Source organism: Pogona vitticeps, chromosome 8 (genome assembly GCF_051106095.1).
Source record: "Pogona vitticeps strain Pit_001003342236 chromosome 8, PviZW2.1, whole genome shotgun sequence".
NCBI classification, from domain to species: domain Eukaryota; kingdom Metazoa; phylum Chordata; class Lepidosauria; order Squamata; family Agamidae; genus Pogona; species Pogona vitticeps.
The window spans coordinates 20,560,334-20,704,512 of record NC_135790.1 but is presented as its reverse complement, the minus strand read 5'-3'; the positions used below and the strand labels follow the sequence as shown (position 1 = coordinate 20,704,512).

Below are 144,179 nucleotides of genomic sequence, written 5' to 3'. Positions count from 1 at the left end.
TAAAGATACAAAACAAAATAAAGGGACTCAAATGACAAACCTAATTTATCCTACTAGTTATTGTATCTGTTGAATGTTTGTATTATTTTATTCTTATTGTGTCTTAATATTGTATTGTTTCTCTTGTTGTTGTTACCCGCCCTGAGTGGCCTGGCTGCAGGATGGTGCAGGGTATAAATCTAATAAATAAATGAATAAATGAATGAATGAATGAATGAATGAATGAATAAACAAACAAACAAACCAGGGGGGTGACAACATGCCAGATGTAACGAGAAAGAATCGGTTTAGCAGCGCATACATAATGAAATTTCAGATATATACCGTAATGATGAAACGTGGAACAAATATATCAGGAGCCTCCCAGCAAACTGGGTTTGATGTGGAGAGAGCACAGAGCGGGAGCAAAAAAATCGGTAATGGCCATGTGTCATCTGAACACAAAAACAAACCTAATATTCATGAGGAGTAACTAGGACACGTTTTGCAGGCATGACCGTGGCCTCAAACACGCAGAGAAGATGCAAGGGAACCCTACCCTGCTGTGCTCGTTTCTCTGACAGTGTTAGTTTGGTGGAGTCCTGTTCTTCCAGTGTTTTTTTCCCAAGAAATAGGGCCTTCTCGGCGGTGGCTCCTCGCCTGTGGAATAATTTACCTCCTGGTATTCGCGGAGCTCCCTCGCTGGGCACTTTTAAGAATCTACTAAAGACCTGGATGTTTCGGCAGGCCTTCTCACCAGATTACTTTTGATTTTCTTATCTTTTATTGTCTTTTTACTTTTACCTGTTTTGTAATTTGTTGTTTTATTTTTATAGTATTTTAACTTTGTTGTAAGCCGCCTAGAGTAGTCCTTCGCGACTAGATAGGCAGGATATAAATAAAATAAAATAAAATAAATAAATAAATAAACTGTGGTGCTATTACCATGCAAGTGTGCAGCTGTTAGAAAATAACAATGCCCTTGTGTATAATTTGAGGCTCATTAGTTGCCAAAAATAATTTTCATAATGCATGCAGGTGGATCCATAATCACGTATCAGATATGATTCCATAGGTCTTAGAAGACCCCAAATCCTGTATTTGCTTACAGTTCCACCTTCTGTGCAGAATTGTGCCACATGCTTTGTCCCTTCTAAAACAGTTTTGAAGAACCTACAAAAAAACCCCCACAAGAGCTAACTTCACCAGTCTAAGGTACATATTCAACATTAATTTATCACTGATTTCTTGAATTTCTCTTAAGTAATAAATAATTTAATGCCAAATAGGGACCTGCGGAAACCTAAAGGAAGGGTATAAGATCAGGGGTGGGCTCACCCTGGACACTTTTGGGGATAATTCAACTTCCTCCAGATCCAGGAGGTTTTTTGTTTTGTTTTGTTTTTTCATTTCCAGTCCTGCAGTACCTCTACACACATAAGCTCTAAATAAAATAAGTGCCTTTACCAGCTATATCCTACCCATTCCAGACCTTAAAAATATAATAAACTGATAGAAATCAGTGGAATCTATTTAATTACATGCGTGCCATTAGTTTCAGTGGCTTTACTCTAAGTATGTCTAAATGCAGAAGAAACTGAAAAGAAGATATTCTACATAGACGAAGAACTAATTCAGGTTTTTTTGACAAGTAAAATTTTATTTAAAATAAAACACTACAAAGCAGACAAAATAAGAAACACCAAACCACCAGCCACTACAAACAAACAACAGAAACCACTACTAACTAAGACAAACCCTCCCCCCTTTTGGGTCAGAGATTCCTACGTCATTTGGATCTCGGATTATTCCAGTTGGTTTCCCGTGAGCACTGAGTACATAGAAGACCAAATTTTGCCCTAAACGCCTGTCTTTTTCTGGGCCCCAAAATATATTAATTTCCAGCTTTGTTTTACATAGTCTCTTGGCTGTTCCCACAATGCTTCTGAAAATGTAACCAGTTCTGCCATGTCCCATAACTTCTTTAGCAACTCCCCTGTCGTTGGTATTTCTTCATTTTTCCATTTCTGGGCCCAGAGTAGCCTGGCTGCTGTGAGTATGTACATTAGACAGTATTTTATTTTCTTATCAATAATTTCTGACATAATATTCAGTAATGCTATTTTGGGTTTGAGATTTAATTTTTTTAAATTTTTTTACTATTTCCCACACCTGTGTCCAATATCTTTTGACTTTTTCGCATGATCACCACATATAATAATAAGTACCTGTATTTTTTTTTACACTTCCAACAAGCATTGCTGTTACCCTCTGATATTTTTGCCAATCTTACAGGTGAATAGTGCCACCTATAAAACATTTTGAGGATATTTTCCCTAAGGTTTACTGGCTTAATCATCTTATGACAGTCTTTCCTCGTCTTTGTTCCATCATCAATATCAATATTATGTCCAAAGTTACTTGCCCATTTGGCCATCATCTCCTTCACCCTCTCATCCTCCAAGTCATACTCTAAGAAGTATATGTACATTTTTATAATTATTTTCTCATCAGTATATATCCACAGTTTGCCCACCTGAACTTCATCCTCAAAGAAACCCATGCTTTTATCTTTTTTTATATATCGATTCTAGTTTCAACACTGACCACCAATCAGAGACCACACCCAATTCCTCTAGCTCTTGTTTATGAACCAATTCAGTCTTTTCATCTTCAATCCAGACTCTTCCCCCCCCCTCCAAATATGCCATATGAAAATAAACATCTCTAGTCCAATGTCATGCTTTACTTTTTCCTATCACACTCTGGAGTATTTCATTTTCATCTGCTATTTTCTTTTTCTGAGCATATAGTCTTATTGCGTTTTAATCTGTTTGGTGGTTGTGGTCAAGATGGAAACCTACTTTGTATGAATGAGAACAGCTGAAATAGTAACACCGGTTTAGAGGCTGCATTGCATCTCTGCCTACTAAGCATGTGAAGGACGTATCAAGAGTGAACTTGATTTGAATGGCATGATTTCAAACTAACCTTTCTTCCTTTTTTGAAATTGTAATTTAAATCATTTGATTTAAAATTACGTATTGATTTGTTATTTTATTACCTCCTGGGACCCAAAGCAACTTGCAATACAATCTAAAAAATCTTGTCACTATAATACAGTTAAGCTACAAATTTAGAATAGAATTAAATTCATCATAATACAGTATTGAGGAAGAAGAATTTTAACATCTCAGATGAAATAGCAGTGTTAATTCACATTAAATCAGAAGAAAAAAAGGGCTTACAGTTTCAGTTTCTGTCCTTAGCAGGCTGTCCATCGGCTGCTGGTGGAAGGACCACAATTCCAAAATAAAGTATTGTTTATTTCTTTTTCCTCACTAGTATTGCCATTATACAAAAAATATCAATGGACAAGACAGGACATTTCACTACATGCAGAACAGCAGCCAATCCTCCTCTCACAAACACACAGAGGCAATGTCAAGTCAGCATAGTCAACATTGATCAAGCTGTTCTGCTGTTTTGAGGAAGAAAACCCAACACATGGCTTTTTATCTCCCGAGCAGCAAAAATGGTAAGAACAAAAAGGAAATAACATTTTCTGCCCTTTTGTAATACCCATAAAATAACCACTTGCATCCCTTTGTCTAATAACAGGGATGCTCTGCATAGGTGGAATCAATGAACTGATTGATAAAATCTCAAGCAATCAATCAATTAAAGTTGCAATCCCGTGCTTAATTACCTGGAAGTAAGCCGTGCTGAATTTAAGAGAATGTCTGAGAAGATATGTATGAGAGTAGTATTGAAAAGTATCTTGAATGCGAAGACAAAATTAAAAGAAAATAGATGGGTTTTAAGCCGGTTGCAACTAACCTGAAATAGCTTGATGTTGTCTTCAGATACAGAAACCAGACAAAGCATGGATGAGTAAAATATAATATCTCCACTGCAAAATCTGTTCTATTACTTTTCCAGGAAGTGACTGGTCGGTGAATCATAAATGAGATTCAAATATATTCCCCAAAGGTGTGTATATCTGATCTAAAGTTAGAGGGTCTTTCGGCTAATTTTTTTCTTTCTTTTTTTTTTTTTTTTTTTGCATTTACATCAGCCTAATTGGCTTGAGGAGGGGTTTGATTATTCTCTTCCGTTAATGATCCTGAAATATTTGATTGACAGATTTTTTATTAAAAAAACGGTTATTATTTTCATTAAGCATCCAAGACTGGGCAGGATGAGCTATTCTCCTCAAGCTTTCCATGCCTAAAGGAGACCTGGATTGAGTCCCACACACAAATTTGATCAACACAGAATTGCGATGTAGAATTCCATACGGAAAGATACTGAGCGGAAATTTAATCTGTAGCTGTCATGTTCTCAAACAGAAGGGAGAGGAAAGTCATTAGCAGAGCCTGGGAGGCAAAAGGAACTCATAGCCTTGCCCATTACTTCTCGGAACCCCAAGCTGTTGTTACTATGGTGGTTGCTTCAATCATTCAAATAATCCATTGTATTATCAGTGCATTGTGTTGTCATTAACACCATGACAGGAACAATATGTGGAAATGATATGACAACTTGTAAATATTTACAAAAAAACAGAACACAAAAGAAAAATTGCTGTCTTTGCACTTAGGAAAAAGAGCTAAAATTTGAAAAAAATTTTATCAGAATGCTTCTTAAAATGCAACTTTAGAAATTAACTAGAAAATAGGGATGCGCTTCAGATTAAGAATTTATTCAGAAAACAAAATGGACCTGTAATATTCACCCATTTCCAAACCAATCTGAAGTGAAGCAAAGAAGCCCAAAGCAGAACTTGGGGCAAATTGGAGCCCTTCATAATGCCAAATTTTGCTTCAGAGTTTCAGAGGTTGAAAATCTGGAGCAACAGCTTTCATTTCAGAGGCGTCAGGGCTAATTGACAACTGGGCAATAGCACCCAGCTAACGCAGGATGGGTTAGTGGAAGGGAGCTGGTAATGAAATGAACAGCTCTCTGTAGAGAAAAGTGGAAGAGAGGAAAGGAACTAATGGGAGCTTTTCATGCACATCAGAAGCTGAGCTGTAATTGATGGCACCAACATTCACACACACAAACAAACAAACAGACACACCCTTCCTGTGTCAGAGCCCTTCATTTACTCACATTTCCATTTCCCCCCTCAGAATTCAGACAGATCCATACAAATACTTTAAAATATTCAAATAACAAGAGAAGTGGATGGAGCCACAAATTGGCTCAAGGTGAATTGGATGTGATTTTTAAGATCAATAATTTGGACTGCATCAAAGTCTAATTTCCTAGAAGGAAATTGTTGCACTAAAAATAACTTTCTCGATACTTGTTGGATTACTTTACTATAACTTTGCAACCATTCATTGTGTTGGTTATGACACCAAAAGTAACTCATTACTTCCAAGTAGTGAGAGTAAGCAGCTATTATTTGATGTCCAGTTTGGGATGATGAGAAGTTACAGATTATTTTACTATAAATGTTGTTTCTTTTGAGAACATTGGTGGTGTTGAGTATTCTGTTGTTGTTTTAACTTGTTTTAATCCTTTTAACAGTTAACTTGCTGTTAGGTTTGACAGTTCCTCGGTTTCACTTGTCACTTCGTTTTTGTTTTTCATGCTGCACATTTCTATCTTACTTGTTTTTTCTTTCTTTCTTAATCTGTATTTAATGCATCTTTGTTTAAATGTTTGGCCAGAATAATGTTTGGTTTACAGGATTATATAAGGACAATTAATTGCAGAAAAGGAGTGTATTATTTTCTGTCTGTTTGTCATGCACCCAGAAATCCACTAAATGTGCAATTTGTTGCATGATCACACCAAAAAGTATTGCTTTAATGAGAGTAAGCTCTCTTGGAAGCGATTTTCTATCTGTCGTGGAATCACTCTAGCAGAAGCCCTTCAACTAAACAAAAAAGGTCAAGGTTGAGGACCAAATGGGATCAGGCTGGAATTTTGTTCCGTACATCATAGAAATAGATGAAATAGATCTACTGATGATGCTGTGTCCATCGTACTCCATACTGTATTGAGCCACTTAGAACAACAGGGAACTTATGCGAGGCTGTTGTTTGTGGATTATAGCTCTGCTTTTAACACCATTCTACCAAATAGGTTGTTTTTAAAAATGATCAACCTGGGATTACCTCAGGAGATCTGCATGTGGATAAAGGATTTTCTGACAGTAAGGATGGGATCCCACCATTCTTCTACCCTGGTACTAAGTACAGGAGCTCCCCAGGGCTGTGTGCTAAGTCCCTTCCTCTATTCCCTGTACACACATGATTGCACCCCACTATATAACACCAATGCAATTATTAAATTTGCGGATGATACGACAGTGGTGGGACTCATAAATAAGAACAATGAGTCTGCTTATAGAAAGGAGGTACAAGGGTTGATACTTTGGTGTAAAGAAAATCATCTCACACTTAACATCAAAAAAACTAAAGAACTCATAATTGATTTTAGGAGGAAGAGAAATGTACATTTACCACTGTACATAAACGGTGAGGAAGTGGAGAGAGTTGGTAGTTTTAAATTTCTGGGTACTTACATCTCAGAGGACCTCTCATGGACTATAAATGCCAACATGCTAATAAAGAAGGCACAGAAGAGGCTGTATTTCCTGAGAATGCTCGGGAAGTTAAATTTATCACAGCATTTACTTCTGTCCTACTACCGTAGCACCATTGAGAGTGTCCTAACTTATGGCATTCTGGCATGGTTTGGGAGTAGCTCTGTAGCGGACAAAAAAGCTCTGCAGAGAACCATTGAAATTGCCCAGAATATCATCGGGCTCCAGCTACCAACCCTGGATGACATCTTCACATCCCGCTGTCTGAGGAAGTCACACAGCATCCTGAGAGACTCTTCCCATCCTGCTTATAACTTTTTTGAACTGTTACCGTCTGGCAGAAGATATAGAACAATTAAGACTCGGACCACACGTTTTCTAAATAGTTTTTATCCTAGAGCTATAATTGCAGTTAATAATGAGCTTAAAGACCACCAGTAGTGAATAATTAGTTGGACTGTGTTACTTGGCCTGAGGTGTAGATGTTTGTATTTTTAGTGGGGGACTTCTAGTGGGTGGGGAGTGTTTGGGGAATGTTATGTGTGTGCATGTGCCTGGTCTCTGGGTGTCTGTGAATTTTGTTGTATGGTATACTGTGTATACACTTACAATGACAATAAATTATATTATTATTATTATTATTATTATTATTATTATTATTATTATTATTATTATTATTATTATTATTATTATTATTATTATTATTATTATTATTATTATTATTATTATTATTATGTGATCACTGGAAAAAAATCATGCCGGATCACTCCACCATGATTCAAATTGTGATTTATTTCCCTATGTGGTCACCCTCTTAGCCACAGCTGTCCTAAATTCTACCATTTCATTGGGTCTATTCTGATCATTACTTTCTGGATCCAATCTATGAGTTCAAAATAAGTCAAAATGAAAAATTGGGGGGGAGGGGGAGCAACAAAATATGCAGTTCAGGTGTTTCCAGTTAGAACAGCCATTCCTTTCAAAAGCTCAACCGAAATAACAATGCAGGAAATAAAAACAGGGCAGGGTTTCTAATGTATTTTGCATCTCCTAGTCTATTGTACTCCTTTTAAACAAGCTGATTGCACTTCTTGTTACAATCCTAAATTTTTATCATACATATTAATAGCACATTCAGATGCAGCCAGGTTATTGTGATGTTCTTAATAACCCTTTATTAAATTGGGGTTGTGTTGGTGAGTAATACTGCTTCTCTTCCATTTTCCTATGGTACTATTAAACATGTGTGTGTGTAAAATCAGCACAGCTTTGAAAAAGTTACTTTTTGACACACACACACACCCTGGCTTCTGCATTCCTCTTTGAACCAGCATGGCTGGTGACTAAGAGGTTCTGGGACATATAGCTGCCAAAATAATATTAGCAAGATCCATAGTCAAGTTACAGTAATTTTATGTTGAGAAACAGTAATCACTTGCAACATTTCCTTCATAAAACTTTTCCCGAACACTTCTGGATGTGTTTGAAGGAGCTGTTTTTTAGTTCCTTGGCTGCTAGACTAGGAGTTAAGGGAGTCTGGGTTAGTTTCCACAATTTCGTCCAAACCAGAGGTGAATCTGAGAAGCTGCTGCTGCAATTAATTTATTGTCGTTATTGTAGCAAAGTAATATTTACCGCAGTGCACATTCCCTTCCCTAAGCAGTAACGTTACTTTCTCAGATCTCTCAATTGATCTAAATGTCTACATATATCTATTGTTCTATATAATAAATCAGTTGTGTAGATTTCTTATGTAGATCATCATACATTTATTGAGCTACATAGAATGAGTTAAATACCCTGATTTTTCTCTCCATCCACGAGACTGAGCAATTTGACAGCCGAAATGCTTCTTGGTGCCATACGTTCCGAAACCATTACAAATTAGCATGGATTCTCTCAAAAAACTGGTCTCTTTTTCTGCCTTGCTTTCATTACACAGCTGATTTCACTGCCATTGCACAGAGCATTTTCAGCCTATCCATCACAAATGCACATTTCTTTCCCAAAATATTGTTTTGAGTCTACCTGAGAATATACAGGTCTAGCCAGATTCAATGTTGGGCTCACTAGGAAAGGAACACAGTGTAAAAGCCACAACATCACCATGCTCTTATTCAAATGTATAGTGCATCAGCACATGGAATAGTGGTTAAAATTCAAATATTTGTCCGAACTTGATGTGAATTTGTTAAGTCAGCATGTATGTGTACGTTGATTCAATGGGTCTTCCTTAGCTTGGGCTAACAACTGGATTTAGAGCAATGCACACTTTTCTGGGAACAGGAGTGTCACACACATATGAGGCACTGTGCAAACAGCATGTTTTTGGAATTCTAAGGGAACAACATTAGGGAGAAACAAGTACACTGGGTTCCACTTTTGCACAAGCCGAAATCCAGAATAGGATATGTGCAATGACTGTTCTATCCATTTACCATAGCAATTTTGTAGATTAGACTGTCTTCATTTAATTCTTAGTTTTAGTCAATGATCACTTTTTATCAGCACATGGCACAATATAGGGCAGCTTTGTACAGTAAAGACCTGATATGTTTTATTGTCTTCTAGATGGATTCAGAGATGCATGCAGTTTCTTCCCTGCAGAACCGAGTGCTGTGTACAGCGCTCACAGCTGGAGGTAACATTCTTTTATTTCCTCTGCCCACAATGGATTCCAGTTATATAACACAGGCGAACAGATCTTGGGAACCACCGGGGATTGGCAGAAGTACCGAGAAATAGAGAGATGTTTGCAGGTGCAGAAGGCTCTGCCAGGCGGCTTCAGGGTCTGGCCACCAAGCAACAACTGGCATGGTTCGTAAAAGCAGATTCAAATATCTCAAAGAATTTCTGCAATTCATATGCATACACAGGTGGAGGTGGGCAGGATGTCTCCACAGTGTGCTTTGTAGAGTATTTTGTGATCCCAAATAACATTTCAGCATGTTGAGGGTCAGGCTCAGGGTTAGAGTCGAAGTTACAGTGTGTGTTGCTTGCATTTTCTGTCCCCGGTAAGAACCCCATTGTCTCTTGCAGAAGAAAATTTAATTTCTCTCAAGTGGAGCTAAGCAACTGACAACTGGAACTGCCTTCTCTTCCCCTGAATGATTTCCCACAAGTGAGGCTGTTTTGGGGTGAGGGACATTCTTTATCGTGCCTTGAACAAAAAAAGGGAGCCCAATGCCAAACAGCAATTGGTTTGCTGGGACCTTTAATTTTTTTTTTAGTTTGGTCCTAGCTGTTCTTTCACACGCAAAACAAAATAAAACAAAAGCCAGTTATGTGGAGAAAAATGGGAGAAAGGTTGAGTCTGTAGAACTCATAGCTTTCTCATTCTTCCAACATGACCCCAGAAGTTGGGCAAATGATATATTTTCCATCAGTGGAGCTGGTATGTGTAACCTCTCTCCTATGGTAACCAAGGAGGATGGAATAATCAAGAATAAAGCAATAGAATGAAAAATAGGGTGTGTGTTTTTTAAAAGCCATTTCTTCCTCCCTGGTATTGTGTCTGGCAGGGATTTGGACAGAGTTCTGATAAGACTAGACAGCATTTCTGCTGTAGGGCTGTTTTAAGGTCTGGTCACGATGTCTGTTCTGTTTGCTTCAGGCTCTTGATACCACAGCAGCTGCTGTTGTCTGAGAAAGAGGTGGACATATACTGTATTTATTGCCAGAGGGCTATATATAAATTAATAGCATCACCGTAAAGTCTGCATTTGATAATTGAGCCCGAAACTGTATGACATGGTTAACACATCATTAGAAACAGGGTCCTCTTGAGAGAGAAAAGATGTTTATTTTTTTGTAGTATAAATTAGGTAAAGGTAAAGGTTCCCCTTGACATTTAGTCCAGTCGTGTCCAACTCTAGGGTGCGGTGCTCATTCCCATCTCGAAGCCGTAGAGCCGGCATTTTGTCCAAAGACAGTTTCCGTGCTCATGCGGCCAGCTTGACTAGACATGGAACGCCGTTACCTTCCCACTGTGGTGGTACCTATTTATCTACTTGCATTTTACATGCTTTCAAACTGCTAGGTTGGCAGGAGCTGGGACAAAGCGACGGGAGCTCACTCCGTCGTGTGGATTCGATCTTACGATGGCTGGTCTTCTGACCTTGCAGCACAGAAGCTTCTGCAGTTTAACCTGCAGCGCCACCACGTCCCTATAGCATGGAGCGTACCTCAGCTCAACTGCTGCAAATTAGCTTTGCCTTGTGATTGGCCCTGCAGAGGTAAATGTAAGTCTTATCAGCATGTCTGATAGCTCCGGCATGGAACTTTGAAGGAATGACAACTCAAGGGATTAAAATGTCCAATTTGGGTCCTATGTTGTACGTACCTTCGAATCTCAGGTTCAACCACAGATGACTGAGGAGGTAGCCAACTGGCCTTTTATGAGGCCAGGATGGTGAACTAGAGTGATCTTGAGCTTGATTTAACAAACCTTCTCTTGTTTGCTTATTCCACAGACCACCAACAGTGCAGCAGAGAGATGGACCAAATACTTGTACAATTCCATAGTATCGAGGAGACATTCCTGCCTCAAAGCTGCTCAGAGGTGGGGTGGGGAACACCACACTCCTGCTGCCACCTTTCTCCCCAAACATCTGCAGCTGCTGCAGGATCCAGAGCCTCGAGCAAACAGGGCTGCTGTTGGGAACAGAGAATTCCCCCAGTTACACACATTACTCATGGGGAGACAGTAAAACAGCTCAGGTGTGCCTGGCAGCAGCCACTCTTCGCGGAGAACTCAAGGGTTCATTTGGTAATGTGTCTAGGATTGTGTGCCAAAGAGGGGTGTAAAGGAAAGGAAAGACGGAGAGAGTAAAACAGGGATGGAGGGAGGGAGGAGGCAGCTTCAGCACTGGAGAATAATCTTTGGGAAAAACAAGCCACCTTTTGTGTTCCTTTCTATAAAGACTTCTCTGTCATCTTTATAGATTTCTACCTCTGGCTATAGTTTAAGAGCTTTGCACAGTTACTTGGAAAACATTAACAACCTTTGCCATAAATCTTCACCCTAAACTATCATTATCATTATCTTCCAGAGTCTCTGAATGTTTTTTTCTTGATGTGCATGTCGAAAGACTGCTCAGGTGACTAGGTCTGTTGGAGAGCTCTCCTTTTTTTAACTTCTTCCCCAAAGCTGTTTTTCAAAAGGAATACCAAACTCTTTTGCTTTCAAACCCAACTCAACATGGAATTAATTGGTAGAGTTGTCGGTTCAAGCTACTGTGATAGTTCCAGGATTCTGGAAGCTGTAGTCCAAAAAAAAAAAAAAAAAAAAAAGCAACTTTCGTAGCATCTTTGGGTTCTATCGGCAGTACTGGGGACCAGCATGTAAGGGGTATATAGAATTCACAATTGCAAGATGCGTTGATGATGGGAGATGGGAAGTGTTTGGTTCTCAGATTGCAAGTCCCATGCTGCTTGTGGGGCTCTGGGATTTGTAGTGCAAAAGACAATCATTTCCCACTCTAGTGAGGACATCTTAGGGGCATATAAGGGAAATGTTGCAGAGTGGAATATTCCAATTCGGGTTTTCCAGTTAGCCAGCCCTGCCCCTTTTCAGGACATGCCATTCCACTAGTCTCTTTTTTTTTCAAGAGACACATAGCATTGCATGGCCACTAAGACCTTAAGATTCTCTTTGCTTGTTTTTAATTGAACCTTCGGGAGGTTTTATTCCCTAAATGTTTTTCGTTTGAAAACCTTGCTATTTTCTCCTCCTCCTCCTCCTCCTCCTCCTCCTCCTCCTCTTTCTTCTTCTTCTTCTTCTTCTTCTTCTTCTTCTTCTTCTTCTTCTTCTTCTTCTTCTTCTTCTTCTTCTTCTTCTTCTTCTTCTTCTTCTTCTTCTTCTTCTTCCTCATCCTCCTCTTAGAACTACTGTGCTGGCAGGATCCCTATGGATCAACCAGTCAAACCATTATCAAGGAGATGCAGTGGGGAATCAAACTTCCAACCTCTGGCTCTGTAGCCAGATTCTTAAATCCCGAAGCTTTCCAGGTAAGACAAATAAAATTTAAAACTAACACTTAGGGCTGCAGGGAATGCTTGTGACATGCAGAGTTTCACCCAAACCGTGCTGTTGCAAAAATCCGAAATAATTAAAAATTGCAGTGATATTTTGAAAAACCAACCTAGCATGTTTTGTTAAAAGAAAATGGAAATAAAAAAAAAAAACACCTTTGAGGTTCATTTCAAAACAGGTTAACAACAACCCAAGATCACATCCTTTAATGAGGAGTTTTCATGGAAACAGGGTCTCTTTGGAAACGCCTTGTCTCTTGTGGTGGCTAACCTCATGCAACTTTACTTGCATGGAAGAAGAATCATGGAAAATGCTATGGTGAGTTGCTATTAACTGACAAGATGCCAGGTGAGCACCCATCACACACCTGGCACCTAATACATTTAAATGCCCACATCTGTGATTCCTCCACTGCATGCACAGTAGGATTCTACCCTTTGTTATGTTAAACTAACTTTCAGAGAATTGCATTTTTTCTTGTTCTTATTAGCACATTGTCCTCTAGTGATGTGACTTCTTCAGAGCTGCATGCCTGAGCCCTTAGACTTACAAATTAAACTCATGCTTACCACCCAAGGGCCAATCACAAAGCAACACAACCTTATTTGCAAGTCACACAGAAGAGAAGATCTTTAATCCTAAGAAACACCTTTCGTCACTTCAATGAAAACTGCTTCTAAGTAGGCCCTGAGTAAACGTCGGAGACAGAAAGACAAATGGGGGGGGGCAAAAAAATGACCAAAGACTGCAAGAAAGAATGACAGAAATGAAAAGTTATTTTTGCAAGTTTTCCTTGACCACCAAACATGTCAAAGGAATGGAATAAGCATTGCAGATGCTCTGGTGGAAACTCGGTCAGTTGCCAGGGTTTTCTACTTTTGTAGCAACCAGTGACCATCAACCGAACCAGCTTCTACCTAAGAGAATGTTTCAGCCCAGTTAATGTGACCAGGAAACTGAGTGACAGCTGATTTGGTTTTGTATCTCCACACCCACACTCCAAAGCTCTGGAAAAGAACAGAAAAGGCAGATCATGCATCCTGCATGAACTTCCTCTGTAGGTAACAGTGTGCTTAAATAATTGGATTTACGTAATGCCAAGGACATAGATTCAGAACACACAGTAAGGACCAAGGCTTGGCATAGAAACATGTGGAATAATAATAAAGAAATACACATTTGGCCCTGTGCAAACAGCTATTCATTCCGCAGCTAGACACCTCTGGAATTTAAGTTAAGGGCACAATTTAATTTAAAAGACCATCCATCATGGGCCAGTCTCTGAAAAGGACTTCAGTTTTGGAATACAGCCCACAAGTATATGTTAAATTACAAGGGTTCCTCTGAGGACATAGAGAGAGCAATTCCCACAATATCTATTCAGAAATAAGTGGGGTTGCCAAGTAGGTGTGGAGATAATGAAGGCACGCAGTGACCACAATCCTGTTGTGAGGTGAGGTAAGCAGAAAGGAAATTGCACAAGGTTGTTGTTGCTTGTGTTTTGAAATTTTCTGACTGTTGGCCTTGTGGCCGGGTGTGTAGCCTAGTCTGCAACCAAGCGCATGACCTAGGTACATCCCCATCAGGCAGCTAGAAGGATTGTGTTCACCAGTTACGAAACGTTGGGTTTACACTGTGCAGATCCCATAGGATTCTGGATGATGCAGGTTAAGTTGAGCAACTGAGATGGACAATATACGAATCAGAGTACAAATATGAATGCCATTACTAAGTCTTTGTAGCTGATCTGCCCTAGAAAATTCATAGTGCAGGGGCCTACAGAGCAGAAGTGGCTTCAAGTCTCCCCAGAGTCGACCACCCCCCTTTTTTTGGTTATATCAGCTGGCACTTGCAGTCTCAATAACTCATGCTGAGACATTTGGTAAGAGAAAGAATAAAAAGTTATATTTACTCACAGTTCTGAACTGATTAAAAACAACATATTGTAGAAAAAATGACTGGCTACACAAACAGACCTTGATGGACACATATCTGCATGACAAACAGGATAACTGGCTGCTGACTGAATACTGATTGGAAAAGATCAGGAAATGGACTCTTAAGCAGAGAGACCTGGCTCTCTTCAAAATCAGAGGCACTGAAGGAACAATTGTTTACTTTTGGATTGATTGACAGTTGCCCCAGCCAAGAAAGGTCCTGCCCAGCAAAACCTCTTAAAGGAGGCATACTGAGCTTGCTAGAAACCCCATAGAATCTTCTAGCCAGCATGACTGACTGAAGGATTCTGGGAGCTGAAGTCCAAGAGGCAATTTTTCCAAACTCTACATCATGGGTAAACACTGCCGTCCTACCATCTTAGTTTTCCATTGACTCCATCCCAGTGAGGCACTTGGTGAATGATGAAAAAGTTCACCTCGTCCTGGGGATTAAGGCCAGGCGGACTCGCTCTGAACACCCTGCGTCAACGCGACCTCAAATTCAAACAATGCAATCGACATGGCAGATATAATGTTGTTACCTTCGTTGATTAAATCTGGATTGCTATCGCTCACGAAGCTGGTGAAAGCCCATGTCGCAAAACTGTCTGTTGTGTGTAACTCTAGCCATCTTGAGTCTATCTGTCTGTCTGTAAGGGACCAGCCAGGAATGGATGCTGTGTATAATCTGGTCATGTTTATTAATAAAAGCTCTATTTTAAGCTTGGCTTTTGTAATAACATTAGACAGTTTGGCAGAACAACTGCCGGTCCTTTATTAATGTGTGCTGTTTGACAAGATGTTAATCACCATGCTAATTTCATCCCATTCTATCTTGGTGTATGTTTTTGTGTGCATGTCTGCTCTAGAAGAATGCTCAGGCATCTCTGGGTCTCCAGAGGGAGCGACACATTTCAGAGCAATCACAGCTCCAGAAAAAAGGGAGGAGGTGGGTGAATTCCGAGTTGCTAGTAGAGTCCGAGTCATTAAAAAAATATCCAGAGTTATGTCCGAGTTGAGTCCCCGGTGTGACTTAAGTTGGACTTGACAGCAAGTCCTGTGACTTGAGTTACCATCTCTGGCTTACGGACAAAGAAAATCTAGACCTAATGCAGTAGTGGAATTAGGGTATGGCATAGGAAGCCAAAGGAAAACACAGCTGTCCACAGGTAGGGTGTTTTTTGTAATTCCAAATTTAATTCTATCTATACCAAGAAAGAGGGACGTGGTGGCGCTGTGGGTTGAACCGCAGAAGCCTCTGTGCTGCAAGGTCAGAAGACCAGCCATTGTAAGATCGAATCCATGCGACAGAGTGAGCACTCATCCCTTGTCCCAGCTCCTGCCAACCTAGCAGTTCGAAAGCATGTAAAAATGCAAGTAGATAAATAGGTACCACCATGGTGGGAAGGTAACGGCGTTCCATGTCTAGTCGTCCTGGCCATGTGACCATGGAAACTGTCTACGGACAAACGCTGGCTCTACGGCTTGGAAACAGGGATGAGCACCGCCACCTAGAGTCAGACATAACTGGACTAAATGTCAAGGGGAACCTTTACCTTTACCTTTTTATACCAAGAAAACTAGAAGTAGGATAGTCTATTGAGTTCCCAGTCCAACAGCCTTCAGCCTTCTGAATTCCATAGAGAGAAGGGAGACTCCCCACCCCCTCAGATCAGGCATAGAGGCCGTGCAATTACTGTCTGCTCTATTAGGGTGACATGTATAGCATTTTTATTGAAGTAGTTTGTCACTAGAGAGCCACTGTGGCATAGTGGACTGAGCTTCTGACCTAGGAGACCCAGGTTCAAATTCCCACCCAACTGTGGAAATTCACTGGGAGTTGCCAATGGTGAACCACACCTTCAACATCTCCTATGCCATATGCGTCTCTGGCTCACCAGTTGACATCACGTTTCTCCAGGAGAAATTTGAGGGCATATAACGGCGACAACCATTGTTAAATTTTTATCTATGCACGTAAAAATGAGCATACCAAAACTCATACAAATCTCTGACTTTGCCATCTATTTTGCTGACATGTTCTCTTTTCCTGGATGAAAGGTCCACCATGCTGAGTAGAAGGGCATAGGTATGCAGCCTTCAAAGTGCTTCCCTGGGACTGAATTGCATATGGATTAAAATCTGAGTTTCCTAGGCGTCTTGTATAAAGTGAGAATGCAGTGAGTATCACTGACCCATCCTAAGGAGTCTTCATGTTTGATTTTGGGCTTCGCTCAGAAAACCACTAACTGTGCTATAAATATTAGATCTAAATCTAGCCATGCTTAGCGGGCAATCCATGGAGCACATGAATCAGGCATCAGTCTGGATTTACTTGACCCACTCTTCAATGGGCTTACTCTAGGTAAGACATAAGTCTCGAGCCAGACGTGAGTATTTGACTGCTGTGTTGGAATTTGCCAATGCTGATCAGCTGGGCTGTTGCTGTTCTTTCAAGAGTGGCGCATGGCATGCAAAAATGTTCCCAGCTGGCAGCTCTTGGTATTGCTGCAATGCAGTTAGCATTAATCCTGCCTTGGCAATTGCGTGAGTGTCATTACCCAGCATGCTTTGTGCAACAATTTTGCTTTTATAAATAGAGTTAGCAGAATACCGAAATGGGTGGGAGGAGGCAAAGCATCGTGTTTTCTGGAAAGAATGTCTACAGATGAGTGAACGTCACTCATCACGGAATTTGCGTTTTCTCCCAGGCACATCTTTTGGATTCGCAGAGAAATAAAGACAGTCATTACTGAAAGGTAGCGGCTTTCAAACCGTGCTCCGGAGGGAGACTGAGGTTTTCCTCAAGCATGTAATTACTAATTTTTGGACTGCAAAAAATACTCCCGAAACACTCCAAATTGGCCGTAGATGCTATGGGTTAGTTGGGGTCATATTATCTGAAAGGAAGCTTCTGGCTTTCTTTAATAATAACAATTGAGTGGCCATTTATAAATCACCCCCAATGCACGCACGCACACACACACACACATACACACACACACACACACACTATGACACCAAAAAAGGAAGAGAAAATAAAATGCAGGTTTGCATAAAATTGCATATGCCAGCTTTCAGGTATGGATGCAAAAGCTTCTGGTTTTCATTAGTTAGTGCAATCAATCCATCACTGAAAGGAGAAAATTGGCCTCTAAAGAGGACGACAAAAGGGGATGCTGTTTTTTTTAAAATAGAAAATGGGGGTGAACTTATTTCAATAAACATTTGACAAAATGTCTGACCCAACCAGCTGTCCAACTCAACCTTACCTTGGTTGAACTTGCTGACTTTAGTTTCTCATCTCCCAACAACTTCTAGGAGATCGTAACTCAAAGCATTCCTCTTTCTCAAGCGAAAATTCTTTTTTCACCTGACCCAGGGGATCCGGTCTGTCTTATAGCTGATTATACATGGAAGATCAAATAGTACTGTGAAGTTGGGGGTGGGGCGGGGAGAGACAATTTCAGGTCAGTTTTTCCCCCCTTGAAATTTCAAATCACCGCGCAAAGCTCCTTGGTTAATCCTGTCAGAATCCAAGTTAATCCCTTGCCTACATGGTATATTTGCAGGAAGGTATCTGAGAGATTTTTATGGACACCATTAACCTCCGTGGGGGCCTCACTTCTCAACATACCTTCAGAATGCAAGCTGAGGAGGAAGCAGGGTCCTGGCCCCCGCCAGCCTCTTTTCCAAAACAAGTCTGTTCCCTCAGCAGTGTGAAATCAAGAAGGGCAAAAGCACTGCACCATGAACAGAGGAGAACATTTCTGAGAACGTTCTGGGAACCAAAATCGGCAACACTATCCAGCGTCAACTGGAATATAAATGCTCACTGGGAGAACGGCCACGGGTCCTCTGTTTGGGGACATTCCTCTATTCTATTCTGCTTCTTTTTAATGGAGTTTTCCTTTTAAAGGGTTGTTCAGCCCAAATCTGAAGAGAAGAAGCCTAAAGAGGCTGCTCAGCTACCTTGAGCCCCAGTCCCAAGTTGGAAGCATCTGGACAGAAAACTCATCAGTGACATGAAACTCATCAGACCACATTCTTCCACATCAAGATGAAAAGTACCATATTTCTCCGTGTATAAGACGCCCCCATGTATAAGATGCCCCCACTTTTCTAATCCAAAATTAAGAAATCTTAAGTGGGGCTTAGCAAGTCTAGGGGGAAAGGGATCAAAGCGCTGCAGGATCACTTTGATCCCTGCTTTCCCTTCCACTTGTGTTTGTTCTCTCCTCAGCTTACTTCTGTGTATAAGACAACCCTCAATTTTTAGTCTAAAGATTTTAGACAAAAGTATAGTCTTATACATGGAAAAATACAGTACTAGGATTCTCTTACAATTATAAAAACGATTTATGTACATGTAAAATAGGAGATGAAGCCTTAAGCAAATGCATGCTCTTTTTTCTGTGCTTCTTTTTGCTGATGCATATGTGACCATCCTTGTCCCAGCCTATGCCCTTCTTAGAGAAGGGTTGTGAGTTAAGTGAGCAAGAGAGACAAATCAATGAATCGGAAAGTCTTTCATTTGGATCTCATGGCAGTCATGTCCTAATTAGCCTTTGCTTTTGTTTTAAGACCAAATTGGACATTACAAATAACCTAGCATTAGAACTCAAACCTTGTTGGTTTCCCAGAGATCTGATTCAGGCATTATTTTGGTTTCTGAGAAATCAGATTTTCAGATAAAGAATGTGCTGATGTCTCGGAGATTGATCCTAAACCACATAGCTTAGTCCCAAATTAGGCAAGGTGAGGAAAGCTTCTGTCATGAAACCGTGTGCAATCCATGCTTAAGAAACTGCAAAGGATAAGTATAATTTAGCTGTTAGATTCTCCCTCATTTTGTAACATGGAGACAATAGTGATGGTGGTTTGCCTTTTCATGATGTTGTGGAGCTGGAAACAACTCCAAAGATCATCTAACACAACTCTGTGCCAATGCAGGGAAATTTTGTTTGGGAGCTGCTGCTGAGAACCATAATTGCCCCTACCCATTCCACAACATTATGTCTAATTTATCCCATGGTCTAGTGATGGGCTGTACCACTTGAGCTTCATGGGTAGCTGAGCTCAGTTAGTCAACCTTTCTCCCCCCCCTCTCCAAACTGTAGTGCAGTGATTAAATTGCAGTACTGCAGGCAAGACTCTGCTCATCACCTGAGTTGGAGCCCAATGAGTTCAGTAGCCCTGAAGGATGAATCATCCTTCCACCCTTCTGAGGTTGATAAATTGAGTACCCAGCTTGCTGAAGAGGAAGTTGTTGCTTGCATTATTATGTTGCAAACTGCCCAGAAAATGCTCAAGTACTATGGGACAGTATATAAGTCGGAACAACAACAACATATGGAAGTGTTTGTAGTGCTGAGCATTCTGACTCTCCAAGACCCATGCCCTATAACGTCTCTTTCTGATGTCACCATGAAATATATTTCCTTATTTGATCCCATAGCAACCAGTAACGTGGAGGAAAATGAGCAAAATAGTGAAGGCAGCATCCACTTGGCGCGCTACATGTGGCCTCCGGGAGCACAAATACACCTCTCAAAAAGGCATCATTTCTTAAAATATTTTTAACCACTAGAGGGTGTAATGGGTCTTTCTGAAAATAATCTTCCATCTAATAAGAAATTTAAGGGAGTGGGGCTCATGGGTGGGGGTACAGATCTCCAAAATCCAGCAGTGGCTGGTGGTGCCCCCCATCCATCCATCCATCCATCCATCCATCCATCCATCCATCCATCCATCCATCCATCCATCCATCCATCCATCCATCCATCCATCCATTCATTCATTCATTCATTCATTCATTCATTCATTCATTCATTCATTCATTCATTCAAATTGTATCCCACTCCCATTATTGTCACAGCGCTACTTTGGGTGGGCTACAACTCGTAAAATAGAAAACAAAAATAAAAATAGAGATGTTAAAACCCAACCCCCCCCCCCAAAAAAGCCCCACGCTTCCTTGGGGTTGCTCCCTCCTGCTATAAAGCATCAACTTGTGAAAGAAATGAAAACAGGGACTCAACCAAGAGGTGCTGAATGTGCATGTGTATGGTGCCGTCTTCTCCCTTGTAAGGTGTATTTCCACCTTGACCTTTCCATGTCCCCTGTTGCATCTTCATCTTGGTTTCACCCCGCTGCTATGGAAAACTACCTTCAGTATCTGTGTTGGCTTGTTAGGTGGAGGGATGGGCATCACTAAGGCTGTCAAGCCTCTATATAAGATGGATCACATATAGATCACATACCTCATTAGCAGGTACATGAGTGCCTCTTTATTCTGAGCTCTCAGTTATTCTTTGGTGTCTGTTTTTTTGCCTCCTTCTTCATTTGCTCAAGGCTAGGAAGAAAAGAAACAATCTCAGTGTCAAGTATCAACTCAGGCGAGGTGACAGTCAGGCTGACGCATGAAGATAATCATAAAGGATGCTATGATGGACATTCTTACCTTCATAGTACACATGGCTGAGTTTCGGCTGATATTCACCTTCTCGTTGCCCTGAGGCAGGAAATTCTTCCCACCCCAATACACCTCCCACCCTCAGCTTCTTCCTCTTGCTGTTTAAATAGTTTGTCAAAGAATTATCCTTTTAATAAAGCACCTACGATGACAGTTTTGTATGGGGGGAAGCAAAGGAAATGTCACTTAATGGTGTGCCTGATCCATCTGCAAGCAAAATAAACAAGAGAGGGTGGTGGAACCAGAGGAGAAAGAAAGCAAGAAAAAAAGGGGGAAGCAAGAAAAACATCGCTGGAAGGGATGAGAGGAAATTGTCACTGTAATTGATTGTAAGAGAACATTTCTTTCGCTTCCTTGCTTTCATGGGTGAACTTTGGCTGCTGACAGGGGAAGAGTTCAACTGAGACAAACTTTTTTTCAAAGTTTCTTGGACACGTATATGACACAGATGTTCTTTCAACCTTCCTGAAACTGGTTTGCTCCAGGTGTGCGAGACTACAACTCCCATAATCCCCCAGCCAGTGTGATTTTTTTCCCAGCACATCTGAAAGGTACCAGGCTGAGAAAGATGGCATAAACGGCTTCCCTGAAACGAGTGCGATCCATCTTTTTGGTTGATGGGAATGAGAGAAGTGCTTTGGAATACTTTGAAATACTTTATCATACAGTTGTTGCTTCGGTTGTTGTTGCTAAATGCAGGTGTTATTTTCTTGTTGTGTTTGCGGGGTAGGGAGAATATCAGGAGAGGGTATATTGATTGTGGGTTTTTGCTTGGTTTGGTGTTTAGTCTACGGCACTGGTTCTTAACCTTGGGTTACTCAGGAGTTTTGGACTGCAATTCCCAGAAACCTTCACCACCAGCTGTCCTGACTGGGGTTTCTGGGAGTTGCTGTTCAAAAGCATCTGAGTAGTAGATCTTCTAATTGCTAGCGTGCTACGAAGAGTCGGAGACGACTTGGTCTACGGCACACTCCAAAAACTCTTATGATTATTCACACATCCAGCAATTGTGCAGTGGAAGCCTACTGTTCCTCCATCCCACAGTTTCTAAAGTAAGGGAGCCCTAGGGAGCATCAGAACTTGAAACAGGGAAATAAGAAGCTTTAAATCAAAATTAACTTATTTCCAGAGCCCTCATCTGATTTACACCAGCACAAAGTAGTGCCCAGAGGATTTCACCCAGACTGTTCGCGGAGTTTCCTAAGTATTGAGTATTCAGAAGTGGATTGCCATTCCTTTATTCCAGGGTCCCTTTGAGATTGTGCAGATTGGCCAAGGCTACCCAGCTTGGCTGTTCTCCCAGGAGAATATAAGTTTTTAATATGACTCAAAACACAATAAATACGATATTAAGATAACATTCAGTAAATGAACAAAGACCTCTATGTATTGTTGGATTACATAGCCCATAGTTCCCAGTCAGCATACAAGGGCTGTGGGTGATAGGATTTGCAGTCTAATGATATCAAAAGTCCTCGGGGTGGGAAGGACCACCTCCTTTTGATATGGCACTGCTTTAAAATACATTTGTACATTTAAGGATGCTTTTGAAAGTGGTGCCGAAACAGCAAGATAGATAGCTAAAATGCAGCCAGTCCTGTCAATAGCAGGCAGATTTCTACTTAATTAGCTACCTAGCAGCTGTAGAGTCATAAACACAAACAGTAGAATGGCGTATGCTTCAGACTGGCACACCTGATTCGTTCTTATTATGTTGCTGCCAGATCTGACACTGAAAGAGGATTGTTTTTGAATCCATGTTCAAGTGGTGGTTCCAAGATACTATTTCTATTATATTACATTTATTGAGGGCATGTGAGCCCTCCGGGCAGTTCACTCTGCTGAGATGCAGCCTCGATATGCATTCTGTAGAGGCAACGGCTAAACCTTCATCAGCTCCTGTCGGTTCACAATCTGAAAACGGTTCATGTGTCCAGGAGCCCAGATGGACCCCCAATTCATTGTCAGCCTCTGACACAAGGTGGAGGGGCTGAGTAAGTCATGTGCAAACTCCCCATGGACTTTAAGGCACAGCCTGGAATGTAACTTTTAAAAAGAAATGAATTACTTGTTACTTGCTGATATTATTCATTCTTTTTCTGAAAGAGGATGCTGTTTCCTTGACTGGAACCAGGCCTCCTAAGGGTTTTGTGTGTGTGTGTGTGTGTGTTTTTTTTTTTTTTGGTGCATGCATTTGCACGGAATGTTGACGATGGAGTGAGCTTTGTTTTGTAAACCCTTCTGTCAAATAAAACTCGTTAGTCCTGGTTGCTTTCATTGCAACACACCCATGCATTTAACACCTTCCAATTAGTTGTGTTTAGTACTGATGGAGACAAATGAACCTCCACAGACATGGGGCCATCACTAAAAGCACTTAAGTAAGTCTTCCTAAGGATACGCAGGATGGTGTAAGGGACAGAATGATGGACTAGAACTCAGGAGGCTTGGGTTCAAATCCTGACTCCAGCATGAAAACTTGCTTGGGACGTGGAGCTGGTAAAACCACTCCTTAAATATCTCACTTACCTTGAAAGCCCGATTAGGGTCATTGTATCATCAGTTACACCTTGATGGCACAAAATAACAAGTCTCATTAAATGATTGTCACTTGAAGTATGAACAATGTCCAAAGTGCAACTTGATGTCCTCTGCCTTGGGTTTTTTGAGTGGAAAAGCCAATGGTGAGATCTTCTACCTGAGAAACATCTGCTGTGCCACAAAGGAAGAGTTTTGACTTGGCTTTTAAGGTCAGTTTGGCATGATGCCTCCCCTAGTGCAGGTGTGCATTCCTGTCAACATTTAGATCTGAGAAATTTCCCATTCATCGTTCCTATGCTTTCAGATGTAAGATGTTTAATCTTAATTTTAGAACTCCAGAGCTGGAAGGGACCCTATGGATCATTGAGTCCGGTCCTCGTCGAGCAGGCACAGTGGGGGAATTGAACTCCCAACCTCTGGCTCCGCATCCAGAGACCTCAACCCCTGAGCTATCCATCAGTTAAGGATCATATCCACAAGGTTTGGCCGAAAGCATGGACAGCAATGACCCTAATAGGGCTTTCAGGTTCTCAACCCAACGTTTGAGGAGATGATTCTAACACTTGCGTATAAACCACCTATGATGCTTTGGTGACCAGATTCAGTTCTGGGGGAAGACCTCTGGAAGGTGCAGAGCATCACAGAACCATTGTTTCCATTCTGTTCATTTTTCATCTGAATTCAATGTATTACCTTTATTTGTTTGTTTCCCAACTTTCTACCCCACCTGTCTTTCTGTAAGCTCAAGGTAGCATATGTGCTCTCCTTTTCCATCCTTTATCCTCATAGACCAATGAAGTCTGGAATGGGAATCTCCCTCTTTAACCACTAACCACTACACCACACTGTCTCTCCGTCTTGTGCTTCTGCTGAAACGATCCAAAGCAGCTTTCTCTCACGTACTCAAAAAAGAAGAGAAAATATATCATGTACAGAAAACACAATTTAAAGTGGGTGTGGAAAAATTTGGTCCTCCAAGAGTTTTGCTTTTTGACTGGCATGGCCAGCGGAAAGCCGTTTAGGGAGATATGGTGCAAAATATATCTTTGTCTGGGGGGGGGGGGGGGAGCGGGGTACAAGTCTAATAAAAGCAAAAGTAAAAAAAAAAGGAAAAGTAAAATATAGGAAGCTAAAGGTTACTCACCCTTTAGAGCAACAAAAAGATATGACTGCCTTAATCAGACTAGGCATTAAAAACAGGAGTTGGTGTATTACAATCTAAACCAGGGTTATTATGGTACATAGTCTTCTAATGTTGTTAGCAAGGAGCAACCACAAAATGAGACTAATATTATCTAATTATTGTAATGAAGCTATTTAGCCTACTATGGGTATATAGGTGGTGCAGGCACCATGGAAAATTAATTTTTCTGCTGTTGGAGAGGTTTTCTTCTGATGAATGCAAATGTATCTATGCTGAGAGATTGGGAAGGTATGATAACTCACCTCCCATACAGGGGAAACTCCTTCACCTAGTGAAGTCATCTTACAAAATTGGAGGAGAAGGTGAAGCAAAGCCATATGCCCCCCTAAGCCTGGGAGTAGCTTGCTAATGCCTACAAAGAAACGTGGACTGCCTCCTCCTCCTCTCCCAGATTGTTCAAGAAAACAATAGCCTCAGTGTTTCCACTGGGTAATGGACGTGTTGGAACAGACCAGAGGGGGTTAGCTCACCATGTTTGTCTGGCAGCAACCTGAGAGCACACCTTTGCCTCTTGGCTGCGATGACAGGGCTCCACAGCCAAAGTGGAGAGATGGGTTCACTCTGAGGGCTAATGAGGAAGAAATGGAATTACTTCTGTCATTCCGATCAGTCTTGAACACTTTATGAGCAGGATAAGGAGTGCTGGAGCTAGTTGGTTCAGAGCCCCACTCCGCTTCAGCTGGCCAACTCCTTTGGTGGATATTATCTTGGGTTTCCAATTTGGGTTTGGGTTTCTGAAGGTGGCTGGTGTGTGTGTGTGTGTGTGTGTGTGTGTGTGTGTGTGTGTCTGTCTGTCTGTCTGTCTGTCTGTCTGTCTGTCTGTCTGTCTGTCTGTCTACCTGCCTGCATGCTCCCCCAAATCCATCCATCCATCCATCCATCCATCCATCCATCCATCCATCCATCCATCCATCCATCCATCCATCCATCCATCCATCCATCCATCCATCTCCATACACACTAATCATCATCATCATCATCATTGTCATCACCGTCGTCGTCATCATCATCATGCATGCATGCACCATTAAGTCAATTTAGATTTCTGGTGACCCTTTCCAGGATTTTCTATACGGAGAATATTCATAAATTGCTTACCTAGGTAGCAGAGGCTTACCTGGGATGGTGCAGCTTGTCCAAGACTACACAGGCTGGCTCTTCTTCTAGGAGGCACCATGGGGGGAAAGCTACACCACTGAGCTACTATGGACATTGATACACCTGAAAGGATTTAGGAATATCAGTTGCCCATCCCGATTGCAAGAAGTGTAGTAAAGGGGTTAGGGTTGCATTCTATTCCCTGAGATTGCAGGACCAAAACATGAGACCAGGGGGCAGGTTCTTGTGATGTCACAGAGGTGGGGCAGGCAAGGACTGTGAACAGAAAAATCACTGATACTAATGCTCCACACCCTACGAAGCTCAAAGGGTACAATATCAAGGTGACAACGATCAGGAACAAAGGGAAGGACTGGCCAGCGAGTCTGGAGGTGCACCTAATCCAACGCTTCATGCCATTGGCAGCAACAGACATAGGCGCTCCTTCATGCTGCACCTGGAAATGGGTGTTCATCCTTTATGTCACAAAAATCAAAGTATCTCCTCCTCAAGTGATCCTGATGTATTTACCTGCCTGTCGACCTGGAGAAGCACAGCAATTCTCAAAGTTGGTTGTTGTGGGTTTTTTGGGCTCTTTGGCCGTGTTCTGAAGGTTGTTTTTCCTGATGTTTTGCCAGTCTCTGTAGCCGACACCTTCAGAGGACTGGAGTAGGAACTCAGTCCAATTCTCAAAGTCTTCAGCTGATACTTTTGAGATCACCTGAGGCATCTGAGACCAAGTAGTTTCTTGGGCCCTCAGGCCTGGAAGCCTTCTCAGAAACAAGACAATGAAAACTAGCAAAATTAGTGAATAGGAAGTGGATTCAGGGAGAAGAACATCTTACTCAAAGGCCTTCCCCAAACCAGTAAGGAGATCCAGCTTCATCATGATAAGCTACTGGGTTGTAGAAACTGTTCAAGGAGAACTGGAAGTTGAGTTATGGCAACCGGACTTCTTTTTTATTAGGTTGAAACGTTTCGCTACTCATCCAAGTAGCTTCTTCAGTCTGAGGAAAGTTGGTAGGAGACCCCTGATAGACCCTCCACGTGGGTTTCACTTCCCCCTGGTCAGAATAGGTTTGTTAGAAGGACAAAGGAATGGGGGTGAGGGATAATCCCACCTCTGCAGTTCTTCTCCACCCATTGTCCTGGGTCATTAATAGTCCTTAACAGTGGTCTTTCTGGAGGGTGTGGTCCTCTTGATCTTTCTGGGGAAGGATGAAAGGGCAGCCTGATAAATAGGAGACAGGTTGTACCTAAGGCCTCTGCTCCTGTTGAGTGAGGGATTTTCTGTATGCATATGTATGGCCTCCCTGTTCAAGGAGAACAGCAATTATGGGTGGGGGAGAGAAGGGTTTGAAGGAGGCAGCATCTTGCTTCCATTGAGCAGAATGAAAATAGTTTCCAGCTCATCCTTGTGCAGACTTGTTAGAGGCTTCCACAACCCAGCACTGCTGCTGGCTTTTCCAAGGGCAAAATGATATTTCAGGGCCAAGGACTGCACCTGCAGAACTGTCTCAGTCTCAAGATGTTTGGGGGGAAAAGTTGAATCTAAGCCAGCTGTTAATCTTGTAGTCAAACAAGGAGTCCCAAAGTAGCTTAAGCATGCGACAGTGGCTGATAAAGGAGATCTTCTGTGAGTGCTGGATAGCTCAATGATTTAGGTATCTAAACCCATTGTGAGTTTTTAATATTGCTTTTTAATATTGTTTAATGCTCTTTAATATTGTAATAGTTTATTATTTAGCTTTTAATGTTTTTCAAGCCACCTTGGAGCCATTAGGAGAAAAACGGTGTATAAATATTAAATATAAAATAAATTTAATTATTTGACTGTGAGTGCAGAAGCTGGGTGTTCCATTCCTCACTGTGCCTCCCTGACAGGCTGGACTCCAAGATTCGTAAAGTCCCTTCCACTCTACAGTTCTAAGATGGTGATAATGATGATGATGATGATTTTAAAGGAGACTTGTACACATCCACATCATTGGTGGGAGGAATGGTATGCATTCCGCATCACTGGAATTCTTTCACCTGTACTGCCACCAACTCATTTCTAGTCACTCTTTGGAGGGCTTACTTGACCTGTAAAATCCTACATGTCTTGAACCCATTGTTAATGTCCTATTTTCCTGCCTACATCATCTCCAGAATCCCTTCTCTAAATTGCTTTTCTCACCCAGCCATTCAAGGGTTCAACGTGTAAGAAAGGGCCTTCTCGATTTTGATTGTTTGGCTTTTGAACACTCTTTCTAAAGAATCTCATTTGGCGCTGATGTTACTTTCATTTCACTGCTAAGTCAAGACTATTCTGCTCTTGTGCACCCACAAAGCAAAGGCCATCATTGTTAATAATGCCTGCAGAGAATTATTGACACAGTTGTATTATCTCTTTGCGCTCCCATAATTGTGTCTTAATTTTGGCAGTAATCCGCCATCTCGGAACATCTTGTTTCCATTACACAAGCCTCCAGTAATATCCAGATTAGATTACTCAATGCGAGATTACTTTAGAACAGTGTTCAGAAATAGTAAGTGGTCCTGAACATAATAATAATAATAATAATAATATAATTTATTGTCATTGTAAGTATATACACAGTATACCATACAACGAAATTCACAGACACCCAGAGACCAGACACATGCACACACATAACATTCCCCAAACACTCCCCACCCACTAGAAGTCCCCCACTAAAAATACAAACATGTACACCTCAGGCCAAGTAACACAGTCCAACTAATTATTCACTACTGGTGGTCTTTAAGCTCATTATTAATTGCAATTATAGCTCTAGGATAAAAACTATTTAGAAAACGTGTGGTCCGAGTCTTAATTGTTCTATATCTTCTGCCAGACGGTAACAGTTCAAAAAAGTTATAAGCAGGATGGGAAGAGTCTCTCAGGATGCTGTGTGACTTCCTCAGACAGCGGGATGTGAAGATGTCATCCAGCGTTGGTAGCTGGAGCCCGATGATATTCTGGGCAATTTTAATGGTTCTCTGTAGAGCTTTTTTGTCCGCTACAGAGCTACTCCCAAACCATGCCAGAATGCCATAAGTTAGGACACTCTCAATGGTGCTACGGTAGTAGGACAGAAGTAAATGCTGTGATAAATTTAACTTCCCGAGCATTCTCAGGAAATACAGCCTCTTCTGTGCCTTCTTTATTAGCATGTTGGCATTTATAGTCCATGAGAGGTCCTCTGAGATGTAAGTACCCAGAAATTTAAAACTACCAACTCTCTCCACTTCCTCACCGTTTATGTACAGTGGTAAATGTACATTTCTCTTCTTCCTAAAATCAATTATGAGTTCTTTAGTTTTTTTGATGTTAAGTGTGAGATGATTTTCTTTACATGACCACAAAGGCAATAAAAAAAGGACTTGGCCAGCTAGTTAAAATCCTGATCACCACCAAGTAGGCTGCATGGATGATAGGAATCAAATTTTGTATCCTTGACCATGATTCCCACTTGGTTTTGTGCTAGTTCCGATATATACAGTGCATCTGCTCAGAAAATTCACTGGGATCCCAGGCAAGGATGTATCAAAGAGCAATCATAAAAGTCTGAAGGGTCTGTCTCAAACATAACTTAAGGGCTACCTAGTCTAAGACAAGCCTGATGGTCTCTTAACTTAGATGGTCTTCTAAGGCTCTTCCCCATGTCACTCATCATCTAAGAAGGTAGGGAAGATTGGGGCTTGTATCTGGTGGACCTTTTCCCTGCACAGTACTTGCTTCGATCCATTGTCATTGCCAAGAGATCAGGTGGCAGGTTGAGACGTGGTTATTTCAGTGAGTATTTAGGACAGCAAAAAAATTAGGTAGGACCGCTAATAATTAACTGGCATCTGCTTCTATTGATATTGCACTTTCTGATGTTACCAATTTTATGATGCAATCATTCTCTTTTGGTCTTAACTGCATGCTTTTTTTGGGGAGAGGTGAACAAAATGTACCCCCTGACACCTGTGTCCCAGATTCTCTTCTTCCCTCCCAAACGTCTCCAAATTTCTGACACCTTCTGACCCCAGAAATCTGGACTAGAGATGGGCATAAAGTACAGTTTGGTGGTTCAATGTGGATCAATGGGTCAGCCCAAAGGGATTGCATGAGCACCCCACACCCTGTGTCTTCCAGCAGATACCCACTCAAGAGGCAGCGCCCTGGACTTCCCTGCCTCATTTCCTCCTCTGAATGGGCACTCATGGGAGGATGTGGGGCAGGGAATCTGGGGCACCTGCACAACACTTGTGGGGCCAATCCGCTGAAAGGCACCAAAGCACCAAATCATGGTTCATGTCCATCTCTTCTCTGGCCCTCTCTGACCCCTGAAGGTTCCCCACTTGTTCTGCAAAATGTGCTTCTTTTTCTTGTAGTTACAAGCCTGGGGTGTATTTAAAGAACTGCTGGATAGCTCCATGCTTTTAGACTGTGGAACCTAAGGTTGGGGGTTCAATTCCCTACTGTGTCTCCTTGACAGAGGGTGGGGTTGATAATCCATAGGGAACCTTCTGGCTCCTCAGTTGTAAGACAATCATCATCATCATTAAATGGCCATTTCATTCGAAATTTGCTTGGACTTTTACATGCAGCTTGCTTCTGTATTTGCTTGTGTACTGAATTAAATCATACAACATTTGTGTATCTAAATGTTGTTTTAGCTGAGAAATAGTTGGATTTCCTCTTTTCTCACCTCAAGGCATCTTGAGAATTCAGCATCAGCTGCAAGGCATCTGGTTGACCAAATCTGGCAGGTGGGGTGTTGCAATTATACACAATTCTGCTGAAGCTTCCCTCAGATGAAATGATTCTACCACCAGCCACAGGTTCTCTGAACCAAAATGTGTCATTCAGAATAGTGGCACGAGAGACTCAGATTACCTTACCTTACATCATAAGAAGTTTTAATTTTGGTCCTTGGTGGTGACTTGACATCTGTTGAAAACCATGTTGACCCCCCTGGGCCTTTGGCATGGAGAACTATTAAATATTCTCTTTTAAAAACTGGTTTGGGGTTATATTACAGAGTTGCTTTTTTAATTCCATGTATATCGTTCCAATTTTGATGTTCCGCCATCTTTATGGTCCCCGTTCTTGAAAGAGGAAGGTGGAATATTAAATACTTTTTAAATTACATATACCGAGGGCAACTTCAGTTTTTCAAGGACTTATAATTTAATTATTGTTTGGTCATCAAAATGGCACTATTGACATGTAGGAGGCTTAGAGGAACCTACATTTTGCCGAAATAAGCTGCCCAAACACCATTTAGGAAAGTGAAGTATAGGGATCCCTTGATGAAATAATGAAAAGAGGACTGAACATGCCTAGTGGTCATGAAATGCTAACTGGTGGGAAAGAAGAACGCAATATCAAGTGTGAACAAGGGATGGAGTAGAGTATAATAAAAAAAATTGCATGGCTGACCAGTAAAAATCCTGAATGCGACTATAAAACACTGCAATAATGGTGTTGAAGGCTCTACTCATTCTTGCTAGATAAAATCTTTTTGTTTGTTTGTTTTTTCAGGATAACAGATATCTCGGTTTTTTTTCCTCGCAGCACTCTGACACCATTAAAAATCGCATGGCGGGGAGAAGAGAGGCATGCAGTTTTTCCTAGCAGAAATCTTCCCTTTTTTCATTACGGAGCTGATAAATGGTACAGGAAAATTTCCAGGGGGGAGGGAAGGTGGCAACTCAAATAGATGAACAGTGGGGGAAAGATGACTTGCTTTCTTTTTCAAATTTTCTGGGCCCAATTCTGGATGAATTGGGAAGGAGAATGTTCTAACCCACATCCGGTATGAAGAGTACAGAAGCAAAGAGCATCTTACACCACCATTTTTGGCCAAACTGGTGTCAAGAAAGCCGGAGAGATTCATGCAGGATTGGCTAAACCCATATTGCTAGGGCGGAGTCCAAAACCAACCAAAATACAAATTGTCTGAATGTTTGTGAAATCCATTTAGCTGAACTCGAGGCACTGTTTTTTTGATGGTGATTGTGGGAAATCCAGGGTGTTTTATTTTTCTGCAACAAGCAAGCCAAACAAACACATTTTTCTGCATGTGAGACAAGAGTGACAGACTTCACCGATTCCATTATTTATATATTTTAATTTTTAATTAAAAAATTAAAGTTATCTCGATACATCTCTTTGCAGCCTTTGGGCGAAAATCCACCGCTTAACAACACTATAGGAAACATGATGCTTATCAAAATGTTGGCACACAGGACTGGAAAATAAAGGTAATTCTTCTCCTGCAAAAAATTGTCTTCTTAATACTCCTGTTTGCTTCTCCCATTTCCTAAAGTTGTTGTTGTGTGTTCCTTACAGTGAAGTACCCTAAACAACAGGAGTAAGGGATCTAAAGCAGAAGAGTTCTCAAAACACCTGAGGTTGCACAGACTTGTATCATGTACTTCTTTGAATTCATCCAGATTTAACTAAGTGCCTGAACTATGTCCGTTCACACCCTATCTTCTGAACCCTGATCAAAATTCAGTAGAGGAAATTGCTGTGATGCTGTGTTGTGTCTTTAAAAATGAGCTACTCTAGATGACTAGGGACCTGGTGGCGCTGTGGGCTAAACCACAGAAGCCTGTGCTGCAGGGTCAGAAGACCAAGCAGTCGTAAGATCTAATCCATGTGATGGAGTGAGCTCCCATCGCTTGTCCCAGCTTCTGCCAACCTAGCGGTTCGAAAGCATGCAAATGCGAGTAGATAAATAGGGACCACCTCGGTGGGAAGGTAACAGCGTTCTGTGTCTAAGTCGCACTGGCCATGTGACCACGGAAGATTGTCTTCGGACAAAATGCTGGCTTTATGGCTTGGAGACGGGGATGAGCACCGCCCCCTAGAGTCGAACACGACTGAACAAAAATTGTCAAGGGGAACCTTTACTCTAGATGACTAGAACCTTCCAGAAAGGGTTTCTAGGGCCACCAAGGATGGCTTACTACCTTGTGTTTAAATACTAGCACTAATTAGTACCTTTTGTTTAAACATTATTGTGCAACTTAAGCATGTTAGAGAGTAAATCCTACTGAAGTTAATAGGATTTCATTCTGGGTAAACACGCTTAGGCGTTCATGTTTAGTTGGCTGATTCATTGAGTGAATTAATTTATTTGAAGCTTTGTGATAGAGTGGAGGCTATTGGATTTTTTCACTACTATATTCTGGGGCATATCTAGACTCACTATGCTTAAGCCACTGTTGCAAATTCTGATAAAAAGTGACCTTTTTGGCTAATGTATGGACCAGAATTTAGCTATCATCCACCAGTTTTTCCACCCTCTGAATGTTCCAATGACATTCCGGCCTTAGAAAAAGGAACTGAGATCTGCTTTACAATTCATATTTTGGGGGAAGCACGCAGAATTGTACCAACTGAGCATGAAACAAATTTTCCACAAAAATCTCAAACACATCTCTAAATGCAAATGCTCATGCAGATTGTGTTAACTTCAAAAATGGGAGGAAACAGACTTATGGCAAAACATATGAGAAAGTGGCATGGCCAGAAATCAGAACTTGGAAACATTACTTTTATACACGATCTCTCCCACAATTCCTCGGTTCCAATCTTAGAATTGTAGTTCAAAAAGTATTACTAAATTCTTCAAGAACTCAAACAGTTTCCTCATCCCTAACATAGAGCAGGCCTGAGTTGAAAATATAACATGTGAACCAGCCTTTAGTCATGACATAATTTAACCCAAATATTCCATTTTCAGGGAGGTATACCAATCACTGGGCCCCCATACTTGCTCTTCCCTTTGCTGCTGTTAACTTACTAGTAGGACATGGAAGAGCAGAAGATCAAAGACTAGATTTAATGAAGATTTTGGGTATCCTTTCCTCAATTCAAGCAAAACAGAGTACTGTGGCACCTTAAGACCACTGAACTTTATTTGGTATAAGCTTTGGTGGACTCCAGCTCCCTTCTTCGGATGCAATTTCCTTTATGAATTGCTGTCCCAAATCTTGCTGTCAGAGCTTTTCGTCCACACAGGCACTTGGACACCCCCATCAGCATAAGAACTTCTTGTATTTTTTTTCTCTCTAGACAAAAAAGCTGGCATCTCAATTATTGTAGGTTCCAGTTTTGGAGACTTCTTGGGCAAAACTACTTCAGGGCTCCCCACATCCACCTCTTTCTTGAGGTTCTCACTGCTGCCCATTGGCTAGCTTTCCCCCTCTGACCCCAGCCCAGAACACCACCAATGGAGAAGACAAGATAACTGGAGGAGGATGCTCCATCTCCTCACCTTTGTCACTGCCTGTATGGTCAACAAGGGCAGGAGAATATGCAACAAGAGTGAGGAGGAAGAGCAAGATCCACTATGGTTCACCATGACCTCCCCCAGCAGATGTCAGAGTTGCCAACCTCAAGCTACACACATTCTCAAGCTACATATGTTCTACAGGGTCAAGAACTGCAGCCATTCTCCTAGTAACTAAAGCCAACCCTATCTCCTCGCCCCTCCAACCCTGTCAAGTGCAGCTTCTTTTGCATCGCCACCACTAACCAAGTCAACACATTCAAGTGCCGTGGCACCACAAGCATCCTTCTTGCTACTCTTCTCTCTTTGAGACACGGTGAGTGGAAGAGAGCCCCTTGGGAAAGTCATCTTCTTGCCATCACTGAATGCCTCAACTCTAAAAGCAACTCTCCATCTACCAAGCAAGTCTGAAATTTGTTCAATACATTTTTCTTCCTTTTTCCCCAAAGACAGTTCCAGGTGTTGTCATGGCAGAACAGCAATTTCCCACAACCTGAACATTCCATTAAAAAGACTTTTTTTGAGTCGTACCAATTTAGGACTGGTTAGAGAAGGATGTTATGATGGGGAGGGTGACCTCCCACCCCCACCCCCATCACCATTCCTCCCTGGCACTGCTGCTCTGAACTTATCCAGAGCTTTGAATAATCATAGCAATAATCGTGGCAGTCTTTCCAGCATGGAGCCATCACTACAAAGCTTTTTTTTTTCATTGTACCATGGAAAGATAAGCTCTTCACACAGCTCCAGAGTCTCAGGTTTCTAAGCATGCAGTGTCATGGGGAAGACAGCTCCATCCTTGGGATAATTGGGTGGGAAGTATACACACAACCTTGGAAAGGAAGAAAAAGTTTACTTTGTGTCCTTGTTCACGCCAGGCCCTTTTGCCTCATAGTGATTCACCCCACCGGTTGAATTCTTAAGGCACAAAGTGTGGGTGAATCCAGTTTATACATTAAACTTGTGGAGGGACACATCTGTATCTTTTCCTCTCTCTCTCTCTCATTCTAACTTGATGGTTTCTCCTCCTGGACTGTTTCTACTTTGGGTTCAGAAGGTTCCTGTGTTTCTGAGGAAGCATCTGATTGTTCCTTATTTATCTGGTTCTGCTCTTCCCCCGACACCAGTTTCTGAGCTTGGCTGTTCATCTTTTCCTCCGCTTCGATCTCTTCTGAAGTTGGAATGGAGTTTTTCTTGGGACGGCCTTTGGGCTTCGTAGGAGCTTCCTGCCCACCTTTCAAGACCTAGAGCAAAAAGCACATGGAGAATTTATCATGGTATGGAAATTCCATTGTACTTAGCTGCCTTGGGTCCCTTCAAGGAAAACGCAGAGTAAACATATTTTAAATATATAAATATATAAATACTTATCACAATCATTATTCTTATTTCTTAGCATTGCTTGGGGGAGGACCAAAGGGTCAAGACTAAAAATTAGGAATCAAGGCTTAAAATTTTGCAGGAGATATGAGATGTTTGTGAAATCCTTGATATTTGAATTACAAGAAGCAAATTGGCAGGTTTTGGTGATCATTTTATATTAGTAACCAAAGATCATTTTAAATTAGTAACCATTTGAAACAGCTCCAGTTGCTAAAATTACTGTGGGAAGGAGGATAGCTTGATCTAGTGTCCATATTCTTTTAATTTCTTGCTGTAATGTGGTTGCTGTTGTACATGCGAGTATTCCAACTGGATCCTGGCCACTGTATATTATGAGCTGGATCTAGATTTAATCCTTAGATCTATGTGAGACTTAGTCATATATAAGTCCAACAATTCTGAGATTTACCATTTTTTTCCATTTCATCCTGCGATTCTGGTACCAAGTCTTCACTTGGAGCTGAGTGAGGCCCAGGGACTGCGCAAGATCCAGCCTAGAAATGAAGAGATCCCAATTAATGATATGAAGGATGGTAACAAGATGAACAGACCATTGGAAATGGTAACCTTGTTAATGTATTGTTCACATAAAGAAATAAAGAGCTAACGTTGTACTGGTGTTCAGATGAGGTTTGTATAACTTGTATCGGCTAATTGTAGCTAAATGACACGGTGCCAAACCAAATTTCAGATGAGTTACATGACCATGCATTAGTTAGCTACAATCAGCTACACAAACCTTATGAGACCACCAACAGGATTCTAGTCGAAAAACCCAAATCCTAGATGTTTTTCAGTTCCAGTAGGAGAAAAAATAAAAACAGATGACCAGTGACGGCAGATAATGTATCAAGAAAATTAGAACATAAAGTCTACTTTCTCTCTAATGTTGAATAGCTGGATATGAATAATTACATGATCATAGGAATGTTTTATTGTGCATACACAGATTTAGAGTTTCTTTTGGACCTGTGAAGGTGACAGTTGGAAACCCATGATGTAGTGCAGCAAATCACCAAAGATTTATCAGAAGATTCCAGATTACATTCTCCCTCTTGTCTTTTGGAAATTCTTTTAACACAATGGCTGAAATCCGGCAGTATGCAGAAAGTAGAAGAGCCATTTAATCAATGAGGATTTAGAGTCAACTCCTCCATAAATTCCATTGATTTGATGAGCCTGCTCTTGCTACTGGATTTCAGCCAATGTGATTTAATTGTGCAATATGGAATAGTTGACTTGATTTTGAAAGCGATAGAGGTGGTGCAAAGTTCATCTTGCTGTCCAATCCGCTCTCAACTGGATTTAGCTTAACTGGACCCCATGTTAAATTAAGTCAAAAAGCTTCAGGAGCTTTTCCCCCAAAAGTAAGTACCGTGTTTATGTAACTCATCTTCTAATCCATAGTCCCACTGATGGAGGATGGAGCAAAATAATAAGGTTGCTTAGATGAAGTTCATTTAACAAATAAACGTGGATGAAACCTGATGCTCCTGCATGTTATTTAGGCCTGTGCCATTTCAATGAACTGAAAACCACAGTGAATCAGAAACTGAAAGGTGTGATGTTGACATAAAGGAAACCTTATGTACTCTGTCACATCTCACACACCAACTCTTGCACAGTCGATGATTATGAATCACTCTGCAGTTTGCCAAGTCAGTTTGTCTCAGAGGGACATCCAATGTTTGTGCATCACAACATTTTAATATCTTGGTTGGCCTACAAGAGCATGGAGGCTTTTCCTTGAATGAGTGTGAATACAATCTGGTAGAGCTTGTTGTTGTTGTTGTTTAGTCCTTAAGTCATGTCCGACTCTTTGTGGCCCCATGGACCAGAGCACACCAGGCCCTTCTGTCTTCCACTGCTTCCCGGTGTTGGGTCAAATTCATTTTAGTAGCTTCGGTGACACTATCCAACTATCTTGTCCTCTGTCATCCCCTTCTCCTCTTGCCTTCACACTTTCCCAATGTCAGGGTCTTTTCCAGGGAGTCTTCTCATCAGATGGCCAAAGGATTGGAGCCTCAGCTTCAGGATCTTCCAGTGAGCACTCAGGGTTGGTTTCCTTCAAAATGGATAGGTTTGTTCTCCTTGCAGTCAAGAGTCTCCTCCAGCACCACAATTCAAAAGCATCGATTCTTCGGCAGTCAGCTTTCTTTATGGTCCAGCTCTCGTTTCCATACATCACTACAGGAAAAACCATAGCTTTGACCATGTGGACTTTTGTCGGCAAGGTGATGTCTCTGCTTTTTAAGATGCTGCCCAGGTTTCTCATCGCTTTCCTCCCAAGAAGCAGGCGTCTTTTAATTTCATGGCTGCTGTCACCATCTGAAGTGATCATGGAGCCCAAGAAAGTAAAATCTGTCACTGTACAGCTTAGTTCCAGCTTTAAAATGTATCTCGGTAGATAGAAAGATAGGAATGAAGGTATTCATCTAATGCTGAGTTAAATGTCATACCATTGGTGCATCCGGCTCAATTCAGCCAACCCTCTAAGCTCATCAACTTTTCATCCCTGCTACCTGACTCCTCAATGCCTAGGGTTGATGGCGCAGGTATCTGGAAAGGACTGAAAGACATAGTTGCTTCTTGGCAAAGATGTATGCTCCCTGTGGGGATGTGCCTCATGGCAGCTAGATTACCTGTACAGCTCTTCCAAACTTGTTGCTGTGCCTGTTATAAAAACAACAAGTGTCGCCTGGGAAACCAAACAACAAACACACAGAGAGAGTTGGAGAACGGCTGAAGCAGTGCTTTCTCATCAGGCTCAGCCACGAACAAAGCCAAGGCTTATGAGCGGTGGGAAAATCATGTAGCAGCTGCCACCAGAGTACTTAATTGACAGTGCCCCCCAACCAGTTGTGTGAGGTTCTATCTCTGTGTTAACCACCCATCATAAGCCTTTATGAATATGGAGCAACGATTAAGGGGATCCATAATTCCTGCACACCAACCATGGAAGGTCTCTGGAAATTGACTGTGCCTGGCCTCTGAAGGCAAACGGTTCTTTTGGGGGGACATCCACCCTGATAACAGATACCAAGCCGTTGGAATATGAAGAGCATGACCTCTGAATTGGCAAAATCACTTGTGGAGAGAAAGAAATGAGTAGGAGAATAAAAAAGAAAGGGAAAGTTTATTTATCTTTTGTACCCCTATTAAGGCTGACCCATCTGGATATAATTCCACATCATAGTTTAGCATTATGTGGTGAAGGAGAATTGGCCTTACTGCAATTAGCATCTGAACAGCGTTTTAAAATCCATGACTTTGAACACACAATTTTAGAACCTTTAAAATCATTGGGGAAAATTGTTAGAATTCTAGTTTTATTGCAGAGTCTCTCTTCTGGAGCATTTTCCTCTTGATATCTCTGTGGTTTCTCTCTCTCTCTCTCTCTCTCTCTCTGTGTGTGTGTGTGTGTGTGTGTGTGTGTGCACGTGCACTTCTAATTAACTTGGAAATGGACTTCACAGCAAAGTGTCAGAGCGCTAAACTCTGCCCCATCCCAGTACAAAAACTGGGGAAAATACACCTTGCTGTCAAGTGGTGAACGCCTCAAGAAAGCAAAAGAAAAAAAAAAGGAAAGTGTGCTGCTTATATACCGCCCCATAGTGCTTCAAGCACTCTCTGGGCAGTTTACAAGTTAATTATGCAGGCTACACATTGCTCCCCCCCCAGCGAGCTGGGTACTCATTTTACCGACCTCGGAAGGATAGAAGGCTGAGTCAACCTTGAGCCGGCTACCTGGGATTTGAACCCCAGGTCGTGAGCACAGTTTTAGCTGCAGTACAGCGGTTTAACCACTGCGCCACGAGGCTCCTTTCAAATGCTGGAACACATTTGATCAACATGGGACTACTTTTATGTCATCTGGATGTAACAATGGTGAATGTACCTCCCAAGCAGGGTTCCAGTACAGACTGGGCAGCCCATATCCAAAATTTCCTTGAAAGAGAATCCATCTGTGTCATTGCAAACTGTTCTGATGATGCTAGGTCTAGATTCAGCGATTACATTCTCTGAACTGTGAAAGAAGGAGCAACTGATGTCCTTCTTCCCTTACTCACCACCAGCACCTATTTCTTCTTTGTACCAACTAATGGAAATATATAAGTCACCCTTCAAAGGGTATAAAGAATCAAACCAGTTTCTCTCTCTTCCTTGTTAATTATCACTGTACGTAAATCCATAAGGACATGCACACATATATCAAGGACTCCCATTGTCTGGTATGTATTTTCCACAGATATGATCTATTCATATAGCCTTTGATTCTAAGGAGGGATCCTTTGAAATCTGATCTTATCATGCAAGCAAACACTCAACCAACAGAAGTCTCCTCTTCATGTGCTTAGAAGCCATCATGATGCTCTCAGCACCCGGACAGCTGAGAAGATCATAACAAGCAAGCATTCTGTTATGCCTCGGACAGGTTCCTTCTCAGCCAATTGCAGAATGAGGAACTTTTTTTCCCTTGGTCTAGGCATAAATCCCATGGGAAACATCCTTTGATAGGCTGAGCACACAGCGCCGACTGATCTTACAAGATGTAAGTGAATATTTTGGGACATCTAAACTCCAGCATCTGCTTGCTTACGTCAGTGCATAAAGCTACTGTGGCACACGAAACAGTTGATGAGCTTGCTCTGTTATTCATATGTAAGTAGAATATTGTAAATATATCCCTATTTCCACAGGAAGAGATGTTCAAATTAATTATATCTTCTCTACAAGTGAGGAAGATGAAAAGGAAAGCCTTTGTACTACAATAACTATATAAAGTGATATCCAGTGGGTGTTTACGGTTTTTACTTCAAAGGTTACCTTTCAAGATAAATGCAGAAGAATGTTTAAAATGAAAGTTTTGTTTCCTTACTCTAAGCCCGATTAAAATATACCCCACTTCCATTTTACTTGATCATCGCTGATAGTTTATGAAGCGTGTGAGTGGCATTAAGAGAGATTCAAAGAAAACCAGAAGCCGTGACATTCCATATTAACAAACGTTTCGATAGATTATTGTCCACGTTCATGCCAGTACATTTTTCTAGCCCGGGAGATAAAACTCTTTTTAAAAAAGGTATGGAGGGTCCACCTCCTCAAAATGAGAATTTTAAGAGGGTCTTTCAAACTCCCTCGACCAAAAAGAAAAATCTTGGGATGTCTGAAGAAAAGAAGAAGATGGCAGCCTGCACCATAAGGGAGAAGGAACTAGAGCATACAGGTTAGGTTTTCTAGCAAACTCAACTTTAGCCTTCAACACATGAACATTACTCTCTGCTGGCACAGCATCCACAACCTGCTTCCCTTTACCAAATGGTACGGCTTGTTGGAAATACCTTGCTCAAAATCCTGGAGCCAGTTACTGGCATCAGAGAATAGCCCCCATAAAGATGAGGTTGCCTAACGCCTGTCTCTGTTTGATGGCATCCACAAACCATGATCGTCTTCCTCTTTGACTTTTATATGTTTATGGAAAATTAACGCTCATGGTATTGGCGCCTGGGAATAATTTCATCAAGAAATAATTCACTGCCCCCAATTGTGTGTGTGTTTTTTTAATTCAACATTTTTTTAAAAAAATCACTGTTTAATTGTTGAGCACCAATGATGTTAACGTTATTCTTCATAATTCTATCTTTCATTCTGGGACGTTCACAGTAATCTTAAGTGATGCTTAAAAAACAGTTTCCTGGGACCCTGAAGATTGGGATGTTACAATCCACACCACCAGAAACGGAATCTGAAACCTACATCTTGGACTTTAACCTGCAGCCCCCATTTTGAAACTGATTTTTAACAAACGAACCTGGCCATGTATTTTGGAACTGTTAGGCTTTTTCTGCATCATCCACAGCTCTGTGCTGTATATCTTGATGAAGATCAGTAGGGCTGAAAGCTACGGTTGATTGTGGAGAGTAGAACTGTGGTCCCGTTCCTCCATTGATCCACATTTATTCCTGCTAAACGTCCATAGAACTATAGAATAATTGAGTTGGGAGGGGCCTATAAGGGCACTGAGTCTCAACCCCTACTCAATGTAGGAATACAAATCAAAGGATATCGGGCAGATAGTTGTCCAGTTTCCTCTTGAATGCTTCCAGTGTTGGAGCGCTCACCACCTCCTGAGGTCATCGGTTCCATTGCTGTACTGCTCTAACTGTTAGGACGTTTTTCTTGATACTCAACTGAAATCTGGCTTCCTATAACTTGAGCCCATGGTTGCATGTCGTGCACTCAGAGATAATTGAGAAGAGATCCTGCTCCCCCTGCTCATCCTCCTCCTCCATAGCTCTAGTCAGTTTGGTTGTTGTAGGTTACCTTTCAAGATAAATTGTCTGGTATGTATGGTGATCAGGGTGTTTTTTTGTTATGTGTGTATTCTTGTGATAAGGGGGAGATGATCTGTCACTGTGATCGATGGGTGTCATTAGCTAGTCTATTGTGTGCAGTGATCATGGGTCCTTGTGGCTGGGTAGAGTTCGTTGACCTTTTTGCAGGCTGTATTTTCCAGTGCTGGGAGCCAGGCATAATCACCCAATCTCCTGAAAAGGACAAAAAGCTGATCCTACAGGTACAAATACTCAACTATCCCACGCACTACACCCGAACACAGACAGAGTTCTAACTCCTGTCCTCTGAAGATGCCGGCCATACAGACTGGTGAAACATTAGGAAGAAAAACCTCCAGAACATGGCTAAACAGCCCAAAAAACCTACAACAACCATCGGATCCCAGCTGTGAAAGCCTTCAAGAATGCATTGTAGTCAGTTTCCACACCATAGCATGCCCCCTCCGTTCCTCTCTCTTCCTCCATCACCTCTCCCCATTCTTTTCTGTCTATTCTCTGCCCTGCCTCCAGCCATGGTCCCTTCCCTCTGTGTTGTTTGATTTAATAATGGAATTTTCCATATTGTGAGGACCTTGCACTGCCCACCTGCTCAACCCACCTGTCCGGTGTGGAAAGATACTTCTGCTTTTGGAACTTCTTCTCTAGCCCCATAAGCTGGAGTTCTGTAAAGATGGTCCGGCTGCGCCGAGGCTTTTTCAAACGAGGGATGGGCTGCTCGGTCTCCGATTCGCTGCTCCCATGAGTTTCCCTGGCCGGTGTCTCTGAGCAAGTGCTTCCCGAGGGAGGATGCGGCGAGAGAACTTGAGAAGTGCTTGCTGCAGGAATGAAGTGGGAGACTGCTGAGGGCTGCCTGGTGATCACAGAGATGAGCGGGTAGGCCCTCAAAGAAGGGGAGCCTGGGGAAAAACAAGGGATGGACAAAGAAAGGGATCAACACATTGCTGATCGGGGTTGCTGGGTATTTCATGTTAAGGGTTCAAAACTTTGGGTTGATGCAAAAAGCAAAGTGTGCTGCTTATATATCACCCCATAGTGCTTAAAAACACTCTCTGGGAGGTTTGCAATGCAGGTGACACATTGCCCTCCCTGCAGCAAGCTAGGTACTCAGTGCACCAACCTTAGAAGGATGGAAAGTTGAGTGAACCTTGAGCCAGATACTTCCGATTGAACCCAGGTCACGAGCAAAGTTTTAGCTGCAGTACTGCAGTTTAACCACTACACCACGAGGCTCCTTTTGCTTTGCTTTTGATGTAAAACATTTAAGAGTGCAGTCAGACAACTGCAAAGGCACACACCAAATCACACCAGAGAGAGTTGTTCTAATGGTTACAATTGCCTTTCAAATGATTCCTCTTTCTTCTGTGGAATCGCCCCAGCCCAGCACCCAAAAACAGAACCCCTACAGCTTGACCAGAAAGGTCTGCACTGGGAGAAGGATGGGGCACATTTCCCTGTGTGATCACCAGGGAAAAGATTGCATTAGACTGCTCCATAAGTAGTCCAGAACATGATCTATTTCCTGGTGTGATCACAGTCTAAGATAGAAGATGGCATACTGAAGTAATGACCAATTCTTGCAGAAGTTATTTTCTGGGGAGTGCACCAACTCAAATCAACCCTATCTGGAAGATTCTGGGAGTCACAGTAACATTTCCAAACAATTACTTTTCCAAGACTGTCTGAAATTCTGGGACAGCTGCTGCCAGCCCGTGCTGACAGTACGGAGCTAAACAAACCAAAGATTTTGTTTGGAGAAAGGCAATTCCCAGCTCAATAATTTTTAATCAGTTTGGCAGCAGCTATCGTTGGTCTTGGATTTTTTTCCTACTGTACTTTTAAAAAAAACCTTTCCACAAGATACTAAGGACTGAACCAAGAATTTCTATTTTACCCCTGGAACATGTATGCTTTTTTTCATTCTTTCCTTTATTTAACATGTTTTTGTTCTCTTCCATTTAAACAACTGGGCAAACGTATGTTTATATGTGAATATGTAAGCAGACATACATGCTTTATTGGTTTATAGCCGATCGGGCTGTATGCAAGAGAAATTAAACCAATTCTAAAAATAGTATCTGAAATCTAATGTAAACAAGAATAAAAAAAATAAGACAATAATGGGCATAAAATAACCAATCAAGCATTCTCAAAAAAATTTAACAAGATGTGAAATTAACTTGAAAAACCTGTGAAGCAGGTAATAAGTTCTGTCTTTCCACAGCTCGCTTAATGAATTTAGCAGTCCTATAGGATGTATAATACTCCGTGCTAACTAGCAGAAATAAAGCTATACATAAAGGGGAAGCGTTCTTGATCCCAGTTGTTAAGAGTTCAAGGTATCGGCCTCTCAGATCTGCATACAGTGGACATTCTGTAAGAGAAGGTACCATGTCCTCTGTTTTAGAGGATCCTACTAGTCAACGTATGCCTGTACCATGCTGGTCTATGTCAGTGGTTCTTAACCTTGGGTTACTCATGTGTTTTTGGACTGCAACTCCCAGAAGCCTTCACCACCAGCTGTGCTGGCTGGGGTTTCTGGGAGTTGCAGTTCAAAAATCTGAGTAACCCAAGGTTAAGAACCACTGGTCTATGTAACATCCTTGTCCCTTATTAGCACACATGAGCTGAGACATCTGCTAACTTGATGCAGATTGAACTCAATACCATTGAGATTCAGGGACATTACTATCCATCCATCCATCCATCCATCCATCCATCCATCCATCCATCCATCCATCCATCCATCCATCCATCCATCCATCCATCCATCCATCCATCCATCCATCCATCCATCCATCCATCTAGCTATCTAGCTATCTATCTGCAAAATCCCATTGCATAGCTTTGCGCTGGCATAATTTGGATCAAGGCGCTGAAAACAATGAACTGAAAATAATGTAAAGCTTTTCTCCCTGTTTCAGCTTCCGAGGCTCCCAAAGGCGCTCTCTTGCCCCAAATAAGTCTTTGGGAGCCTTGCGGGCAGGAGACTTTAGAAGTCAGACATTGCTGCTGATTTGCCATCCCCAGGATGGGGAATGCCGGCATAGCAGGTCAGCTATGTTTTGTTTTTTCACTTTTAAAGTCTCTCTTGCCTTCCCCATTCTTAGGCTCTCAAAAGGTTCCCCATGGCAAGAGGGAGCCCTTAGAACCTGAAGCAGTTTAGCTTTAAGTTAATTTAAATTAATTATCTGATCCAATTTATGACAGCACAAAGGTACATAACAGAATTTTTGCCCTTCATATCATGTCTGAATGTTTCCATTTTTTAAATATATTGCCATGGCATATGTTTCATGCCATACTTCATCGTAAAAATAACCTACAGCAAAAAATCAATGTTCATCGCAATGGATCATTTCACTGCAGCTGCCCCTCAAAATCACAAGCAAACAACACATAATGTAATAGGAAATAAAGGTTAATCTTTAGATACTGAGCTTGAATTTTCTTTGCTGCCATTCTTAGATGGGCTTGCTCTTAAAATTACACAGTTGTGTGAACCTTTGACCTTAAATATGACTTTTCAATTGCATTTGATGCCTAAAACAAACGGAAAAAAAATAAAGAAGACAAAAATGTTGTGTCAACTTAAAGACTAACTGCTATATTTTAATGTGAGCTTTCATGGATCAAGTTTATTATATATTTTTTTATGTTTCTTTTGTTTTTTTGGCCAGATATGGCAGCACAGATTAGCACACCATCTCTTCTAAAAACTACATACTTGAATTGCAAAATTCAGAATAATGTGAAAACCAAAGATTAACGGCCTGTTAAAACCACATTTTATTCAAGACATTATTCAATTATGTCAATATAATGTAAGAATAAATGGCCATAAATATATAATGTCATCATTTTAACTTCTTTTAAAGATGCCAGACCGTATCTGTGCAGGCCAAAACCTTTTCCTTCAGATACCTTTTTTAAGGTTTCTACAAAGTCATTGCTACCCAAAACTTTTTCTTTTACCCTCCTGTTTTTCAAACAAGGCACCGAAGAAACCAAAAAACCATTAAAAAGCAGTAAATTAGTGAAGCTCAGGAACCACCAAGAAGTTTTAGATGAGTGAAACTTGCAGAGGGAAACAATTTTTTACAAGAGACCAGCTTCTAAGGAGCTTAGTGAAGGATATTATATATCAATATATAATATTTATTTTCCTACTTGGGTGGTGTTCAAACAGGGTGTAGCATGAATAACTGTAATATTAGAAAGCCAGGACAATTTGAGCAAAAGGGAGTAATGGAGCAATCATCCTAATCCATTGGGAAAAAACAGAAAAGATATGGGACCGGCAAATGGAAAAGGTATGCAAGAGAGAGAGACAATCTTGTTTGTTAGAATAATCACTCTCTTCCCTAGAATATTTAAGACAGAAGAGTTTTTACTGCTGTCGTATCCTATTTCTGTTTGCTAGCAAAAAGCTCCTTCAACAAGCATCATAGGATTGCAGCCGTGATGTTTTCAAATTGTCAATAGAGCAGAGTAGCATTAACTGTTTGCTATTGCCGCATACCTAGGAGTGAAAGAAAGAGGAGAAGCAGTTTCTTCCATGTCCTTAGAACGAGGTTGCACACTTTCAAAATGGAGCCAAACTGGACTAGAGCTGAAATGTCTCAGAATACATTTCTAGAATTCTCTCCCTCTCACTTTCTCACACACACAACCATCAGAAGAAGAAGAAAACTTTGAAGGCTTTGCTTCAAATACACTCTGTGTGTGTACGTGTGTGTGCATGCATGTGCGTAAGAAAGAGAAAGAGAGGGAATAAAAGGTTTTTCATAATTCTCCCCGACACACACAACACAGTGTTCTTGAATGATTTTGTTGTTGTTGTTTAGTCATTAAGTTGTGTCTGACTCTTTGTGACCCCATGGACCAGAGCACGCCAAGCCCTCCTATCTTCCACTGCCTCCCAGAGTTGGGTCAAAGTCATGTTGGTAGTTTTGAAGACACTGTCCAATGTCCAATGAATGATTTTAGGTCTAGGCAATGATGGACTATACAAAATGGTGGCTACGTTGTCCAGACTGTTGCCTCTCTCTTGCCTATATCTCCAAAGCAAGGGGGAATTAGACTGTGCTACTTTCTGGGACGTGGTGGCGCTGCGGGCTAAACCGCAGAAGCCTGTGCTGCAGGGTCAGAAGACCAAGCAGTCATAAGATCGAATCCACGCGACGGAGTGAGCTCCCGTTGCTTGTCCCAGCTCCCGCCAACCTAGCGGTTCGAAAGCATGCAAATGCAAGTAGATAAATAGGGACCACCTCGGTGGGAAGGTAACGGCATTCCATGTCTAAGTCGCACTGGCCACGTGACCACGGAAGATTGTCTTCGGACAAACACTGGCTCTATGGCTTGGAAACGGGGATGAGCACCACCCCCTAGAGTCGAACACGACTGGACAAAAATTGTCAAGGGGAACCTTTACCTTTACCTTTACTTTCACTGCACATGATTATCACCCAAGAAAAGCTTCTCCTTGTCTTATAGAAATAAGTAAAGTGGCCCCTCGGTTTATTTTGCCTATAAATCCAAGGGGGGATTTTGAAGAGCTCTGTTCTTTGTGCCCAGCTTTAAGCCAAGGCTGCCTGTCTTCCCAGCTTTTGTGCAACAGGAGTGAATCAGGAGAAACAACTGGTGTTGACACGTTTCCTCGTGCTACTTCCAAAATTGGCAGGAGAATTTGACAGTGTTTGCTAGGCATCCAGCCATCCAAGGGCATGCCTGCCAACATCTGGAAACCCAACATATGGGTCTTCGGCTCCACCTGCTGACCTTGAAATCCTCACTACATCCATAAATGCCAATATAATAGGCATCCGTTCTTCTTATATTCCTAAATCTATGTCAACATCAGAAAGATATTTCTCATTGCTAAACAGTTTACAAGCATTTTGCACTGCTCTCTCTTGCTTTGTTTGCCTGTGAAGAAAAATAAATGAATGCTTATTAAGAAGCTTTGCCAAATCAAAGAATGTCAGGTAGCTCAGAGCTAAATTTATCTGAGGTTTTCTTGCAAAACTTTAGATAAAAGCTATTGAAAAACTCCATTTTTATGTTATCATGACTAATACCTATTTAGCAGTTATTGTTTCATCTTGTTGATGCTCTTGCTCATTCTTTTTCAAGAAATTTCATGGATAAAACTATTTTTATGTCTGTGTTTTTTTTAAAAAAAAATAACTTTTTTTGGTCTCAAGCTTCTGTCTGTCACTTCTGTTGGTTGATCCCAAGTTGTGTTATGAGAAACAATGATTATTTTGTCCTGTTCATATGTTTCATTTCAGTTATGATTTCAACAATCTTTTTCATGTACTACGCTGCCCATACGTTCTTTAAGATTCAAAACAATCGGTTGAATCCAGAAATTTGACTCTAATAAATTGGGATCATTCCGGAGCGAAGAATTCAACTCAGATTTTCCTGCATTACTAGGATAAAAGGGACTTCTTAATGATGAAAGGATTGTTCTATCCAGAGGCAGCTTTTGAAGAATCCAACTCCCCACTTTAGCTACCCATTCATAAAGAAGACAACCTATTCCTGTGATGATCTCACTTGTGTATTTATTTAAAATGCTTATGTAATAACTCAACTGGCAATGCCCTTGGGGTCAAAGATAAAAACAGAAGAAATCAATGAAAGCAGAAAAAGTACAATAAGAAGAGAGAAAAGAACAACCAAAACAGAATCAAGATATTAAAATAATAAAAAAATTATGATATTGAAGTGATGGGAAGAGCCTGCAATAAAAACAGTTAGCACCAATAAACAAAATCAAGGACTTCTCTGCTGAAATTTTATTTTGGCGAGACAAGGTCTGTTAATTGAAGACTTCTGAGTGGCAGGCTCTCATTACAGACATTAATTTCAAACGGGAACTGTCATAGTGTCATCATCATCATCATAAAATAGTGCTACCCACTCATCCCCTGGCACAAAGGGGGACTAAAAGTAAACCATGCTTTTAAGAGGGACAGAAAGGAGTGGAAAGCCACACAAAAAGCACTAAACTAACAGAGGCAAGGGGATTACTATTTGGAAGCCGGGTAAATGCCAATTACATTAGTGTAGAGTACTTTAAGAAGAACAAAAGCTCTGTCTGTCCTCAACCTCCTCCTGATAGCATCTTCATTTTCTATCTACTTTCTAAGTTAGCCAAGATTGCAAATAAGGCTGTATATAATTGTCTATTAATTATAGACAATTTCACCATGTCTTTCTCTTTATTTCCCTGTCAATTTTTCAGGATTCTAACAATCTGAGTTCCATTTGCAGCCACCAGAGCCAGGATTCTCCCCTCTCCCCCGAGGATTTAAAATACTGTACTCTTGAAGCCTAAATCCAGACATCAAGTCTGAAATAACAAGGCATCTCAGAGGGTGGACGTCAATTCCAGACAGGCCTATTTTTGCTAAAACGGGAGGAGTAATATATATATATATAATATTGGCAAGCAATTAAAAATTGGCAGAAAACAGCCCTGTCTACTTGATGCTGCTGAGGCTTGTCTGGTGTCTTTCTCTAAAGGACCAAAGGCAATCATGATTCTTGTTCCTTTTTTGCAGACACATGTCTGCCGAACAGAAAATATGGCTTCCCGCATTTATTTCTCTTGGCTTTTTTTCCTGAGCCTTCACATCTCTAGCTGAGTATACGTCTTGCACATTTTCAGACGCACCAATGGTGATGACCACAGGGTCAGCTTCTGTCACTTCATAATCACCATCTACTTAAGTATAATAAGTGTAACCATCAAGTACTTCTCATCTTATTTTAAAGAAAGTTGGGAAGCTAGGTATTTGGATCTTCAGTCATGGTACCAAAAATATCCTTCCTTCTTCCTAAAGTGGTCGCAAAAGCTCCTTCTTTTTCAGGGGTCTGCAAAAAAATCTCTCTTTCTGACAGGTATTTGACTTTCGGGCAGACACTTCTACAGTTTTAATTTGTAGTGGTTTTCCTTGGTGCTCCTTGTGCTGTGCACTTGATGTGTTGTTCTTAATAACAACAAACTGTTTTGAACTTCAATCTTTTAGCTGATACAGCAGAGAACTGTAGGATATATAAGCTACAGTCCTATATATACTTACCTGTGAGTACATCACATTGATCCCAGTGAGGCTTCTCCTGGGTAGACATCTTGAAAATTGTGCTTTTCATGTGTCAATGTACTGAAATTGAACTTTTCATTCAGCCACTATTATGTTACTGGTTTAATTCTCACTCAAAGGACAATATATTTAGGTCAAGGCCCTATTTGGACACTTTAAAGGGGGTCAATTTGAGAACGGGAGCAACAGGAGCATTCTAGACCAGTGGTTCACAATCTTGGATAACCCAGGTGTTCTTGGACTGCAACTCCTAGAAGCCTTCACTACCAGCTGTGCTGGCCGGGAATTTCTGGGAATTTTAGTCCAAGAACACCTGTATTACTCAAGGTTAGGAACCACTGTTCTAGCCCCATCGGTGGACCATGGGAAGATGAAGGTGCTTCTACATAAGGAATCTGTCTAAGCAAATGGATATCCTGAGAAGTTCCACATATAGCTGACAGTGACAGGCAGGGGATGAGGCTGAAACACTCTTTTTTCTCACACTTCTGAATTAATGTATTTTTTTGTACATCTGCACAGGACTTTGGTGACAATAGTACATGGTTTTACTGCAAAGAGGTCCCTGTTTTAGTCCCAAGCAGTTCATAACAACTTCTGTCTGTGTCCTTAGAGAAGCAACACTGATCAGTATCCACAAGAAATAAGGAATATATGTTTCACAAGATCTTAGACTTCAAGTCCCACCCACCGTCATCAAGAATTGACTGAAGTTTTAGTCCAATGGAATCTGGAAGGCTACTTGTTCCCCCTTCTCTGGTGTGGACAGTACCATTCTTGAAGCACAAGTCAAGGGATTAAATTTAAAGGTGGAGCCATAAGCTAAAAGCCTAAGCCATTAATTGAGTCCAACGGATAAGACATTGGCCATAAACTCAAATGACACAAGTTCTATTCTGGGCTCTGACTCAGAGGGTGACCTTTAGCAAGTCGCTTTACATCTCCAGCTCCATTTCATTTATTGGCACCCTGATCCTAAAAAAAAAAATTACTTGGAATTAAGCCCCATTGACTGCAAATCCCTTTTCCAATATGATTTTCTTTTCTTTGTGTGGCACTTTCCTTCAGCAAACTACCCATGAACTGCCAGAGTAGTTCATAATAAATAAACATTTCTTGTTAAAATACATCACATTGAAAGAGCCAGGGGAGGAGGGGAAAAGGTGCTTTCACAAAATATTCCCAAGTTCATAAACAATGCAGTAAGTACAAACTAAGCACAATATTAATAATAATGAAAGCATACACAGAATTGGTTTAGCATTCTCTTCTGGAGGTACCCTGGGATTAGAAAGCTTGCCCGAGGCTGCATAGGATGGCTCTACACTTGGGAACTGCAATGGAGAATTGAACTCTTAAAATCCGGGGGCATGGCCAATTGACTTAGCTAGCTAGCCAGCCAGCCAGTTACAATGCATCGATCAACGTGCAAAGAGCAGGATCAAAATATAACAAATCCAGAAAGAAAGCTGAACCATAAAGCCTCCCTAAATGCACCATCCTCTCAATTGATCTTGAAATCTAGTGCTTGGGCACAGACTGCTAACAAAAATGGTGATTGCTAGGTAGAATTAGGGAAGAATCCTTCCTGTAACCCAGGAGAGCCACTGACAGAGCTGATAGTACCAGCTTTGAGAAACCAATGGTGTCACTCAGTATAAAGCAGTTCCTATATTCCTAATCTTCACGGCTAGTTACCAGTCTGGCTACATCCCAAGAAACCACATGGTTTAAATATCATTCATAGAGGGTGGAAGATTTTGTACCATGTTGAATACTACTCTGCTGGCTGTTTTCTCTTTTTCCATGGAGATTCATTAACAGCACCAAAGGCAAAAGGCTGGAAAGTGGCAGTAATGACCAGTGTCCTTTCCCCCAAGCATCCAGTGCAGGTGGTTTTCATACAGCACTCTCCATAGTCCTTCTAAGAATAACGTAGGTAGGTTGGTCAAGGAAGGACTGTGACTAGTCAAATGTTACCCAGTCATTTTATGGATGGGATGAGATTCGATCAGTTGGTTTCTTGACTTCGCTGCTCATGTATTTAAGGGTGCTGCAAGTGGTGCGTCCCAAACTCAAATCCCCAGTGAACTATGAAGCTTATTAGATGACCTTGGGCTGGTCCCTCTCTTATTACCTAACATCTCACAGAGCTTTTGTGAAGATAAAATGGTTGAGACCAGGCAGATGGTATGCTGAAATCCTTGGAGGATATTCTAGTCCCGATTTGTAGAGGTAGGTCCTTTGTTTGTAGGTGAAAATGATAATACAAGTAAGACAAATTCAGCTGTGTTGATAAACATTGGAACTCCAATATGCTTTATATTATGTGAAAGTTAAATATCATAAGGAACTAAGATGAAACCTGCTGAACCAGAGTGCATATTTTATTTAACTTCCTCATGGTCACTCTTCAGTTCCATTGTGCTAGTTTTTCACACAGCATTCATAACTCTTTTATATTCGAATTGTTTAGCTCTGCACCTTTCCAACACAGAATTCTTTAGATATGATGAGGTCAGAGGTTTCCATGAAATGCCTCAAGATTAGAGATGGGCATGAACCTCGGTTGGTTGGTTGGTTGGTTGGTTGGTTGGTTGGTTGGTTGGTTGGTTGGTTGGTTGGTTGGTTGGTTGGTTGGTTGGTTGGTTGGCTGGCTGGCTGGCTGGCTGGCTGGCTGGCTGGCTGGCTGGCTGGCTGGATGGATGGATGGATGGATGGATGGATGGATGGATGGATGGATGGATGGATGGATGGATGGATGGATGGATGGATGGATGGATGGATGGATGGATGGATGGATGGATGGATGGATGGATGGATGGATGGATGGATGGATATACCACTCATCTGCCTATGAAGGCGTACTGATTGTCCACTCAGACAGGGAGGTGGGACAGGCAAGCTCCTGCTCTTACGGAACTGGCTGAACAGCTGAAGACGAGGAGGACAGCATTCTGATTAGTGAGTGGGGCACTGGCCAGGGAGGTGGGGGAAGAGAATGTGTAACAGCTGTAGTACTGTGCTTACAAACCATCACAAACCACCAAAACGAGGTCCGTGCCAATCTTTACTCAAGATTGGAAACTGGAAAAGTTACTTTTAAAAAAACACTGACTCCTACAATTTCAAGCCATCATGGCCAGCAACCTAAAGGATTTGCCCAGTCGCTCTCAAGACCACTAGGTCTGACTTCACATACACATCAACAGCCTTTGCCCAAATCACTTTCATGATGAAACCCTTCGAACGAATCCCTCTTCTCTTTTCTGACACCATTCAGTCAGTTCAAGAGGGACCCATGGCACAGATATCATAGGAAGGAGAAAGCACACAGGAGGAGAAGCAATAATTAATTGCACTGTCTGAAGAACAGGGAATGTAGGACTTTCCCCCCCCCTCACAGGCAAATAAGTCGGCTAAATTTGTTCAGAATAAAAAGGAAATGAAAGGAAAGATTTATGGATCCACTCGTTGGTGGTATGCTGGCTCCGCTTGGAGGCAGAAATGAGATCTTGGCTGCGGCATGCAAAGTGAGTAAGAGAAAAAAAAATGAACCCACTGACTAAAGGAAAAGATCTATAGATTTGATGGCTTGGTAGTGTCAAAACATGAAGAAAACCCAAAAAAATTGCTTATGCCATTTGATGCTTGATGGAATTGGAGCTCAAAGCTTAAAAGCTTAGGAAACGGAATGTTCCTGAACAGCCTGCCTACATCCCAGTGCTAGCTTTGGTATATGGAATGGATCCAGCAACCAATGTAGAGGTCCTAGGCAAGATCCTAATCTATGTGTCAAAGAGCAAGGACAAATATCTAGGACACAATACACCAGAGTTGTTCTCCTTGGGCATTGCTCCTGGCCATCATCTTTCATTCTATTACCACCCAGCTTGGGATTTATTTATTTTGGACTCAAAAGTTCCTTTTCCAAGCCCTGTAACAGCACATCTGGTCTTCAAATCTCTGCATGTCTGAGTCTCTCCTCTGAGTGTCTTCCAATACTTCGTTACACGTTGAATGTTCACACACCCATGCAAGGGTCCCTGTAATGTTATCCAATATAATGTTATCCAGTGATGTTATCCTTGTAATGTTATCCAGTGCTTTCGCGCCAGTGTTGTAGATCAAGCTAATATGGTCGAACAACCCAACAGAGTCGTTCACTGTAATATCTCCATGGCATAGCAAAGGGCTGTGCTAAGCATCTTATGAAAGTCCTGCAGTGTAGCCCACTATTAGTACATCACGGGTTGGTGGCTGTGGATGATGTAGATTCCTAGTCAAATATTCTCCATAGGTTGTAGAAAAGGGCCACTTACTTCAAGCTGATTTCTGCCACATCGACCCAGGCTATATCAAACATTCAACTACATGCTGGTGCCTATGACACCATTCACACTTTTTAATGTTCACAAACGTTGGTGCTGCTTTTCAATGCCTTCTTCTAATTTTGTTTGTTTGTTTGTTTGTTTCAGTATCCTCAGTCATAGAAACAGGTAGTATATACACAACAGGGATAACATACAGTAGCAGCCCCACCTGTTCTCTCTATATCTGATGCTCACCCTGCAAGTCCTATTACTTATAGAGACCAATTAATAAAATCCATGCGCAAGGCAAGGCATCAGCAGGTCTGGCGTTTTACAGAATGACAGTGTGAGGATGGGAAACAGCCCATTTCAGGCTCAACCTTTATTTCAGCAAAAATAAAAACAAAAATCATGAATGCGCTTTGCCCGTTTATCTTAAAGCAAGAAGGCAATTAAACTGAACTTGAGCTGAAAACTTGCCATTTCCATCATGAATTCAAAAAGGATTTAACTGGCATACTGTATAGTCAAATTAAATTGGGAAACAACCTCCCCTCAATGAATTTTGCATGAACGAGGGATACCACTGACCCCTGGCTAGCATGGCCATTAATTTAATAGACTTTGAAGTGAAGTAGGAAGATCAAAGAACAATCAAGTAAAATGGGGCTACTTGGATACCAGACAAATGTTCTGTGACTGTGGAGAAATTGAATTCGTTCAGCACTTATGTGCATGCAATTTATGACCCACCAAGTGTACAAAAGAAGATCTAGCAAATGGCTGAGATAACACTATTGAAGTAGCCTGCTTCTGGTCAAAAATAGTCCAACTATTGAAACATTTTAATTTGTTCTTAATTCTACCTAGGAAGGAAGGAAGGAAGGAAGGAAGGAAGGAAGGAAGGAAGGAAGGAAGGAAGGAAGGAAGGAAGGAAGGAAGGAAGGAAGGAAGGAAGGAAGGAAGGAAGGAAGGAAGGAAGGAAGGAAGGAAGGAAGGAAGGAAGGAAGGAAGGAAGGAAGGAAGGAAGGAAACTTTCCATTTCTCCCTGAAAGAGGAATAAACACTTACAAAAAAACTATTATGGCCTCATCTCTTTGTGTTTTCAACCAACCGCAAGCAGAATTTTAATTGTTCAAGTAAGCAGCAATGATGATTATAATTACACTTAGCGTTTACAGCTTCAGTTTTCGGCTTCAAATTATTCGGAGTATAATTAATCAAGGCCAAATAACCGAGCGCTAATAAATATGGCCAATTAACCAAGTGCTAATAAGTAATGAGGGGGGCGGCGACTGCATTTCTGCCAATGTTTTTCTTTCACCACGCATCTCCACATGAGCCCAGCCTTCAAATCACACGATCCCCATAATACTCCAAACCCATCTCGTTTCATGCCGTTCTACTCCAATGAGAAGCAGCAGAGAATCCAGCCTGATTAACAGCTCGTCAACTCACAATTGCAGCATAATTTAGGCATAATAATAGTAATTAATAAATTTGACTGCACTTACCACAGCTCCCATGCCCGAAGGCCTTCGGAGGTTTTAGCAAAAGCTAATCAAGAAGATAATTAAGTCTTACTCACAATGACGCTTTTAATACTGCTATTTACATCTTCAAGGCAAATGCACTCAGTGTTAACAAATTGGCTCCAAAATGTGCAACAGCGCAAAACATCTAGAAGTGGGAAAGGAGTTGATAAAGACAGTCCTCAGGACCAGCCCATAATACTTAATGCCAAAGAAATGCTTGATCAGAGTTTAACTGCTTCTATCCAGTCTCCTCCCATGGCACATAAGATTTGTTTCACAGAATGGCCATGTAACCTTCTTAATAAAGGACAGTCCCTTTATGTGGCCACTACAGTTTGCTTATGTGTTAATTGTTCCTTATGTGTTAATTGATGCATTTTAAATTGTTTTAATTATACTTTGTTTTCATAAACAACCTCATTTTGTGTCTATATCAAATATGTACAGTGATGCCTTGCACAACGAATAATTCATTCTGCGAGTCGTGACGTATAGTGAAAATTTCATCTTGCGAAGCGCGGTACTAACAGTTGTGCGATTTAAAACAAACCAAAAAAAAAAAAGGGAAAAAATCATCTTGCGAAGCACGGCCATAGAAAAATTCATCTTGCGAGTCACCAAAAAATCGCAAAACTCTTTCGTCTTGTGAATTTTTTGTTGTGTGAGGCATTCGTCTTGTGAGGCATTGCTGTATTTCGTCTCACTATAAGCCACTGCATATCTTTGGGAGCAAGCACTCAGGTATTTCTCCCACCATGTTTCTCACTGTTGTTCTCAATATTTCTGACTATACAACGCTAGTGGTAATTGTGAGTACAGCCAATGTTTTGACATGAGTTAGTGCAAGGCTGGGCATTATCAGGGTTTGTGTGTGTGTTTTGCAGCACTTCCAGGCACATAATTTTGTCTTCCTCTTGGCTTGTGTGAGCACCTCTGTTGGTCCTTTGGGGCAATGGATGGGCACATCCAGAGGACATAACTGATGATTCACAGAGTGGGGCATGATTTGGCCATGAATTCAGCTTTTTCCTGCCTTCTGCTCACACTGATAAGGATTACAATTGGAATGCAACTTGTAAATAATATATATATAATTGTGAATTTCGTTGTATGGTATACTGTGTATATACTTACAATGACAATAAATTATATTATTATTATATATATTAAAAATCAAATTTAGTGCTATCGTGCTAAATTTAAGCTGATACAGCGCTATGTCATTTATTAAACATTAAAAAGGTGGAGGGATTTGAACACCAGAGAAGGGAGTGGGTGAGGGGGTGGTGATAACAGCAGAGTGAGGAAGAAGGATAGTTGAAATGCACCTTCCTAGAATAATTACAAATTTCTTTATGAACAACAGTAGCAATATAAATGCCAGAGTGTGGTATCAAGTTTGCATCAATGTGGGACAAACTTCTGTGTGTTCATGCCCTCATTTCTGGGCAAAGGAAAATCTAAATCTGCTATATAAATAAATAAGAAAAATAACCAAGCTGAATTAAATCAAAGTTGCACTAAGTCCAGCATTCTATTCCCATAGTGGTTAACGGGGTGTTGCATATAATAGCTATTTTGCTTCTAATAGATAAATAAACATATCTTTGTTTCCCATAACATTTTCAGCCCCTTTCCTGAAAGGTGATGGTAGAATTATTACGAATAGAGCTGTAAAACTTAGTTTTCTTAGTCACACCGAGCAACCAGCATCTTTGGGCAGTGGGTCAGCCACATGAAAAAGAAGACAGGGTTATTGCACCTTTCATAGTTGTGTGGTAGGGGGAAGTTCAGCCTTCCTTCTTTCTTGTGCAACTATCAGACTGGGCAGCTGTTCTGTGTGTTCTATGCCACCATGTCGTATATGACTCAAATTAACGCTACTAGTGTTTCCAAAGTAAATGGGATATTTAAGGAAGGGTTTTATCCCCACTGAACGTCCATGATCGAATGAGAATCCAAACCCAGATCTCTAACATCCTAGTCCATTATTCTGTCCACTACATCACACCAGGTACACCACTGGGCACCTACCGACCAGGAACCAAATGTACTAAAAATGGCCCTTACTCTGGCATGCAGTATAAGGGCAGATTGGGGAGCTCTCGCCATTTTAAATTGCCCACAAGGCCCTAGACTAGCAGTCCTAAAGCTGGAACACCAAGGCACTGTGTGGGGGATTGAAAGTGGCAGGCAGGAGGACACAACAAGAAATGCAAGTATCAATGCCTTTTGTTGTTTGTTGTTTAGTCGTTAAGTCATGTCTGACTCCTCGTGACTCCATGGACCAGAGCATGCCAGGCCCTCCTATCTTCCACTGCCTCCTGGAGTTGTGTCAAATTTATGTTGGTAGCTTTGATGACACTGTCCAACCATCGGGTCCTCTGTTGTCCCCTTTCCTCCTGCCTTCACACTTTCCCAACATCAGGGTCTTTTCCAGGGAATCTTCTCTTCTCATGAGAAGGCCAAAGTACTGGAGCCTCAGCTTCAGGATCCATCCTTCCAGTGAGCACTCGGGGTTGATTTCCTTCAGAATGGATAGGTTTGTTCTCCTTGCAGTCCAGGGGACTCTCAAGAGCCTCCTCCAGCACCACAATTCAAAAGCGTCAATTATTCAGTGGTCAGCCTTCTTTATGGTCCAATTCTCACTTTTGTACATCACTACTGGAAAAACCATAGCTTTGACTTTGCAGACCTTTGTCGGCAAAGTGATGTCTCTGCTTTTTAAGATGGTGTCTAGGTTTGTCATCGCTTTCCTCAATGCCTTAACCAACGGCAATTCACTGCATTAGGTGATGCCATTGGAGTTACACCAGCATGCATAAGTAATGGGATTCTGGCTTATATGTATTTAAATTAGGCACCATTATTACAATACTGGATGGAAAAGCCCTGGATTAGCAAGTCTGTCTCCAATTTATCTACATGTAGCCCGATTTAAGTGACGCCAATCCATCAACGACAAAGGCAGGTAGAAGAATACCAGGATTCAATTTGACAGATTAATTAACCCAACTACTCAATGAGAACGGGGAAAAAAACAAATACGTTGATCCTGCAATCCTGCATACATATTGTCCACTAAGTAAACATACATAAATCAGACTATCTTATAGTGCACTATGAATGCTTATCATATATGTGTTTGTTTGAACTTATATCTGAATATTAAAGCAGTCATTTCTTGTCTTCCCTCTCTCTTAATTATCACAATATCCATAAGGAAATAGTTCTGGACTGACACAATAGGCACTTAAAAGTTTCACAAGTCCATCCATGCTGTCAGATGTCAAGGAAATGCCCACTGTAAATGTGTGCTTCCAACCTGTAGAATGATTGGATGAGTGATAGATAAAGTCAGGAAGTGAAATTAACCATTCACACACCGAGAGCTGAGCTCTCAAATCCTTCAGAAAATAAGTTTCATCGTAAATAGAGGCCACTTTTTTGGGAGCATGTCCTACTGTGTTAAAGAGAGAGAGAGAGAGAGAGAGAGAGAGAGAGAGAGAGAGAGAGAGAAAGAGAAAGAGAGAGAGAGAGAGAGAGAGAATAATTCACATTTTATTATGGTGCAAGCTGTACAGTCCCACACAATTACAGTGGGGCCCCCGCTAGACGATTATCCCACAAAATGTGTAATCCGCAGGACGATGACTTTTTGGATCGCTATAGCGATTCACAAAACAGTTTTCCTATGGGGTATCTCGTTGGACAATTATTTGGTCCATGCTTCGCAGATCGTTTTTTGCAAGACTGATTTTTACAGCTGATTGGCACTTCCGGTTTTTTGCAAGACAGCGATTTTACAGCTGATCGGTGCTTCGCAACATGGCTTCCCTATGGACAATTTTCACTGAATGGTGACGGTTTTTCTCCATTGGAATGCATTAAACAGATTTCAATGCATTCCAATGGGGAAACGCTTTTCGCAAGACGATGTTTTCACAGAACAGCGATTTCAATGGAACGAATTAACATCATCTTGCGGGGCACCACTGTACAAAATCTCAGGTAGAAATGCCTTATGTTGGACAATATGCAGGGCCATTTCCCAAGATCAGCAACCTGCATTAACTACTGGCTGGCATTTGTTACACTAATAGTTTCTTTTCAACACAGCCAGGAAAGCAGAGGAAAGGGCTGTATCTTAGAGTAAAGGAAGTCACCACCCTCCCAAGAGGCAGAAATGGTTCAACTGAAGGTGTCCTACTTTAGGCACATCATGAGAAGACACAAAAATAATTCTTGGAAAAGGTGAGGACAATGGGAAAAGGGAAAGACAAACTAAGAAATGGGCACACTCAATAAAGGCAGCCGCCACCTTGCATTTGCAACACCTAAGCAGGCCTCTTGAGGGTAGAATTTTTTTGGAGGTCACTCATTCATAGGGTTAGCATCAATCGGAAGCAACCTGACAACATGTAACAACAACAATAGCTCAATGTTAAAGAAGGTGTTTTGCATTCAAATGTTTTCAGGTTCTGTCCCAGACATGTCAGAGACCGGAAGGGCTCGGAAAGATCTTTGTCTGAAAAGCAAACACCAGTCTGTGTGCACAACTGGATTACACAAGACTATAAATCTGCCTCATTCTGTGTATGACAGGGTTGTTGTTGTTGTTGTTGTTGTTGTTGCTGCTGCTCTGAAGTCACATTCAGGTGTAACTCTCTCATGAAGAGGTAAACCTGGATCTGGGAGGGCCGTTTCAGACTGCAACAGGGCTGCCCTAAAGAGATGTATGCTTCTATTACAACAACAAAATGTTCCCTGATCATGTAGATTAATTTCACAACTTAACATTCAATTAACTTCATTTTCATCCAACTGTTTATGTTTTACCTGGTTCCCCCTCCCTTTTTTGCAGATAGGAATGTCTTTTGTCTGAGAAACGATTCAAGCTGGTGAACATGCTTCTACCAACTGTACTCTGAAATGGCATTAAATAAAATTTAATAAGATACAATATACAAAACCATCAAACCATAAACCCCCATATAACCAAATGGCATTACTAGTTAACATAACAAATCTTTCCATAAATCGAATGAGTGGCTAAGAGAACCAGTATGACTACTGAATAAAAGGAAGTCAGGTTTTATCAAACAAGTCTGTACTGGAATTCTGGTCCCTCAGTTGCTAGTGGGCAGTGAGTTTTTCCATCAAAACTAATTTCCATACCCTAGATTCCCAAACATACACTGAAATTTGTGCATCTGTCTTCAACATTGAGCAATTGTTCGTCTAGCTGCTACACACACACACACACACACACACACCACACACACAACACACACACACACACACACACACAAACAATTAGCTCTTTGTGGTGTTGTGGTGCATTGGAATGTAAGAATAAATTCATTAATCCAAATGCTGGACTTATTTAACCATACTTTGTGATGTTTAAAAAAATAGCATAGTCTAGGAAAAAAAACCCCACTTAGCTTCTAACAGTTGTGCAAAACCAGTCTTGGTCTCTCCTCAAATATGCAAAACAGAATTGTTTATTTGAAAACGTATTGACCAAAGTCCCATTGCTTAACCTAGTAGCTTAGGCCCATTGAAACAATGGGGATTTGGTGAATCCACTCCTCCATAAGTTCCAATGATTCAAAGAGCCTTGTTTTAACTACAGTTTTGTATGTGTAAGTAAATAGCAGTTAGAATAGGCCCATTTGAATCAATGGAATTGACAGAGGAATGGACGCACAAAATCCCTGTTGATTCAACGGTCCTTCTCTAGTGAGATTTACTACACTAAGCAACAGAATTTTGGCTATTATCTACCAAATACATCTTTAAACAATGAAAAAACCTGCACATCTAGCCATTTAGGGTCCAGCTTCCCCAGGTAGTAGGCCTGTATATCTATCTATAGCTCTTCTGTGTTACGTTACATTATGTTATGTTATGTGCCACCAAGCTGATTTGCAGATACATGGGGAGGGTTTTGAGATACATGATATATTTAGGGAGAGGTTTTACCATGGTTGTCTCAAAGAACTCACATCTCCTGAGCCCCGATCTGTCACTCTATCCACTACATCACATTGAGTGTCTTATGCCCTCCTCCGGGCCAGTGTATTTCAGGAAATGGGGCTTATTAGAGAACAATGAATTCCAAAAATAAGGTTCATCTCCTTATTTGAAGGAAACAATCAACAACCCACTACATTCAGGGGTATTGTCTTTCCTATATTTGGCCCTTAGCTATGGGTAGCTCTGCACAGGAAAGAAAATCATCCTTTCTTCTCAAGAACATGGAGAATCATGGTAGAAAATATGGCTATCATGGAGAAATGAAAACATCTGCTGACATCTGTAAGAATGAGACTGAGGTCTCATGAATTTGTAAGTACATGGTTCTGGATAATTAGCTACATAATGAAATCAACCTGTTTTTCACCTGAGGTTTCCACAAACTTGTGGCAAGATATCCCTGCTTTACCTGTTGACTGAAGGTAGCAGGGGTTTTGTTTTAATGATATCTTTTTGTGTTGTTATCTGTTCCAAGTCAAATGAACTGCTGTTGACAAACATACGCTAAATATTGGTAGTGCAATGATTTTTTTAAAAAACGGTGTTTCATTTTGTTTGGTTATACTCATGAGTTGTTGTTTTTTCCTTCTCTCTTCTAAAGTATAATTACAATGTGTGATGCTTAATTATTGATAAATGCCAATAAAGAAAAGGGAAAAGGGGGAAATATCAAGACTTCTGTACAGAGACAGGAAATACTACATTTGGGGCCTGTAACTCCTAAAATCCCACAGAGAGCAAATGCATATTTAAATCTACTCAACCCAGCAGTTGTGGTGCTGGAGGAGGCTCTTGAGAGTCCCCTGGACTGCAAGGAGAACAAACCTATCCATTCTGCAGGAAATCAACCCTGAGTGCTCACTGGAAGGACAGATCCTGAAGCTGAGGCTCCAATACTTTGGCCATCTCATGAGAAGAGAAGACTCCCTGGAGAAGATGCTGATGTTGGGAAAGCGTGAAGGCAAAAGGAGAAGGGGATGACAGAGGATGAGATGGTTGGACAGAGTCATCGAAGCTACAAACATGAATTTGACCCAACTCCGTGAGGCAGTGGAAGACAGGAGGGCCTGGCGTGCTCTGGTCCCTGGGTCCATGAAGAGTTGTACACGACTAAATGACTAAACAACAGCAACAACAACAACACAGCCTGAAGTTTCAAGTCATAGTTCTCATAAGGTTCCTCTTTTATTGTCAATGGCCACAATCATCCTACAAAAGTGTGCCAGCGAACAAAGATCTACACTTCTTTCCCCATTTTAACAGGACCTGAGGAAAATTTCTGGTGGATTCATGTTCTTTGAAATCTCTCAAGCTCTGTTACTTTAATTTGTTGATCTTGGACACGTAACAATAGAAAGAAAATCTCTCTCTTCCACCCACCCATCCCACTCTAGAAGACAAAAATAAACCTGGTGGCCAGTCCCCCCCCCTTTAACAACAGCTGCACAAACAATGCAATTTAGAAGGATAGATAATGACACATGATAGAATTTTGGCCTGCTTGCCTAACCTTTGTTTTCCTCAATTAGCTCAGACAAATCTCTCTCAGCCGGGTAATGAGGGAATGGCAGACAACACAGATAAACAAAGTCTTGCTAACTGCACCGCTCATTAAAGAGCAATCAGAACATCACTGAAGGACCCAGGGATGTCATAAAAGTGGGGCATATCAGGCAAAATCCAAAGAACTACAGTATTTTATCATAGTTAGTCTTTAAGATATCACATTCTTTTGATTTGTTTTGTTTCTTTGGATTTTGCCTGAGATGTTTGCACAGACTAACATGGCAACCTCTCCCAAAACTATAAAAGTGGAGCATCATCCTGGGGTGGAGGAGAATTGCCAACAAAACAGGTTGCTTTGACACCTGGCTCACCATTTTTCACCCTTTCTCTTCTTTATCCTTTCACCCAATAGAGTTAGGTTTTCATATAATGGGCAACATCCCAGTCTGCCAATTGGTGGGACTGAGCCTGTAGTTCTTCCTTCACTGGAAGAAGGGAGAGACTTGTCTTCTTCACTTTTTCATTCAAATTATAAAAAACATCCTAGAACCAAATACGTCCTCAAAATGCCAAGAAACTTCACTATCTTTAACAAGAACTAGAAGGGCCAACACGCCAAGGGGATGTAGCGGTGCTGCGGGTTAAACTGTCAAAAGCCTCTGGGCTGCAAGGTCAAAAGATCAGCAGTTCGAATCCACGCAATGGAGTGAGCTCCCGTCGCTTGTCCCAGCTCCTGCCAACCTAGCAGTTCGAAAGCACATAAAACACGAGTAGATAAATAGGTACCACCTCAGTGGGAAGGTAACAGTGTTCCGTGTCTACTCGTGCTGGCCACGTGACCACAGAAATTGTCTACGGACAAATGCTGGCTCTATGGCTTGGAAACGGGGAAGAGCACCAGCCCCTAGAGTCGGACACGACTGGACAATAGTCAAGGGGAACCTTTACCTTAAAAGTGCCAGATATATAGGCATCCTTCACTCTCGAGAGACTATGGTAACGTGCTCTGTATGGAGGACTTGGAACAACATCTAGTGTGGCTGAGAAGGCCGATTCGAGAGTGGCAATCCCTTAGAAGTGCCAAACCACCTGTTAATTCAACAAAGCTCAAGTTCGTACCTGGTTCACTCCATTAACTTGCAGCTGACAGGTGGGTGCCCCTCAAGAATAACCTCCCTTAAAGCGATCCTTCCATTTGTTGAGAAGTATCTCCAGCCAAGCACTAAAAAAAAGTAGTAACCCTACAGATGGACCAAAAAATCTCCAGCTTGAGCACAAATCAGAGTCAGGCTAGAGCAGAACTCCTTCCTAGTTGTGTGATCGTCAGGAAACAGATTGCAGTGGATTGCTCCACAAGTGGTCCAAAATGTGCCCTGTTACCTTGTGTGATCCCATTTTTAATTAGTTTATGAGTCAAGGTGACCCATATATTTTTTTCCTCAGGTCAGTTAATGCTCTGGGCTTCGTTTCTTCTGTGCATGAAACGAAGGTGCTGATGCTACCCACCTGCGGATGTCGCAAGTTCTAAACTCTCTGGCATTAAAAAAAAAAATTGATTCTCATGGGAAGGCGATGGAGAACAGGAAGTCATCGTTAATCTGCAAGTGATTTTCCACTCATAGATTACAGGGATGATCGACGTGGAGAATTTTCTTTTGTCCTTAGGTATGGTTATGTAATCGCTTTGAGTACCACTGACACAGGTAGAAATGAAGCAACCAATGAGTCATCAATGATTTGCACGTTCTTGAGCATATTGTCAATTAGAGAACTGTCTTAATTGCTACAGTGCTTTGCAGAAACATCTTTAAGGGATTGGAACACAGGAGGTATGTGGAAATGGGCCGATCTGCCTCTTTTGTTTTCTTCTGTATTTTAAAAAAAGTATTTTATAAATCTCAGGTTCTCTCTGTCTACTTATAAAGAGGTTTCCTGCTCCGGGTAAGTTCTTATTTTTTAAAAAAGAAGCTAATGTAAAACTCTTGAGAACAGAGCATTAATGTACTAGGTTCCACATTGATTTTATTAATATTCTTTCTGCCATCCGCACAACAATTCTCCTGTCCCGCTTACTGCAGCGACTTTCCCCATGATTTCCCTTTTTTTATTATCCCGATAGAAAGCAGGGTTTATTTTTAGACTTGCTTCATTCTGGGGGTGCTGTTTAGCAGTGTAGAGCTTTTCACCGAAGTTCATCTCTGCAGTGATAGTGTTTTTCCATAGAAGAGAAGCAAATTCATTTGGGTGCATGTCCTAATAAGCGATACACTTCTCAGGCAGCAAGAAGTAAAATGCTTGGAAGATGCCATGTGTTTGGTCTGGAAGAACCTAGAATTCTCACCCATTTCCAATAACCAAAATCAACAAGTATTGTATGTCTGTTTCCATCTTGGGGAGTCCGTATTATACCTGTCTGTCAGGTGGCTATTAAAAGATAAAGAGCTAGTCAGACTTAAAAAAAAACATTGATGTAAACTTAGTTTATATAAAGAGATTCAAAGTCAGATCTAACACCTAACCACTCAAATCCCTCTCCTTGGTTGAGTAAATATGGCACCTTGCTTTTCTACCACAATCAAAATGGTTTTGCCTTGAAATTTTTCAGTCTATTATGAAAAAATGTGAAAACCTTGAGAATCCTTTTAAACAAAACAAAACAAAATTCACATCCTTCTCTAGACCCTAGTTTTAAAGAGAAAAATGAATTAAATGAGAAACCCCATCTTTTTCCAATCTTCTTCCACGAGAGGATATTATTTTTACCCATTCGTAAGACCAAATGTTCTGAAATCACTGCAATACAAGTATACAGAGGAAAATCAGGAATCGCAGCATCAGGCTCCACTTCTGATCAGAGACAAGGAAAGTTCCTTTTCTGGACAGCAGCTCCACCAGCCCAAAGCCAATATGGCTGGTGATGATGACAGTTGGGGTATCATGGGAGTTGCTGTCTTAAAAAAGGAACTTTCACCCTTTTTTGATCTTGATATCCACACATTGCTTCTTTTTCTTCATTGGTCACTACTATCAGGTCATCAACATAAGCTAGAACATATGTGTAATGTCCATTCTTGTTCCTAGTATACAGGCATTGATCTGCCCTTCCCTGGTTGAAACCTTGTTGAAGTAGCATCTTCTTCAGCAGCACGCTTTTTAATGTACATCTCCACATGTACAAGCTGTTCAGACAAAGCCAATTTTGGAATACACAGCTGGTCTGAAATTTATGAGGAAAAGAACACTTTTTTAACTATGTCAAAATTCACAGTCCCTTCAGCTCCTGCAGAAATCATCCTTAGGTAAATCATTCATTCAGGAACTACAGAGCTTTTCAAAACATTAGCACATCACTTCCAGAGCAGCCCTGATGAGCTACCATTATAGAAGCTGTTGCTGTTATATATATATTACACCATCTTTTGTGTACATCTACAATGCTTTCATCAGTCATGGGCACAACCTACTTTATTACATGTTTTCAAGTTGAGAAGACAGAGATGCTTAGGGAGAGGAGGGGGTCTTAATTTCTTATTTCTTTTTGCTTCAAGGATTAGAACACTTTTCTGTCGATGTGGCCAAACTGGTTTTTCCTAATTCCTCCTTCAGTCAGTTTCATGTTTTCAAAGGTCTCGTTTGGACTCAAGCATATCTGAGCCAGGATTCTGGGGAAAGAACTAAATATCAGAGTGAAAAATCTTATCCAAACAACATAAATATCAGTCAACAGCCAACTCTTTCCCTCTTTCTCCTCCTCATACACACACACCTTATTTTGCTCTTCCCATTAATCCAAATTCTGCCAACTTGCCACTTTAGACTCTGTTCCTACTGGAAACGCATACAGTTTAAGTATGTTTTTTTTTTTAATAATTGCAAATGTATTCATGAGGAACAAAACCCAATATAAACTGAGTTAATGGGCCCATTAGAGGAGCTTAGTGGAAGAAGGACTGGACCACCACTGTTTATTTAGCTAGGCAAGATACAGTATGCACTACAATGTGCCCTTATTGAAATATCCATAAAGCTATGAAGTAGATGACAGAAGGGGGGAAAAAAGCAGCAATTGGTAGAACCAGAAAGAACACAATCCCAAAGCTGACAAGCCTCAAAAAATGAAACTGGTTCATAATGTGAGAGCCCAGCAAAACAGCCCTTCAAGTAGAGTGAGGTAAATTTAAGAGAAAATGCTCCCTCTCTTATTCTACAGACAGACCACTGTTATCTTCCCAAACTGTAGATGACCAAATAAGTTCTGCCTATCTGTTAAACATGATTCCCCCAGGCCGCTGTGGCCCATTTCTGTGGTGAGAGAAGGTAGCTTTATCCAGCAAACATGATACGACTGGGAGAACTTGGTTAGACAATTACTAGTTTCTTAAAAATTAACATTTACCATGTGTGCAGAGAGAGAGAGAGAGAGAGAGAGATTGAGAGAGAGAGATCAGTTTGGGCCAATTTTTATGATTCGATGAGGTGATCACTAACAAGCACAAAATTCACCTATGTGTCTCCTTCAGCAGTCATTGTATTCACATAGCAAGGAAGCTTGATGTTTCACCACAGAGCCCTTATTGTCTTTTTACATGGCCAAAGCTAGCGCACAGTCATCCTGTCAGCAGATAAAATGCATTTGTAAGATCATCATTAGGCACTGAGCAGCACTGCCTGATTTTCATATTAAAACCACAATGGATTAATTTACCATCAAAATCTTGATGGAAATCCTGCTGCTGTAATGTACGTCACCTAAGGATGATGTTCGTCTGGTGGCAGTGATTTTTAATAATCAAAGACTCTCTTCTCCCACCCCACAATTTCCACAAGATTAAATGTATTTAGAGATGAACACAAACCGCTGGTTGGGCTTATTGACTGAAAAGATATTCAAAGCCGCGCCTCTCCCGGCTGCTGCCCACTCATGAGCAGCGGCCTGACTTCCCTGCCCTGCCTCCTCTGGTGCTACCTCTGCATGGGCCGCCTGCTGGAGGAGGCAGGCTTTGGAGCACTGAATACCTGTTCAGCCAAGAGATGAACTGGCACAGACTACATAACTGGCAGTTTGTACCCATCTCTAAATGTATTACATGGGAGCCTCAGGAGATTTGAGAGAGAAAACAGAAATGTTTAATGTCTGAAAAATTGCCACTGGTTATGCGAGTATCAGCCTTATGTGGTGTAAGTTATGGCAACAGGATTCCAGCAATAGCTGGAATGGCAACAGCATGGACCTATGAATGCTGCAGGGGTAATATGGGACTGCCTCCTGCCACACCATAGTACACCACTGTTGGAGAATGTCTCCCATGAACCTCTTAAACACATTATTTTAGCTGCACATTCTTCTCGCCTTGACAGAGCAGTGTTTTGGCCTCAGCCACATAGCAACATCTATAGAAGCATGGACTCAGTAGCTTCTTTTTGGGTCCACTGGAGATTGATTTCTAGATTCATAACAAAGTGTGGACGTATCCCAGCCTCAGAAGCCTCCAGGTGGTACAGCTATTAATTTAAAGGTTGTTTCATGCCTTAAAGCCAATTTTAGGCCTAAAATAGCAGAAGAGTTTGTGAAGGTTACAGCCTGCTAAGCTCTCAAGCAGTGGACACGGGGCAACGTCTATTGGTGGCTGCTCAGTCTGGAGACTCTACTGCTGCATCTTTACTTGAGTAAAGTCAAGGGTCAGAGGAACATACCGCTGTGGAAAAAAAAAAGACACAGCCCAGTTTTAGAGCATGTGCTTTGCATTCAGAGGTTCTCAAGTGTAATCCTCAGCATGTCATATTGAAAGGATGAAATAACTAGTAAAAGAGTCAACATCTCTCTATGATTCTGAAAAGCTGCTGTGTATCAGAAAAGATGTCACCGGGGTGGTGGATGAATGGGTCTCACCCATTATATGACAGCTTCACATTAAAATATCATCTTGCCCAACATAGAAATCAGAGTTATCTCTGGATCTCCGACTCGAATAATCTGGGAGGCTTCCATGACTCACACTTAACTAAGGGAAGGCAAAGATGTAGAACCCTTCCCATAAATTGCAGGAAAGATGCCTCTCATTTTCGTAGGCTTTTTGAGCCTCGAAAGGGGACATGAGGCATTTGGGACCCAGTGTCACTGTGCAGCCGTGTGTCAAATTCCTGTAATGCTTTCCAGACACATAAATCATGCTGATCACCAGCTGGATAAGTGGTTTCTATTCTGATGCTAGTTTATACAATAATTCAGATCTCAGGATGCACAGACACAAGTGGTAGAACAAAAGTTATGCAAGGCAATTACAAGGCTTTAATTTCAGGTAGCCTTATGCAAACTTTTTCATTCCTTTTTTTAGACCCATAGAACACACCAGTCCTAAAACAGAATGCGAGAGGGGCATGCTTACCCAATATTTTCAGTTCTTATAAATTGTGCCTTCTTGCTGGCAGTGAGAAGAGGGACTGCCAAGGTAACCAGAGGGACACTCATGCCTCGATGCACTCAAATAATTTACAAGTATTACGTATATGAATACAGTACTAAAAAAAGTACCCCATGGAAAGTACAGTAGGACCCCGAAATCTGCTGAGGATTGGTTCCCCCCCTCCCAATGGATACTGAAAACTGAATAATAGTGAACACTTTTACCATATATATCATGGTAAGGGGGGGGGGGACACAAGAAACAAAATATTTTCACATGCATTACCAGAATGGGCCACAAGAGGCACCAGAGATCATGTTATGTATTTTTCAATAGAATGGTCTCTGCCTCCATCCAGTGACCTGATCTGGTAATACATGTGAAATCAGATCTTTCTGGATTTTTTCTCTCTTTTAATCTTTTTTACTATTTTCAGACTGTGGATAAGTGAAACTGTGGGTACTGATCTCGTGGACACAGGGGTCCTGCTGTAATGTGTTACAGACTGATAACATAAACATTTAGATTGGGTTAAGCAATCTCCTGAAGTCCAGGGACCACGTGCACCCATTCCTGAATCCTGAACCCCAGGGGAAATAATATCATTGTCATTACGGCTACCAATATCAATATTATCAGGGGCTCCACATCCATTTTTTGGGTTGCAGGGTCTATCATTGGCCTTATAGCAGGGCAAGTATTGCAGGGTGCAGGTCACGTGCCAGCTCTGTGACACCATGTGTCGTTGGGATGGGGAGCAGGGCAGGAGAAGCCCCTGGGCTGGTGCCATGAAGTGGCCACAGAGATGCTCAAGGTCCGTGCTGGCGGTGGCAACGGCAGGCTTGTACCCCTGGCAGCTAACACTTGGAAAAGAGGAACCCAAGAAGCAGCTACGGAAGTGTGCCAAACTAGGTGGCCCATGTGCCCCCCTAAGAATTTTGTGCCTAGGGCAACCACCCCTTTGCCTCCCCCCCCCCGTGCTTTGCCACTGGCTGTATGGTTGGGGTAGGCAGGTATCCCTGTAGGGATGTTATTTGAATGCCTCCACTGTTGGTGAGAACTCCAGCTCCGGCGGCGTTCAAGAGAAAACTGGACGACCCTCTTTCCGACTTGCTTTGATTTGGATTCCTGCCTTGAAAAGGGGGCTGGATCTTGGAACCAATCCTCAGCTGGACTCATATATAGCATATATATATTTGAAACTTTTCTCCAACAAAGGGCTATTGTCACCCTTTGTACAAAGTTGCAAATGACTCATCCGTGCCCTATCGTCTTTGCCATAATTGTACCACTGTTTTATTTGTTTGCTTTAAGGAAGAAGTTTAACCACACTCCGCAACGACGCTTGGATTTTGCACAATTACCAGCGAAGCAACTGTCATTCCGCTCCCACACAAGGCTTAATCACGCTCGGCCGCAGCTAGAACACACGGGTTCTCCTCTAGTTCCTTTTGTACAGGAGCCCTCTAATCATCATCCCTGAGGAGATCTCTGCCTTTGTGAGGACTGGCAAAGAGGCGGACATGTGCACAATTGGATTAGCAGCAACATCGAACATTCAAAGCCGATTCTAAACCCTGATAAAGGTGGAGGAGGAAGGGCAGGACAATGACTAGGAAGAAAAGTAACACAACAACGTGTCCATTGAAGGAACTATGGGTTTCTTCTATTCAAGGACTTGAATAGAGGTGATTATTACGGTGCTAAATTTAGCCACCCGAAAACCCTGGACTCAAGCAGAAGCGGGGGCAGGTTGTAATACCGGCAGCAACATGAGAGACTGTTCATTGCAGTTACTGGAAAAGATCATGTGAAAACTAAGCAATATTAGCAGTATTTTGTAGCAAAATTAATTTGAATATATAAAAACTGTTTACCTTTAATAAATAATAATCGTTGTGTAAAGGTAAAGGTTCCCCTTGACATTTAGTCAAGTCGTGTCCAACTCTAGGGCACGGTGCTCATCCCGCTTTTCAAGCCGTAGAGCCAGCGCTTGTCCGAAGACAGTTTCCATTGTCACGTGGCCAGCGTGACTAGGGAACGCCGTTTTACCTTCCCACCGAGGTGGTACCTATTTATCTACTCACATTTACATGCTTTCGAACGGCTAGGTTGGCGAGGAGCTGGGACAAAGTGATGGGAGCTCACTCCGTCACGTGGATTCGATCTTACGACTGCTGGTCTTCTGACCCTGCAGCACAGAGGCTTCTGCGGTTTAGCCCGCAGCGCCACCACCATTGTGTACCACTAAGTTAATTCTGACTTGCAGTGACCAATTCTGAGACTTATGGGTTTTCCAGGTAGGGGATACTGAGAAGTGGTTTACCACTCCCTTCCTCTGGGGGCAACTTGGGAGCGTGCAGCTTGCCCAAGGCTACCTAGGGTAGCTCTTCTCCCAGGAAACATGGTAATGAATTGAATCTCTGACTCTACAGCCAGATTTCGAATTCACTGAGCTAATATAATAGCAATCATAAATCCTACCAAGTAGAATGCACCCACAATGAATCCTCGTGCCTTACTTAAAGGATAGGGTATACATCCTGACCCGGGTGCCTGGCAAAGGAAGTGTCCCTTCTTGAAGTTTTAATTCTGTAATCTGATCTTCCCTAAGATTTTCTTCAGATTTCCATTGCAATTTATACCTGTTTTTAAAAAATGTCCAGATTCTGGAGTCTTCACAAAATTTGCAGCCTGCTGGAAGACTTCTTGCATGTTTTTTTTTAATGCATGTAAAAAAGTCCAGGCAAATCATACTCAATGCCTGCTTTAATTTGATCTCCAACAAGGTACAAATCCTGTGTGCCTGTACGGAAAGGGCTACCTGTAAAATGTCCAAGGGCTTCATCTCTCCCTCAACTCTTCATTTTCATCCTTTCTCCCCTTAATGCTCAGATATCTTCTGTGCACTGTGTTGTGATCAGACTGCAAGTTTCCACCCCCTCCGAGTGACACTGAACGAAGCAGATCAGAGAGACAGGAGAATTTTCAAAGATACGATTTTAGAACTTAAATGTCACTGCAAGTTAGGAGGGCAATGAGAAACAACAGAGGTGGAGAAAAATTATATTCCCAAAAAGTAACACTGGAGCTTTAGAGGACTCCATTATTTAGTGGCAGCCTCCTGTTTGCCAAAGCAGTTAGCATTGCCCTTCTAGAGCTGACTCCTACACACATTCAGGCAACAATAAATTCTACTGCACAGCAAGGTTTACTTTGGGGAAAAAACTGTACTCAATTTCATGGTGTGTTAGCTTCAACCCAAACAGCCTGGCTTTGCTAGCTTGTGAACACAGACCACAACATTTCTCCCTGGGTTACATTGTTCATGTCATCTTATCTGCCTTTGTATTTTAAAAAATCACTTTTGCCAACTATAAATTGAAAGCATAACAGTTATTGTGATTTGTTTGCATTTTAAAAGCCATCTTTTAGCCAAATCCGCCTTCCAAGCAACTTAACTAGAAACAAACCCAATTTTAAAGAACAAAGAAAATTGATATACGTCCATGCTTCTGTAACAGGATCCCCTATTTGTATCTTACTTTGAAACGAAACTCCTTCCCCAGCTGTTAGAGAGTGAAATTCTTCAAAGAAGGAGTGACTTTGGGTTAACAAACTTGCCAAACACAGTTACTAAAGCTAGCAGTTCATATCTTGGCATGAACTACCTCTTGTGTAATATATGTTCCCTCTTATTAACTGTTATCAATGATAATTAATTCTGCTTGGCCTACTTCACGTCCATCAACATGATCTCTAGCGATCATGATACGTAATTATTTTTGATTAGTCTGTTTTGCATTCTGTGATAGATAGTGGCCGGTACAGAAAGGAAGCAGGAATGAGCTGAAATTCATATCTGAATGCTCCGACGTGCTGGGTTTTTTGTGTCCCAACGACATCAGGGGATCACATAAACCAAAAGTGTAATCCAGAGTTAAAGAAAAATTAAATCACCCTTCTAGATGTTTGTGTCAGTCAAAATAAACTTAATGAAACGTACAGGGGGAACTTTGCTGGTAGCCAGCCAACCATTCCCGTTGGACCCATGACTGACAGGAAAAGATCTCGCTGGTCTCAGGTGTAAATGTGCGTGATAAAAGATATTATCCACTATATTGTGTTTTCTTTATTTAACTGGATTAATACAGCTGTTATGTTTCAGATAATAAGCTTTGGGTGGAAGACTATCTCCTACTCCACCGCCCTTTGATATACACAGACTGTAGCCATTCCTCTCTCCTGTTCCCACAGCTCCACACCATCCCCCAGGAATGCCGTAACAGTATCCGTTCAATTAAAATGGGAAAGGAGTCCAGCTAAACGTTTCCCAGCAGAAATGGCTTCCACGTCGGAGTTCTGAAGAGCATCCCGGATCAAATTTAAAAGAGCACTAGGGCCACGCTGGGACTCCTCCGACCTTGTCCGCATGGAATTCCATGTTGAGCTTGCAACAGGGTCACCGATGAAACAACTGGCCTGTTTTATAATGAGTCATAAATCTGCTTCCTACCCTTGTTTTCCACTGGTTCTGACAAGGCTGATTGAGACAGAGACCCATCAACACTCGTCCTTTTCTTTTACAACCTAATCACGTCTTTTAGAGTTCTGCAGTTTTGGAGACAACGGCATTCATTCAATGGAGGAGTCCAAATTGCTGCCTCAGAGGGACACCGTTTCTAACTCCATTAGGCTAGGAGACAATTTCTTCCCGATCCCATTTCAAAGATAATGAAAAGCGTAATTTGGAAGCTCTGCCACAAGGTGAAATGAAACTAGCGCTTTGAGTACTAGTGACAATGGAAAGCAGCAACATTTGCATGTTTCCAATGTCCACTTTGAGTGCCATCTTTACAAAACAAAGAAATGAGCAAAATTTTAAAAAATCAAACTTCAGATGCAAAAGCAGCAGCATCTGCTGTCTGGAAGGTCTAATGTATTTACAAATTCTCTTAGCTAATATAGTCTTTCATACAATTTATCAAACTTTACCTCTGCTAGAAATACCTTGGCTTGTGTTAGAGCTTCCCTCTTAACCTCTCCTTACTGCTACATACCCACAATAACGCTAGCCCTATCTGTTGTCTAGATTAATTATAGCAGCTGGATTTGTTTTTCTGGTAGGGTGTCTCAAAGTTTCAAGACAACCTCTTTTTTTGTCAAGAAGAAACACTAAGACAATTCCTTACACCCTTTCTATAAACCACTATGACTGTTTCAGAGGAAAGAAAGCAGGGTGCCAATCTTGAACTAAGCTAAAGAATATCTTCAGTACTTTGGCCATCTCATGAGAAGAAAAGACTCCTTGGGAAAAAAACCTGATGTTAGGAAAGTGTGACGGCAAGAGGAGAAGGGGACGACCGACGATGAGATGGCTGGACAGTGTCTGCGAAGCAACCAACATGAATTTGACACAACTACAGGAGGCAGTGGAAGATAGGCGGGCCTGGCGTGCTCTGGTCCATGGGGTCACGAAGAGTCGGACACGACTAAACGACTAAACGAACGAACGAAAGAATATCTCCATAACGCATGTACGTTTTAATTTTTAAGGCAGAGCAAATTCAGTTCAGATTTCTGACTGGTTTTTGAAGGACTTGTAGTGTCTTTCTAAGTGGCTATAATGTTGTGGTATCTCTTAAATATGGATGCATAAATAGAGCTTCCTGAGTACAAGACTGAACCTGATGAAAACACATAGGCTCAGGTGGCTACAATATTTAGAAGCAAGCCTTAATTCCATCTACTTAAAAACACTCCATTTTAATGTTTCAGGAATCCAAAGAGGCTGAATCGAGAAATACTGGTACACAAAAGGGAGTGGTGTTGCGATTCTTGTAAAATGCTGTCATTTCACAAAGATTCGCTTTTGAACCCAAATTAAGGACTACAAAGCGATTTGCAGCTGGCAAGGGGTACACAGTTAAGCCTTCTTGTTCAACTGTATAGATTCTGGCGAATTTATCTCTGATGTAATAAGCAGTTTATCTGTACCAGTCACCTGCTTGTTCCTTGAGCACCCATTCCCTGGCAGAAAAAAAATGGAGTAAGAAGAAAGAAAATAGCCAAACAGTTTGCTGCCCTTTCATGGTGCAAGAACTCTAGTGCTTGAGGACGCCACCTCACTCTACCTAATGGTAGAGCCAGATCTGGGTGGTCACCTTCCTTAAAGCTTATCAGAGTGTTGAGCTTTAAACCTCCCCTCCTAACCTGCTGAGATACAGAGACGAAGATTTTCCCCCACCCATCTCCACTAATATTTCTGTCTCCCACTAGTACCACCCAAACAGGAATCTTGGAAGTATTCTCAGTATAGCCCAGTTAATCATCTTCCTTCCTTGCAGGTATGATCTACACTGTAAGGAGCAGATGCTATGCCATCGGTGGAAACAGTCGGATCTTGCTAATGGCATATGGATGTTATCCATTCTATCCCCGCAGAAGCATCTCGTTGCTTTTAATGTTGAGCGATCAACAGCTGTACATTCCGCAGCAAATACTGCTTCTTACAAAAGAACAGATAAAAGAGAAGTCCTGGGAGATGGGACAAATGGTTCCATTACCAGATGGCGCAAAGAAACTCATGCAAAGGGTAATGAAGCCGACAATGATTTTGCTGCCGTTTGCCCCCAAAGTTAGATTTCAGAGGGAAATAAAGGACACATTTTGCAGGATGGTTTCAGATACTCAATTGCAGCTGGTCATAGCCATGATCACATGACTCACACATCCTGACTGTTTGTTTTAACCGATAAGCAGGGGTGGGCGGAAGATAATTACATGTCTCTACAGGGAAGCCATGTCTTTGCAGACTTTCTTGATATCATGGCCCACTCAAGACTTGTCTCTGAGTATTTCTGAGTACACAAGTATAGGACTGCACTCTTCAGAAATCAGATTCGTTGGAGAGTACAAAATTTCGTTGGAGAGTACAAAATTTTAAAAGTTTCATCTAAGTCTTCCTCAGGGAGGTTCCTCCTCAAGATTTAGAAAAGATTTAAGATTCAACTATTACAATCTTTGCTTTTTGTGGACTAGCAAAAGTTATACAATAATTGTCCTAAACATCTTCGCCATGATCACCACCATAGAATTACTAGGGATGGTCACAAAAACAAATCCGTTTTATAATATACATTCTGACATTTAACCCAAAATGAGTTCATTTTTGTCTTGAACCATATCCGCTCTTTAACGTCCACATTTCCTAATGCTCTGGTCAAGGTTTTCTTTTGGATTTTTTGTTTGTTTGTTTGTTTTGGGTGGGTTGTTTGTTTCTGTCGATGAGTGGCCAGGCCTTCTCAATACTTAGCTAGAACATTTGGGGAGGCCACTATGATAAATTCAAATTCAAACATCATGAAATACAACAAAGAGAATTGTCCAAACACGACCTTTGCCCCCTCAAAAAAAGATAATAAAATCCATATTGACTTATAACATCCATCCATCCATCCATCCATCCATCCATCCATCCATCCATCCATCCATCCATCCAAGACTGCTGGTATTCAGCACACTACATGCTACACCAATCAGAATCATCATTGCAGGCTGCCAGATCCAAAGCAGACCATCCATGATAATGTCAACCTCCAGTGGGAGAGTAAGGTGGAAAAGGAGGAGGAAGACTATAGCATAATATAAAATGTCATTTTAATTTTCATTTTAAAAGCACTTCTAAGACAACTGGATCGAACAGAATAGATCCAGCCCTCCTATGCTGAATCTTTCCCACCTTTCCCTCTGCTATCAGATGGAGGCATATTTTCACATTTTATAATTTGTGTCTGTTTTCTCTTTTGCTACACTGTCCTCTAGAAAGCCAATTGTGTGAAGATGAGTCAAGGTCACGGCGCTGCTGTTGAAAAAGAAAAGCCAGCAAGCTTATGGATTTGTGGCAGACCCTTGCAAGATCTGAGACGGTTGTGAGACGGGGCCATCCGAGATGCCCGAATGTGTCTAAGCTTTCTGCCCTTTCATAAAGGGGTTATGTTAGATTGCACTGCCGCTTAGGCATAAGTCTGCAGACATCTTATCTCATTCCATTCACAGTTGGATCTCCAAGAATATTGGAAAGGCATCTTTGACCCTCTCAAATGAGGGGCTCCAAGAGGAAACAGAGATAGTTGCCACTCCGGCCAACACAAATACTAAGAGATTTGACTCTCGACATGAGAAAGATCAGTCCAGCTGCACAGCTGTGAAGATGAAGTGATTAATTATGAAGATTATTATTCCAAGCATTCTAGAAGCAGACTTTGGGCAAACTTTACACAGTTTCAATTAAGGACGGTCACGCCGGGGACAGAGTTACATGGTGCCGTCTTCCTTCACGCTGCCCTCTTCAGAGACATGAAAAGTAAGTAGATTAAATTAGGAAAACGGGGGGGGGGGCACGCTGCAATATAAATATCCTTAATTTTTAAAAATATTTTCCCACCGTGGTTTGGCGTTGCACCACTGTTATGGACTGTCTTCTTTCTTATTCCACTTTTGGAAACTTTACGATATTTGGAGGCACTGAAAGGGAGCCGTGTTTAAATCAGCCAGCCGGCTCTAGTTACAAAGTGCCGTATTAATTTCACTTATATTTATGTATCTCAGTTTCATTTCCTTGATCATGGGAAGAAGGCTTTCTCTGGCACAGCCTTGCAAATCAAACTTTAATAACTTAACTGTTGAGTCACAGGAAATGTCTAATTCACGATAGTGCAGTTTTGTAATCAGGGCACCCTGAAAACCGAGGTCTTTCTCTTTCCTTGAATCCCACTTTTATGTGAAACTCTCGCTAAGTCATTTTCTTTCCTTGCCCTTGAGTCTAATTATACCGGCTTGCCTTTGATGACATAAATCCCTTCACTAGAGGTGTCTCCTCTGTCGGTTCCTTTCCCCAGATTTTCTTTTCTACTTAGGCTGACTCACATACAGGCAGAAACCAATTTGTTGAACTTGGGCTACAATCCCAGTTCAGAAAGCAAAATCTCACGCCTCCTGTTGATTGGAAATAATAAACGACTCTAACTTTTCCCCTCATGTGCCAGAAGCAGCTTAATGTTCTGGACACAGTTTATCCTTTTAAAAAGAGGCTGTACCTGCTAGATTTGAAACAGATGGTTCAGGACGTTTTGTGCCACACTCATTAAAATTTTGATAGGTTTTTTTTTTAAAAAAAAACTATTTATTTATTTATTTATTTATTTATTTATTTATTTATTTATTTATTTATTTATTTGGAGGAACTGTTGATAACTCATCCTTTCTCTGAAAGGAATTTGGTATCTTTGTCGTCCCGTTAAGCAAAGGATTTCAATTATACTAATTACTGTTGCCATCAAAATAATAATGACACCTAGTAATAATAATACTATGGGTTGGTTGGCCTTTCTTATGTGTTTTTTTTTTTAAGGAATCCAAGTGGCAACACTTTCTTAGTTCTTCATATTTTAGTCAACCCCAATGAAATAACTATATTACAGTGGTGAATAAACAAGCTTTGTTAAGGAAAATGCAACAACAAAAAAATCAGTATTGGCATTAAGAATGCACATTGTATCACACTGTGCGTGCATTCTCAATCGCAACTACGGCTACTATTTTTTTCTAAAAAAAAGATAGAAGTATTTGATGTGCTGCTTTATTGAAGGAATTTCTGGGATCAAAGGCATGACCAGTGGAGACTTTCCGAAGCAAATGAACAGCAACTGAGAAATCATAAAACCTATAAAAAGCAGGAACTTCAATCAGGTAACAAGTGGAAAAAAACTAAATATTATCACAACTGATGGTTAAGGGGAAAAATAACCAGGGCAAGATATGCAGGAAGAATAGATGTTTATTAGCTAAATACATTTACGGACTTATGCAACAGAACATCATTGTTTAGACCTACAACATCCAAGGTTAGTATGGCTGTCATGATGTCCCACTTTTGGTGATGGAAGAGGAAGAAGAAGAAGATTATACCAATTCTACCAGTGCAACTTTTTGCATGGAACAACTCAAACTAATGGAACTACTAATAATTCAGGTAATGATTTAGAAAGGCATCATCCATGACTTGCCTTTGAATCATCTCCTTTTATGACATCCACAAATTGCAAAACTAAAGCGAGTAGCCCGTAGCCATATTCCCACACTTCCTATGAACAGGATAATGATGATGACGATCAATATCATTCTATTAACCAAAATCTTATGGCTAGCATAACTCATTAAAAATATGAAAATTATTACCTCCCCCCACATCATAAACAGAAAAGGAATGTCATAAAGGCTGTAATTTTGTCTGTCTGACAGATGTAGATGTGAATTTGTACATCTATTTTCCTATATTGCATATAAAGAACATTCATGGTTCAGAAAAAGTGGTTCAGACGGGCAATTGTTAGTCCAATTTAATCAACAGTATTTACATACATGATGACTTCACAAATCCCATTGATTCAGTGGGGCTACTCTACTTGGGACAAACACGGTCAAACAGTGACAGACCTTACTGCTTTTTTTTCAAAATTATTATTATCAATGTGAACACACATAGTGTAGAAAAGTAAATGTTGTCATTACAGTGCAAGCTGCTGTTTACTCAGAAGTAGGTCCCGCTCTATGGAAGACAGGAGGGCCTGGCGTGCTCTGGCCCATGGGGTCACGAAGAGTCGGACACGACTTAACAACTAAACAACAACAAAGTCCAGCTATGTTTAATGGGACTTTCTTCCAGAAAAGTACAACGAAAAGTCGTTTGAAACTAGCGGTTCTCTGGTAGACTGTAAACCTATTGACATCTTAGCAAATGTTGCGTTAGTTTGGGGCTTCTGTAGGGAAAGGTCATCCGTAAATAACAGCTTCAGCTGGAATTTAATTCTACAGTCAAACCTTCTAGGGCTCTCCTGAAGATTCAGAACACGAGCAAAAGAGAGCGAAGGCAAACTCTTGCCTGCAGGTCTTCAATAAGAAACTACTTACTCGGAAATTCTTTCCTTACAACTCACATAAAAGATCAAGTGGAGAGGAAATTGATATGGAAATATAAATGACAAGATAATACTGCGGCCAGGTAATTTTCAAATATGGATTGCTCTGAAAGGGGGTGGTGGAATGTGGCCTCTGGGCACATTTTCTAACAATTTAATTAACAATACCATCTGCAAGCCGCGATAACGAGAAGTTCAAACATTTCTGAGCGTGAAACAGACAACTCTGAAATGAGCAAGAATTTCGTTTTCTTAGTATCTCCCTTTAAGATTGCAGTCTAGACGCTAGAGAACGATGAAGAAGACAGCTTCCTAATTAGCTAGACTCATGCACAGATGAATTTAAAATAAGCAAAAACAGATACTTACGATGTTGATCATGAAAAAAAAAGAAACAATTAACCGTTTGAACTGGGTTCCTATCTGTTTCTTTTTGTAGTAAATTTCTCACCGACATGTCATATGATTTATAATGCAATCGCAAATGTATCCCTGTTCACACTAATGATATTTCTAGCAGCAGTCATGATGACGATGACACATCGTTAATGTATATTGGTTGTTATAGATAATACCATAAATTCAGTCACATTGTTTTCTCAGATAACAGAGGGCCTAAAAAAATTTCAAAACCCATTTCAGAAATGGTTTCTGTTTGGGTTGGATAAAACTGATACCTCTGAGGCTGTACTTATAGGTGTGAACTCTGTATTTGTATCCGTGTTTTTGGAGAGGCCACATGAGATTTTACTCATTTTTTTTTTCTGAAAGTGGGGCAGAGAAGATGGGACAGTCGTTTCAGTGACTAACTCTCCAGTCTTGATGTAACATTCAACTGAATTGCTTCTTTCAACTGTTGTGAAAATTACTCCCGGGACTTAAAGGCTAGTGCCCATTTTTGTCTCAAGCAAATGAAACAAAGCTTTTGTAGGAAAGACGCTTTGGGAGTTTTGCTATAGATTTCCTGTAGTTGTGTGATTAGAACATGATAGCTGGTAGAGCGATGGGGTGGTATAGTGGACAGATCATGGCACAAGAATCCAGGAGACCTGAGTTTGAATCCCTGATCACTCCCGACAACTCACTGGGAAAGCCAAGCCTTGAACATGTATGTCAGAATTGACTTGGTGGCGCATGGCAAGAGTGTTAGAGAATCAAGCCATTGGTTTTATCCCAGAAAGCGTTTCCTCTTGGCCACTTCGTTCAAGTTCTATGGAAAGGCTTAATCCCCACTGACTTAAACATAATGTTGTACAACAGTTGTGTTTTGCCCTAGGGGAACTGCGGAAATCAATACAGCCAAATTCAACAGCTTCATGAAATATTTGCAAAACGGGAGACCTGCAGAGGTCTCTGAGTGAGACCAGCAAAACGTTCAGCGTGCTTGACTTTGGCTGCACAGGTTAAGCAAAAACAGCTTAAAAACAGCTTAAAATTAACATTTTCCTCCATATACATTTCCTGGTGTTTTTAGTCTTTCTTCTGCTGAGCAGACTAACACCATTTCTTCCTAGAAATGACAGCCTTAAAGACAGATACATATTGTATATTACCATGCCAATTCTCATTTCTGGCATTTTATTTAAAAAGAAAAAAAGAAATAATTCTCCTCTCTGCACCCCCCAGTTCTCGGGCCCCTGAGTAACCAGAACATATTTTCTAAAATCTAAATAGTGAATCGCAAATGTGACTCTGAGTTTTTGCTGCCAAGGACCAGTGTGATCCTAATCTGCAATTTGCTTCTGCAGATAATGATGCAATTTAAAAACAAGGGATGTCCAGGGCTTATAACGTCTTGTGAATGAGAGTACACATTGCAACCAACATTTTAAAGTCAAAATAACATTTTGGAATCTCAGATAAGATGTTTCCCTTCCCTAACAAGGAAATGGGATACAGTCTTCTTGGACAGATCATAGAAAAAGAGGCGACTTTTCCTTTATTGCTCTGGTATCCTATATCCTTGGTCCCTGATGAAGGAATCCATGGTACAACGCTATTTGATGCTCTCAGCAGCCCAGAGTGACTTGCCAAAGGTCACCAAGAGAGGTCAAAGATGAAACAGGATTTGAACTCAGGACAACTCAGTACAAGTCCTACTGTTACTCAACTATTAGATCCCACGGGAACATAAACTGGATTGAAACAGTACATGGACTTCCATTTGCAAACCATAACTTCTATCTTTCTCCTTTTTCTACTAGTTCAGTCCAGCCGCAAACTGCACATCAATAAATGTATGGAAGAGGTCAGACCCAGTTTCTGCTGATAAATGTTCTGGACCAGAAAAAACAACAACACACAAATGCTTACTGTAAGAAGATACTCCTGGGATGTTTAAGTGGAAACAAAGACATCTGATTCTCTTAACTAAACTGTGTGATCCCACTTGATCAACTGTTTCCATCTAACAGGTATTTTATACACTTGACGATCCTAGCCAGGTAAAAAAAAAACTCTCTTGTTCTTTCTTTCGTGCACAGTTTGGGCCCGTTTATTTCCTGCAAAGGTATCCGGAACCACTGTCCCTCTTCACGTTACCGATTCCCAATAGCCATTACTGACAGAGATTAGAGATAAATGAACTTCACATCTCCCCGAAACTTATAAAGAACTTCACATCTCCCCGAAACTTATAAAGAAGGCACAGAGAAGATTCACAAACACACACCATATTTTTTCTTTTTAATCTCTTAACTTGGGTATCCAAACAAGAGGATAAAATAATAATAAAAAAAAACCAGCCCTGCCTGTCAGTATCGGAAGACTTTCTCTTTCCCTCCCAAGTTGGGTTTGGGCCACTATAAATACCACTTTCCCCAACATCATTGTACTGGTCCATTCCTGCCGTAAGAGAAGAAGAATAAATGGAGAGAGGGAAGGATATTTTTACTATGGGTATAGACAATAAAAACGGCCACCGGACTCTCTCTCTCTTCTCGGCTGTCTTTGCTTGGAGGAAACTCTTGAAAATAACAGCTTCTCTGTTTAGAGACAGAAACTTTAAAAGGGAAGAATTATTTGCCTAGCATTGAGTGGGCAGGAAGGAGGGTTTATCAGAAATTATAGAAGTCAGGTTTGGTTCTAGCAACCAGTTGAGCAGAAAGTGACCTCCACCAACACCCCCTGCCAGACTGAACACTGCCAGCAAAACTCATTTGCAAAAGCAGGCAAGAGTTGGGGGGGGCACGGGGTACTTTCTCGGGCGAATGGATTTGCTCCTTGGCCTCCGGCTGCCAGTCCCTAAGGCAAAGGAACCAGAACCTAGCAACATGATTTTCTGGATTGTTACACCTATCCGCCCGCCAGCATGGGGATTCTGGGGGTTGTTACCCCAAAAGCCAAGATTCCCAAGCTCCGGCAGAATTGTCCCTTCGTCCTTGTCGGCGATGAGATCCCACCTTTCTCTTTCTTGCATTTGGAAAAACTGACGGACAAATTTCGCTCTTCTCCTCTTCGGTGGAATTCAGCAAAGAACAACTTTAACCAAGCCGGCACATCTGCATTTCCTCGGCGTTGAACTTCTTTCCTGCTCTCCGAACCGACGGTACAACTCAACGACCTGGTTCCTCACCAAGGAGCAGCTGGGAGCTGTCTTTGCTTGGACAGCCCTCAATGTAACTATTAATTCTGGGTTCGCAGATGAACTGTGTTGCAGTGGCAGGCCGGATAAAGCAAAGTATGATAAAATACCACCACGCATCTCTCCCTCCAGAAGACTGCCTGAAGGCCCTTCTCAAAGAAGGCTGCAGCTGGCCCACAATACTTAAAAGCTTAAACAAGGCAATAAAAATCAAGATCCAGTATTTTTTTTGGGGGGGGCGGATCTAAGTATCTAGAGATCAAGTTTTGGGGGGGGCTTTTGTTTTCTACTTCTATTCATCCCCTTCTTTTATCAAATCAAATATCTGCCAGTTTCCAGCTCCTACTGCTATATAGATAATTTCCATAATTATATATATAATTTCCACAGATAGATAGATAGATAGATAGATAGATAGATAGATAGATAGATAGATAGATAGATAGATAGATAGATAGATAGATAGATAGAAAGAAAGAAAGAAAGAAAGAAAGAAAGAAAGAAAGAAAGAAAGAAAGAAAGAAAGAAAGAAAGAAAGAAAGAAAAAGAAAAACCAGGAATGCCATCGGGGGGGGGGCCTTCTTACCGGTGCAGGAGTGGAGAGGTTTGGGTCTCACGATGAGCGACGGGCAGACGGAGTAGAGCGAGAGCTTCTCAAAGTAATCGCACGTCTCCTTAGAGAGGATCTCGTCGATCATGAAGGTCTTGTAGCGCCGCCTGGCTGCTTTCAGCTGCCCGGGGGAGGCGAGCCGGACTTCGGCTTGGCAGTGCATGACGACGCCGGGGCCGGCGGTGGAGGGAGATCGGCGGAGGAAGGAGGAAGGAAGGGGGGGGTGGGGGGGGGGAAGCCCGGTGGCGAGTGAGCGGCTGAGCCCCAGGAGGAAAGCAAGGCAGGCAGGCAGGCAGGACGCAAGGAGGGAGGGGAGAAGGGGAGAAGGAGGGAGAGTGGGCGGGAGGGATGGTGGGGGGAAGCCACCCAGGCGGCGAGGAGAGGAGCGGTCCGGTGCTAAAGGGGGTGCAGCCGGAGGTGGGTCAGCAACTGGCAGCCGCGGAGACCCAGCGAGCCCTCCCTCCCTTGGCCCGTCCGTCCGCTCCCTCGGCGGCGCCCGCTGGCTGGCTGGCTGGCTTGCCCGGCTCCTTCGCTTCGCCTGCCTGCCTGCCTGCCTGCTGCGATCGCTCTCTGGATCTCCCCACCTCCGCCCGCCGTCTATTTAAGCCGCCGGGAAGCGACGCGGCGAGCCCTTTTTGAGGACACTCCGGCTGTCAATCAAGCGCTCCTCGCCTCATCCCCAGCGTCGCGCGGGTTCGAATCCCCGCGGCGGAGACATTAGGCGTCGGCGGCGGCGTCATCATCATCATCATTACCGCCGCCACCACCATCATCATCTTCATCATCTCTCTATTTTAAGCTCCCCGGGTGTGGATCGCCTCCCTCCTCTAGTTGGAGCAGGGCCAAAGGCCGAGGGTTCGGGTTGGCAAGCGGGGGTGGGTGGGTGAATGTTAATTCCCTTCCACGCCTCCTCCTGCGGTTCTCCCTCCTTTCTGACGTCTGAACCCCAGCGAGTGACAGGAGCGAGGGAAAGTCCTACAGATGCCCTCAGACAACGCAGTACCTGAGCTAAATGCCTAAATCTAAACAGGCCGGTACTTCACCCCTTTAAGCGGCTGGGCATCTCTGTCAGCCCCTCCTCCCCATCTACCTTGACGAAGAATTCAGGAGAACCCGAAAGCTTACACACTTTGGTGGCATTTTGATGTGTCCTAATAAGGGTATTGCCTCCCAAAAATAATAATAATAACAATAAGATCACTCCGTTTAGACTCGGGAACAAACCCTGCTCCCCTGATCGATATAATCGAAGTTATGCACTTGTACAATTTAAGGCTACAGGGAAGTAAGTGACATGGAGGCCAATCGTGTTTTACTCTCGAGGAAACCTATATAGATGGCCCGGTTCCTCTCGCCCACCGTCACCGACCAAGACGGCCAACTGCCAACCACGCGCTGAGGTTCCTCATCTCCCTGCGCTCCGTGGGCTTACTTCTGAGTAGGACCATGCGCGCTGGCGGAAAAATTCCCCCAGTGTCGCCTGCAAGCTTGCCTTGCGCGTCCGAGCCCGTATAAAACGACTTTGACAACTGTGAACTGTGTCTGCTGTGCCTACATACGGTGTTCAAATAATTCCTTTAAGTTTACGGAACTGCCTTTCCCGTACAGATTCTACGACAATCCAGGCACCCAACCGTGTAGAGAAAAGGACGTTTTGCTTGGGGACAAGCGGTGCTAAACTTAACAGCTTTGTGGTGTTTTTTTTTCTTATTCTTTAGAGTTCGCCCTTTTAGACGCGTGTCAGTGTGCGCAACGCAAACCACAAGGAAAAACAAGAATGTTGCGCCACCTCCGAGAGGAACGGATTTATTTCAGTGTAGATTTCCGTGTCTTCTGGTAGGTCCCGCAGGGTTGACCCGCCCAGGATAAAAGAGGGCAAGTTTAGGATTGTGGGGATGATGAAGAACCATTGTTGTACTTTAAAGTTCGATTTTTGTGTATCGTTATTCTGTTCTTTTCTGTTGTGAACCGCCCAGCGTGGCCCTCGGCCAAATGAGCGGTATACAAAATGCATAAATGAATAAATAAATAAACTCCCCTGCTTCAAAATGAAAGTCGATCTAAAAGACCTTCCAATCTAGGGATGCCCAACCTGGAACCGAATCTCGCTGCCTGAACAGGATTTTACGCGAGCAAGCCTTTGCGCCTTGAAGTTCCCCGTCGGCAAGAAGGAGGTTGCTTACTACGGATTCTTCAGAGTTTTGGAAACGTTACATTTGGGAACGCCGACCTCCAGAATAACTGGGTGGCGGATTCCGGCCGGCGTTGTCCCAAAAAGTAACGCCTCCAAATCCTTATCTCGTCTTCGTTCCTGACCGATGAAGCTACACGAGGAGCGCACCTCGTTGTTTTTCCGCTCCCGCCTCCAGCTTTCTTTGTTTCTCCGGAGGAAATCCGTTTCTCCCGAGGAAATTCCCCCGTCGGTGCGGCATCGCTGTACAAAAACTTTTCCAACTTTCTCCTCTGTTCGTCCCGTCCTCTCGCACCTCACTCCGTTTTCTAAGTCTTGGGGGGAGAGGCTGCCCCCTCAAGACGCAGAGGTTTCTAGCAATGGAGTCGCCGTTTTCCGCCTTAAAAGGCAAAAATATGCACTAAGGCGACCGTTGCGAAGCTGCTGCACACACACACAACATCATTCCTTCGTTTTGAGTTCACGATGGATGATTTCTTCCTACATCTGGAAGTTAATGCTTTCCCCTTCTCTTGTTTTCAGCCGAGTCTTACCTATCATTAGTTGTGTACTTTATTGATATAAACTCATCGTTCCTGAGAATTCTTCCAGAAAACCCAAATCTTCCCATTTTTCATCCCAGACACCTCAAAAATCAAAACGAAACCAAAACTTCCGGGCAAACCGCCTCCTGCATTTTATTTAGCCGGCACAATGCTTTGTGGTCGTTTACTGTATCATTCATATCCATGCACAAATATATAGCCTATACCTCTACCCCACCTATGTGTCTGTACGGAGATATATAAATATAAATACCTAAAAACATAAATTTATCTCCAAACAGACATATTTACACGGAATATGTAAATAAGCCTTTGAAAGCAGCATCAAAAATATATCTATTTATATATATATCTATTCAATAGATATATTAAATCTATTATATCTATTTATGCATTACAGGATCGTGATCCTGTAATGCATAATGTCGGGACTCGGGCCCATTGATTTCAGCCAAGTTTACTCCAGAGTAGACCACCTCAGTCTAACGGGACCGTTCTTTGTAATCTTAGACGCTGTTATTAAGGGGCTGGCTGGCTGTTGACGAAATCTAGGGCTTTTGAAGTATTTGTACTATATTCAGCTTTATCGTCCCAAACTTTCCGAGGCTGGAAACAAGAAAGAAAGAAAGAAAGAAAGAAAGAAAGAAAGAAAGAAAGAAAGAAAGAAAGAAAGAAAGAAAGAAAGAAAGAAAGAAAGAAAGAATGTGCAAAAACACGAATTCAGACTTCCAGTGAAAACATGTGAGACCTTGTGAGAAGCGTTACTTATATCGACCTTCGAGTTTATTTGCGGGAGAAACAGATCGGAGGAAATTCCCACGTCACTCATCAGTTTTCCGCAGCTCTCAAACATTGTTTCTTTAATTCATTTGATGTCATCCTTTCCCCTCTGAAAAAGATAAATTAGGCCAACCGTCCTGGATCTATTCACGTTGGAGCACAGCAACTCTGGGTAGCGGGAGACAGACTTGTTACTTCTAGTCTATGCTTCATTTAGTTGCAAGCGAGAACCAACGCTGTTTACTCCCAGGAAACGGCATGAAGGTTGCGGATTTCGTTTATAAATTCCTTGGAGACAGAAATGTTCATTTTTCGGGGGAGGCGTCAACTCCTCTGAGTCCAACTTTTATTTAAAGGTTGTTAAATAAAATAGAAGGACGAGATGCCCTAAATAGGAGGATTCTATGAAACAGCCTTCAAAATACCATATTGCATTCTCACGCTTGTTTTCCCAGGGGGCGGGGGTCTGTGGCTTACTCGCGAACAAGCCCGGCATGTGAATCCCTAGGAAGGCAAGAAATAATGCGATTCCAATAAGAACAACACCCGAGTCTGTAGTGATGTCTTGGTTCTGGCGTCAGTTACTTTTATTATTATAGCGGTTCACTTGTGGGATACCCAGTGTGCGGCAGGGACTGAATGATGGGCTAGGGACGCAGCAGGCCTGGGTTCAAATCCCTGCTCAGGCAAAGAAACTCCTTTGGGGTTATGGAACTCCTTAAATATCTCACTTATCTTGACATCCCTGTTAGGGTAGCTGGAAGTTGGGTTCCGTCTTGGCGGCTCAAAACAACGACAGCGGTTGTGCTTAACAGCGCATTTATACTAGTAGAGAAGTCCTGAGAGGTGAGTAATTTGTAAGTACTGAGAGGTGAGTAAGTTGTGGGAACAACTCTGAGCGCCATCCTGTAGGCAACACATTTCGGAGAAAGAAGGCGGCGGGACTGGCTTCTGAGTAGGATTGTCAAGGACTAGATTTCCACCATGGAAATCCACTTGCTTTCCATTAGGGAATGAATTGGTAACCATTACTCTGCTGGGAAAATCTTTTAGCCCCGTTAGTTCCTTTTTATTTAAATGAGTATCTCCCACCCTATGATACCCGGGTGGGTATCTGCGCGTATACCTCTGCGTGTAATTATGCGGTATATAATAAATATATAGGCAGTTCGGCGTGTGGGTTTCTCCTCCGAACTGCCGGTATATTTTGCCTTTACGGACCTACTCAGAAGGCTATTCTGGTGACCCCACATCCAGGTTGGGGAAGAAAAAAAAACCCAACCCGGTTTAGCAAAATCATGGAATGGGGATTGGTGAAGAAATATTGGCTGAATTGAATCGGGTGGGATCCCCTTAAACTCACCCGGACGCTTAAAATGTATTGCGCCGCTCTAAATCTCAAAGAAACCAAACGAACACAAACGCATTTCCTTCGGTTCAATTTTCTTCCCCAATGGAAGGCAATAATTTTTATATATTTTTTTATATACTGGTATTTCATATATAATGCCTTGAAAAAAAATGTAACCCAGCTCAGCACTAGAGGAAAGATGGGACAAGCTCGAGAAACAGTACAGGGTGGTGTAATTTCGTGAGCTCAAACACGGTATTCCAGGACGAAATGCAAGCCAGAAAGCAGACGCTTAAGGACTCAGGAAAGGCTGAGAGCCTAAGGTCTATGCTGCGGATAGGAAAGCGAACTCGTGAACGCCGAATCTGAACTCAGTACCTTGGCACCCGCGCCAAAGGGTTCGGCCAGGCTTATTATGCGCAGCTTGAGTCCGCCCCCCCATAAATCTGGAGAAAGGCGGCCTACAAACGACACCCAACAAATAAATCAGTGCGCCAAGTGTTTGCAGGCTGGCGGAAAGACTACCCATTGATTTCAACCGCACTTCGTCGCCTCTTCGGGTTTGTTCCGGGTCTCCCGCGTCATTGACGCGGCATGAAAGACCTTGTTTTCGCTGCAACAGATCGAGCGGGGACTGGGGGGCGGCGGTCGTCTTATAATTTGATCAGAGCTGGAAAACTTCCTTTTTGGAGTTGGGGGGCTACGACCTCTAGAACCCTCCCGATATTTTTTGTGCTTCAAAGAAAGCTAACTTCGCGAGCTCTCTAACTTCGGCTTATAGTCGAATAGAGATACAAAATTGCTACAGCGAAGCAATACAGACACCAGCAGCATCACACATAACGTCGATCTCTCTACTCCGGATCCAGTAAAGCTCAGCCTAATACCGCTTCGCTTGCTTGCTTGCTTGCTTGCTTGCTTGCTTGCTTGCTTGCTTGCTTGCTTGCTTGCTTATTTATTTATTTATTTATTTATTTATTTATTTATTTATTTATTTATTTATTTATTTATTTATTTATTTATTATTCCTTCCTTCCTTCCTTCCTTCCTTCCTTCCTTCCCTCCCCGCCTTTCTCCTTAAAAGGACCCAAGGCGGATTACAACATAAAAAGGCAACTCACTTTACTTCCCGTGAGATCTGGTTAAGAGGAAACGAGGACTGACCCGGATTTATCAAGGATGCCTTAAAGCAATTGGGGGGGGGGGGGAGGGCGACCTGGCGGACTGAGCCAGGCAGGTGTGCGGGTGGGAGCGAGCCACCTTGCCCAGTTTAAATGTGCCTCTTTTGGCGGAGCTTGATGGGGGGGGGGCAGACTTCCCTCCTGCTTCACAAAGCTGCGTTGACCTCCTCCTTGGTCGTTTCACCGCCGTCTAGCAAAAATGGAGGGGGGGGAGAGAAAAGAACGTGGAGTTTCCTTTGTCCCCGAAACTGAACTGGACGAAACACGTCTCTCAATTCGGGACAGAGACTACGCTTTACGGTTAATTCTATTTAGCAGAAAAACCAAAAAAAGATGATGATCAGATTTGGGGTTCAGACAAAATTAGGGGAGGACTGTCTCCTACCCAGTTCATCATTCTACTTGGGAAACTTTATTTATATTTATATTTAAATTATATTATTGCAGTAAGAATATAGTATCATATTATATTATATTATATTATATTATATTATATTATATTATATTATATTATATTATATTATATTATATTATATTATATTATTAATATAGAGAGATTAATTGGAGGTCATGCATGGGCAGTAATGATAATAATTAAAAAAAACCCAGAACAACGGTCTCATTCGACCAAGAAAGACGGGCGCAGGCTTCTTTCCTCGATTAAAACTGGGTGGAGGAGCGATCCAAGAGGACGCGGCCTCCACCTTAGGGTTCTTATCTGTTGAGAAACGCTTGGGAAAAATTCCCGTTCTCTGTGAAATTCGTTAACCCTTTCCGCGCCACCGCTGCCTGGCCTCTCATCCAATTCACTGACGGACCCTCAAAGAAAGTCCCTTCTCAGGTATCCCGGAGTCATCTCTAGGGCAGTGGTCCCCCGGGGGGCGGTTCTTGGACTGCAACTCCCAGAAGCCTTCACTACCAGGATTTCTGGGAGTTGCAGTCCAAGAAGATCTCAAGGTTGGGAACCACTGGAAGGAAACCAAGCGGGTCCATAGGCAACTGCGGTGGAGTTTTGGCGTGAGGTGTCGGCCATCAGTCAGCAAAAAGCGCTCAACAGGGAATCCTTCCAGCTGAGCTTTTCTGCCTGCCTGTCTCGCTCACTCGCTCACTCACAGAGAGTGAGAGTGAGAGAGCGCAAGTTTGTTTAAATAAAACAAATATTTGGTAAATGCAAAGGCTGGAGTGAGACATCACACTTTAGCCCACAAAGAATAATGGAACTGGACACAATTCTTCATGGCATCTTGTGGTTGTGGTTGTGGTTGTGGTTGTGGTGGTGGTGGTGGTGGTGGTTGTGGTGGTTGTTGTGGTTGTTGTTATGTGAGCTTATTTTATTTCCATCACTTAAAAAAAGAGAACATACTATCCGAAGACTTTGCATTGCAGCATTCATGCAGAAGTAGACTTACAAACACTGACCCCCCAGGACGGTAATATTAACATTTCAGCCAGTCCCCCTTTGCAATTTTCCTGCACTACAAAAAAGGATTTTGAAGCCAGACATCCTTCCCCTCCCCCCTCCTAGCCCAGTTAAGAATTAGATTTCGTTTTTTAAAGTTCCACTAATTTTTCCAGCTGTCGTCCCCCTCCCCTGCTCAAAAAGCAAATGAAAACTAAACTAAACTAAAAACTACCCAGTTTTGTGGTGGGACTTTTACTATCTAAAGATAATCTGAAATTTGGCTCTGGGTAGGAGAATGTGCCAGAAAATGTGCATGTGTTTCTTTTAGTTTCAGTTCGTTCAAAATATGCACCTATGGAACTAAGGAAGTATACCTAGTAAGTTCAAAAGCATAATTTAAGCTCCCTGAAATACATTTGGTGTATGCCTGTGTGTCCCGGAACAAATACATGCAGTCCAGTTCTACCCATGTTATTATCAGTCTGGTTGTTTTCTAGTATGTATACAAAGTTTGTTTTGACGTTATAGCAATCAGTGTAACTTATGTTATTATTCAAATAATGTAGTCATCGTTGGCAATTTCCAAAATCTTGCATAACATCTCCCTTATATTAGAATTAAAGATGACATCAGCTCTTGAGATGCTAAATGGATATATATATATTTGGAAAAGTTAATTAAAGAAAAACAAAAGCTTTCAGAAAGTTTGATGTTTGCCATTTTTTTTCTATATGGATGTTAGCAATTCTCCAGGACTTTACAAAAAAACTCCACCCTGATTTGAATGCCTATCACAGGCGAAAAATATATGTGTATGTCGGAGAGTCTGATATGTGCCAGATATGACATGTATCAGATATGTTCCAAGGAGAAATAAGTGTGAGCCTTAATGCTGCTTTGCTTCTCTCTTTAATTTTCAAAGACTAACTGGTATAGCTCAGTGGCTTGGAGTACTCTCCTGTGGAGCCAGAGACCAGGAATTTAAATCCTGCTGTGGCTCTTAGGAGAGGGACCAATTGAGATCATCCAGGATGTGTATGGATGGTGAACTGGTATCTGCGCAGCCTTCGACAATTTGCATCATCCCACATTGCCACTAGGAGGATGGAGAGTATGTACCTTCTGAGTACTTTATACCTAGATAACTGTGGCAGAGTTGCCAGCAGTCCGAACTGGATTGATGGCACATAATAATTAAAGAAGTAGGAAGGTGCAAAAAAACTGACTATTTGACGTTATTGTTTAGTTGTTAAGTTGTGTCTGACTTTTCATGACCCCATGGACCAGAGCACGCCAGGCCCTCCTGTTTTCCGCTGCCTCCCGGAGTTGGATCAAATTCATGTTGGTGGCTTCAATGACACTGTCCATCCATCTCATCCTCTGTCGTCCCCTTCTCCTCTTGCCTTCACACTTTCCCAACTTCAGGGTCTTTTCCAGGGAGTCTTCTCTTCTCATGAGATGGCCATAGTATTGGAGCCTCAGCTGCAGGATCTGTCCTTCCAGTGAGCACTCAGGGGTGATTTCCTTTAGAATGGATAGGTTTTATCTCCTTGCAGTCCAGGGGACTCTCAAGAGCCTCCTCCAGCACCACAATTCAAAAGCATCAATTCTTCGGCGCTCAGCTTTCTTTATGGTCCAGCTCTCACTTCATACACCACTACTGGAAAAACCACAGCTTTGACTATGCATCAAATGGAAGAAGATCTATAATTCAGATAAAGGCATGAGGCGGGCAATTTTGTGGAATGGGAGCAGCCCATCAGGAGAAATGGCTAAGGGGACAAATGGAGGCCAGCCATGTCTTGTCCACCCCCCTGTTAACAATTTGCTACTTTTGTGCCCGTAAGTCTAGCTTGGAATGTATGTGCCTTGGTGATGCAAAGGAAAACACACTCACAACATGAATTCATCCCCATCTCAGTGGCCAAATGAGTAGCTCGCAGGGGTGTCTCATCGTTTGAGCAGAGGGCTTCAGCCCAAAATTTTGGGTTGGGCCAAATGCCATGATGTATGCAAGTAAGATAATACAGTGGACCCTCTACTTACAGAATTAATCCATATTGGAATGGTGTCTGCAGGTCGAAAAGTCTGTAGGTCGAGTCTCCATTGACCTACAATGCATTGAAAACTGATTAATCCCATAACTGGCCATTTTTGTTCCATTTTTCTTCCATTTTGGTTTTTTCCTGGTCTGTAAGTCGATTCTCCGGCTGCAAGTCGAACCTAAATTTTGCAGCCAGAGAAGTCTGTAGCTCGAAAAGTCTGTAAGTTGAGCCGTCTGTAAGTCGAGGGTCCACTGTAAGTGGCTGTAAAAGTTCATAAATGTGCTCCAGAGGCTCGTCATCAGCATTGCCGAAATCTTGTGCTCAAACCACTTTATTACCATTGCCTTACATGAGTGATACAGCTTGGGCTAAATTCAATTAGAATAGCTTCATTGAGAGAGCCAATATGGTGTAGGGCAGTGGCTCCCGACCTTGAGTCCCCCAGATGTTCTTGGACTAAAGCTCCCAGAAGCCTCTTCCATTAGCTCTGCTGGCCAGGATTACTGGGAGGTGTAGTCCAAGAACCTGTGGAGATCCAAGGTTGGGAACCACTGGTGTAGTGGATAGAGTGTAGGGCTAGGTTATGGAACATCTCACATACCTTGAAAACCCTGTTAGGGCCACCATGGGTCAGAAGCAACTTGATGGCACACCAAAACAGATCCTTGGAACCAGTGGAACTGATACAGCTGTTCATTTAATGCATCCCGTTCATTCATGAGCCTACTCTGCCTAGGATTATGGATGTGAAGAATGTGGTTTTTTTTAAAAAATTCTTCATTCTTGGCCAGTTTCCAAGTCTCTCCATCCAGAGTTTGTTTAGTCGTTTAGTCGTTTCCGACTCTTCGTGACCCCATGGACCAGAGCATGCCAGGCCCTCCTATCTTCCACTGCCTCCCGGAGTTGGGTCAGATTCATGTTGGTTGCTTCGGTGACACTGTCCAGCCATCTCATCCTCTGTCGTCCCCTTCTCCTCTTGCCTTCACACAGTTTCCCAACATCAGGGTCTTTTCCAGGGAGTCTTCTCTTCTCATGAGATGGCCAAAGTATTGGAGCCTCAGCTTCAGGATCTGGCCTTCCAGTGAGCACTCAGGGTTGATTTCCTTTAGAACCGGTGAGCACTCAGGGTTGATTTCCTTCTCTGGATTTCCATCCAGAGACTTCTCACCAAACTTGATGTTCATGAGATAGCTCAACCTCCCACAAAAACAAGATCCCAATCTCTCTCTCTTTTTTTCCCCACTTTGTTTTGCTTCGCTAATGTTCTTTTGCACAAGACACTGACAAATTATGCACAGCTAAATTCCCTTTCCTTGTGTAGAAAAAAAAGCACCATTTTTTGGAAGAAATTGTAGTGATTCTCTTGTCAATTAGCATTTCCTTTAAAAATACATTGTGAAAGAACAAGGAATTTTTTTTTGGTCAAAAAGTGTGCAGAGAAGACTCAGGGTAGGAAAAAAAGAGGACTATTTTTACTTCCCCCAGTTGCTCACAGAGAGCAAGAGGTTGCAAGATTTGTACCCCTAGCTGGCATTATAACTGGACCGAGGCCATACTTTTCACAGCTTGCTGGAGTTCAGCTCTGGATGGCATAGGTCAGCATTATCACCCAAACCATGAAATCTGAGAAGAAAAAAATAAAAGGTAAAGGTAAAGGTTCCCCTTGAGATTTAGTCCAGTTGTGTCCAACTCTAGGGCATGGTGCTCATCCGTGACTCCAAGCCATAAAGCCAGGGTCTGTCCGAAGACAGTTTCCGTGGTCACGTGGCCAGCGTGACTAGACATGGAATGCTGTTACCTTCCCACTGAGGTGGTACCTATTTATCTACTTGCATTTACATCCCTTCGAACCGCTAGGTTGGCAGGAGCTGGGACAAGTGTCGGGAGCTCACTCTGCCGAGTGGATTTGATCTTACGACTGCTGGTCTTCTGACCTTGCAGCACAGAGGCTTCTGTGGTTTAACCTGCAGCGCCACCACATCCCAGAAAGAAATAAAAGAGATTACCATAATCAAAGTGCCTCTTCCCACATGAATGCACTAAGCTCTTGCACATCTGGAATCAGACTGGGCAAGCCGAAGAGGAAGCATAACTTTAAGAGAGTCCCAGCATCTGTTTATGCAGAAAATTAAGGTCTCGATCTAGACCAGGCATGTATTTTAATCTTTAATCCCAGGTCTGCCTACAAGTGGTTCAAAATTGGAAATCTGCTTCAGCACGACAGAATGGGAAGCAAGGAATCGCAGGGTTCTCTGAAAAGTTCCTGGGAGATCTTTCAGTAATGAATTTGAGCATTTTAAAAAAGAAAAACCTAGTGTAATAACCTAGTTTATGTCTCATGAAACACACACTGGCTGTCACTCAAAGCCAGCCTGCTTTGGTCAAGAGGAATCCAGGGTTTTGCTTCCGAAAACAGCAATGAAGTGGCTTGAATAACAAACATCTGCCGCCTGGGCTCAAAAGCTCCTTACAGCTGCTCCTGGTCTGGTAAGCCCTAGGCCCACATTTCTTCAGTAGCATGACAAGTGTGGACAGAGGAAAGAGAGGATGATGAGGAAATAGGCTTCTTAGAAGGAAAGAAGGTGACAAAAAGAGAGCTGAAGGTGTCTTTGAGGAAGGAAACTTGTGAATGGGTTGTAATGACAGTAGGTTTGGAGTCTAGAGCCAGCCCTATCTTTAGGCAGAGTGTCATGACTACTTCTAGTGATGTGAAGTATGAATGGGTCCATAACATCTTTCTGGGGGACAGAGCTGCACACTTCCTTCCTGATGGAACTGCTAGGTCTTAGGGCACTGGCTAAAGTCTTAGGGACTTGTCAAGCTTCCTCAGGTCCCTAGGAAGGGAGATTAATCTCAAGGTGAGCAGTGCTGAAGGAGGAGAAAAGTTGAGTGTTTGAAGCATCTTTGAATCCCAGGCCCTCATCTCCATCTTCTCCAGATCTTGTCAGGGTTCAACGGCTCACCACAGAGGTTCATTGTGCTCCCTTTCTTCTGCCTTGCGGCCCCTGGAATACCTTGAGATTCTTCCTTATTTTGCCACAACCCAGTGACAAAATTAATTTGCTCTCCTCCTGGAACTTTGAGAGCTCGGAAACCTCCCCTTTTTGGGCTACCATTCCCACACATCCCCAGCAAGCGTGGCCAGTTGCAAAACAATTATGTAACCGTTATAATTAGCAACAAGATGGTTGCAATTCCACCTCACGGATGGAAGGTAAAGGAGTGCCTCTGTTAGCTTACATTGCTCATGAAGTGCCTTTTGAAGCCAGGACTTTTCCTATTGTGGTAGTGATGTTTATCTTTGAAACGGGATCCGCTTTGTATACCCTAATTCTCAAACCTCTAAGAAAGTGTTTACACCCTTGTTTGTTTTACTTGCTGTAAGCTAACTCCTCACCTCCTCCCACAGTGTGAGAAAAATCTAATTTGCACCTGACAGAAGGAAACTGCCTTTCCTGGCTGATGGATAACAGTCGGCAAAAATACCTCTGCTACGCCCATCAGAAAATGCACAACACCCAGTAAGCGTATCTCTAAATATTTTTCAGGTTTGTCCAGAGTTCCTGTTTTTGCCCTCTTTGAAAATAGAGTCCACCTAGTTTTCTTTGTTTCTTGGGATGTTGAAAGAAGTTACTGTTTCTAGCATGGCGATCATGGGGTTATCCTCTGAAAAGTGTATCTGTGTGTAGGGGAGGGGAGAAGCCCAAGAACAATGAGGGTATACTCTGTCGGGGGCACATAATGCCGATTGGCTGTTGCAGGGAAAGGGGAACAAGGGGGAAGGGGTAAAGAAATGGTGTATGCAGTGGTTCCCAACCTTGGGTCCCCAGATGTTCTTGGACTAATACTCCCAGAAGCCTTCACCACTAGCTGTGCTGGCTAGGGCTTCAATAACATCTGGGGATCCAAAGTTGGGAACCACTGGAGTACTAGTACTCTGGACAAGAGTACTCTGCTGGTCCAATCTGTCAGAACTGTCACCTTTTTTGGCACCTTCTCTAGTCCCATTTAATGAATATACATACATATAAACTTTATTGTTTCTGGCCATAGCTCTTTACAATATACTGACTACCGTGGCATATAAAATCCAATTAAAACAGGTAATTACCTTAAAACCAATAAAACCCGGTCTAAGAATATTGTCAGAACGTATAATATCAGTCCACTGCATTCAGCATTTTTGTGGTATTATTTTATGAATATGAAAACTACCATCCATCACTACAACTTTCAGCCAAAAAAAAATCCAGAAAACAATTAGGTGTTGCAGAACTAAACAGTTCCTTTTGTGTGTGTCTCACCTTGTGCCAAACAAGTTCCTTAGGTGATCTCAGCTTTTCTGGGTTCATCAGGGAAGGGCTCTTGCTTGCTTGTTGTTTGGAATGGTATCTTAGCTTTCTCTACGATGAACAGGGAGGCTTCCCTAACCTAACACAATCCAGATGTGTTGAACTATGACTTCCAATATCTGCAGCCAGCGTGCATCACTTTGATTCAGGGATGAGTTCCCATTATACTGGTCTGTTAGTCATAGTGACTGGAGCGGGTGGAAGTAAAGTTTGGTTTCTTCTCAATTGGTCAATGTACCCAGCTTTACAACAATTACAATAACTGATGCAGTTGTGAGCTGCAAAAACAAGACAAAAACAAACAAAAAACCCTTTTGAGCTATTTCATGGAGCTTTTACATGGGAACACATTTTCTCTGCCAGGCAGGAATGAAGCCAAGGGCTGTGTGATCCATCAACCACAAACTCGTGAGCTCTAGCTATTTATTCGGAGCAGTTTGGCTTCACCAAACTGCAAAATGTTTGCAGTTTGCAAAATGTTCTTGAATATTACTTTCCTCCAACTCATTGTATGGCAATCATTGCCAAAAAGAAACGAACAAACAAAAAGATGTTGAGTTGGTTGCAAAGAACAAGTCCCGAAAATCATCTAAGATCCTGTAATGGAAGGATATAGAGGGTGGAATCCTGTTGCAAAACATAAGCAGATACATAAGTCCTAGTCCATTCATTGCTGGTAAATGAAGAGCTGCCACCACCAAGGAAGTGTGCATGCACTTCCCTGGGGATCATAGCAGGGGCTTTTTCTTTAGCAGTGAAGAAGAGACCAAAACTTATGCATTTTCTTATTTTATACAATAGGATTTCAGTGAGAGTTTTCTTTCATCCCCAGAAAATCCTAGCTTCAGCCCTCACTGGATTGTGTCGGTTGTGTTCTGTCTTGGATGCTTCTGCCTGGAAATCTCCAGCTGCTCCAGCTGCAGCGTTTCCCACTCTTCTGCTACTCTGTGGTCTTAATTACTCTTCCTGCAACTTCTTCTGGACCCTCTGCCTGTAGGCTTACTCTTTACAGAACCCCTTCTTCCAAACTGGAATCACGTTAAGAATCCTTTCCTTCTGCCAGAAGCCTACCACCTACCAATTGGAGTGTGCTGTAGTCAATGGAACCTCTCCAGAGGTTGTTGAACCACAGCTCCCAGAATCCCTCACTACTGGTAATGATGGGTTGAACCTCTGGGACCTGAAGTCCAAAAAAAAAAAAAAAAAAAAAAAAAAAAAGCCTGAGGACCCTTCATTTGGAACTACTGGAAGATTCCCAGCAACAGAGCATTTGTAAAAGAAGTGATGAGGGGAGCTACTATATCAGAGCTGTCCAAGAAGGCAACTGACAGGTTCTTCAGATATGGTAGGAAGCACCCATGCATTTGATGTCTGTATTTACAGGGAAGGAAATCGCAAGTAGGGTAGCCATAGATCCAACATTTTAAGGCACATGGTCCTTCAAGAATGGGCAAAGGGCCCCGGGACACCCTTCCCTCACCTCCCACAAACCTATGTTTTTAATCTCACTTCAGAAGGTTCCTCACCAAAGCCATACGGCTGACTAGGTTGAAATCTAGGGGGGGGCCACAGGGACTAGAAGCCCATCAACATTTGGGTCAGGCTGTAGGGTGAAGTGCCACAGGGGCCCCCCAAATACCTAAAAGCCTAAAGGCCTGGCCATGGGTTAATATGACCCTGTTCCCCACACCCTCTTTGGCATACAATTTATCCCCTCTCCCAACCTGGATTAGTCCTAGGGAACTTCCCCCCCCACAAAACAAAATACCCAAAATGTTCCATAGGTAGACTAGGAAGGTCCTTTTTGCAGTGCTTGGCCCTATAAGACTTACTTACTCTTCCATCCCCCAAATTATTTTTCCTAGTTAAAAGCAATCCAAGAAAGGCAGAGAATTGCCGCTCCAGAGTTTCAGGTTTTCAAGGGGACATAGTGCATCTCTGCGTCGTTTTGCATCCCCAAATCCAATTTTGCAAATCCAGAAGTAGATTTCCAGCCACTGCCGCCTCCATTTCCCCTTTGTTTCTTTCTCTCGTTGGCTCTTTTCATCTCGTTTCGCTTTCTGCAATTTTCGTTGTGCATGCAGCGGCTGAGGTTCCCCGGGGGCAAAAAGTTCCCCAGTCCAATGGAGGCATACATTAGCATATCTAAATTTTATGCACATTTGAGTCACATAGGTGTGGCCCCTGAAATTATTTAAACAATGGCTTTTCTGCTGACATTTTGACCACATTTACTATAATAAGGCTTATTTCGCACTTCTGTGGCTTTTAAACTCAAGACAAGCAAGATTGGGATCAGGTCTCCAGCTCTACAAGTTAGACTCCTTATCTCATCAAAAAAATGGAAACGAGAGACACAGCCCACAGATCAGCATCTTCAAGGAGCTCTGATTATACTAATTAACCTCCTTGCAACTGTAAGGAACTTCTGTGGCGTCAGACATGAATTAAACCTCTCCTGAAAGCAAATGAAGAGGTGTGCTGTCAAGCCCGGCTCTGTAGGCTGGTAATCTGAGTCATGGTGTGGTCATAAAACACTTTAGGGTGAGACAATTGTGCCTATAGTTAGTGGCATTGGAAGGCTACCAAACTGAAGGCTGTGGAAGCGTAAACTGACTCGTGTGCTTCAGCACTTTGATACTGCAGGATGTGATGGCAAAAGATAATGGGTCCCACTGAAATACCTGCCGTGATCCCATCCATTTCCAATCTGCCCTTCCATCCTGACTCCCAGACATTTAACACTTTCAATGCTTCTCTCCCCACCAGAACCTTTGGGATTTGATACATAGGAGGCTCCAGTTCACTGTTGGGTGTATCTTCTTCAAGGATTGAAAGAGGCTGAAGATGATCTGAAGAGCACAATGGTTGATTTTCAGTGGCTATTGAGGTAGAGGAGAAGAGGAGAAGGGGACGACTGAAGATGAGATGGCTGGACAGTGTCTACGAAGTAACCAACATGAATTTGACACAACTCCGGGAGGCAGTTGTGGAAGATAGGAGGGCCTGGCGTGCTCTGGTCCATGGGGTCACGAAGAGTCGGACACGACTAAACGACTAAACAAAATGAAATTGAGGTAGAAGACACAGTTTTCCAGGAGTCTGATGTTCCTCTGTTGGCCGCTCATAGTGGCTGTGCTACTAATTGAGTGGAACAGACAGACAGACAGACCGACCGACCGACAGAAAGATAGATAGATAGATATGCACATGTTCAGAGGCACTCAAAACATTTTCACTAATTTATTGTGTTGGTCCTCTATTGCTACACTTCACCTGCCAGTTGGCCATTGAAAAATTCTGTTTTTCTAATCTACCATCCATATTAGCTGGTGGACTCAGGAGTTTCTGTCCAAAAATTAATTTTCTCAAGCACTGCTACCTTCTGCACACACAGTATAATTATTTTCCAGGTTTAGACCTGCACAAATTTGCACTAGGTTGCTTTTACAGTACTTGGTTTGCACAAGACGTGGTGTACCACGTGAACTGATATCCATATCACTTTGGGTGCAGAAGTTCATGTAAGACCATGGACAGAGCAAAATCAGGAAATTTACAGTATCAAGTGCTTATTGGAAACAGAGTGGCTCTGATCTTAACCAATAATTTGTTTTCAGTATCAAAATTGAATTCAGACTGCTTCTACTCCCACATCCACCCCTCTCCTACAGATGGTCCTGATCCAGATTGGGTTCCATGTACACTTACTTTACTTTTAAGTAAGAAAGCAAATGAGTCTCAGTGATGCCTAACAGGTTATGTTTGGAATCAGGACTAAATGGACCTCCCTTTGCTCTCAACAGACAACTGAGATTTTGTCTTTACAAGCCACTCTGGAGCCTTTTGTAGGATCAAGATTTGGCAACAACTGTTTGTACAAAAGAAAAAAAAATAATTATTTTCTCACAACTTCTAAGGCTCTAAGGGGAAGTACCAGATCCATATCTGTCTAACTAAACTGCCTGTCTGAGACGGGTTTTAGTGTTGTGCCTTGATGCTTTGTATCTGTTTTCGGAGTTGATTTGGTTGACTATTTTTGTCTGATTCTTTAAAAAATATTTGCGTATTTACTGGTTTTAGCTTTTGAATGTTGTCTTTTAATGGTGTAAACCACCTTGGGCCCTTTTGGAGGAGAAAGGTGGGGGGGGGGTACAAACAAATAAACAGAAATGTATGCGACCTTTGATAGTAGCTCTGACCTGGAGTGTCTATTGCCTAGAGGAGAATGGGTGGGTGAGTGGGTGGGCGCATGGATGAATGTTATTCAGCCTGCAACAACAGTCCGAGACACTCCATTCACTTCCTGTGATGCTCGGTCTTCCTGGCCCTCTAATATCCATAGAGACACCTGCCCGATGCTGGCTTTTCACAAGCAATCTATTCATAGCTCGTGAGCAGGTGGCTTCCCAGAAGCTTAAATGACTTTGACAGTCTGCCACAACTTTTGTCGGTGAGAAGCGTCTGAGAGAGAGAGAGAGAGTCACCAGCCCCATCAGGCATCGGTCTTCATCCGTTGGCTTTGTGAGACAGGCGTCTTAACGTGCTGACCGATTTGTACCAGACATGTGCTTGATTGGTTCTGCAGCTGGCGAAGCGAGAGTAGGTGGGAGAACTTCTCTGAGGCGGAGTGTGGCGAAGAACGACCTCAGAGCTTGGAAGAGTTATTTTTTAAAAAGTTTCAGACTGTCAAGAAAGGTCAAGTTTCCAAGATCTGAGCTTCACTGAATAAGGAGATTGTCTTCAAGGACGGAGAACTGTTGATGATGCTCCTCCTGAGTTCTTTCAGAGGGAGAGAATTCCCAAAAGAAAAAAAAAATCCCCCCAAATTTTATAGCCATTCCAATATTTTTTTTTCTTCACAAAGAAAGAAAGAAAAAAGATGGGAAAATTGATGGTGCATCACAGGAAAGGTACAAGGCAAACACAATCAAGATTTGACCTCACTGTGCATGAAGCAGAACATGACCAAAGCTTATGCAGGAATTTTTTTCTCCTCCTCTATCACTTTCAACCCTTCAAAGTCAGTGTAGGTATTTGGGGATGATGGGACTTGTAATCCAGTATATTTGGAGTACACAGGTTTGGGGAACCTGGAGACAGGTCTTTGACCAAAGGATGAAACAGTGATATTGAAAATGTGCCTTGCATACAGACAGACAGACAGACAGACAGACACACACACACACACACACACACACACAAAGACACCAGGCCCATAGCCAGATAACTGGGATGGAGAGAGGGAGACTAATGCTAAAATGCAACATTGCAGAACAGCAAAGTGATAAATACAGGTTCCTGAACATTTATTTATTTGCATTATCGAAGGCTATTTATTTATTCATTCGTTACAGTTATATCCTGTTCTTCCTCTATTGAGCTTGAGGCAAACAAACAAACAAACAAACAAACAAACAAACAAACAAACAAACAAACAAACAAACAAACAAACAAACAAACAAACAAACAAACAAACAAACAAACAAACAAACAAACAAACAAACAAACAAACAAACAAACAAACAAACAAACAGGGTATACATGGATCTATTTCTCCTAACTTTATCCTGTAAGGTAGGTCAGAATATCACCCACAATCACAACCTAAGATCGCTCAGGCTGCAACTATGTGTTCAGATACTGTGGGATTTACTGCGGGTGTAAAACAGAAGCCATCACAGTCATTTTTAAACTGATCACATGACTCAAAGACCAATTTGAATCAGTCTGGCCCTTTTTACTACAGACAATGTATTTTTTTTTCTCTGCTGCTTGGAGTGTCTACTTTTTTCAAGCCAGATCTATTTGAGCAGATGTTTTCTGTGTGATCAGTTGTTTTGTCCTCCAAAAGAATGGAGGTTGTGATTGTGGGTGATATTCTGGTGATGTACTAAGTTGTGTGTAATGTTTTGGACAGTGGGAACCCACACCCCCATGATCTCCCAAGTGTTCTAAATTTTTTATAATAACAAACTACCTAGTTTAGCGCTAGATCACCTTATCACTACATTGATATACATACTAGTTTAGTGCTAGAACACCTCTGTACAGACAACCCCCCCCAACAATAGATAGACTTCGATATGAAATAGAAACAAACCCAATGAACTACAGGAGAGTACTGTGTTTCCACAGTATGTGCGTTCATGTTTGCACGTAATGGAAAACTTTGGGAAACTGTCCCTTTTCCTTAACATCATACAACACGTTAAGCAACCCACTGGTTTTGCAATGAATCATAAAAGGAGAGCCAACGATAGCCAAATGGCTCTGCCACCCTCAGTGAATTCCATGACAGAAACCAAGATGTAAATCTTCCAGACTGACAGTCTGTTTAATACTTCACCATACTAATTCTCTATGTCCTTGAAGATGTTTTGTTGTACTTATTTTGCTAGGTGCAATTCAATAGTTTTTTTCCCCTTGCGTTTTCACATGTGCCTGGACTAGATATTTCCTCCCTTTTTTCATCTCTGTAAACCAAAGTTGAGGGGGAAGGGGTATATGCCGAGGGAAGAAACAATGAAGTTTTGGAGAGAAAATGGACTGAATGAATTTTAAAAATATAATTAATGCTAGCCCTGAGGGTGAAGGTGGCACTGGTGTATTATGTCATTGTATTTTATTGTGGTTTTAGGTTTCTGTTGTTTAGGTTGGATGTTTGTTTAATTAATTTTTTTAAAAAAAAACACAAAGTTGATAACTTCAAGGAGTTGGGAAGTTGCTAGGAGGACTGGCCACACAACTCTGCCTTCATTTGAAACAAAGCTGAAATATTCCTTGGTTATTTTCCCTTCCTCCTTCTACTCTCTACCAACACTTGGACATAGATCACAAGGCTAGGCCTTCTGTCTTGCCTGATGTTTTGTTTATGAAGTGCTAGGTGCCCTGTTCGAATCATAACATAATTACAACAGGCTCATGGGAAAAGATACAAATCAATTATTTATTTAATATACATGCAGCACCGTTGGTGGATGGTGTGTTTTGCAGACCAGCGTGAGCAAAATGAGAGGGGCACCTGACCCAAAGTGCTTACAGTTGTAAGCATTAATTAATTAATTAATTAATTAATTAATTAATTAATTAATTAATTAAAATTATACCCCACCCATCTAGGCCGAAGTCTATTCTGGGCAGCTAAAAATAATAGATAAACTAAAACAATATAATAAAATAAAAAACAACAGTAGTAATATAGCTCAAAATGGGAAAAATATTCAAGTGATGTGGGGCTATAAAAGGAAGCACACTGAGAATGCATAAGATAAAATATATTTGCATAGATTTATGCTTGATTTTGGCTGGTGAGAAGGACTAAGGGGTTGGTCCTGCACATTTTTATGCAAACATGCTGAAACCTGAAAGCATATTTGCAAAAGTCTAGAAAACAAGGTAGACCGCATGATGAATTGGTAGGTCTTCTGCCGAAAATAATCCTGTGGGTGGGAGGAGAAACACCCTTTTCATCTGAAATCAGCGCTCCTGTATGTGAACTGTTCTCTTCTGTGTCTCCTCTCCCGCAGTGATCTTTGAGAGAAAGAATGTTCATTATCAGTGAGAAGACATCTAATTCAATTGTCACTGAGAATAATTAGGAAATTAAAAGCGCATGGAGATGTAAAGACTCTGATTTGAGCTCTGGTGCCATTGGTTAAGCCCAGAAGCTTCAACTGTATTAGACTAGCCCTTGGAGAATTGAACTCAACAACTGCTTAAGCCCTGCGTTGGTTGAGGAGCATCCTCTGATACCCCTCTTTACCCCCTTGCTTCTCAGTTCAGTTCTTGCTTCTCATTGCTACAACCTTGGCGTTCCCCTTGACCCTTTGTGTTTCTTTCTGGGTCAGGCTAAAGTAGATATATTTATCAAGATAGTGGCTGTTTGTCCATTAAGCACTAGGTGATTTTCAAGATGCTGGCCCTCACGAAAACCTTCTCCACATCCAACTGCCCAGCAGAAAATATGTTGGCTCATGTTGGCTCCAGAATGCTTGTGTTTTATGGAAAAGTCTAAGGCAGATTCAAGAATATGCTGTTTGGACTTTATGTGAGGTGCTGCCAGGTGTCATCAGAGTCAGAAATGGAGAATCAGTGGCCCTCCAGATGTTGTTGGACTCAATTTCCCATCATTCTGCTACAGGCACCATGGCCAGTGATCAGGGAGAGTGGGAATTTTAACCTGCTCATAGATTCCTCAGATCTGCTCTACATCTTCTGAGCTGGCAGGTGTGGGACTGCTAGTGATCCCCAGAATGTTAACCTCTCAGTCACCATGCCAGTCTGCCAGAACAGGGAGCTGCTTCTCTTCTTTGCTTTAGTGCCACCACTGAAGGGGAAGCAAATGGTGGTACTACAGCTGCCTCCTCCACCAGGATATGGTGATAGAAGGAATCAATATGGCTCCATTTTGGCTCATAATTAATTATGTATATTTGAGTAACATCGATATGAATGGCCCCGAGTGACCATTGGCAATATAGAAACCAACCAACCAACCAACCAACCAACCAACCAACCAACCAACCAACCAACCAACCAACCAACCAACCAACCAACCAACCAACCAACCAACCAAGTAAGTAAGTAAGTAAGTAAGTAAGTAAGTAAGTAAGTAAGTAAGTAAGTAAGTAAGTAAGTAAGTAAGTAAGTAAGTAAGTAAGTAAGTAAGTAAGTAAGTAAGTAAGTAAGTAAGTAAGTAAGTAAGTAAGTAAGTAAGTATCTTCCCTTTCTTCCAATTAGCTCAAGGTTACCTACAAATCTCTGCTGTTTCCCGCTTTATCTTCACTAAACCAGCTATCACATACAGCACAGAAAATAGGCAGACACAGCAAGGAAGGATGTACGTAGAACAGTACAACTTTAAATCTGCTTAATCCTGCATGATATGTTTAAGTCTGCATTTCAAGAGGGTCGTGACAACAGTGGTCCTTAAACTAGAAAGAAAAATAAGATGAGGAAGCCTCCTAGTGCTGAAAAGCATGGTCATCTTGAAAAATTGCTTTCTTGGTTCCTCTTGAGAGCTCTGTGTTGCTATGCAACTACTGACTGCGTGGAATAACATCTATTTTCTAGATAGTCACAATGGAATCTCTCTTACCTTCTTACTTTCTCTCTCACACACATACACTCACTAGCAACCTAATTTTCCTCAGCCTCTTAAGTCACCCCTGGTAAATCAGCAGAGAGAAATCACTCCTGAAAACTGAAACGCTTCAAAGGAAACAATTTGTGGTTGTTGTGGGTTTTTCGGGCTCTTTGGCCGTGCTCTGAAGGTTGTTCTTCCTAACGTTTCGTCAATCTGGCAAAATGTTAGGAAGAACAACCTTCAGAACATGGCCAAAGAGCCCAAAAAAGCCACAACAACCATTAGATCCAGGCAATGGAAGCCTTCGTGAAACAAATTGTCTCTTGGATTTTGGTAGAACAAATCATGCCATATTGCTGGATGGAATTCCCGAACATACAAATATTTGTTTCATGATCCAGGGTAGAGCCCATCCAGAATGTGACCCCTTAAAATTGGGTTGCCCCTGGTACGGCATTTATTTTATTGCAGATGTGATCAAACTGCAGAGAGCTTCTGAAAAGCTATAGTTCAAGAGAACTATAACTTTGCAAAGGTTTTGATAAGCTGCCTTCTTCAATTGGTAGAAATGACATTAAACAAAGCGAGGGTGGTGATCTTAATAGGGAAGGTATTGCTGCTTTTTGCAAATGTTTAAAGCTAAGACAAAGTTTGGGAAAGTTACTTTTTTCAAAACCTCAGGCCACTGAGACCCATAGCTGGCACAGCAAGTGACCATAATAATAAAAGGATTCTGGGAACTATTGTTTTACTAACTTTTCCAATCTGTGAGAAACAGAGGACAAGTATTGGCTTCCAGCTGTTGCTGGGGGCATCTCCTGTTAATCTTGGCCATGTGGCAAGTTGCAGGTTGGCATCTGGGAGGCCTTGTTTCGTACACCTTGAATTAAAGAGACAGGAAATCTCTGCTATGCTGTAGAGTTTGGGTCTTAGGCTCTCTATAAGCCCCGTTAGTCCAGGAAGCTTTGGCAGAAATCCTGGTAGCCGAATGATAGTAGTATCCCAAGTTGCATTTGCATGACAGAGTGGAGAAATAGATCTCTGCTAAATTGCTCAGAGGTGTGAAGTTTTGTAGTGGCTCTTGCTTAGCATAGCAAGTCACAGCTAGATTTGGCCGACTGAATCAACAGCCCTTATGGCTTGGAGCTAATTTTTGTCTACCTTGGTTCAATCGCCAATCCAAACAGAGACGGCGGCCAAAAAAATCAGAAGAAGACGGAGACTTGCAAAGGCAGCAATGGAAGAAGTATCTTATCTTGCTCCAGCCAATCTTTAAATTTCCCATATAATTGTGCTAAGGAGACTAATAGGCCTGTAGTTTGCACGATCATCTCTCTTTTCCTTCTTAAATATGGGGACTATGATAGCAAAACCCCAGTATTCTGGAATGTGGCCAGTAGTATCAATATACGTGAATAATGATGCTAGAACCAGAGCCCAAAATTCTAAATTATTTTTGATTGCCTCTGGAGGAATCAGATCTTCTCCAGGGGATTTTCCCATTTTCATCTGGGCTAATAAATTGTATATTTTTGGAAGTTGACACTGGCATCCATGATGGAGCATCCTCCAGTGTGCTATTCCATTTCAGCTGGGCCACATCTGCGTCTTTATATAAGTGTTGGAAGTGCTTCTCCCATGTCTCTGGATGGATATAAAAATCTGGAAGTGTTGGCCCAGAGGTTGGAGAAATCTTCATCAGCCGACAGAACTGGGTCAAGTCCTTATATTTTGCTGCTTGGATCAATTTTTTCCAATTTTCTTTCTGGGCCTCTTTTTTCTTTTGCACTAGTAGCTTTTGGTAGATTTCTTTCTCTTTCAGAAGGGTTTGGGCCACTTTCAGCTCAGAACTTAATTCATAGGCTTGGTAGGTGCTCTATAAGACTTTAGCTAGTACGCATTCCTTGTCAAACCATGGCTTCGAAGTTGGATATTGCCATTGTTAAGTCGCTTTTGTCTTACCAGTAACAGACTGTTTCAGTTCGTAGATCAGCTCCTCATAAATTTCCACTGTGTTGCTCGTGTGCATTATAGATGTCCTAATGCTTTGCATATTGTCGGATGCAAGTAAAGTCCATAGATCCAGGTCCATCTTTGGGGTCCATTTAGCCCAGGAAGTATCATGGATGGGTATTGACTGTCACTTCTTGGATAAGGAAAAGGGGCTTTCATAATTAGTTAGACAGGGGGATGGTCACTTTGGAATTTTGGGGCTACTTCCAGATTCTCCAATAATGGAATTAGATTTGATGAAATGATTAAATAGTCAATTTGGCTCATTCTAGTTCCTGCCAAGTAGGTAAATTCAGCTGGGTAATCATTCCCATATGCACCATTTAGAATGTGCAGGTTAAGCCTGGTAGTCATTTGATGTAGGATGAGCCCGGCATAATTTGCTTTCCTATCTTTCGATTGCCGATTAAATGCAAGTCCATTTAGGCCAGATGTAGGAGGGTATGCTTTATGTTGAGAGTATAGGGCTTGATTGTTAGGGCCCATACGAGCGCTGAAATCTCCTCCCAGAATCACATACCGTATTTTTCCATGTATAAGACTATAATTTTGTCTAAAATCTTTAGACTAACAATTGAGGGTCATCTTATACACGGATGTAAGCCGAGGAGAGAACAAAAACAAATGGAGGAGAAAGCAGGGATCAAAGCGATTCTGCAGCGCTTTGATCCCTTTCCCCTCACTCTTGCTAAGCCCCACTTAGATTTCTTAATTTTGAATTAGAAAAGTGGGGGGGGGTCTTATACATGGGGGCATCTTATACATGGAAAAATACGGTATGTGTTGGGATAAGAATGAAGCAGCTCTGTTACATAGGCTTCGAATTCTGTCCATATTGCCAAAGTCTGTGATTTCTTCTTTTGATGGGGTAAATGCACATTTATTACCAGCAAATCCTAATGCTCAAAATGGGCAAGCATGGCCATTGTGTGTTGCTTGAAGGATGGCAGCAGCCTTCTGTTTACACACAGGGATGTGGCAATCAACACTCCTAAGCCTCCCTTGCATCTTCCACAACCTACTCCAGAGGTTGCAGTGATGGAGTGCGAGTGAAAAACCATTGATTGACACCTTTTCCTGGACCCAAGTTTCTTGTATCAATACAGTGTCCTTAGAGGAAAGATACTCTCTTAATTCAGAGTTTTTGGAGAGTCCGATCCATCCATTTATATAGTGGTGCCTTCCAAGATGAATTTAATTCATTCCACAGTTATTTATTTATTTATTTATTGGACTTATATACCGCCCCATAGCGCTACAAGCACTCTCCGGGCGGTTTACAATTTTAATTATACAGGCTACACATGTCGTATTGTGAAAAATTTGTCTTGCGAAACGCGTTTTCCCATAGGAATACATTGAAATCCAATTAATGCGTTCCTATGGGCAAAAAAAGTCAGAACAAAGTCACATTTGGTTTACAACGGGTTTATTAAGTGTCTTTAAGGCAGATGATTTCAAAAATTTCAATCAAAAACTTTAGCTTTTTAAACATCATAGAAAAACATTTAAAAATAAGCAAACATGAGACAGGAACAAAAAAAAAAAACGGAAAACATTCATCTTGCGAAGCATGGCCATAGGAACATTCGTCCTGCGAGTTTTTCATCCCGTGAGGCATTCATCTTGCGAAGCACCACTGTATTCCATGATATGAAGGCAATTTTATTTATATGCTGGTCCGGTGCCCGTCTTTGTGCCTTTGCAATGACACTTGCTATCTCCTGAGCATGCTCTTTCATCTGATTCAAAGTTAATATGGGTTCTTGTATATCCTTCGATGCCCTTTTTCTATTAGACATAGCCAAAGATGGAACTATCTCCTCAATTGTTAAGAGCCGGGTCATCAGAGGAAACAATCAAGTTGGAATTTAAGCCACCTTTGGTTATTATTATAGTTGGTTCCAGAGGAGAGGGGTTTTTAATCTCCTCCAGTATATTTTCTGGAGACCTTTGAGTAAAAGGGGAATAGCTCTCTGGTCCTGTCTTGTGCAAATCCTTCAATATAGCCACCAAACATTCCAGTCGGTTTACCATAAAAGCTTGGTCACCTATTGGTAAATTCACAAAAGCCGAGAGGAGATTAGTTTCTACGTCATCTTCTAACCAGTTAAAATCTGACTTAATCTTCTATATAAAATAAGTCTCATCCTGTTTATTTCCTATGGGATCATTATTGCCATATTGCTCTTCTATCGTTTGTCCCCTGAGATCTGCCTCCAGATTGATGAGATCTCCTTTAGGCAGCTCAATACCAAAAGCTGGCTTAATCCTGTCTATCATTCCATCCTGATGACTCAACAAGGGCATGGGGTGCATTGTATTTCTAAAATATCTGACAACTGTGACACCTCTCTTCGATGGCTCTTTTCTCTTGCTGTAGATCCTATTAGTTATTATGTTTTCCCTAAATGTAACTACCGGACAGGCATGAGAATAGTTGTAGTACAAATATTCCACCTTCAAGATTTCGGTTGGTGAAAGGTGATCTATGTTTGAACTTTGTAGAATTTTGATTACATTCCACTTGTGTTCATTCTGAGGCAGCATGCCTTTCCGTTTTGGGTATCCACAGAATATTAAGATATTGTCCATTAGTTTTATCTTCCAGGGAACTTTGGTCTTTGGTTGTGTTAGTTGTATTGTTCTTTAGTTGTCATTCTCAGTGCTAATATTTAAGACATCATCCTGTTGGTAATTTCCTATTTTTATATCCATTTTATCAGAGAGGGCATTCTCCAAGTGTGTAGCTGTAGGGACCTTTTGGCTTTTCCTCCTTTTATCCTTTTATTGAGGGACGTGGTGGCGCTGCGGGCTAAACCGCAGAAGCCTGTGCTGCAGGGTCAGAAGACCAAGAAGTCGTAAGATCGAATCCACGTGACGGAGTGAGTGCCCGTCACTTGCCCCAGCTCCCGCCAACCTAGTGGTTCGAAAGCATGCAAATGCGAGTAGATAAATAGGTACACCTCGGTGGGAAGGTAACAGCGTTCCGTGTCTAAGTCGCACTGGCCATGTGACCACGGAAGATTGTCTTCGGACAAAATACTGGCTCTATGGCTTGGAAACGGGGATGAGCACCGCCCCCTAGAGTCGAACATGACTGGACAAAAATTGTCAAGGGGAACCTTTACCTTTACCTTTATCCTTTTATTGAGGTCTGGATGCCTTTTCCTTCTTTCTTGGTTTAACCTCTACCAATGTAAATAGATTGTTATAGTTCATCTTATGACCTAATTGTTTCTCTTTCTTTATATTCTTTATATTCTTTTGCCCTTTTTCATTTTCATTTCTCTATTTCTAGTTCCCTTCAGGTTTCATCTTTTCCCTTCTGTACTTTGTTTAGTCGTCCAGTTTTGGCTTATCTTCTTTGACTTGTTCTTTGCCTTCTTTCTAAGAACTTTTCCTTCGCTCTGAGACGCGGTTTGGGAAGTTTCAGTGCCTATGTTAGTTTGTTCATTGTTGTTTTTAGGCTGTTGCCTAACTCAATTAAGATTGTCAACAATTCATGGGATTCATAGAGAAATAATTTTATTACCTTTATCTCATCTAAAATATCCCTTACCCATTGAAAAGATGTACTATTATCTATCTCGTCCTTCTGCTCAGTTACTTTTAAGGGAGGCTCTATGTCTGGCTGAGTATACCCTTGTTCTAATTCCTGTATCTGGACTATCATGAAGTCATCCAAATCCTTTCTACCCCCTCTCGCTAATATCTTGTCCCGGGCCAAATTATTCTCTGCAGTAACCAGCTCCATTGCCAGATCAGTTTCTGAGTCTCCCTGCCCTATTCCCTATATTCCACCTTTATAATCAATTGACCGGTCTAAATTGAGAGTGTGGGAAGATCTAGATATATCATCATTGTCATCATCATCATCATTGTCCTTGTTATTAGTAATGTCACCCTCTCTAAGGAGGAAAAAGTTAGTAATTTTCTCTTGCCTCCTACTTCTTTGTCCCAACGTAAGGGACGTGGTGGCGCTGCGGGCTAAACCGCAGAAGCCTGTGCTGCAGGGTCAGAAGACCAGCAGTCGTAAGATCGAATCCACACGACGGAGTGAGCGCCTGTCACTTGTCCCAGCTCCCGCCAACCTAGCAGTTCAAAAGCATGCAAATGCAAGTAGATAAATAGGGACCACTTCGGTGGGAAGGTAACAGTGTTCCGTGTCTAAGTCGCACTGGCCTTGTGACCATGGAAGACTGTCTTCGGACAAACGCTGGCTCTATGGCTTGGAAACGGGGATGAGCACCACCCCCTAGAGTCGAACACGACTGGACAAAAATTGTCAAGGGGAACCTTTACCTTTAACTTAATGTTGTGTATGGGAGAAATTCCCAGTTTCTTATATCCCTGTCTAGTGAATACCATTATTCAGAAATGAATTCAATCCACATTGAAGACACATTCATTGTCAATAGACCCAACAGACTCTTAATCCAAATTAATGATGATTTAAAAATACCAAATCTTATGCTATTGTTAGCCGCCCAGAGTAGACATGCGTCTAGATGGGTGGGGTATAAATTTAATGATAAATAAATATAACTAAAATAAAACCAATTGCTGTTCAAAAGCAACCTTCCAATCTCTATTCTTTTCTTCCCCTCTCTGTCTGAGAGATAGGTACAGGTTATGACAACAGAAGGAGCTGCATGGATTGTGGGAAGCGGGTTTAGGTGCACGATTCTTGTTTTGATAGATACCTTTTTGAAAATGGTAATGAAATTAAGTAATGTAAAAGCATTTGCCAAGAAGACAGCACTTTGTAAAGCTTCCAGAATGAAGAAAGACGTGGGGAATCTCTCATTTCCTGGGTCTTTCTTGTGTGTCAATGTCATCTAGTCCACGTTCAAACCTCCAGAAGGACATCTTGTGTTTTTGCAACCAATTGGCTTCCCTGCGTGCCCACCCCCACCCCCGGCTGCATGTGCAAGTGTGAAGAGAGAGAGAGCGGTGTGTTTTTCATGTTTCAAGGCAGACCGCAACATTCTTCCATAAAAGTCCACCAGACAGATGCATTAACTCCTGTAATCCCCTCCCGTGGTGTAGGAGACGCCAGCCAGATTTATTAATTAAAGCCAGTTATCTGGTGCCTACTGTGAATTAAGCATTTCCTTGTAATGATTGTAATGAGGACTCATTCATTAGTAAATGTTTCCATTACACCCAAGCTGGGGAGCTTCTTCGTGATTCAGTTCTCTAGGCCAACTGAGAGAGAGAGAGAGAGAGAGAGAGAGAGGAGAATAAAGACTGGTATATAAACTGAACTGATTGGAGACCTTTTGTATAAATAAATAGGGATACCTAGTGCAGTGTAGCAGATTAGGACCCTGTGTGTATAGAACTGGTAAAACCATTCCTCAAAAAAACTCACTTACTTTGAAAGCCCAGTCACTATAGGTTGGTTCTGACTTGATGACACAGCGTTAACTATGAAGAAACAATCTCCTTGTGTGAATCTCAGTTCTGCCATCAACTTAATATATGGTCATAAGCAAGCCACTCTCTCTTTCCCTTTCTACACTTTTGAGATTTTAGCACAGTAATTCTGGCCTACTTGAAAAGATGGTTGTAAGGATTTAGAACAAGGCCATGCCTTTGGAACATCACCCTATATAACGTACAGATTTACTATCCTCAAACACAATGTCATCAGATCTTAACTAGATATGGAGTCATAATTAATAACATCCCCAGGTGCTTCTGGAGATATTAATGAAATATTGTATTGTTTTTTGTGAACCACGAATCAAAAAACATGACAAACCAGGCTGGCTTGTGGTTCATTTCAGGAGGTGGAGGCGGCATCAGCAGGTACAGTAAGATCCCATCAGGCACAAACCAGAAAGACAAATGACAAACCAGTTCATTTTTCCAGGGGTTCGTGGTGATTCGTGGGTAGCCACAAACCATGAACCATCGTTTTTTACAGTTCGTGGTCATCTCTTTGTGACAGCATAAGATACCAATCTCATTTAATTTATTTAATTATCATACAGTTTAATTGGTTTTTAATGTTTCATTTATTATGTTTTTAATTCTACTCTTTTAATATTGTGAGCCGCCTTGGGTCCCCTATTTAGAAAAGAAATCGTTCCGATCAATTCTTCAATCAGACTCAGGAACCTTGGAATTTCTCAGAGAGATCCCTCTGCAACAGGAACTTTTCAGTGAGTGAGATGAGATGTACGAAGAGGAGTTCCACCAGGAGGCAACAGGAAACGTCCCTTTGAAGAATTCCCTGACGTTCCCTTGTTCATCGTCACCCACCCAACACACCTCTTCATTCATAAATAGGTGATATATTCATTTACAGTCGTGTCCCGCTTAACAATTGCCTCAATTAACGAGGAAATCGCTTTATGATGAGGTTTTTGGGATCGCAATTGTGATTGCAAAACGATGGTCTAAATGGGGGAATTCCGCTTAGCGATGATCGATTCCCTGCTTCGGGAACCAATTTTCGCTTTACGACGATCAAAAACAGCTGATCGTCGGGTTTCAAAATGGCCACTGGCTGAAGAAAATGGCCCCCCGCTGTGCTTAGGGACAGATTCCTCGCTGCACAGGCATGGAAAATGGCCTCCCCTATGGAGGATATTCGCTGGATGAGTTTTCAGCCCATTGGAACGCATTAACCGGATTTTAATGCATTTCAATAGGCTTTTTTATTTCGTTTGATTATGTTTTTGCTCTACAGCGGTTTTGCTGGAACTAATTAACATCATCAAGTGAGGCACCACTGTATTCAAGCCCAAAGATTGCTGGGGCTAAGATCCTTCTCTTATTTATTAATGCCAGCGAGCTTATAAATCAGTTATACGGATAGATATCGAAGACGGGAGAGCACCAATATTGAAACCACCAATGCAAAACAACATAGGCAACCTTCTCACTATTCACAAAATGGGAGGTGAAGCTGATGGAAGGACTACTAAGAGGGGTTAATCTACAAGGTGTGCTCAGAAACAAGAAGTATGGGAGCATGTCCACCTCTCAGTTCTTTGCAGTGTGTTTCTTCTGTTCTTCATGATCACAAGGTAGAGATGAGCACAAACCTGAAAAATGGCGATGATTCATTGTTTGTGGTTAGCCGCAAACCATGAACCACCACAAACCGACCAGAAAACCGAACCAGTTCATGGTTCGGTTTTCAGCTCACGCCTGATGGCGGAGGGTCTACCTACTCTTGTCATGCCAACGCTGCATTACCATCATCATGCCACCACCTCTGCTGCCTCTGTTCCTTATGTGTTTAATTGCTCTAATCTTAGAACTGCATTGCTGGAAGGGAGCCTATGTTTCCCTTCAGCAAAGCAGGATACGCATACGGAGTCACAAACTGAACCACACACTAGCCTGATTCATTGTTTTTTCTGGTTCGTGCTTCGATTCGTGCCCACCTCTATTACGGAGCGATGGTGATTATAAGGGGAAGCTGATGGGCTGATGGCAAAGCACGGGGGCCCCATAGAAAGAAGAAGCCCTGGATTAAGCATCACTCCTGTCCCCCCCCCCCATGGATACCCATGGCATAACATGAAGTAATGATGAGGCTTGGCATCAAAGAAGGGGAAGATACTCTAAGATCCTTTTTCTTTGGGTGGCCTAAATGGTTTAATATTGCATCTGCACAGCATGTTATATCAGCGCAATTTTATTCTGTCATGAGGAGGCGTTTATGTTAGAGTGTTTAGAGGATGGATACCCAACGCGGTGTAATGGACAGAGTGATGGGCTAGGAGTCAGGAGGCCTGGGTTCAAATCCCCTCTCAGCCATGGACACTCCCTGGGGTGTGTGGAACTGGTAGGACCACTTCTTAAATGCCTCCCTTGCCTTGAAAGCTGTGTCTAGAGTCACTCAAAGTTGTTTCCAACTTGATGGCGCACAACAACAACATTTAGAGGACATCCCGTACGGTCTGCTGGGTAGAGTGACAGAGTAAGCTTCTGATTCTGAATCCTTGCTTGGCCATGGAAGCCCACAGGGAGTGGGTTGAACTAGTAAAACCACTCTTTAAATATCTCACTTTCCTTGAAAGTTCTATTTAGGGTCACTAAACGTTGTTTCAGACTTGATAGCACAGAACACGGAGAAATTTAGGAGGGACTCACTTCCTGAGGCAATTGCCTCACTCTGCCTAAGGGTAGGGCCAATGCAGTCCCTCCATACCCTCGAGCTAATGTCTGACATTTTGGAATCAACAGTCCACGTCAATCATTACACTCATGTAAATTAGTAGCTACCAATTCATATTTTGTCCATCCTATATGTAGCGATGTATGGAAGTGAGAGCTGGACCATAAAGAAGGCTGACCACTGAAGAATTGATGCTTTTGAATTGTGGTGCTGGAGGAGGCTCTTGAGCGTCCCCTGGACTGCAAGGAGAACAAACCTATCCATTCTAAAGGAAATCAACGCTGAGTGCTCACTGGAAGGACAAATCCTGAAGCTAAGGCTCCAACACTTTGGCCACCTCATGAGAAGAGAAGACTCCCTGGAAAAGACCCTGATGTTAGGAAAGTGTGAAGGCAAGAGAAGAAGGGGATGACAGAGGATGAGATGGTTGGACAGTGTCATCGAAGCTACCCACATGACTTTGACCCAGCTCTGGGAGGCAGTGAAAGACAGGAGGGCCTGGGGTGCTCTGGTTCATGGGGTCACGAAGAGTTGGACATGACTTAACGACTAAACAACAAAATATGTAGAGAACAGAGAGGTAAATTTCCTCACTATGGCCTGCTGGTAGATTTTCAAGGCCTGTGTTTCTTTTCTGTATAAGTCCATTGTGGCTCCGATTGATTTACAGACCCTTCTGAACAGGGCCAGATTTACATACAAGCTACCTAAACTACATTTTAGGGACTTGGATTATGCAGGGGACTCTAAATTAAATCAAACCAACCCCTATGTTTTAAAAACGTTACAGAGTTGTTTAAATAATGCACATTTCCCCTGCTCTTGAAGCCGAGGATGGAGTCATACCTCCCTCTGCTGGTTTGATGATCAAACAGCAACGTGATTCTGGGCAAAAACCTAGATCTAACTGGGATCAATTAAAATAAGCAGCCATTTTGAACTTTGCTGGGTGTTGAAGCAGAATTAGACTGGGTCACTGTGTGTTGTTATGGTAGCACTAACATATTGCTGCAAGTTTGTTTAATTGACTGTTTCCTGTGATTACTGCTTGCTATTGAGGGGACATAGTGGCGCTGCGGGCTAAACCGCAGAAGCCTTTGTATGCTGGAGGGTCAGAAGACCAGCCGTCGTAAGATGAAATCTACGCGACGGAGTGAGCCCCCATTGCTTGTCCCAGCTCCCGCCAACCTAGTGGTTCGAAAGCATGAAAATTGCAAAATGCGAGTAGATAAATAGGTACCACCACGGTGGGAAGGTAACGGCATTCCGTGTCTAGTTGCGCTGGCCACGTGACCACGGAAGATTGTCTTCGGACAAATGCTAGCTCTATGGGTTGGAAACGGAGATAAGCACCGCCGCCTAGAGTCGGACACGACTGGACAAATTGTCAAGGGGAACCTTTATCTTTACCTTTTATAGACACAAAGGTCCGTTAGCATACTGTATAAACCTTCTTCGAGGATTGACTGCCTTTGAGAAGTTGTTATGCATGCAAACTCCAGCCCTCTGAGCAGTTGTGAGGCTTCCAGGTTGTATCCTGTTTACTTTGAACAAGGTTGCAAGATGCTTGGAGGTGTCTGTTAATTCTTACAGTTATTTCCAAATATGTAGGGTGTGCTGGGATGCCCACAGAGCAAAGTTCTGCTGCCTGACCCAAGCGTCACCCCCATCCCATCAGATCTGCAGAAGCCAACAGAGTTCCTACACCTTTAATAGACATGTGGCAGAGGAAATGTCAACTGATGAAGCCTGTCATTGTAGTGACACCAGTTGAAATGCCTTTCTCTTCAAATACCATGATTTTCCATTCTGGAAGTTCTACCTACAATGTAGACACCTTATAAAGTTCTGGATGTGATGCAGCAGGGAGAAAGTCTAGCTAGGTGAAGCTCCACCCAAGTTTTCTCTTCCTTCTGCAATGTTAGCTGGGAGTTTTCTTTCTGAGAAAGAAGCTTAGGTGGAGCCAAGATTTCATCCAATCTACACTTATTTTTTATATTGCTTCACTTCTTCACTTACTGTAGAACCACCAGTTCGTGATCAGCCTCTAATCTGACTGTCTCATATAGTTTGATGCTGACTGCTGACATCTTCTCCTTGAATCATGCACATCCTTAAGTAGCCCCACGGAAAGCATGCCAGAGTGTTGCCCAACTGAATCATAGTCGGTAAATGCTGGGATTATTTGAGTGGTCGTATAGACTAGATGGGCGGGGTACAAATCAAATCAAATCAAATCACATCAAATCAAATCAATCAATCAATCAATCAATCAATCAATCAATCAATCAATCAATCAATCAATCAATCAATCAATCAACCAACCAACCAACCAACCAACCAACCAACCAACCAACCAACCAATCAATCAATCAATCAATCAATCAATCAACCAACCAACCAACCAATCAATCAATCAATTATTTGAGAAGATAGTGGGATAAGATTCTTACTCTGGAAAATTAAGTAAATCATGTTTGATAGGCACACAAGCCAATAAAACGGATGGTGGAAGTAGCTTCCCAGATTATAAAGGGCCGCAAGGTGGCAGTATCTTACTAGCAGAGTTATTAGGAGCCAGGAAAGTTTTTTCACATTGCAGTGATATAGAGTTGCATCACAATAGACAGCCAAGGATCCATTTTAGAAATGAGAATTGTGACAATCAGAATATTTGCCATGCATAAGGATGAGGAATAGCTACTTGGCTTAAGATTTGGTTATAAAGCTTTGTTGTGAAAGAAGATAGAGACTCAAAATTCGTATATTTGGCCACAAAGCATTTTGAGTGACTCTGAGTCAAGCTTCATCTCTTAACCTAACCCTCTCTCACAGATTCACTGTGATGGTGAAGGCTGTTGTTGTTGATGATGATGTTCGGACAATCCCTTTCCAACTGAGTGCCTGTTGAGGGGAGAGGTTTTACTGAATTGCTGCTCTCTTTTCTTTTCTCTCTTAATCCTGTTTTAACTGCTTTTTAATGTAATTGTATTTTAATAAGTTTGTTTGATTGTGTTTTTACATAATAACCTTGTACAGTGGTGCCTCGCTTGACAATGTTAATTCGTTCCAGGAAAACATCGTCAAGCGAAATAAAAAAACCCCATTGAAACACATTGAAAACCGGTTCAATGCATTCCAATGGGCTGAATACCTGCTCGTCCAGCGAAGATCCTCCATACGGCGGCCATTTTCGGTGCCTGTATAGCGAGGAATCCATCCTAGAAAACAGTGGGGGACCATGTTGAAAGCTGGCGGCCATTTTGAAACCCGACGATCAGCTGTTTGCTGATCATCGTAAAGTGAAAAATCAGTTCCCGAAACAGGGAACCGATCAACGTGAAGCGAAAAAACTTAATCTAAACATCGTTTTGCGATCGCTTTTGTGATTGCAAAAACTTCACCGTTAAGCAGATTCATCGTTAAATGGGGGAATCGTCCAGCGGGCACAACTGTATGTGTGTGTGTTTACCTGTTCATTTTAAAAATATTTTTTATTTATATATTTTTTTTCTTGTAAGCTGCCTGATTTCAAGAGAAAGATAGTATATAACACAAATAATATAAGTCAGTAAATCAAGCTGCACTTTAGAAGCATCTTATATAAGTTACAGTACAATCTCATGAATATCTCTTCACATACAGTTGTAACACACTTTTATCTCTTCAGTATGGTAGAGGGGACGAAGTGATGGACTAGGTAGGATTCAGGAGACCTGAGTTCAAATCCTTGTTTGCCTGTGAAAACTCATGGGCAAGGAGGTGACATTGACAAACCATTCATTAAATACATCACTTTCCTTGAAAACCCTATTAGGGTCACTATTAAGTAGGTTCTACCCTGACAGCACAGAACACCTGTAGTTACAACAGAATTTTAGGTGTATTTCTTTGGTTGTGTTGTTTTCAGCAGGGGTTATTACACCACACTTACATTCCTTGTCCAACTCCCAACTGTCTACCTAGATCACCCGAAGGAAGAAGTGTTGGAGTTGAGTGCCATAAACAAGTGGCATGTTCTTCTTTCCCTCTCCAATATACAGATGCTCAGATCTGTCTTGGGTGTCTGGGAATACATCTGAGGCCATTTATAGCAGCATCTGGAAGCTGTTAGAGAGTGCTAGAGGAAACCACAATTATTTCACCAGGCTGTCTCCCTCTGCGCTGGTCTTTGCCACTGGAAATTTGTCATCATTCACTGGATGCCACCATGGACAGAACTCAGCAACACCTGTCTTCATTGAGAAGCCAGAGGTGAGTGGTCATATTTTGCCCGCTATCAGGTGTTGCTGGAATGTCTGATGAGGTCCAAATTGTGCATACATTTTCAGTTCTGCAGGTAAATGTGGAATGTGCCTGGAGGTGGGGGGCAAAGCTTAGCTTCCTGAGTATTTCTTTCTTTCTTTCTTTCTTTCTTTCTTTCTTTCTTTCTTTCTTTCTTTCTTTCTTTCTTTCTTTCTTTCTTTAAAAAGCGAGTTTCTAGACCTTGTGGGAATTAAGATATGCTTGACAGAGTGCTGCAGAGCTTGTGAATGGCTGAAATCCAGTAGTAAGTCACAACTAAAAACATTTTTATTTATTTATTTCTTCAAATTATATGCCGCCCCCATTAGTGCCAAGGCACCGTTCTGGGTAGTTTAGAAAAAGCGTGTTATAGCATGGAAAACTAGGAACATTGAGTCCAGGGAACATACAGAGATGTTGACCTACCAAATCCCCATTTGATTCACTGGGCCTCGTTTAGCTGTAACTTACTACTAAGTAATTTCAACCAATATTGTAGAAATCAAAGGGGGGGTCTGGCTAGGTAGTCCCTGGTGGTTGAATGCAAGGTTTCAGTGCTTTCCCCAGCATCAAGTAAAATAAGAATAAATCAAATAAGGATAACAATAATGGCAAATTATTCACATCATATGCATCTGCTCAATTTATCATGCAGACAATAAATCTGGGCATGGGTTAGGCATGGGAACAAACTGCTAGCTCAGCATTTTGTGCCAGTCTTTTTTAAAAAAAACCAAACAGGTGTTCGGTGCTTCTAAGCCCTGCCTCCTTTGCTGGGCACCCATTTAGAGCCAGTGCCCCTGCTTCTCTGCCCTGCCTCCTCTGGCATTGCCTCGGATTGGGCGCCTGCTGGAGGAGGCAGAGCTGGAAAGCACCTGTTCAGCTGAAAAACAAACTGGCAGTTCAGGACCATCTCTAGCAGGGGGTTAGTGTAGAATGGGATTGTTTGGTGATGTAGATATAAGTTTCAACAAGGTAAAGCCCCGCTAGAGAGAAAGATTCTGCAGCAACTGGGGGCAATTCTCAGCCTAGTGCAGCGCTGCTCAAGGTGGTCTTTAATGCTCTCTCGCCATTATTCCTAGACAGATGAGAGTTTCTAACACTGTGATGTTGTGCTTCAAAGCAGAAAGAAGCTGAAATGATATACCATGAGAAGGGTCCTTTCAACTGGTGTACTGGACAGCATTGGATCCAGAACTGAAGAGACTCAGTTTTAAATTCTCATTCATGCAGTGAACAATCTTGTTGATCCTGAGCCTGTCAGAATTTGCCACTTTAATCTAGTCATTCCTATATTGGCCAGGGTCTGACTAGGTGGTCCTTAGGATTCCTTCCAGCTCTATAGTTCTGTGATTCCACTGAACAAGATTATTATGAGAACTGAATACCACAGGGGGATAAAATATATGCCTCCTTGAACTCCTTAGAGAAAAGTTTGACAGTTTTGTAAATAAAAATTAAAGGCCATATGTGTGCATTTGTGCACATTAGCAGTCTAGAATGCAACAAAATGATGGGAACAATGGACAAGGATTGGAGATACAGCAGGAAGGTATCAGGCAGGATGATGTCAAAAGAATGGGGCGATGCTCCTTTAAGACATTTGAGAAGCAAGAAATTCTAAACTGGAGAAGGGTGATGATGCTGACTACATCAAAAGAAGCAGTGTTGAGATCTGGACAGGAAAGAGAGCCAGCGAGCAGGAGCACATTGAATTCCCAGTGATGCTCCAACTGTAACAAACAGCCAGATGGCTGAACATCCCAAGGAGACCCTGTTTGGAGAGGAAGCGGAGAGGACAGTCCAGGGGTCAGTTAAGCATGAACCACCATCCCCAGTGGAAAGGCCAAGAGGAAAGGCAGATTATGAGAAGTCTTCATGGGCTCTGCACAGCTTGTAGCATTCAAGCTGGAGTCATCTTTGTTTTTTCTCTCTTTTGCGTGTTGATGAATAGCTTTCCTTGCCTTAAGCTCTCTCGCTCTCCCTCCTAGTTTGTTTCCCACAGACCGTTTCCGTTGTTTATAAGTCTCTGAACTGTCTGCTTCTGCCTCTGTTCGTGCCTGATCTTTTCCCCCTCGTTGTGCTCCGTAAGTGTTGACTTATTTATTTAACTAAAACATGCCTCTGGGACACTGCAGAACTTCCCTGACAAAGATTCTAGTCCATACTGTGCCCAGGAAACAGTAGTCATTCAGAGAGTTTGCTTGCCATGAAAGGACAGAAAAACAAGGTAGAACCTCCCTGTGTCCCAAAATGAAATTGACTGCACAGAACTTCGGAAGGTTCCTTTTTTACTCGAGGAAGAGATGGTGGCCAGACTCTCATTGGGATTTTGCTTCATGGTCAGTAAGACTACATACATTATGGTGGCTAACTGTAGCTAATTAGTGCTCATCTGCCAGGCCGTGTGCCTGTCACCTGACCAGGTGCGTTGACCAGGCATGCAACCAGCATCTTGTTAATTAGATCCAATTTGCCACTGTGGCTTCTGCATCTTTATTTTCCCTGGAGCAATATCCCAGTTTTGGCATTCCATGGGCGAGAACTCGCCTAACAGATTCAGATTTTGCAAATGGCATTGCACTGCTTGGTGAAATGAGAGCGGGTTTGCAAGAAATGGCCACCAGCTTAGACAGTGAAGCCAGCAAGATTGGCCTATGTATAAATACTGAAAAGACCAAGTTTATGCAGATTGGAAGATAGCATGCCTATAATTGCCCATGGCCAAGCTATACAGCAAGTCGAACAATTCGCTTATTTGGCAGCATGATGGCTGCTGACGGAGGCACAGACACGGACATCAACTGCTGAACTGGAATGGCGTCGGCTGTATTTCAGTGCATGCGCTCAGTTTGGTCAACAACAGCCATAGGTATCACGAGAAAGACAATATATGCCTGTGAAACGTGGAAATGCACAACCAGGACAACTAAACGATTAAATGTTTTCTAACAACATTGCCTTAGAAAACATCTCCTATCGTGGCCATATCTCTAATGAAGAAATACTACAAAGATCAGACTCAAAATATCTGTTGACAACTATGAACAAACGTCGAATGCTATTTTCTGGCCACATCTCATGCATGACCGAAGATCTGCACCTGAAAACTGCATTATGGTGGATACCTCCTGGAGGAAAGAGAAAATAGGGCTGGCCTTGAAAAGCTTGATGTCAGAAACCCAAGAAAGATCTCAAAACCATTCATATTCCTTGGGATGATGCTGAAAACGTTGCCAACCATTGAGGTTGTTGAAAAATACTTGATGCTCTGCACAGGAGAGATTATTTGGATCCTGTTCAGCCATGAATCTCCCTGGGTGTCCTTGGACTAGTGACTGCCTCTCATCCTGAACTACTTCACATCCTCTTTGTGCAGAAAAAGTGTGGAAAAGGGCAGCCATATAGGTGACCTTCAGCCTTGTGAGGGAAAAGCAGGGTAGACATGTACCAAATGGTTAATATAAATCCAGATTCCGTAATGCCCCACCCTACACAAAGGAGTCACCCAGGTGACTGTGAAGATTGCAGGTAAGTTTCAGAAGGAATAAGAAAACCAATGTGGCGGATGAGGTCATCATCATCCCTGCTAATCAAAAAAAGTCAGTGCTTCAACTTTGGGAGCCTTTACTCCAGAGCAGAGATGGGGATTAATTGGTTCACCCAAGTTCGTTCCAGTTCATTCCAGTTCATCCCAGTTCACCCCAGTTCATAAAGGTGGCAGCACAGGTGGTGCTGCTCCCCTCCCCCACCTTCCTGGCTCAATCATGCACTCCCCAGGCGCCCAGCCTCTATGACCTTCAACTGATCTTCCAGTCCTGGCAGCAGCTCAGGCTTCTCTGCCCGGCCCTCTTGGCTGATCTCCCACTCAAACAAAAGGGGGGAGAGAAGTCTGTGCTTTTGCTCGTGACTGGGAGATCAGCCGAGGAGGTGGAAAAAGCAAGCAAGCTGGACCTGCTGAGTGGCTGATGGGCTGAGGAGGCAGAGGAGGGGAGCAGCAGCAGCTTTACCACCATTATCCAGAGCTATAACTAAGCTGAGGCAACCAGGACTTTGACCTCAGTTGCCAAAATTTAGAGGGTGCAAAAACTTGCTGCCGGAAGGGTTGAAGCTAACCATCACTATTTGCTGTGGGAAGATCACAAACTCACAAATCCCCAAACCCACAGACCACCTCCTGGTAGTCCTCCGTAGGCAAAATGAAATGCAAAAAAAGGAGACAGACCTGGTGTGGGGTTGAGCATCCTTCCCAATTTCCTCTTTGCTCCACCCACACAGAGCAATCGTACGTGACCCAGGCTGAGCCAACCAGGCAGTGAACCCTCTGGTTGCCAAGAATGCCTGGCTTTGTTCCATTGCAACACTGCAAGAGCCCGGTGAAGTTAGGCCAGGACAGGACACCGATCGTTCCTCCTTTGCTGAGCTCAGGGTAGCAATATGCCTGCTGTTTCTGGGCTGGAATGGATGCAGGAGCTGCCTCATTCCTTGTGCAGCTGGGGGAGAGCGACTAAAGCTTTCTTTGCAAGGGGAGAGGGAGAAACCCCTAGACCTTTGCCTCTTCAGATCAGGAGGAAAGGAAAATCACGCAAGGTGGTCGGAGAGGACCATCACTATCATGAAGCTGATTAGCAAGCTGTGCCATGCATCGGCTGCCTCAACTGCTGTAACCACGGGGATGGTTCTTTGCTAGTTTCATAAAGCAGGAGTAATCCTTCCCCCTCCCTCCCTCCACCCTCTCATTCTCAAAAACTCTCTCTTTCTCTCATTCCAGCCTCCCCTTTTGTGGCTCGGGTCTGGAGCCATTTAGGTGGCAAATCTGGAATTCTTTCAGCCTATTCAAGTAGAATCCTCAGCAGACAAGCTCACACCCCGGGCAAGAGAGAAGAGGGGGAAATCCTTGACATTCAGCAGTTAACCACACAGAAAGGGATTTTATTCTAAAAGCCTGTGGGCACCAGCAATGCCAAAATATAAGTTAATAAACAAAAAATTAGGACAATGGGTTCAACTGGCAATAAAAGGAAAAAAAATGTACCTTTTTTTCTTATATTTTATTCCTCACTATCTTCATAGCATAGCATCCTTAATTACATTTTAAGTAGGAGGTGGTGAAGGCATTTAAAATAAGCACAGGACATTTTGCATTCAAAATCCTAGATGTGTTGGGAAGTCTAAACATTTTTTCTCACCGCCCTGCTTGCTGACCCAAAGAATGTGCTTCTCGACTGGGCCAAAGCAGCAGAGGTTGTAAATAAAAGAGCATCTGCATTTCTTATGGGTATGAGTTTGTATATGTAGATACATCTGTATATAAAACCAGATGGCAGCTTCTCTGGACTTCATGGCAGCGTCTCTTGCCTTCAGAAACAGACACTCCAAATTCAAAACAGACATTGCAAGAGAGCCCGTTGCTGTATGTGCAGAATTTACAGCAGGCGGAACAGAAATTCTATCATAGCAATTTTGGGGAAAGGCAGCCCACCAAGTTGAGCCAATATCTCAATTAAACACACACACATGCTAATGTTGGGAAAGTCAACATTCTCAAAACAGAAGTAGGCCATCTTCTGCATCCAGTTGAAATGCTCTAAAATCCTCCATACAGAGGTGGCTCGGTTGGCATCAAAAGAGTGCCATTATCATTCATGCCATTCATTATTATTCCTAGTAATAGAATCATAGAATAATGAAGTTGGAAGGGGTCTATAAGGCCATTGAGTCAAAACCCCTGCTCAATGCAGGAATACAAATCAAAGGATATTTGACATGTGGTTTTGTAGTGGTTCCCCAGTGTTTGAGCACTCACCACCTCTTAAGGTAATTGATTCCATTGTCATACTGTTCTAACAGTAAGGAAGTTTTTCCTGACATCCAACCAAAATCTGGTTTCCTGTAATTTGAACCCATTGTTGCATGCCATGCAATGTGGGATAATTGAGACGGGACCCTGCCCCTCCTCTGTATTAAAACATGTGACATATTTAAAAAGTGTTATCATATCCCCCCTCAGTCTTCTTTTCTAAAGGCTAAACATGCCCGGTTCTTTCAGTCTAATAAGATTCATAGAGAAAAGTGCATGGCAAACTAGGTATTGGGAGTGCAGCTTTGGAAGTTACTTTTTCAGAGAGGTGTTTCCCATATTCCCTGTCAATATGAGTGTCCCTGCTGGTTTGGGGCTTTGGAGTTTGGAGTTTTCCATGTTATTGTCCAGGTTCAATCACTCATTTAGATCATCCATGTCAGAAGCACTTTCTCCATCACTGTCCATGCTGTGAGTACCAACCAGGGGATGGACCTTCTCAGTGATGGCCCCCTGTAATTAAAATCAACTCCTTAGAAAGGCTTGCCTGGTACCATCTTCGCTGTCCTTTCAGTGGCAAGTGAATGTTTTATTTATTTCCCAGCCATTTCAAATGTAACTCGCACCAGCAATGGTGGCTTTTATGCTATTTTATTTTTCTCATAATGGTTGTTATTGTGTTTACCAAAATGCAGTGTATCGCCACTCCTAGAAACCTCAATGAGCTGCAATTCACTTCTCAAAGCGGTCACCGTTCCTCTTTGCACCACTGCACGACACAAAAAGTTGCCCATGTTTTTCAAAAGCAGTAGTTGAACTTTGAGCTTCTTCCAGTTTTGTTCTTTGCGGTACTTGGCATTTTTCATGATCAGTGCAGACTACGGAGCAAAAAACTAGCCACTGACCTTGTCCAAGGTGCTGACATACTGTAGACCCAACGTTGGGTCCCCAGATGTTCTTGAACTACAACTCCCAGGAATCCTGGCCAGTAAAGCTAGTGGTGAAGGGTTCTGGGAGTTTTAGTTCAAGAACATCTGGGGGGCCCAAGATTGGAAACCACTGATATAGACAGAGAGATTGAGATATACAGTATATATATATGTACATTGAGTTATGTACATAAAAACCTCATCTCTTTAATCAGTAGTAGCAATGACATTTTTGTTTACAACCTGGGAGGGTATCTCTAGTGCCTGAATCAAGATTCATTTTCTCATCCTGCCATTTTTTTGGGATCAAGATGATAAAGCAGCTTTAATCACTAGTTTCTGCACCGGCCTCATGGATCAATAGTGCCCAGAGCCAGTATGAAGGATCGCTTGCTAACAACAGCCTTGGGTTTTTTTTCTATTAACAAGCCTATTGATTCTGACATACAGCTGGCTTCAACAGGAAAGCTGTCTCTCCTGCTCTCCTGCTCTCATTGCAAGGATGACCCACCTTCCCTTTGTCTTCGAGAGATGCCAAAGTCATGTTCTGAAGTCCAGATCTACTGTGGATTATTAGTGACAGGCGCCGATTTGCAGAAGCACGTAGAGCATCCAAACAGGCCTTTTGTTCTGGCCTCTCAAGACGTATCAAAAGAACGAGCAAAGAAACATAGAAAAGCATGTGCCCTTAGCTCACAAGAAAACGGCACAATAATTGCTTCCACTGCTAAAAGCATCAGAGAGAGAGAGAAGAGGCTGGAGAATAAATGGAAAGCATAAAAAATTCAAGAAACAAACTTCACCGTGCTGAAATAGTTCATGTCAGGACATGTCAAGTTACTAAATTTTGTGGTTTCCATCTAGAAATATTGTGGCTGTCCTTTGGATTTAGTAGCAAGAGTGAATTTCAAAATGGCACGGATCCATGGACAGAAATCTTGTGGTGAAGAGTGCACTGTTACATGTGTGTGATGAGGTGAAGTCAATTTAAATCCAAATCCTACTGGAGTAATGTACTTGGATTTAGCATCTGTAAAATAATATGTTTTACAAATGTTGGGATAGGCTCAAACAAAAACCTGGAAAGTTAATTTTTTTAAAAGGACCTGTTCACCATTTTAATTTCAATTCCCAAACAGGAGTCAGTGTTAGATTTAGTTTTTTAAGGTAACTCTTCCTTAAACTGTTTCACTAATAGTGTCAGATTTAATCACCTGTTTTTCAGATCTGTTTCTGAAACAATTTCTTAGATTTAGCTATCTGTGTATCAAAAAGCAAAATAGATATTTCAGTTACTTTTATTAAGCTGTATTGTAAAAAACAAAACAAAACACAACAACAACAGAATCTCAAGTAAATGCTGTAAGCCGCCCAGAGACCTTTGGGTAGTGTGGGCGGCATATAAATTAAATAAATAACTAAATAATAAATAAATAAGTACATCCAAGGAAGTGGATTTTGATCTATGAAAGTTCACATTGAGACAAATCTGTTAATCTTTAAAATGCCATAATACTGTGTCCTTCAGCATTGTCTTCTCCCCCTTTCACCCTCTAATTTTGCTGATATATTAGGACCACCACATCTGCAGGATCAGTACCTGTGCTTTCACTTATTCACTGCCTGAATGATTAAATTAAAAAAAAAAGATATGTTTCCAAGGAGTATTAGCAGAACTGGCCACTGGAGGGAACCAGAGACTTTCTGGCATCCACAGGGGCAGAGGAGATTGGAAGCAATCCCTTGCGGATACTGTGATCCTACCGTATTTGTGGAAAATAGCACATGCAAGGACAGCCACACAAACAGTTTTAATAGGATGCCATAACACATTGCAAAATTAGAGAACAAACAGGCAGTTGGCAAATGAGTAGAGATGGGGATATTTGTGCACCTAATGAGGGTCCAGTCCCTGGGACCGGACCATCCACTCATGCATCCTGCTCTGGCACCGGCCAATTTCACCCTTCCAATGGCACCTGGAGCTCTGCTCTCTTTCCACTCGGCTGGCCACTCAGCAGCCATGCAGGGAGACTCGTCCTCCCACCCATGCCTGCAGTGGCCAGCCGAGCAGGAAGAGAGCAGAACTCCAGGCACCACCAGAACTAACAAGCGGGACAGGAGCTACAGCAAGATGTGTGAGTGGATGGTCTGATCCCAGGGGCTGGACCTTCATTGGGTCCAGCTGCGCAGGGATATTCGTATTCGTATACGAATACGAATATGCCCCATCTCTACAAATGACTACCACTGGCTGTGCTATTGCCCTTACACTCGTGTGCAACTCAACAGGATTCTGGCCTGCTGATGGATAGCTCAGTGGTATCTGGCTGCAGAGTCAGAAGCTGGGAGTTCAATTTCCTGCTATGCCTCCTTGACAGGGACTGGCTTGATGATCCATCAAGGGATCCCTTCCAGCTCTGCAGTTCTGAGATGATGATGATGATGATGATGATGATGATGATGATGATGATGATGATGATGATGATGACGACGACGACTGAGATGCAGTACATGCCAGATCCATCCCATTGAATCCTGGGGTATTCAGATTGTTTAGGGATTGAGAATTCAGAAAGCTCTGGTATACTTTCTTGAATTACAGCATCAAATTCTAAGGACTTCACCAAATTCTAGTCCTAGGATTGCATAGAATGGAATCGTGAGGGTTCCACTAGGATCTCTGTGGGATAACTGTGCAACCTAGATATGCTCCAGACTCCGAATACTGGATTCATTAGAGCAGCGTAAAGAAATGTACCAAAGGCACATCGTACGTTGCCAGAGATACCATTTATTGAATTGCTATTTGCACGAAGAGAAAAGCCAAGCATTCAAGGCAGAAATTGAAAAGAACAAATACAGGAAAGAAAAACCTGGACAACATTATGATAGGTAATAAATCTGCTGGAAAATGGGTAAAATATCCAAGTTATTGTAAGAGCTGATCCAAGATATTCTGCTGCAAAGTTTCTGGGTGGATGGAAAAATGCTTGCCTGGGTAAACATTTAAAGAATAGGTCTGAACTCCATTTTCTTGCTTCCAAAACAATGGAAACAGCTGCTTAATATCACAGTTTTGGCTTCTGGATATGGAAGAAAGGGTGTTTCCAGAATCCAGCTAGGTAATTTTAGAGCTTGGAGCTACTAAGGTTTCACAGGGCAGAACCTCATTAAGACACCAAAATCTGACAGTCAGATCAGGACCAAGATTGTGGCCCAATGGTTAAGCAACAGATTTTAGAGGTGAGGGCTCCAGCACATGTTCTTCAAGACTGCAGAAGCTTTTCTGGATTCTTCAATGCAACTGAAGCACTCGGGTACAATCCACAAAACAGTGGCAGCTGGTGACTCCAGTTTCAGAAGTACTGTGAATCCACCCCATGTTTCACCCTTTACAGGAGCTGCCTGAGGTACTAAATTGTATCTCCATATGAGGTTCAGCACGACTGCTGCAGAAGAGTACATCAATGATCTTGCGCTGGCAGAACAAATCAATATTCTATCAGTCAGTTCTAAACATGGGGACAGGCCACAGAAAAATGTATAACTTTTAAATTGTCCTTCAGATCAGCACCAAATTTGGCACTGTTGTAGCAGACAATTTGCTCTTGTGGTGTGCCAGATTTGGAGACGTTTTCACAAAGGGTCTTCAAGTTATGAAGATTGTCCGTCTGTCCAGCGCAGACAAATTTTTCCTTCCCTGCTCTGAATTCAAAGAGAACCATGCCTCTCTACTCAGTGTATATCTTTTCCTCTCTTTTGTCCATTGGAAGCAGTGAGTCTGTTGAGACTCATTGTTGTTGCGAGTTTGTCAGCCATGTTTGTCCATTTCAATTATAAGAAATGAAACATTTTTTTCTTTCTCCAACTAATGTCTCAATGTGAGTTATTGAGACTGTTGGTGCCAGTTGAGGTGCAAAAATGGGTTGATTAAATTGGGGAACCTGAAGCTAATTTTGCTCCCTGATTCCCTGATCCCTACTTCTGCTGCAGAGATAGAAGAATTTCACCAAAATTTAGAACTCTGAAACAGAGAATACCCAGAAGTGGTTTAATATTCCCTTTTTCTGGGGATGTCCTGGGACTGTGCACATTATCCAAGGATACATAAGCTGGTTCTTCTTTCAAGAGACCCTGTAGGGAATCGAACACTCAACCTCTGTCTCCACAGACAGGCGCTCAACTCACTGAGCAATCCACCCAGCACCGCTGTGTTTTAATTACATGGCAAGCTACTTTGAGCCTCCTATTAGAACTGGAATGCTTGTTGAAAAGAAATATCTTACAGAATCCTGAAGAAGCTTTTTCTTGGCCAAGATAATGCAAACATTATTGTAGAATGGGACACAAAACACTACTAAAAGCATTTGTGTGGAGGGGGGTTAGTTCATGTTCAAAATCTTGTGCTAAATGCAGCCTCATGACCTGGTGGTTATGATGATGCAGAGCTGCAAAAGGAACTAGATGGTCAGGATTTTTTTTTTTAATGAAATAACAAAGGACATTTATTTCTGAAGCAATTAGTCCAGTCTCCCACTCCAGGTCTAAAAAACAAACAAACAAAAAACCAGCTTTTTTTAAGATCAAATTTTCCATTAAAATATCTGCTAATATAACACAGTTGCTATTGTGGTTATTAGCAGTAGCATCAGAATTAGTGTTTTTAATAATCCAACCCATGATCGTTTTACATACACAATCCTCCAAGATGCATGAACTGTGAGTGTTATTTGGAAAAAGGCTGGATGTAAAAATAATAGCTGAATCCAACCATTACTTGGAGAGCCATAATTCTATTGAATGCAGGAGATGGCGGGGGGGGGGGGGGGAGAATAACTATCATCTAGCTGCTGAGGACCAAAGAACAAGAGATAGAAAGGTCAGTGGTATATGCTGACCTTTAATTCACTCCACTCTGCTTTTTCCATTCCAGTGCATGCATCTTATTCTATCGGAGAGCTGAAAGCACAGAGAGCTACAGCTATAAGCACAGAACAAACAGGAAAAAAAATCTCTCTCTCTTCCCTTTGGCTTTGCCTGAGATTTCACAAGAAGCCCGACATTTGCTTTTAAAGAAAAGGGACAAGGGCGCCTGACTTAACAACCTGCTCTTCGCAATTGCACCGCTGGCTTGTCGCAGCATTGAGCTTCATTGCGTGCTCCGCTCATTACATCCCACAGACGGCTCTCAGGCGTCATGTTTACCTTGAGGCAAGGCAGCCGTGAATCACCCCACGATCTTCTGGCAACATTAGCCATTCATTCATGGAGAGACGTTGCAAGCGGGCTCTAGAGAGAAGCTGCTCAAATCAAATTCACGCCAACCCAACAAAACCTGCAGCACAATCTTTATGCATTTGTTTGGAATTAACTTCCGGGACATCTAGTGAGGCCTCCGTGATTTGCAACTGGAGACTTTTCCTTTTGTCTATGACTTCAAGTAATATTATTCCAGGATGTTCTTCTTTGGGTGTGGTTCCCTCTGAAAAGGTATCCAACTGTTGACAGATAATCCAGATGTTGATGGATAGATGGGTGGTTCTAGACACCAGGGATGTTGGATAGATGGGTGGTTCTAGTCACCAGGGATCTGCGGGTCCGAGTCCCAAGTCTAAGCCTCAAGTCTTGAGTCTCAAGTCCCTATTCAAATGCTTTTATTTTTTTTAAAAAAAATTATTATAAAGTTTCTAAATTTCATCTCCTCTTCCCAACCACCACCCCCCGTTTTCTCTCCTCCCTCTTTTCTACTTCCAGAGGAGCCCAAACAATCTGCCTTACCTCAAGGAGCCTGATAAGGAGTTGGAAGAGAAAGGCAGGTCTTTCCTTGATGGAGCTGTGGTGCAGCGCCCCAATAGACCCACCTTAAGCGGCAAAACTCACAGCCCAAAGCATGCTCAGTCTCATGAGAGGAAGCCAAGGTAGCCATCTTGGAATGGGCCACCAATCGAACTTTCCTCGCTGTTGCTGCCTCCTCGTCTTGTTTAAAGACGTGGACTTGATTTGTGACTCAGACGCATTTTTCCGAGTTGTGTTTTGGATTACCGGTACGTCTCCATTAAAATAATAGGGACCAAAACACAACTCAAAAAAACACAAACAAAAACACCTAGGTCTGAGTCACAAGTTGAGTTTGAGCCTTTAGGGGGAAACCCTCCAGAACGGAATCAAGTTAAATCGCTGATGAGACTTAAGTCAGACTCAACAGCGCGTCGCAAGTCCCCTTCCTGCTGGGCACATGTCCTTTATCAGTTAGAGGAGGGTTTTGGAAATGGAAGGGCGATGTGCATAGCGTGTATCAGAATGTAGAAATTTGCTGCATCTCTACATAATAAGAAAACGCATAGAATGCAAAAAGTGAGAAATGGAATGTACAGATTCTTACATTGAAGGCAAAATAAAGGTGCAAAGAAATCTGGGAAGGAGAAAAACGTCTAGGCTGCAGAATCTGGTAGTCTTTATTTGCAATGCCCTGCGTGGTTTGGAGCTGCTGTATCCACAGGCAAAATAGCCATGATGACATCCAGTCTCCCCGAGAACAACAAGAAGATGGAAGAATACAAGGAAACCAAGAGGCAGTGGGACAAACTCTGGGAGAGAGTAAGTGTTGTTCAAATGGAAAGAACGGCTATGATATTCCCCCCCTTCTTCAACCCATGACATTTAGATTTCCTCTCTGGAAGTCCTAGACAACAAGATGCATTATGCCCGCTCGACAGAGAATTATTTATTGACCAAGTACTCTCCTAATGGCCTGACTCAGCCACTCCGTTTGGAAGCTTGTGTGAAAAGCTTTCTCTTGACTCTCCTCTTGTTCTCCTCCTCTGTACTAGACGTGTTCTTCTTTCTTTTGTACTTTCCTCCAGCACGAACGTTCGCTTCCCCCTATAATTACTGTGCTTTATTCGAAGACTCTGGTAAAAGAAAGGGGGGTGGGTGGGTTCCTTTAAAGCTCTTTCGACAGCTCTGGATGCCTTAGGCACCTGTGTCGATTAAAATGCTTCCTGACACTGTAAAGGTGAGGAAAACAATGGTACGCCTATGAATTTGCAATTTTTCTTTCATCATCCCAATATGTTACTTTCTAGTTGCACCTTGTTGTAGGGCAGTAGAATTAGCTTTGTGGCCAGAGGGGAAATGTGGGTCAGAGGGATGGGGGGGGGGGCTGCCTTTCTCTCTTTGAGTTAACAGCTCTGTCATGAGGAGACATCCAACTGACAGGAGATCTTAAGGGAAATAGTGGGTTGTGATATTTAAATTATCGAGATGAGCTACCTGTGCATGTACCATTTTCATGTTGTCATCTTCTATAATGCTTTCATGCTGCCGTCAACAAAGGACAGGAGCGGAACTTGGAAATTCACTTCTAAGGAGTAACTAACTGGTTACAGTTATAGCTTCAAGCCTGCGCAAAATTAGCTAGTTATTACTATACAGTACATGCAGTTATTGAAAAGAAGATCTTTACATCCCAATTCCTCAAATGTATTTATTTATTTATTTATTTATTTATTTATTTATTTATTTATTTATTTATTTAGTTATTTAGTTATTTAGTTATTTAGTTATTTAGTTATTTATTTATATGCACAAATTGTATACAAATAAATATATGCATAAATAAATACATTTGAGGAACTGGGATGTAAAGAATTCCTTTTCAAAAACTACAAGTATAATAGTATATGAATAAATATACAAATAAATATCTGTGTAGCTAACATAGGTATGTTTCCATTACGTTTTCAAAATTTGAATGATCTAAGCTACTGGATTCTGATACAAAACATGTCCCCATCTTGACTGTTAAAGAGAGTGCACACCTGCAGCGTGAATCCGCATTTGAACCCTGTAATACTCCTCTACAATATAGTGAGGCCACACCCCCTGTAACTTTAAAGAAACCCCCAAAAGTTACAGTTACATGACAAAAGGAACAAAACTACTATGGCTTGGGAAAGTTAAATTTTTGAACTATAGTTCCCAGAATTCCTTGAATATCATATCCAGAATAGTCCCAAATGCAACGTAATTATGCTTTGAAATCATGCCTTGTTAAGTTACAATAAAAAAGGACAGTAATAATACCCTCAGTGTTGGGTAAAGGAACTGTTCCTCATGATAGTAACTAGTTACAAACAACAAGGTCATGTAACTAGAAATCGTTCTTTTTCCAGTACTTATTTAGCTCTGGAGGAGAGAACAAGGACAGTTCCCTTGGCCCTCACAAGACTGCAGCGGGATTAAAAGACCAGAATTGTTTTGCAAAATGAGACAAAGGTCTGCCTTTAGGTATTGTCTCCAGCAGCTGGAGGTGAAGGGAACGGCCCTTTCTGGTTGCCTGTCCCCAGCATCTGATATTTGAGTGTGTTCTCCCTCTGTAGCCAAACAGAGCCAAAGGATTCAGAAATTCTGGTTGCTCTCAAAGGATGGAAGGTTTATACCCAAAGACAAATATATGTCAGCATTCCTCAGCTGGGCGTAGAGTTGGAGGACTCCTGCACTCACAGCTTCTGCTGCAGAGGCTGTTAGGCCTCAAATCATGGGTTGAGCTGTCAGGATAATATTTCTCATTACAAAGAAGGACCTAGGATGGGACAATGTAAGCAGAGTTTGGGAGTGTGTGTACACACGTGACTTCAACTTTCAGAACTCAGCAGCCACAATAGTTACCATATTTTTCTGTGTATAAGATGTCCCCAAGTGTAGGGGGAAAGGGATCAAAGCACTGCAGGATCGCTTTGATCCCTGCTTTCCCCTCCACTTGTTTTTGTTCTCCCCTCAGCTTACTTCCATGTATAAGACGACCTTCAATTTTTAGTCTAAAGATTTTAGACAAAAGTATAGTCTTATACACAGAAAAATACGGTACTCACCATGATTGCTGGTAGATTGTGTGAGCTGTAGACCCAGTTTAGAAAGTTGCTCTTTCAAAGTAAAATATTCCCATTACCTATTGCAATGTTAAAAGGTATATCATTCAAGTTACCAGTTGCAGTGACTTAAAAACAACTCATTGTGTGGCTTGTAACTCTTCCGTGAATTTTTTAAAAATTTATATTTTTAAAAATGAGAAGAGAACAACATTCAGCCTGTAAACATATTGACTCCAACAATATATAAATTTGCTTTGAAAAGTAACTTCTAAAAGAACTAGAAAGCATTACTTCTGCATTACCACTGTAACTTTGCTCCCACTCATTATGCTACCTCTGATATGTAAGTTTGCACTGCCTTCCCTGTAAAAAATCAGAATCATTCTACAGGTAACTATATTAGTTGCAACATATTACTTCCACACACTGGGCTATTAAGAAGAATGGGGAGTCCCAAAAATTAGCCTTAGGCTCAGAAGGTAAGCAGTCAAGGAACCATGTTAAACACAGAAGACTATTACACTTAAGTCAGTCCCAAAGATGAGTAGAGCTACTCTAGATCTTAGTTCCTAGAATTCCATGACTGCCATGTCTACTGCCAAGCAACCCATGAAAAGATGCCTGGAAGTTGTAGTCTCAGAAAGTTTTTTTCTCCCACCTCTCCTTTTTGCATGGCAAAATCACCGATGGCCTTGTCTTATACGAGTCAAGCAAGAAACCACAGCACATCACACACCACTTCTGAATCCCAAGCAAACTTTACAAGCCCTTTGTGAAATGGCAAGGGCAGGGAAAGAAATCGGCAGCCATAACTTGCAGACATTAACCTGGGATAGCTAAGCCTGTCTGATTTTCAAAAGAAACCACAACAGGAGCATTTCAGAGTTTACCTCCAGAGTCCAGAATCCAGTGTTTCTTGGTGCACACCAAATAAAAGAAGAATACATGGAAAAGGCCAGTATTAAGCTTTTCTCATGGTGTTCTCTACAACCTCATCAGATGAGCAATGACGTTCCTCTACAGAAAGTTGGATAACATATGTAATGCTATATTTGTCTGGTTATGTCATCTGCCAACACAGTCTGTTTTCCTCTTCTGTTCCACCCATCCATTTTTCAGAAACCACAGAGGAAAGTGTTACATGAAACACTGGTGGTGTTATGGGGAGTTTTGAGGAGTAGGTGGCCCCACAGAATGTCCAGAATTATGTGCACCTGTGTTGTCCTATCTCAAATGAATTTTCAATAATTTTCTAAGAATTTTCACTTCTCTCAGGAGCAGGTTTGTTTCTAATGTCAATGGGTTTTAACTGCTCACCAACCCGCCACAAAATACTTCATAACTTTTCCAAGGTCTGCACCTGGATCAATACCCTTTTCTCCAAAGACTAAGGAACGGTTCTGGTTAACCTGATGCTACCTCTGCCTCCTGCAATAGCTGCTGAAAGTTGGGTGTTTTTTTCCCCCAATGTTGCCAAACTAGTTTGAAAGTCTTGACCCTGGCACTGTTATTTGTTTTTGCCTTCTCACTCAGGGCAAGACATAGATCTGGATTTACCAGTCGATCAGGTAACGTTCAGTAGATTAGTAAGGATTCCAGTTATTTAACACTAGCAGCAGCAAAATAGCTGCCTGTCCTTGAAAGGGTACTCCCAAAACTGAGCAACAAAACAAAGCCATAATCTTCAGGTATGAAAGAATTCTCAAGTCTGCTCAGTTCTGGGGCTCAGGGGGAAATGCTGGGGTCTGCGTTCTTTCATTCAAAGTAGGTGACTTGGTTGATAGGGTCTGTCTGGTTGACTAGGGAGAGCAGCAAAATCTAAGTAGGTTTCATTTCCCTCACCTTTGGTCTAACCTAGTGGTTCCCGACCTTGAGTCCCCAGATGTTCTTAGATTACAACTCCTGGAAGCCTCCACCACTCGCTGTGTTGGCCAGGATTTCTGGGAGTTGTCATCCAAGAACATCTGGCGACCGAAGGCTGGGAACCATTACAACCCTGATGAACAGCAAGGCTGCCTCCCTTTGTGGTACAATGCTACCTTAGATGGTTTTGATCACAGCTTGGGAAAGTTACTTTTTCACTCTCGAACTCCCAGATCCCTGTAATGTGCAGAGTGATGGACTAGGACTCTGGAGAACGTGGTTCAAATCCCCACCTAGCCGTAGAAACTCACTGGGTGTGTGTGGAACTGATAAAACCACTTCTCAATTATCTCACTTACTTTGAACGCCCTGTTAGGATCCTCTATAAGTCGGTTTCGACTGGATGACCCAGAGTACACGTCTAGCAGTTCAAAGAAGACCACAGATGGTAAATAAGTTCTTCTCCCCCTTCCTACTCCTGGCTCTGGAATTCTCAGATATGTAGTCCAAAAAAAGTAACTTTCACCATCTCCACCCAAGCCAGGGATTTCTGCATTAGAGAGCCGGCCAGTGGTCTCACTGATTGAGGGATTCTGTGATGTATACTTTATAAAAAGTAACTTTTCCAGCCTGGAAAAACCTTAATAACCTCCATCTCCACTGTAGCCTCATCTCCCCCACCTCTCTCTTAAGCCACTATATAATAAGCCTTTTAAATGTTTGGTCTTTTTCCCCCTTTGCCTTGTATATCTACTGCTTTTTAAAATGTACACTTGTCCAAATGCATCCCAGTTTTGGACTTTTTGTTTTTCGCTTTCATTCCTTTCTGCATTTGAGGGGGGGGGGAGTGAGCAAAAGTTATTCAGCAGCAAACTGCACAGACATTCCCAGGCGAGGTGAGCATACAAATCGTTCTGGCACCATCAGCTAGCACGGCTTTGGAGCAAAGAGCCGATTCTTTGCTGGGATGCTCGGCCCAGGACCTTCAGCCACCCTGCCTTCTTGGACCAGAACTTTGCTGGTCAAACAGGCTGGGAGCTTCTGGGACTTGCCACCCAGAAAAGTTCCTTTTCCACCCCTGCGGGTCTAGAGGCTGCCAAAAACAGAAGCAGGGCGCTGGGTTGGCTGGGGAACATATGGCTGCAGAAGCTGCCTGATGAGATCCTGCTCTGAGATGCCCTCCCACTGGCAGCAGCATCTGCAGCCAAGCCTCCCCTCTCCTTGCATCTCATTACCACTGATTGTTTCGAGTTTTCCAACCCAAAGGGAAGAATATTGTTGCTGTTGGCATGCCTTCGGCTGAGAAGAAATCTTTCAGCCATCTTCAGCCAAGAAACTCCTATCTGAGTCCAAAGGACATTTACTTGGATGTAAGTCCTATTGAGCTCAGCACTTCCTCAGCAGGATGTGACCGTAGGATTGCAGTCTTAAAGGGACATATTGCCCAGACTTATACAAATCCAGGGAATGGAGGGTTGAAGGCTTGAGAAGCAGGACTAGGGAATGTCCGGCCTCCAGAACAACAGAATCTTGTAGCCCCCTTTAACTTGCAGACTAATTGGAAAATGTCCAGAGGAGGGCAACAAGGATGATCAGGGGACTGGAAATCAAGCCCTCTGAGGAAAGATCGAAAGAACTGGGCATGCTTAGCCTTGAGAAAAGATGATCGAAGGGAGATAGGGTAGCACTCTTCAAATACTTGACATGCTCTCATACAGTGGAGAGGCAGGATCTGTTCTCAGTTATCCCACACATTTATTTATTATTAATTTATGATTCAATTTATACACTGGCCCTCCAGTGAATCTTTACTCTGGGAAGTGTACAACAAAGAAATTTAAATTATGAAATTGGTCTAAAACGCTAAACGATTGCCAAGAGAAAGACACAAACCACCGCACGGTACAATATTCCTCTCCTCCTTCCTCCGTCGTTGCAATTAACTGGGGAGAACCTCTCCAAAAGCTTCCTTAACCAGTTTAACCGCTCTAACCACTGCACCACAACTTAGTTTGTGAACCAACCGGTTCTATTGATTTCATTCACAGTTGGCAAATATAATAGAAATTACTTTTTTCTTTCAACGACAGCTCCGAGAATCCCCATGATGGCTAGAGATTTCTCGAAAAGGCATTCACAATGTAGGTGGCAGGAAACCTGTGACCCATCAGACATTTTGGCCTACGACTCTCAGCCTGGTCAATGATGAGGAAACTGTTGCGTTCCAAATCCTCTGTCGGTCCAAAGATTCTCCATCCCTCCACTCGTCTTTCGTTTGTCCAACACTGCTTCGAAACTCAAGATGCTGTAAATATGGTATACAGTATATTTGAATATAATGTGGGAATTGCCCTTTTTACACAGACACACCCCGATCAGCCTGTGATCCTTTCTTAAGCTGTCATTCCTGATTTATCAGAGGACAAATGGATTATTTTACCCTGGGCATAAATTCCGTCTTCCCACAGAAGAGAAAGAGATTGGAAATCAAACGGTGTTTCATTTGATAGTCTCAAAACAACCACAGGAATGGTCTTAGTATGTTCCTTGGGATTTGTTGAAACAAATGACAGGCTTCACAACAGCAGCGGAGTTGAAAAGCACCGGAATTTTGGCATGCATTAAGTCAACTGGTGCGTGATAGAGGAGAAAATGTTTTGAAACAATTAGCATTCTTTTGTCATTGTGGTGTTATTTTAAACCATTTCATCTTAGGAGGAATGTGAAAACAGACCGGTGACAAGCGAAACAGAAGTAAGGTAGGCTCACACACCTGCCTCTCTTAGTTTGGAAAAACAAGCACCATGGCCTTTAGCAGGGATGGGGACTTGAGATGCGCGACTTACGATCAAGTTGGACTTACGTCACACTGGTGACTTGACTCAGACTTGACTTGTTTTGTTTTTTAATGACTCAGACTTGATTTGTGACTCAGATCCCACCTATCACCTCCTTTTTTTATTATGGAGAAAAAAGCTTGTTTTTACTAGGGACTCAGAACTTAACAACTTCAAGAACAGAACTGCAGAGTTGGAAGGGACCCTATAGATCATCTAGCCTCACTGTCAAGGAGGCCCAGTGGGGAATCGAACTCTCAACCTCTAGCTCCACAGCCGGATGCCAAAACCACTGAGCTGTCCAGCAGTTCATCCTTGGATTTAGATTTGGGACTTGGTATCCAAGACTCGCCAACAGCCCTGCTCTCTAGTTTTGTTTTAAAGTGCATTCTGTTGATAAAGGACAAGAGACTGTTGCAAAGCAGAGGAAAGGGAAGATGAGGTTTCTTTCCCTTTCCAAAGGACAAAGTGGTGTGTGTGTGTGTGTGTGTGTGTGTGTGTGTGTGTGTGTGTGTGTGTGTGTGTGTGTGTGTGTGTGTGTGTGTGTGAGAGAGAGAGAGAGAGAGAGAGAGAGAGAGAGAGAGAGAGAGAGAGAGAGAGAGAGATTTGTCAACTTGTAGGCTTTGGAAAAGCCTTGGTAGGCTGTGTTAGTGTAAGTGCCCATGGAGGGGCCACATGCAGCCTGTAGACCACGTGGTGTCCACCCTTGCTAAAGCAGTTTGAAGCTATGATTGCTGTCCCAGCTGATAAGAGGAAAGGAATGTAGGGTGAAGCATACTCTCAAATAGCCAGGCCATTAGTACTGTTGTTAGCCTAGGTGAGGTGGTTGCTTTGGGTGGTAGGAAGCCATTGTGCCACTCCCCACCCAAAGGACCCTCATGCTGCCACCTGACCACCTTTGTCTCTGGCTCTCACTTTGCTGTGGCTGCCCCCTTGTCCCACCTCTTCTCTCCCTCTGTCCCGCCATCACCGTGTCCACTGGCCTTCCCACCAACTCTGAGTAGAGATCCTATAAAGAAGCCTCAGCGGCACAGTGTGACTGCCACCTCTTTATGCAGAACTTGGCATAAAGGCACACAGACACCAACTGGAGTGGCCGTTCTTTACTTACACCCCCCCCCACACACACTTTACTAATCCAAAATTTCTTTCATTCAAGAAAGTGGAGGGGAAAAGCAGGGATCAAAGCACTTTAATTCCTGCTTTCCTCCTCCACTTTCTTGCAAGGAAGCTGCTTTCCCCCTCCACTTTCTTTGCAAAAAGCTGCTTTCACCCTCCACTTTCTTTGCAAAAGTGTAGGGGGAAAGCAGCTTTTTGCAATGAATGTGGAGAGGGGAAAGCAGGAATAGCTTCCCCCCCTTAACTTTCTTTGCAAAACGCTACTTCAGTGTATAAAATGAACCTCATGTACAGGGAGAATCCTCAGCGTAATCAACACTCAAGGAACAGAGGCAAGATGATCTGGTGGTGGATGAAGAGAAGAAGCAAGGGTGCAGAAGCTATCGTCTTGGTCACACTGGACGGAATCTTCTCACATCAGTCCA

At 42.2% G+C, this 144,179-nt stretch overlaps 1 protein-coding gene across 1 annotated transcript; it reads right to left on the bottom strand.

Moving 5' to 3' along the window:
* Positions 1-31,943: 31,943 nt before the first annotated feature.
* BARX2 (BARX homeobox 2) lies at positions 31,944-85,157 on the bottom strand. The gene is made up of 4 exons (XM_020791716.3): positions 84,932-85,157; positions 42,468-42,765; positions 35,923-36,007; positions 31,944-35,374 (listed from the first exon to the last, which is right to left on the bottom strand). The coding sequence occupies exons 1-4, from the start codon at positions 85,116-85,118 to the stop codon at positions 35,138-35,140; spliced, it is 807 nt and encodes a 268-aa protein (XP_020647375.3). The 5' UTR covers positions 85,119-85,157; the 3' UTR covers positions 31,944-35,137.
* Between the last annotated feature and the right edge of the window lie 59,022 nt (positions 85,158-144,179).

Bases quoted from the DNA above. Each gene is read 5' to 3' on its own strand.
- BARX2 (XM_020791716.3), bottom strand. From the start codon at position 85,118: ATGCACTGCCAAGCCGAAGTCCGGCTCGCCTCCCCCGGGCAGCTGAAA. The intron at 42,766-84,931 runs GTAAGAAGGCCC...GTTTTTCCCCAG, and splicing joins ACCTCTCCACTCCTGCACCG to GCTCCCCTTCTTTGAGGGCC. The intron at 36,008-42,467 runs GTGGGTTGAGCA...CTTCATTTCTAG, and splicing joins TATCTTTCCACACCGGACAG to GCTGGATCTTGCGCAGTCCC.